This window comes from Rosa chinensis, chromosome 6 (genome assembly GCF_002994745.2).
Source record: "Rosa chinensis cultivar Old Blush chromosome 6, RchiOBHm-V2, whole genome shotgun sequence".
Classification (NCBI taxonomy): Eukaryota; Viridiplantae; Streptophyta; class Magnoliopsida; order Rosales; family Rosaceae; genus Rosa; species Rosa chinensis.
In genome coordinates, this window is record NC_037093.1 from 56,495,201 (window position 1) to 56,632,313 (window position 137,113).

A 137,113-nucleotide genomic window follows, 5' to 3' on the forward strand; every position below is an offset into this window, starting at 1 on the left:
AAATTAATTTTAACGAATTAAGCTTAGCTGACAAGTGGATCTCATAAATGGTACACATAACATGTGTCGCTAAATTTAAATGCATTATGAAAATAATACATGTCGAAATAAGAGAAGATTCGTCGAGTAGGTGGCATGGAGATATCAATATTTTGCTAATTAATATTTACTATTTATACTTAATTTGACGGATCAATCAAATTAAATTGATTAATCTTATCAATCGGATCTAAATTTGATTGATATCGAGAAAAACCATAATCGATGGACATATTCCCTAAACAAATATAATTATATCAGTCAATTAAAACAAATTGATTTAGTTACACAATTAGGCCTCGTTTGGTTCACGGAAGGGAAATCAATTCCTTTGTTTTTCCCTTGGAGAAGGGAAACTAAAGTTCCTGTTAGATTTCATTTCATGTGTTTGATAAAGCAGGGAAAGCATCCAGGAAAGACCATTTGATTTCCCTTCCGATGTTTGGTTGGTGCAGGAAAGGAAAGTAAAAATATATCAATGTTTCAATAATACCCTTCTATTTTAAAATAAAAACAACCTAGAATGAATTTTCAACACTACTAATGGTACTCAAGCAATTAATGTTGGGGTATTATTGTCCAAAATTATTGCAATTAATGCTAGGAAATGGGATGGGAAACTCAATCCCATGAAGTTTGAGTGGAATGAGTTTACCCCCAACTTTCCCCTATGTCAGGAAAGCATTTCCGAACTTTGTGGTTACTAAACAAAGGAAAGGAATAACTTTCCTTTCTCAAGTCCCCAAATCCGCGAAATAAACGAGGCCTTAAGGAATACTTTGATTGACATTGGGCACCAATTATGATTTTATTTGATTGGTATAATTGCTAAACAAATATAATTAAATCAATTAATTAAAAATAATTGATTTAATTACACAACTAAAGAATGCAATTAATACTGTGTCACCAATGTATTCTAAATTGAGGGAGACGCTAACACTATAGGTACCTCTTCTCAAATCAAAAGAAGGCACTTCAGACAGACAGTATACAAATAGAAGAAATCTCTCCAAACCTTAGAAGTCTCACAAGCTCGGGAAGAACCATCAAATCATAAAATAGTCAATTCTTTCACCTTACCGACTTCAGAAAAACAAGCTACAGCACCCAGAAGCTCAGAAGTCCGTCAAACTCGTGAAGAATCATCAAGCTGCAAAATAACTGGTCCCTTCACCTCACCGGCTTCATAAAAACAAGTTAAAGCACCGAGAAACTTAGAAGTTCTCAAATCCGTGAAGAATCATCAAGCTGCCAAATAGCCAATTCCTTCACTGACTTCAAACAAGCAGGGGAATTTACTTACAAGCCCAAAAGTCATCAAACTCATGGAGAATCAACAAGCACCAAGCTCACATGCCGATTCATCCACCATCAAAGCCATACTCACCATGTGACATCGTTCCTGGTTCAAATATGATCAAGATCAAGCCTCTGCAGCCATTGAATTACCATCTTCTGCAAGTCGTCAACAAAGCAAATCCTCTGCAAGGTTCTTCATCAAGCTGGTGGAAAATCAACAAGCACCTACACACGTGTTAATTCATCTGCTACCAAAGTTGAAGAAAGCTCACCGCGTGACACCACTTGTAGCCCAAATCTGATCAAGGTCAGGCCTCTACGACTCTTGATCAACTATCATCTTCAAATCTCCAAAACAACGAGAAATTCAAACCACAAGCACTCGATCTAAACCACAAGCACCCGATTCAAGATCGAGTGCTTGTCTCCCTTGGATCAAGCCAACTTCAGAGATCGAACAAGAAGATATTCTTGTATAATAAAAAATACTCGTAGAGATTGTAACCCTCAAATTCATTAATAAAAAATATATTATTTTGTACACGTGTCCTTCTTTCATTTATTGAATGATTTTCGTGTTTACACTCGTATCATGAGAGTCTGATGCATATTTCTACATAACTCTTTTTTACTATTGTTTGTTGTTTCTATGGCAACTACTAATTAACTTGGGGTTGCATGATCTAGCCAAACTTAGTTGGGTTGTATTGTGGTTAAGGGGTATAACGTGTTAAATAATCATATTAGTACGGTAAGACAGGTTGTATGGGCCATACATATCTAGTCTAGTGGCATTAGTCTCATTTTCATAAAAGGGAGATTGTGAGTTCGATTCACAAAAAACTAATTATTGTGTGTATTATGAATTAAAAGAAAATTGTTTGAAATGCTTTCAAAAAACAATAAATGAATAAGCAAAATCAACTTACTTGTTTCTCTCAAAATATGAAACTTTAAACCTAATAATATGATTGTATGGAATATAATTGTTCGGAAGAATTAAGTTTAGTAAACAATATAAAGTCTTCCTTTTGATGCCTCTCTCTCTCTCTCTCTCTCTCTCTCTCTCTCTCTATATATATATATATATATATATATATACACACACACACAGTTCTTCTTGGCTAAGGATGTCCTTACCTTAGCTTAGGAACGGATTTCAAGTTTTTGATCACTTTTCAATCACATATTCGCATCTTAACAGTTCGATTTTTAGGTCCTAATGTATAGATTATCTTTGCAAAATTTCAGCCAAATTGATGATTGTTAAGGCATTCAAAAGCTGCAATTTAATAATGAACACGAACGGTTCCGGTTCGACATATTCGGTTCGTTCGTTGGTTTAATCGAGTTTGATACCTTAACGATCATCAATTTGGCTGAAAATTTTCATAAGTAATCTATATATTAGGACCTAAAAACTGAACGGTTAAGATATGAATATGTGATCGAAAAGTTGCCAAAAACTGGAAATCCGTATCTTAGCTTAAGTAAGGATGTCATGTATGTATGTGTGTGTACACACACACACACACATATATAGAGAGAGAGAGAGAGAGCCTTTCCATTAAGGGATCCCTTTTTTGGTCTTTTCTAGAGATAAGGTATTAGACCAACTTTTCGATTACATTTCGCAATCTCAACCGTTCAGTTTTTAGGTCCTAATGTGTAGATCACCTCTGCAAATTTTCAGTCAAATCGGTGATTGTTAAGGTATCGAACTAGATTAAATCAATGGACGAACCGAATCTGTCCAACCTGAACCGTTCATACATATAATTGTAAATCTCAGTTTTGAATGCCTTAACAATAATCAATTTCGCTGAAAATTTGCAGAGGTGATCTACACATTAGGACCTAAAAACTGAATGGTTGAAATGCCAAAATATGATCGAAAAGTTAGTCTAATGCCTTTATCTCTAAAAAAGACCTTATATATATATATATATATATATATATATATTGCCTAGAAGGAGGGTAAGGCTAACAGAATTGCTCTGTTGCTCATACTATTTAGCTGAAGGGTGTAGCCCTTTTGAAAGATAACAACACTAATAAAGTTGATAAATTTGATGATATAGGTCATTCTAAGTTGGCGGGATCAAGTTGGTTCTAATCGATATCCCTTTGCCCTACCACAACTAAATTCTAAATCGATTTCGTCATTTTCTGTGGGGCTGGGCTAATTAAACAACGTTCGTGTATCAATGAAAAAGGTTGCACATCGCCCTCATATGAAGAGCAAATGTGGGTTCCAAACCCCTTTCAAAAAAAAAAAAAAAAGAAGACCAAATGTGACAAATTTCAGATAAACAATGAATCATTTGGTTCCGGTTAGGGTCTGTCCGCTACTAGTCGACACTAAACTCTGGTGGCCTAGAGTTTTTTTGAAGCTATGGGTTGGTGTTTTGGACTTTATTGGGGCATTTTCAGTAGACATAAAATGACAAAAGTCACAAAACAAAAGAAAAATAATCTTCTCTATAAAAATAATATACACACTCAAATGTATCATACATATAAATCAACGTTTTAGTAGAGATTAGAACCAAGTCAAGAATTTTCAATTCGACTGGATCTTTACCAATTAGATCATGACTTAAATACAATAACTCAACTACTCAAGTCAGGGGTGATGAAGGATGAAAAATATAGTAAGATTTAGGATAGGTTAAAAATTGTGGAGCAAAGTTCGGTAATATTTAAACCATTCTAACCTGACTTAGCACTCTGCTAGGGTTTACTCGACGGTTTTCTACCTTCGATAAAATTCCCAAAATTTTCAAACCTTGATGGCCATGGATACACTAGCCTTGTGGCTAATTGGTTCATCCTGCTTGTTGTTTTCGATTTATCTTCTCGAGAGCCCTCTTGGGTTGAGGCTTCTCTTTCTTCCTCTATCGCCAATTTGTTCTCGGTGCTTTTATTGGAGGATGGTAATATGATGGATGCTCTGGTCTTTGGACTCTTTGAAGATCGTCTCCCATGGCTGGGTTTGACAGTGGGGCAATCAACAGGGGATTCATTAGTGGACCGACTAGTTGGGGTTGTGCCTGAAGATATCGTTAGCTTTTAAAGGAGGCCAATAAAGGACAGCGGAGGCCGTTTGAATTTGCTGTGATGTGTGGCTGATCGTGAAGATTGGATCCGTTCTGAATCTGATGGTGGCTGGGCCAGCGACGCACGAGGGCTCAGTGGTGGAGGCTTCTCAGCAACTATGCAAAACTCTCGATGGTGGAGGACTTGGAGCAGCGGTGCATGTTCATGATGTTGGTGGCCTGAAACTGCTTGGAGGTGGTTGTGGGGTGCCCATAGCAATTTCCCAGCTTTGGGCATTTTGGGCCATTTTTTGTTTTATGGATTTTTGGACTGGAATTTGGGCCCACAAGGCATTTAATTGGTTTTCTTTTTGTCTAGTTAAGGGAGCTGAGGGTGGAAGCCCATCCTCCTATCCTAGTATCTTTTAATTTTTTTCAAATCGCAAAACCTAGTTGCTCGTTTGTTATATTTACTTAAACTACTTCTGAGCCTTCTAGGTTTTGTTATAATAAAGGTGTGTGAACTTTCTTAAAAGGTGGGTGTACCTGGGAGTGCGAGGTTTTATTTTATTTTTTCTATAATGGGTCCTATGTATGTCCTAAAGGACGGCTTTTTCTGTCGGCCCCTCAGGGGTGTGTTGTTTCTGGTACTGCTTGCTAAATTATAATATTGGATGACCTATTTCGATTATAAAAAAAAGGACAGGTTAAAGATTTGATCTCCTTCCAATGTAATCAACAAAAATAAAATATTATGCTACGTGTCTAGAGGAACTAAATCACAGCTCTCTCTCTCTCCCCCGTTGAGAGAAACCCTAACTTGGCGGTGGCCAAAGTGCAAATCTCTCGTCCGACGGCGGCCCTGGCATCTCGGCTGGCCTTGGCCTCGCTGACGTCAAGTGGTTTTGCTGCCGAATGGGGACTGAATGGGTATGTTCGAGTAGGCCTTTGTGATTAGGTTGCTTAAGTTTTCTGGCAGGTGAATTTGGTTTTAAGTTTCTAGCAGGAGATCTCTGGGAAGTGGCCGATCTCGTGTTGATGGACGCTTGGATAGACGGTGAGATTCGAATTCGGTGGCGGCATCGATTGAGGATGGTGAAATCGAAACGGGTTGGTGGTGATGCAGCTTGTGGCAGCGTGGTTCGTCATCTTGTCTTGTGGAGGCGTGGTTCGTCGGGTTTGGTCGTGGCAGACTGTGGTGGACTCGGGGCAGCGGGGACATGGCGGAGCAGGCACAGGGGTAGAGCTACGTTGGAAGTTGGGTGGTCTGGAAGTGGTGGCTGGACCTGGGCCAAGCCAAGCCTGCTAGGCCTTGAGTGGGCCTTCTTCTTGGGCTACATTGGACTGCAGAATTTTGGGCTAGGGTTTTTTGCCCTATGCCCATCTTTATGTTTTTAGTTAGTCTACTTACAATAATTTCCTTGTATTAAGAAGGTATGCATTTGTGCGCACTCTATATTTCTCTAGCGCCTCTGGAGTAGTGCTAAATAAGGATTCCTGCTATATCTACGTTCATGAATATCTAATGATTAAGTCTATTTCTATGTACCACTGTGGCTACTATTACTATCTTCTTGTCTGTCTATTGACGAAAGCAGAATAATATGTAACGGTTTTTTCTGACTTTAGATAAAATATATTACCACCCGTATTTGAGTTCAAAAAAAACAAAAATAAAATATTATAGTTATAAAGTGAAAAGTAACAGTACATGGTACAAAGAGCAAATTTACCCCATAGGATATTGGGATAAATATCTAGAATCTACATCTTGGTTTTTTATTCTTCTATATATATACTAGTCTGCAATCACATGCTCTAATAGAAAAGTGGGTAGTTATTGTAGATAAAATAGATTCAGTGGTAGTTATTACGGAAACAAAATAGTGGTTGTGAAGTCATTTCTTTTTAATTTTCTGAATAAAAATCTATTTTATAATTGTCCTATTTATCCTTGTAATTTAATTTATTCTCAAATTTTTTTAATCTTTCAGGATTAAATCTGTCAAAATTTTCAGTTTTAACTAACAAAACTTATTCTCTTAATAATAGTTTTGACTAACATTTTTAGAAGAATCTTCTTCTTCTTCATAGAAACAATATATCTGATTATTTTTCCAATCATGGGTGCTGGTGGCAAAATGGGGAGAACACGTGCGAAATCGTTAAGCGCCATGTGTATGGGGCAGCGTCAACGTCGCTTGAATATCAATCCGACGTGCGAACCAAGTCCTATCTTTGTGGGTCTTGAAATTCTTGAATTATTTAACTAAACTCCCATCTATTAGGTGCAATCCTCATAATAACGCCCAAATTCCTATCATAATACAATTCTGATTTCCATCCAGGGACAAGCAAAAGACAACAAGATCTATAACACGATCCGACGTCATATAGTGAACTCCAAAGAGAATCTTACCCTCAAATTCTTATACAGTCTCTAAAGTATTTGCAGATATATCGGTATGTTATGATGAAAAACAAGAAATAATTTTAGTATGATTTTTTTGTTATGTGTGTGTGTATAGTTATTCTATTGGACAATCCGATTAATATTCCGGTGATCTGACAATCTGATTTAAGGGAAAGTTCTTCCTATGGTTATATTTAAAAAAAATAAAAAATTAAATGTAAGACTGACGATTTGTGTGATTTGTTTTCATTAGATCTTCAATTTTTTTGAAAGGATAAAAAATAAATTTTACACTCTCAGGTTATTAATAAAAATATTAATTATAAATATCAAGGGTAAAAATCATCTTATAAGTGTTTGGTCATTTGCACCGTCGGTGTATACAATAATTTTCATTGTTACAGATGTTTGAAATTGGATTTAAGTCTCACAAAACGATAAATCTGCATATAATAACAGAAAATGTCACATAACTTATCATAGACATTTTGTCCAACACGTTCCTAGGTTATTTTCCTAACCGAGGATCCATGAATAAGGATGAAGATTAGGAATAATAATTTTGTACACACAATAAATGACCTAGATTTTACTGAACGACAAGCAATAATTAAGACACGTACCCATGCATCCAATCATCCATCCTTGTATAGTTGGGTATTAGTTTGCTTCGTCTTTAACAAAAATGTCTGGCAAAAATTATTGTACGGAAGATGCTATTGTATGGGACCGAATGTATAATGCCAATATGTACAGGATAGGAAAAATGGGAGATCGATCGAGGTCACCCCCAACCATCATTTTTTTGTTGGGTCCCCTAAACCCTAACCTAACTTGAATACCAAGCCGTGCATGGACTTTTCGTTTTCTTCGACTCGAGAAGACAGTGCATGCTCGATCTGAGATGGTCATTTTTGTTTGGAATGAAAGAAAGTGTGAAACGCAAATATGCATGCATTTGTGGCACCATTACCATATGTCTCGCCTCTCTCAACGCACACATGTCATGTAGCTTAGCATTTTCATTACGACATTTTTGTGTTCCATAAATATTATACTAGACTGGTGCTATATTAGGAGTGGTGTGGCGTATATATACGTTTATCGGTTTATGGATGATAAAGCATGAGATTAAAGAAAAGAGGTACGTAGTAGTAGTACGTATCTTTATTCATCAAAAGGCAAGAAAAATTGCTGCATTGCGTAAAGGGTGTTTAGCTTTCTTAAGGACCCTGACCTTAAAGATGAAAAAGAGGAGTAAGTACACGAGGATGCATGTTCTCAATCTTTTTATTTTTGTTTGCAAAAGTGTAGTTTTTGATCAAAACTGTTCACCTATTACACAAGAGAAATTATCATCAATAATCTTGTATTTCTTCTAAAATTTTCATCAAAACAACACTTTGAATGTACGAGATGTTTAAGTTAGCTGTCTATAACGAAAGAAACAAACTCTGAAAAGTTCATAATAGCTCGTAAGTGAAATTTTGAAGCATTCATAACCAATTTGCAATACTCATTACAAATGTCTTATGAAAAGCTCTTGGTCATTAAGACGATAAACGGAACCAAAAAAAAAAAGAGGTAAAATTACAAGTAAAGATTATATTTTTTTTTTTCAATAATAAAAATAAACCAGAATACACGGTGCATGTCAAGTCAAAATCAGATAGGAAATCAGGATTTATGGAGCTTCCAAATCAACATAAAAATTCAATAAATAGCGTTTAATAAATTGCGTTCAATTAGAGTCAAGCCATTTGTTGATTTGTTGTGGCAACATCGATCTTTAGAGTTATTTTTACGTATCAATTAGTTTAGTGAGATACAACACGATGCTTATAATATTTTCCGTTTCTTTTTTTGTTAGGCGTAAGAGATGATGTTCATTGTTTGATCAAATCACCAAAAAACCCATGTATAAAATGCAGACCAATTCTTTGTTGCATAATTGGCTTTATTGCTCATTGAATAATGCTAAACTTGAGAAGTAGACCAAAGCTTTGTCGATACCCTTTCAGCAGCTGAAATATATAGTTCGTTCATGTAAACCACAATAAACAGTTAAATCAATTCGCTAGATGTAATGAATTGTGACTATATGCGTCGACTTAAGTTAATCGGTAGGGCTCTTATGCGTATAAGAGCCCTATTGATTTTGACCTGACATGCACCATGCATTAATTAAATGTTCAATTGAGCTTAGACTTGGGACAACCTTTAGAAAATCGGTGGATGAGATGCTTTTTACATCTATATATCTATTCTTATGCCATACTTCACAAGAAATCTAGCTAAATTCCAAACAAATTGTATCATTGGCATGGTTTAGAATTCATCATATAATTGTATGTCTTCGACAAGCCACATCCATTTTATGATTATTTCGTGCAGTGACATAAATAGTATTCTAATTATAAATAAAAAGTCATGTGTTTAACTCTCATACAATTAATTGTTGAGTAGTTTTAGACTTTTAGTTTATGATTGTAAATTTCCTCGATGCAGTTTGAGTTATGTTCATGGTTAATTTATTATTATTATTTTGTCCGGATCATGTTAGTAATAAAAATGAGCAAAATTGAAGCTCGAACTCCATAAAAAAAACATAAAAGCCGAGCTTAGCTTGATTCCTCCGCATTAATTTAAACCCAAGTTACTTTTAACTGAAACATAAATATTAACCGACGCATAAATTTTATTGAACGGATTTAACGCGCTAGCCTTACGGTATTTTTGTTTAACGTACAAAGTGGTGGAAACGAAGCTGCATAACTTGTGATTTGATTTCAGTACCCACAGTCAGAAATAAAGTAACACGCCACATGCAGTAATGTGGATAAAAATGCATGATGGGTGTGACCTGTACCCTCTAAATAACGTTTCCAAATCAACACTATAAAATTCTCAATTTTTATTGGGATTTGGAGACTCCAGGTACCACTGGTACCGGTACTCTTTTGATTTCTCTACTCTATATACCACCACGTCATGTGCGGATACAAATTAGAAATGACTTCCAATTTTATTATTATTATTATTTTTTTTTTAACGAGAGAATCAAAAAATTTATCTAATTTTAATTTAATTTTTCACTTTTGCTAGTCACAATAACAACAATAAAAAGGGGAGAGTGAAATTTGCTCTCCCCAAATTGTAAACCACACTCCCCTTCATTTTTATAATAATTTTTGATTGATGATGTGTTCTCTGTTTCCAAAATTGCCCTCCTCTCTCTCTCTCTCTCTCTCTCTCTCTCTCTCTCTCTCTGTGATATGAGTGCCGTGGCGCTTGTCAAGGATGGCGTCGACAAGGACGAGCTCGTCGACGAGGTCCTAGGTGAGGATGGTCTGAGCGATGGCCGTGCCAATGTATTCGGCGCCGATAACGGAGATCTTGGTCTGTCGTTTGGAGGAAAAGGGCGGAGCGGCGCCTTGGATGAGCATGCACCACACACATGATTTCTCATTGCTTTTAATTATCTTCATTCCTTTAATTCCATCAAACCCAGTTGGCAACTATGAACTTTCAATTTGGAGTCTTGGAGGAGTTTGGTGTTATTCTGTCCCTTATGCAGATTGCAGATGCAGTCAATCTCTCTCTCTCTCTCTCTCATATAGAATAGCTTGATTTAAATCTGGTACTGATTGTTTAAAAAAAAAAAATATGGTATTGAAGAAGCTATATACTACCTTTACATTCCTTATTAATCATCTGTTTATTCATTAGCTCTAGCAACGCACCTGATTTGAAACAAATAACCCAAATCCACCAGTTTATTCATCTTAGAGGTGCCCATGAGACTGTTGTGGATGGTTGATTTGGTTGGTCAGATCAGCATCTTAGGTATGGTGAGTCGAGAAATTTTTCACTTCTAATTGAAAGAAGAAATTAGCTTTATTTAGAAGAGAAGAAATTGATTGGCAGTGGAGAAACTCAAACCAGAAGAAAGACGGGAAAAACTAGAGAGAGAGAGAAAGAGACCAACAAGAGTATTTCTGGATCATATCTCACTAATTATAAATATATTATAGAAATGAAGGGGAGTGTGGTTTACAATTTGGGGAGTGAAAATAAATATATTATAGAAATGAAGGGGAGTGTGGTTCACAATTTGGGGAGTGCAAATTTCACTCCCCTAAAAAAGATTTCAATTGTTTTCTGTAAGACTTTTCTAATTAGATAAAAACGATCTTAAATTAGTAAGCAGGGCCTATTGACAGGGAAGTGTTAGTTACATATTAGATTTTAGACCACGTATAATGGTTGATATGATTAATCATGTTCTCTCCAATGAATGTAATTGTATCATGGAGATATTTTTTCCTTTATTTGGTAGGATGTATTATTGGGATATTGATGTAATGTAATTGATGTGAAAAGTGCTCCTTGTACTGCCTTAAACATACATGTAGTCCGTAAATCTAGGATTTCATTTACCTTGATTTGTTTATTTTAGTCGTTATGTTTATGAACTCAAATTACTGCATCGATCGTATAACCATAATGACAGAAGCACACATGAACTGTGTTTTTTTGTATTTAGCGTGCATACGTTTTTTTGAAACTTGCAACAAAACGAACAATACTCAACTCCGAAACACTATCTTACAGTGGAAATTATTCTATGCACCGACGGTGCAAGTGACCCAATCCTTAAAAAATAATCTCAACCCTTGATATTTATTATTAACTTTATTTTTAATAAATAAAAAGTATATTTAATGCAATCTAACTATTTATTTGTGTTGGTGCAAGTACACGGCGGTGCTCTGAATACTCCCCCCTGTACAGAACTTCGAAACCGCGCTTCAAGTTTAGTAAGCTTGACCCAATTAGAGGTCAGTGCGATATAAACACAAGTTTGGAAATGTATGTCATAATTGGGACTCTTTTCCTCCGCGCAGTAAGCTAGATTGATTTTGCAAAAATCAAAATCAAGTCAAAATATCCCACTGAGGAAATTAATACCCCCCAGCCCCCAGGTCTCCACCGCCCCAGTTAAAGCAACTGATTAACTGAACCACAATCTTAATCAATAATGAAAAGGAAATTAGTTTAATGGAAAATTCATTAACCACGAACCCCGATTCACCAACTATTAACGATTTTGAATCACACCAAATGACACACGTTTACTTTTCAAAACGAGAAATGGCCTTTCCGTAATTCAAAGGGAAACTCTGCCTTGTTCCCAACCACCTCACTGCTTAAATACCACAGCGGACGGAGCAGAGGCATTCAGAACCAAACGAGTGAAGCGAGAGAGAGACCCTGCACCGCCACGACTGAGTTCTCGGCGAGTTGTACTCGTCTGACTCAGCGTCTTCTTCTTCTTCATTCTCTTTACATTTTCCTCCAAAACCCATCAGCCAAAAGTGTCTGTTTTTTTGAAATCAAACGGTTAAATGGGCTCGGAGCTGATATTCCGGGGCGGGCACGACGAGGCCCAGCCCGCTTCCGACACCTACTCGCCGAAACGCCCGAAGCCGTGGGCGTCGGTGACCCGCCCGATTGGGTACCTGCTCCGGGAACAGCGCCTGATTTTCATCCTCGTCGGCATTGCCATCGCCACCGTCTACTTCACCCTCCTGCCGTCGTCTCGATCCCACTCCTACCACGGCCACAACCCGATCCCCAACGACTTCGTCAAGTTCGACTTCGAGTCCACCCACCTCTCCCACAAACCCACCTACGAGCGCCGGTTCGGGCTGACCAATTACAATTCCGGCGGGAAGGTCCCGCTGGGCCTGAAGCGCAAGGGCCTCCGGATCGTCGTCACCGGCGGCGCTGGGTTCGTCGGGTCCCACCTCGTCGACCGCCTCATGGAGCGCGGCGACAGCGTGATCGTCGTCGACAATTTCTTCACCGGAAGGAAGGAGAACGTTCAGCACCATTTTGGGAACCCTAGATTCGAATTAATCCGACACGACGTCGTCGAGCCTCTCCTCCTCGAAGTCGACCAGATCTACCATCTCGCCTGCCCCGCCTCGCCGGTCCATTACAAGTTCAATCCCGTCAAGACTATCATATCCTTTCTAAATAAAAAACGGGTTCTAGTTTTTTTTTCCGATTTGATTTTCTGTATGTTTTGTGTTTCCTTAATTTTTTGAATTTTCGAGATTGCACAAGACCAATGTGGTCGGAACTCTCAACATGCTGGGGCTGGCGAAGCGGGTCGGAGCTCGGTTCTTGTTGACCAGCACCAGCGAGGTCTACGGCGATCCTCTGCAGCACCCTCAGGTCGAGACCTACTGGGGAAACGTCAATCCCATCGGTGAGTACCTCTTCTCCTGTCTATTTCTGAAACCCTCGGCGCATTTTAGCGAGGAGGCGTGGGTGGAGTCTAACGTGCGCGGGGGGGGGGGGGTGGAGGGGCGCGCGGGACAGTCCCCGGTGAGATAGGTACTAAATTGGGAAACCATACTTGGGGGAGGGCTTTGTCCTTTTCCTCGATGGCACGATGCCGCCACCACCACCACGTTGGAACCCAGGGTGTGGGACCCGCCATCCGAGATCCGGTTGGAGGCGTTTCGTTCCGTTTCGCACGGTCTACGAGATTACCCGTGATTTTCGGGTCCACTCATCCGACGGTGGAGATGGCTCTCGTCGCCATCAGCCGGGAGGTCGGAGGGTAATACCAGAAACTGAGGGAGGGCATGGTGGTAATTTCGGAAGACGTGTTAGTTTCAGCGTAGGTCCGGTTTAGATCTGACAGGCACACTGGGGTTTGCTCTGTAAACCTGACAAATTATCGTTGGCTGTCTGAATATGCGACAGGTGTCCGAAGTTGCTACGATGAGGGAAAGCGTACGGCCGAGACATTGACTATGGACTACCATAGAGGGGCAGGTGTCGAGGTAAATTAATACTCTTAGTTAATTTTTACTTAAGTGTTTTTTTTTTTTTACTGTTGTTAATCGATTCGGTTTTCATTTGATATGGGTAAATGCAGGTTAGGATTGCTAGGATTTTCAACACATACGGCCCGAGAATGTGCATTGACGACGGTCGTGTTGTTAGTAACTTTGTTGCTCAGGTAAATTACTCGGAGCCGGGCTGGTTAGTTTTTGTGGTTAAGTAAATTGTAGGGGTGAGTTGTTGATGGTGAATAATAATGCAGGCATTGAGGAAGGAGCCTATGACTGTTTACGGTGATGGAAAGCAGACAAGAAGTTTCCAATACGTTTCTGATCTGGTAATTTTTTGTTCTACTTTAATCCTATATTTTAAGAATTGGCCAGTTGGGGGGGTGGGTGTGGTGTCTTTACGTTTTCTTTTCGTGCTGTGCTTGTTAGCTACCTGCTTTATTAGTTTAGAATTTGTTGTTGCTTTTTTTAAGGGTATCGAGCCTAGTGAAATTTTTTTTATAGTGCAAGGCTGGGGAATGGGATTTTGATTGGTAGTGTTATTAGTGAATCTGGGCAGGTTTCTTAACTAGATTGATTATTTATGTTTCCCCCATGTGCATAGCACAGTAGATTCCTCAAACTGAAATGTGTGCACACTAGATTGGTGGTAATACCTTTTCTGCATGTGCATGATTGGTGGCAGTTTAAGCTTCTGATCTATGGAGTTTGGTCAATGCTCTGCATTGTGGTCAATTTGTTGTTATGGGGTGCGATCACCATCTTGCATTTCTATATCGCAACTTGTGTTGATAAATCTGAGTGGAGTTGTGTGCAGTCTACAAGTAAAGGAATATAGTTGGGGAGATTCGTTCTAGTTGATATATTAGTATTGCTTTTAACTGTTTATATAAGGAAGGGTTTTCTTCCAGACATGTGATTTGCTTGTTTACTATTGTTGCTGTTGCTGAAGAGCCATTTGTGTATTACAATAGGTGGATGGTTTGATGCGGCTTATGGAAGGCGAGCATGTTGGACCTTTCAATCTCGGGAACCCTGGTGAATTCACCATGCTTGAACTTGCAAAGGTAATTTCGAACATGAGCTCTCTAATCTAAAACTGTATAGCTTAATTTCATGTTTTGGCATTCACTTGATCCCTGTGTGATGTTGAATAATGTTGATGCAGGTGGTCCAAGAAACAATTGACAAAGATGCAAAGATTGAGTTCAGGCCGAACACTGAGGATGACCCGCACAAGAGGAAGCCTGATATCACAAAGGCCAAAGACCTTCTTGGTTGGCAACCAAAGGTGTCTCTCCACAAGGGACTCCCACTCATGGTCTCAGACTTCAGCAAACGTATCTTCGGTGACCACAAGGAAGCTGCTGGTGCCACCACCACCATGTAATTCTATCATATCTGTACTGGCATTATGGCATTGGCACATACATACTTCTCTCTGGCCAATGACAACGGGAAATATAATTCCCTTAGTTCTTTACCCTCCAATTTCCAAACAAGAATATAGCAACAAGGTCGCGGCGGCAGTAGCAATAGCAGCAACAGTAGTAGCATATAAGTTCCTAAGTTCTTCTCTATTTGGAGTAGGTTTGGAGGTGTCTTCTTTGGGCATTTGTTGTCATGTTCAGTCTTTGTTCTTTATGTATTGTTATCCTCTTAAAAAGCTTAATAGACAGCGAGCTTCGTTTTTCCATCTTCCTTTTATTCTTTTTTATGCAATCGATCCACATTTGAGAAAATAACCATTAGATTACATTTACACACTTTCATGATCTATCGGTAATTATATGTTGATCCGCAATTGATATTATGCAATCAGTCTACATTGAGAAAGTATTACTTTTGAATCATATTCTGAGATTAATCAACTCCAGTTTTAAGCTTCATATATGAGTTTCAGAAGTTGATAAACTCTTGTTTTGTAAGCTCATTCAAACCTAATAGATACACCAATCCAAAGATTTTAGGTTCAACAAAAACAGTGCTACTTTTATTCCACTTCCCCCATTTCTTATTATACCATTCACATTTATCATTTGGGAGGAATATTTGAGAGCAGTTTTAAAGCGATTATGCACAAGTAGGAAACAGTAGCTATGATTCCCAGCACGCCGGACTACATTGCTGAGTGATGTTGTAATCTTCGTCCCTTTAACCCACAAAAATAGCTCCCTTTCTGCCGCTTGTTCATGGTTTCAGGTGATGATGCTGTGGTGTTCAACTTCACAATGCCGTCATTAAATGCTTGAATTGGCTGCACAACCATGACATTGCTGTCTGTAGTGTGCTTCTCAAGCCAAACTGTGATGTCTGCAAACACGATTTCGACGTTCCCATCAGGCTCTCCTGATGTTAAGGCATGCCACATTCCAGGGTACAATTTTATGGTCTTGTCTGGGCTGCTGGCTTTTTCGTACAGACACTTGCTTACTTCAGGGTCCGTAACTGTATCTGCCTCCCCGTGTAAAACAAAGAAAGGCAGTTTCACCTGCCCAATATTAACAGAAAGCAATTCTGATAAAGTGAAAAGGTGAAACATTGTTACTTATACATTGTGATTGAATCACTGAAACAAAAACCAACCTCATGTAAACTGTCTTCAAGGCTCATGCTAGTTCTAAGCATTTCCAAAGCTGTTTTCAGCCTCGGCTTGTCTTGGTAGATAAGCTTGTTGCTTCTTATCTGGAAAATAAACACCAGTTAAGCACTGAAATAACTCAAATTCCCATCTATCTTGCTCATCAGCAAATGCTATAAAAATTAAGTACCACTTCGCGCTTTACAGGGTCCTTGAAGGCTGAATCAATGACGTCTTTGGTGGGTACAATCTTCCATTTCGGTATAATCTCCTCCACTCTAGTCAATACATTCACAACCAGTGGATGCGGCTTTACTTTCTCTGATATCTAACAATATTGTTGGATGGAATAAGACGATGTATTAGGTAAACCAAGCCGAACCAACTAAACCTGTTTCAGAAATATACACAATGTCTTTTACCTTACACATTGGTGCAACAAGAACAGCACCATTCCAAAATTTAGGATCCTTCTTATGAAGCAATAAGGCCACTGCCCCTCCCATGGATTCCCCATACAAGAACCTACACTTGTCCCTGTACTCTTCCTCCGCTGTAACGCCATTGTAAAATTCCTAGGTCAGGCTACGGTTGAATTTTGTCTTTCCAAACAAGATAACGCTCTAAGTTACTGTATAGTCAACCTAGATCATCGGTAAAACTTGTTTGGATAAACTAACATCCTTAGTGTCTAATAAAGAATGAATGCTAAGAGCTAAGAGTGGTAATAGATCAATGGAACTTACCACAAATCGACTTGAAGAAGTCATTGCAATCGTTAACGATGTTTTCGAACTTCTTAATGTAACACCTTGCCCCCCGAGAACGTCCGTGGCCCTCGTAATCGATCCCGAACACCGCATACCCGGCATTAGCTAGCCGGACCCCGCATTCTATAACATAATGATAGATTAGTGCATCCAATTAGGTCATCATTAATGATTCTCCTCTCTGAACACTGACTTTTGCATCAAGTTTTGGCCTTGATTGTTATGGGTCAGCTTAGAGGACCCAACAACCTAATATTTGGCAACCAAACCAAACCAAACCCAGTTGACCACAAATTTTCGTTTTGTCATCGGACGTGGTCTACTTGATATGATATTTAACTGATGTCAGGATCAAAGGGTTGCTGTCATGGCCATACAGCAATCACTTAATAAAGAAAAAGGGAAATAATAAAAAGACCATCTCTTTTTTTCTGGCTGAAAAAAGAAAGAGGTACATTATGATTGGTATGTCTCAAATTTATCAAAATGAATAAAGTAGCAAAACGAAGAAAACAAATATAAGGATAGTGATATGGTGTCACAGTAGGCATTGGGAATACGAATGGGATTAGTATTATAGTGGCGTAGCAGAAGAGAAGTATGGGCATCCTGGAAAATAACAAATGCTATTTTGTCTGATTATTTGCAATAATTTTGGATAGGACTGTGTCAATATTGTTCCATGCTACACTTTTCTTTGAAAGATGATGCTCTTATCTAGCCACTTTGTTTGCTTTCTAATTTCCACTATCTTCAATCTCTTTTGGACAAATTTCTGGGTTCTTCATGATTCATGATACAGTATAAATATTGGCTTGAAAATTGAAGAAACTTTTTCAAAAATATTGACATACAAATCAGATGTATCTCCTTCATTTTACTTTTCCTTTGATATTACTAGCAGTAACGTGAAGACTGAAGAGAAAAGAAACTTTTTCTTTTGTGAAATGACAAAAAGAGAAGAAAGATGGAGATTTTGCTTTTGTATCCTGTTGGATTTCCACTACAAATACTGAAATAAGTGAAACCTGTCAAAAAGAGAAACAGAGAACGGGAAAAGTTGCCCAAAAGCTTAAGTTTCTTGCGCCCTTAGATTTTCATGATCAAGTTCAATAAATGCAAAAAATTACTGTTCAAGGAAATAAAGAAGAACTGATTTTTCTGAGGGAGAAAATTAAGCAATTCATTAATGTTCTGCATTATTGATACTAGACTAGGGTAAGTACTGAGGCAAAACATATTTAAGAATAGATTTCTAAGGTCAAAGAGTTCATAATTCAAGACAACGAAATTATGAAGAGGTAGAAATGGGAAGCTAGACTCATTTAAGTTGATCTTAATTACCTTTCATGAAACCGCTGCACTCCATGCCGTAACCTGCAAAACCATTTGTGGATCCCCTTAATTTTTGAACCACACACACACACATACATACACACATACATGGATTACAGTCTAATTCAGAGGGGGAGAGAGAGAGAGAGACCGTGGCAAAGGAAAACAAGGGCCTTTGGGGAAGAGAAAGGCAACCATCTGCAAGTGAAAAGCTGCACTCCTCTGGAATTCCTTATGTAAGCCTTCACAAATTGATACTTATACCATAAGCAAAATTAAACTACATCAACATTGTCAATACTACTATGACAGATAAAGAAGAAAGAAAAAGGAAAGCCTATACATGCTTTGTTGAGAAGATTGACTTACTTCTTGATATTCACCATCCATGTTCAAGTTTAGAACAAACGACAGAAAAGAGAGAGAAAAAATAGACTAGGAATTAAATCAAACCCAACTCGACGACCGTATATGTTTCCATCCAGCAGATTCAAACTCGGATCTCTGCAATGCCACCTCAAGCAGCAAAGACAATGAGTGATTTGTATAACGAGATTTAGGGTGAGAGAATGTGAATTTTGTACGAGTCAAAAGTTAGTAGGAGATCCTGAAAAGAATTGAGAGAGAGAAAGTTGAAGCTTTCACACAGAGAGACAGAGAGAGAGAGAGACGGTGCGTTTATCTTGGTTTAGGAGTCATTTTTATATTTCCTAAACGGAAGAGGTCATAAAACGAAAGAGCTACGTGGCATTTGAAGGATTGAGAGCACGGAACTTTTTCCAGATTGTTAGTTGTCTGATCGCAGCGACCCCAACAGATCCCAATACCTTTATACTAATCTGTTCATCTTGTGACGACTGACGACCTTCTTGGTTCTTATATAGATGTGCATGTGCTACTTGTGCAGCCCGATCGTGGGCTCACATAAGCAATTACGCAATTATTTGGCCTTTTCTGTTTTTTTTTTTTAATCATATTAACAATTCATAATCACAACAATTAATTTTTGGTGCTAATGTCTAATTCTACTGCAACTTGATCGTGGGCTCACATAAGCAAGTACACAAGTATTGGGCTTTCTCTGTTATTTTTTTATCACATTAATAATTCATAATTACGACAATTAATTTTTCATGAGTCAAACTCACGACCACTAAATTAAGAAATAAAGACTTATATCACTAGATTAAATTTTTTTTCCTATTTTTTTTTTTGTAATTTTAATTCAAATAATAATATTAGAAAAAAAAAACTTGGGTTAAAATGTAGGAGCACTAGATTAGTCCGACTCGCCAATATAATAATATCTAAACTCATTATGGTCATTTTCTAATAGTTTAGGTTCAAAACAAAAGGTATTTGACGTATTTGACCTCTTTTTATCAATGTTTTAAAAGACGAATGCGTGAGGTGAGGTGTTTTTGTTTAAGCCTTAAGCTTCAAAGCGTTGAGGCATAAAGTTTTCGCACATTATACTTTTATAATAATTTTTTTATATTATAGCTAACAAATAGAAATAATCATTTTATTAAAAACTATTAAAATATGTAAGAATGTATGATAATATCATCCAAATTTAACGTGAAATGATATCCATGTGTCACTTATCCTCTAAAAAAATATGCTAGATAAATATAAAATTGTTATGATTGAGTCATTCAAAAAATAAAATAAAAAGCCTTTCAAGGGTAGCTTTAAGGTGTTTTGGTGAAGCCTTCGTATGCTTCATGCTCAAGGCACGTTATTTTAAACACTGCTTTTGATTTCTAGATTAAGCATAATTTTATTAAACTCAAATCAACAACCGTGATCTTAAGAGAGAGAAAAAAATAAAAGTTCATAACAATAATTGTTATAATATCATATTAAACATTAAAACATAGCTGCTGATATAGATATGGATGGGTCTGAGTATGATTATACCAGTTTATTAAGTGCAATATACTGTCATTCGGTTGATAAATTGAAACCCTAAATTTGATATTTTTAGATACTTTTTCAGACCTATTGCCGATTAGTAGGAGTAGGAGTAGCATGAAACTCAGAAGTTCGAAGTGTTCAACAACGAAAAATGAATATCTGAAGGTGTTTTATAAATCTGTAAATTTTAACAATGGAAATATAGTTTTCAGAGTCATTACTCCTAGGGCTCATCCATACCTACTTGATTAGTGCAATTTATTTTTTCACCAACCAGGGACCAACTCTTTAATCCACTTCACATACTGGCTTCGTCGCAAAGTTAACTTGCATCTACCACAGTACCACTTGAATATTTGGGAGGTCCAACAATTAATTTTTTGTCAGCTTGTTGAGTTTGGTAATGGTAAAAGAGACCGGACCTCAGTTTGGTAAACCAACTTCACACCCACACCAAAAATGGCATCGCCAAATTTGGTTTTCACTCTCATGTAAAACTTTGACCAACTTTCGTGGCTTCTTCTTCTTCATAAAAATACATGTCTGAGACGGTTTGAATTGGAGAAAATGGGCAGAGTAGAAAAACCAGTTTTTCATGGCTTCTTCCTGAGAAGAATACAGTACTGAGACGCTTTAAATTTCAGAAAATGTGTTTGGGTTAGCAGTTAGAAGAACGTTACTTAATTAACCCCTCAAGCAAGGAATCGCATTAATATCAAAGTCGTCAAAATAGCGTGCTGTTGATTTAGAGAGAGATCTCAACCTCTACAAATCAAGCATATACATGGGGGAGGCTAGATACTACTACATTTAACTACATGAACATCTGAAAAATAGTAAAGGTAAGTTGCTAATGATACAAAACTTTGTTGTGTAAACCTCACCGCTCACGTCTTTTGATACCCCATCTGGTGGTCACAACAAGTTCAGACTCCCTCTCACACTATCTAGGACTCATAGTAGCGGACCACAAGTAGTAAATGAAACCACAGCTATGCAATCTGAAAGTCCACAAAACACTAAAAGACATAAAGTCTCAAAGTGGTCTGGTAGATCGAATCGTCAAACAAATGTTAATAAACACTGCATACAGAGCTTTACTTATTCCTAGTTACAAGACAATCAAGTAGTAAATGAAACACAGCCATGCAATGTGAAAGTCCACAAAACACTACAAGACATAAAGTCTCAAAGTGGTCTGGTAGATCGAATCGTCAATCAAAGTGTTAATAAACACTGCATACAGGAGCTTTACTTGTTCCTAGTTACAAGAAAATCCGCAGAAAGGTCACCTAGCTTTATTGTTGGAGTCCCCTGAGAAATTCTTCTTCCAAGATAACTAAGAGTGTTACATTTTGAAACTTCTGCAATTGTCTATTGACAAGAAGTGACCAAGAAGATTGATAGAGTCATTTAACATAAGACTTTAGTCTTTATAAGTAACCTAAGATTATCTTCAGGGATCTGAGAGGAACATATAGAATCATTTAACACAAGACTCTAGAAGTAACCTGACAATGAGTTCATTTGGAACCAGCATGAAAGGAAAATATAGTATTATAGTATATCAAAATAAAACTATAAAAACTGTCAAGAAATATATAGGCCAATAGAGATGATCTTTGGTTCGCCAAAGCTCACAGTACACAAAATGTCCTACGCCATGCTCAGAAAGTGTAGTTTTATTATTGAGAGATGGCCAAACTTGGATTTGAGATGGTATGAAACTATGCAGCAGTCCAGCAGATGCTCTGACTTTCCTACAATAACTCCTTAACATAGCAGTAAAGCCAAAGTTGACTTTGAATAATCAGGAACAGATGTTTTGCATCTTCTTGATTTTTTCTGCATTTTCTTTTTTATTTTATTTTTTGCTTACTGTGAAGTAGCTGCTCACCTGGTTAGGTTCTCAACAAGAAATTGCAAAGAATATGTGGTGGGGGGGGGTGTTTCAGTTGAAAGGTTTTTACTTTTGGTGAACCTTCTAATCTTCTACAGAATTTGTCTGGCTACTCTCTATTTGAATTTTGAAGCAACTGATTTACAGAAAAGGTTCAAAAGGTTCCAGCTACTATTTTCATGAAGAGAATGAGAACTAGAACAAAGAATTTAATTGTCATACAATGATCACTTGCTGATCATGAGTGCTAATCTACGCACAAATTTAGGGACAGAGCAACCTTGTTCCACCAGTCTTCCATCAAGAAGTATTCACATTTTTTCTACCATAGTCGGCGGCAATTTTCAAAGCAGAAACCAGACAAGCTGTAGGAATCACCTGTTTCCAGCTTCTTGATAGAGCAGCAATAGCTCCCCCTGCCATAGCCCCAGCAACCAAACCATTCACCTACTCAGAGAAGAAACAAAACAAACATTATCCCTAATCTAATCCCATTAGTATAAAGTCACAGTTTTTTGCTAGGGATATGCAAGTTGGATCATGTTGAACTATATATCACAGAAGTCTCCCTATTGGTTTACTTAGACTATTAACAAGTACTCCATATTTGGTGAGGATCATCATATCACTTTCAAATCACACGCACAAAATGAGAAATAACAATGCACTGTGAAGATTTGCAAATTGGGTTTCCTCTCAGAAACAAAATTACACAGATTAAGAAAAAAACAATCTGTATGGGAGCGTCACTAACCCAATCATCCTTCCCCCGATATCTTTGCACTCCACAGTGAACAGAAGTAGAAATTCCAGCAATAAGTGCTGTAAACCCAATAACGTCAGTTCATCCATATATGCTCAGGACCAAAAAAAAAAACAATCAGAGATACGGAGCTAAATTACCACATTGAAAGGTACACCTGGCAACCGAGTTTGCCTGTTGGAAATGAAAATCCTTAACTGAAGAGTTCACTAACTACCGCAAAACACCAACTAAACTATACAAGATAGAGCTCATACCACAAACCCAGCTCGTTTTATTCCAGTCAGGCCTGAATTAACAAGATCAAAGAAATAAAATCAAAACCGGGTTTACTAATTCTAATCAGAAAAGCATAAAGCTATGAAATTTACCGAATTTATGAGCATCGTGGGGAGCGGAGCATAAACCCCAAATGGCACCAGCCTGAAATCAGATTGAGTATAATCAAAGGCAGAATCTAAAATAGAATCAAGTATTTGAGTTTGGACTTTGGAGAGAGAGAGAGGATTTTGTTACCGTTCCGACGTTGACGATTGAAGAAACGGCAAGGGAAGAGCACGGCGCGATGACGTACGGGTCTACCTCCATCACTCCGCCCCCCAACTCCCGCTTTTCCCTAGGGCAGGCTCATTCGCAACCAAACGATGTCGTGTTGTAGTTCGGAACCAAAAGGTGAACGAGTAAAATATACATTTTGGATACTTATTGAGTTTTTGTGATTAGCAACATTTGGACGTTTCATCTTTTTATATTTTCAATTAATCATTGTGTATAAATTAATTAAATCAATTGAATAATTCAATTTTATCGAATAACTAAGAGCATCTCCAACAGTGATAGCTATCTTGATAGCTAAAAGTAGCTAAAATTGGAATATAGCTAGTGGAATATTGAGTTATGCTCCAGCAAATACCTAAAACTCAAGTTAAATTTAACTTTTAGTTAAATTCTCTCTCCTCTCTAGCTAAATATAGCTATGTCTTTTAACTAAAGCTAAATTTAGCTTTTGTTTAGCTAGTCTGTTGGAGATCAAATTTAGCTTAAAACTAGTTAAATTTCAAATTTTTTTTGAAATAAATATTCTGTTGGAGATGCTCTAAGACAGTTCTAGCAATAGTTATTATTATTGTGATAAATCGTTTATTTATTTTATATGAATAAGTAACCAAAAGAGTTTAGTTTGATTATTTTTTGTTTTTAAAAATGACTCTTATGGCATGTTAGAATATATATATATATATATATATATATATATATATATAAATGATTGTTAAAAGGTCGTACCATGAAAATTTAAAGTGAAAGTGCGTGAATACTTTGGTTCAAATATCATATTTTTTTCATAATTATTTATTATTTTGATAGAAAAAGTTTCTAAAAAAAAAAAACTAGAGCAAAACTCTAACTACAAACATATAATTCTCAGGAACAAAATGCTTGCTCGAGGGGAAGAGCATCCAATATAGTGAGCGCCACATTAGAGACATAACAAAACTAACGTATGGAGTTTACAACAAACTAAATGTTTGGGCCTCTTTTTCATTTTCTTTCGGCCCAAATGTAAGCACTGAGGCCCATAAAAACTGCGAACCCCAAACCCTAGCATCTTATTAGAGTAGAAAACCCTAAATAGCAGAGGAGACGGACGCAGCCGAAGGTCTCTAGCCATATCACATCTTCAAGAACCAAAGGTGAGCAGCAGCATCAACTCTCTCTCTCTCTCTCTCTCTCTCTGCGTTTGTAGGGTTTGATTGATTTAGTGTGTTGAATCGCAGAAGCGAAAATGAGTCGCGGAGCAGTTGCCGGAGCCAAGGGCAAGAAGAAGGGAGCTTCGTTCGTGATTGACTGCGGGAAGCCGGTGGAGGATAAGATCATGGACATCGCCTCACTGGAGAAGTTCCTCCAGGAGCGTATCAAGGTCGGCGGCAAGGCCGGAGCTCTCGGTGACTCTGTTACCGTTTCTCGTGAGAAGAACAAGATCACCGTCACTTCTGACAACACATTCTCCAAGAGGTACGTGCCTTTGCTTAGCATAGCTTAGCTTGTCGTCTATTTTTACAGATCTGGTAACATGAGTTGGGTCAGTATTTGCATATGGTTTGGAAACTGATTTGCTTTTTGTTGCTGCTTTGCTTATTGTCTATGCCGTAACAGTAGCATCTTTGTGATTCTGCTCTTGCTAAGTTGTTAAAATTTGTATAGCTAATCAAACTGTTGAACATGGATGTGTGGGATTTTTATAGCTAATTGGAGTTATAAACTCGCATAATGAAGGTTATGTTGATACTGAATTAGAGTTAAAACATGCCGATATTTAGTTATAAACTATGGTATCCATTTCACATGTGAGAAACTCGTCGGCTGAAAATCTTTGCTTGTTACTAAGAAGGGTCACTTTGATTGGGAGTTTCAGCATCGGTGTAATGTGGATTATTCTTTTTTCATGAACATAATTTGCAGCATTTCGTGTAAAATGTCTTGGATTCTTGTATCTTAGCTGTTTTGATTTCAGTTGGAAATGTAGAATATCTGTAATGTCAATGTGGAAACAGTCCTTTGCTCTGTTTCTGTCTGTGAATAACATTGTTGTGCTACTTGGTATGTCAGGTATCTCAAGTACTTGACCAAGAAATACTTGAAGAAGCACAATGTGAGGGATTGGCTTCGTGTGATTGCATCCAACAAGGACCGCAATGTGTATGAATTGAGATACTTCAACATTGCAGAGAACGAGGGCGAGGAAGAAGACTGAGAAATCAGTCTCCTATTTTGAGGCACTATCCATTAAGCTTAGTTCTAGAACTTATCGTGTTTTCCCCTGGCTTGATAGACTTTTATTTGGGCTTGACTGTGAAATTAAGTTTATCCTCTGAGTATTTTGTACTGAGATTTAGTTTTTGATTATCACATTATCTTTCTGGTTAGTGCAATACATATTGCTCTGAAGGTTGTGGGTATGATTTTGATTGATTGATATTTTCATTACTTTGCAATGTTGATGTTATTATGTTTGGCGGACCTCATTGTTCAAAACTGACCCTATATCAGTGGAAGGGCTCATTTGTGAAAACAAATGCCTTGGATTTTGATTTAAGATCTTGGGAGTTTATTGCATTTGAGAAGTTCCAAGTTGATATGTAGATATCAGAATGAGGTCCATACTGTTGAATTGCTGGGGAACATCATTGGGGATTGCAATGTTTATTGCTTTGAGCCTTTCAATTTATCAACTGGCCTAGATTCTTGCTAGGACCAGACAGATAGGATGCATTGTTACCTGGTATGAGCGCCTGAGCGGTAAATCTCAAATAGAGTGAGACCCGAAGCGCAAGAATGGATATCTCCTTATCCAGTTTCTCAGTGGGCAGCTTGGAGGTGTCCAGTTCTCAATGGGCAGCTTGGAATCAAGAACATCTCCTTCTGGGCATTTAGTAAATTAGTAGTGATATTTGTTGGTTCGTAGACAACTCTGGAGTAGAAACCTTGAGCAAAAAATAAAAAATACTCCTCCAAATAAAGTATCAAACAAATTTGGAGGCAAGGCCAATTGTACTTGCATTGCATATATGATGTGCCCTATAAACAAGAAATACTCGAGATGAGTATCCTATTTACAGGTACGATGGAGAATTGACCAAAAAAAAAAAAACAGGTACGATGGAGAGATGGAGCAACTTTTCAATTTCGATTTTAGTGGAACCAAAATACCTACTGGTTTTGTGGATAACTCCCTTTACGTGGATGTAATTTGCTGATATTGATTGGAAAATGTCGGTAATCCTTGTATCTTTATCTGTTGTGATTGCAGTTGGAAAGAGATACTTTAGCTGATGCCTATTTTCAGTCTATGTTTAACATTTGTACACTAAACATCTGTTCTCAGTATCTAAAGTAATTGACCTTGAAGTACTTGAAGAAGCACAATGTCAGTGATTGGCTTCGGGTGATTGCATCCAACAAGGTCAACATTGCTGGAGGAAGACTGAGAAATCAGTTTCCTACTTTGAGCAACTATCCATTGTCTGCTTTTAAAAAAAAAAAAAATTTTATTAATTTATTATTATTATTATTTTAATCATTAGCTCACTCTACCTTTACATATATCAATGAGAATCGAACCCATGACATTTACAATGTTGGAAATTATAACTTACTAATAGGTCGCAGCTCATCGACAATTGTACACTTTCTGTTTTATCCATCAATTTTTATCTTGCTATGGAATTAAGCTTCTCCCGGAGTCTCTGTACTGAGACTTAGGTTTCAATTATCTCATTATCTTTCTGGTTAGTGCTGGGTATTGCAATATATATATATATATATATATATATATATATATATATCTCTTTCTAGGGTTTTCATAGACTACAAGACCAGAACCACTGTTGAAATAGTCTGATTGGAGAGACTACAAGACCAATTCATACTTTACAAGATAGAATGGCAGTGTGTACCTACCCTCTCTCTCACAGTCCATAAATCTAACCTCTGCACTTTGCAGTGAAAAATAGCTGTATATGCATTTATAATTTACTGTGACTTACCAGTGTAGCTAAAGCCATAGTTGTAGGGATTGAGCCATAGCAGTAGTATTGGTGTTTTCTCAGTGGGCAGCCAGGCTTCATTGATATCATGATATGGACTTGCTCAATTGTCTTCTTCATCTTTAGTTTCCATCCAAATATTTAACAAACATAAATATATTTCTCTGAAGACTGCTAATTTCTTGTTTAATATTCTACTTAACCCTGCTATGTATCTCAGTTCTCAGATAACTTTTATCCTTCATTGCACCTGTCAAACTACTAACAACACGAACTCCACTGCAACTTTGTAGAGATCATGAAGAGAGCTTCAACACTACACAATTTTCTTCAACCTTAACACAAATATAATGAATCAACAAAATTGAAACTTTTTTTTATATATTTTTTTTTATCAACAATCATATAAAATTTTTAATAAAATTGGACCAACCGTGTCATGAAAATCAACGCCAACTGCATGAAAGATCTTGATTCGGTCCTTGATACCTGCAATGTAGCCTCCATTTGTTTGATGAAAAATCTGCAAACACAAATTAAAAATCGAGAACATGAATATATGAATCAAATTGCAGTGCACAGTTTTAAGGGTTGACAATGAACAGATAGGGAGTTGGAGCTAGTCCTAAATGTTGACACTCCTCCTTCACCTTCTCCAAATCCTACTTGATCTCTATCAAGCACCATAACAACGAAGCTTGATAGAGATCAAGAGGAAAAGGAGAAGGAGATGAGGAATGACAACCTTTAGGACTGAATTTCTAAGCTCGAGTAACGAGTGTGTGTGTGTCTGTAAATAGAGGGACGCTTTGTAGTGTAGGGATAGTCCAACATTTGCATCTGCCCAAGTTCCCAACCTTTTTGTATGTATCATGCCATGATGGTTCAAACTCAATGCAACATCCTTGTCCTTCTGGTAAGCAACTTTATTTTGCTGACATTGACTTTGCCAAAGAATATATTGTAATATATTTAGGGGTGGCAGCTGAAACCATTACTGCATTTCCTCTGGTAAGTTGCACCAAAGAAGAAGAAAGAATTTAAATGTTCAAGGAGCTACTCTAGCAGGCTTTCTCCTTTGGGTTCTGTCTTTATATTACTAAATGAACTATTGAAGTTTCTACTAGCACTAGGCTAATAGCAGGTGCAGACCTACATTACTAAAGCCTGTGCAGACTGAGCTGTGCATTTAGTGTTTGGAATCAGTCCACTCTGGCTAGAGCCTTGGAGGGTTTTAAATTTGATCTTATTTTCGGTTTAAGCAGAAAGATTTAAGAGAAAATTGGCCAAAAAATTACTTAGCCGACTTGAGTAGAGTCTTTGTGTATGCAATTCTCAAGTGCAGTTAGCTGACATTGAAAATAAATCTATAATTAAAACCAAATTGATGGTACAAATACTAAATTTCGTTAAATAAAGACGGTCGTGCCATGTGAGATATGACACGATTAACTTACTAATTACAAGTCTTTATTCTAACATCACATCATAGAATTTGTCTGTAATTATACTATCATAGTCTAAAGTCGAAACACCGAAGATATCCTCCCCGCTCCACTTTCTGATTTTCGGTCGGTGAGTCCCAGCCCGATCAGATAATCCACCCTAAATCAGAGAGACCAAAAGTGGGTTTGAACCTAAAGGTCTAAAGTCGGACAGGAGCCTAGAGAGCCCAGAAAATATCCAGGCCTAAACTACAAAAAGCAAAGTCGAATGGAACTCCTTAAAACGTTTTGATTCCCGCTATGCGGCAGCACTGGTAGCATGCGAGCTTCTCCAAGGCTCATATGTTTCACTCACCCAAGTCTTAATCTTTCCCATCCCACTCCCGAAGCCTTCGTTTGAAACACCCTTATCCGAGCCCATGTCCAATCCAAAGTTCCAATCCACTCCCCGATCTCCATCTTCAATCGAATGCGCTTACATGGAGCTGAACCCGATAACCGCACCTTCCCTTTCCTCCTTCAATTCTTCAAATCCATTCCTTACTTCCAATCAGGAAAACGAATCCATGCCCAAATTCTTCTCTTCGGGTATATATGATCAGGACCCCTTTGTCCAAACCTCTCTCATTCACATGTACTCTGCTTGTGGCAATTTGATGCTTGCATGCCAAAGTGTTTGATGAAATTACCCAACCGGATTTGCCGTCTTGGAATTCGATCATAGATGCGTATGTGAAAGTGGGTTTGATTGATGCTGCACGAGATGTGTAGAATGAAATGCCCAAGAGAAATGTGATTTCATGGAGTTGTATGATCAAGGCTTATGTAATGTGTGGTGGTTATAAGGAAGCACTTGCCTTGTTTCGTGAGATGCAGATGTTGGATAGTGTGAGGCCTAATGAGTTCACCATGTCGAGCATACTTTTGGCTTGTGGAAGATTGGGTGCACTTGAGCATGGGAAATGGGTTCATGCTTATATTGATAAATCTGGGATGAAAGTTGATGTCGTGCTAGGCATTGCATTGATGAATATGTATGCCAAATGTGGAAGTATTGAGGGAGCAAGAGGGGTTTTTGATAATATGGGACCTCATGAGGACGTGATGACCTGGAGTTCAATGATATCGGCCGGGCTGATTCCAGACGCATGGAAAGTGGTGATATCCATGCCAATGGAGCCTTATGTGCTTGTGTGGGGAGCTCTACTAAGTGGAGCTAGGATGCACAGGGACATTTCTGCGCTGAACAAGCTAATTCAGTTGGATCCAACTAGTAGTGCTGCATATGTACTCTTATCGAATGTGTACGCAAAAATGGGGAAATGGAGTGAAGTAAGACGTGTGAGAGATGTTATGGAGGAAAGCGGGATCAAGAAAGTTCCCGGCTGTACTTTGGTGGAGGTGGGACGTGTCTATTGAATATTTGGTGATATGGTTAACTTGCAATTTACGTTTGTGCATCAATCCTCTATTATTGCAAAGCAAGCATGGTGGTGCTGCTGCAGCATGACAAAAATAGTCCTTTCTCATTTAATGGAGTTTAAAGCATGGTGAAGCAAGTCTAAGCATGGTGTCCTTTCTTATTGACTTTCTTATATTGTAATCAGTTTACGTAGGATTCAAGCAGTGTGTGTGAATCCTCTTGGTCTTTTTTCTTTTTTCTTTTTTCTTTTTTCTTTGTCTATATATTTACTCCTTCATGTAAAGGTTCCAAAACAATTCAATACAACGAAAAATTTGTGTTTTTCTACAGTGTCTTTCACGAATTTTTAGTGGGGGATGATTCTCAACCAGAAACTTCAGAGAGGAAAATTATTAGGTGGTCCCGGACCATGGTACACGTGGTGGTCCGGGTTGAAGTTATTGGCTCATACGATTTCATTGTCGATTTGTGTTTGTTTCTGATTGGTTTGTTAATTTGATTTGTCTTTTTTTTTTTCACCCCATGTATGGTCCCTACAAAAATCGAGTGATATTATTAATTTCGACCACTACATGACACTATGACAGTGCCATATGGTACTCTGGGACTACAGAATAATTACCCAATCTCTCGAGAGATATACTGATATACATGATGGTCGATGAGATCATGAAGAGACTAAAGATGAGAGGTTTTGTGGGCAATACAAGCGAGGCATTGCTCCAGCTTGATGAGGAAGGAAAGGAGCTGGCTCACAGTGAAAAATTAATTGCACTTGCCTTGTGCTTTTTGAAGACGAGTCCTGGTACCCCAATTCGAATAGTAAAAAACCTGAGGATATGCTACGATTGTCATGATGCCACGAAGATGATTTCCCAGGAGTTCGATCGAGAAATTGTCATCCGAGATTGCAACCCATTTTAGGGAAGGTCTATGCTCTTGTAAAGACTATTGGTATATTATAAGTAGGGTTTTTGTTCATTTACCCAATTTCCAGAGATTTTTTTTCCTACTTATCCCATTAAGTTTTTTTAATTCCCTCTTACTCAAAACACTCTAAGGAGGTCTTCCCTAATACCCCATTAAGATTTTTTTTTTGTTGAATACCATTTTACCCTCACCTTTGTTACTTAGAGAGAGAGAGAGAGAGAGAGAGAGAGAGAGAGAAAATGGAAGAAAGAGAAACCATAGAGGATTTTGCCGAAGCCTGTCACATGTCGCCGGATTACGATCACCAGTCGCTGGAATCCGGCCAACTTTCGCTGGATTCCGGTGGTCGGATTTCGGTCATCGGCCGCTGCCCACTGGATTTTTCCGAAAACCTCTATTGCCCCCACTAGACATCTATTTCCCCCCAATAGACGTCTATTGCCCCAATAGGAGTATATTGCCCCCCAATAGACGTATATTGCCTCCCAATAGAACTTTTAGTCTATTCCCCCCCCCCCCCCCCAATAGACGTTTCGATTACCGAAATGAGAACTAATTTTTTTAAAATTACACAAATAAAACTTTGATTAAAGAAAAAACGAAGAGATTACATCAATTTAAAAATGTCTATTGCCTCCTAATAGACGTCTATTACCCCCTAATAGACCTCTATTACCTCATAAAAAAAATCTTTTGCAGATTCTACTCTTATCCAAAGGAAACCATAAAATTGCTAATAATGCACCACAAAACTAAATGCAACAGATATAAAGCAGTCACATCAATCAATTTAACTACTCAAATCCTTTCATTTCTAACACAAATCTTCCCTGCAACATAAACATAATGGGCCAAACCATCAGCAGCCTTGACTTTAGTTAGGACTTGGTAGAGCAACCAAGTAGCTATGTCCTTCTTCGTCCTTCACACCAAATACACAATAGGAAGGGCCTGAGCTCTTCTCCAGAGCATCAAGGCCACGCACTCACCCATCTCCTTTTTCATTTTCCTTTCATTTTGGGCTTCTGCCCCATTTTACAGCAAAAAAAAGAGAGGAGAGAGAGTCAGATCGGAGGGGAGAGAGGAGAGAGAGCTCGATGGCATAAAAATATGGCGCTAGAGAACCTTGATCTAGCGCCGGAGAGCCTTCATCGACATCGAAGAACCTTGATCGAGCTCCGGAGAGCCTTCGTCGAGTACCGAAAGGCCTACGTCGTACCCCGGAGAGGTTGGGTCCAGAGCGCCTGGGTCAATCGGCGAACGCCGGGGGGTGGGGGGGGGGGGGGGTGGGGTTGGGTCAAGCGCCGGAGGGCCTGGAACATTGCCGGAACTGGAGGTCAGTTGGGGGGAGAGAAAGAGAGGAGAGAGAGAGAGAGAGATCGGGGATGAGAAAGAGATTACTAAGTGGCAGTATGTAATTTATTAATTAAGTGGATGGCAGAATAGTCATTTTCCTTTAAATTGGGTTAGTGGGAATAAAAATCTGTTGGTGGGGTAAGTGGGATAACTTTGGCTTATTTTGGGGCTTTTGGTCAAGAACCCTTATAAGTAAAACCTTCATTTTTACAGTTTTACTTTACTCCCAGCAGGATAAAACATCTACCATTCAAACTCACAATTTTTCACCCAAAAAGATAAAACATGTCTCATGCGTGCAGAACTGCCGACCTTTGCCTACTCTCTCCAGTATGCATATACTATAAGAGGGTAGACATGTCCAAATCATGCTGATCCCAACGACCTAATTTTATATATAACTAATCATTTAAAGAAATATCAAATCTTGTTAAAAATTGAATAGAATAATGAAATCTGATTTGTCAATCATGGACTGTCCGGACTAAATAATTGAAGCATGACATGATTGAGATGATTTTGGCGGGTTATACGTATAGTATAATCAGGTTATTCATGTTCACTTCGTGTTGGCGGGTTCACCCGTGGCCGACCTATTTATTAAATTGGTCATGACGGGTTGACCCACGGCCGACCCGCTTTTTAATCGTGAGGGTTCGACCCGCTTTATTTCATGCGGGTTTCGAGTGGTGTTATCGGGTCTTGTAGGAATTGACAGCCCTACCAAAAACTCCGGGGAGGAAAATTATTAGGTGGTTCAGGTTGATGTTATTGGCTTATACGATTTGTGTTTTATTTTTGATTGGTCTGTTAATTGGATTTGCCTTTTTTTTTTTTTACTCCTGTATGGTCTTTACAAAAATCGAGTGATGTTATTAGTTTAAACCACCACATGACAGTGCCATGTGGTACTCCGGGACCACAAAATAATTACCCAATCCCTCCAGATATCTGATATACATGATGGTCGATGAGATCATAAAGAGACTAAAGATGAGAGGTTTTGTGGGAAATACAAGCGAGGCATTGCTCCAGCTTGATGAGGAAGGAAAGGAGCTGGCTCACAGCGAAAAATTAATTGGCACTTGCCTTGTGCTTTTTGAAGACGAGTCCTGGTACAGTGGTACCCCAATTCAAATGGTAAAAAACCTGAGTATAAGCTGCGATTGTCACGATGCCATGAAATTGATTTCCCAGGAGTTGGATCGAGAAATTGTCATTCGAGATTGCAACCCATTTTAGGGAAGGTCGACTATGCTCTTGTAAAGACTATTGGTATATTATAAGTAAAACCTTCATTTTTACAGTTTTACTTTACTCCCAGCAGGATAAAACATCTACCATGTAAGTTTGATTTTCAGTTTTTCACCCAAAAAGATAAAACATGTCCTCACATGATTTAAGAGGGTGGACTTATTGGATATGTCAAAATCAAATGCCCTAAAATATCAAAATCTTGCCAGGCAAAGTTACACGAATCACTGGGACCTGGGCATAATTGTCTGATTCAGATGGTTGTTTGGCCTAATCACAGTCTCTATTTTTTGGTCTAATGACGTTGGTAAGTTAAGCCACGCAAATTACACGAATCACTGGGACCTGGGCAAAGAATTAGTGCAACAATTATAGAATCCAACCCAGAATTTAATCACAGGAGAAAGTTTAGAGCTTCCAATCCAATCCAATCCATGCACGTTTGCGCTCTCCCTACTCTTCTCGGAATTGAGACCCCGTGAGACCTGTGCCGCTTTTCAGATTGACTCGTTCGTCACTCGCCGGTGATTATTGTCAGGTTTCTCCTATATCTCTGATATCTTGTTCAGTTTCATGTTATCGAGTTGTGTGGTTCAACAATAGTTTGGACACTTTACTTTCCACCTTTCTGTAAAAAGGGGCAGTGTGTTATTGTGTCTGAGTGAATTTGCGTTTTGGATCTAGATTCTAGAACAGTGCGATTCCAAGGCATTGGGGATTATATAGATATAGGTAGCTGTTATTCATCTTCAATTATTAATGCAATGCAGAATTGTGTATTCGAAGCTAAATTTTCAATGTCTTTTGTGATGGACTCGTTGATATTAAGCTAAAATTTTCACCAAGTTTCTTGTGTTATCAGGTCCGGCTACTTCTGTTTAGATTTTGAGCTGTACGTAATTTGAGCAAATTAGCGCCAGGAAGAATGCCTGGACTTTCCAGCATAATTGGGCTGGAAACATGTGGAAGCTACTTGATTTTCGAGAGTGAAACTGCCCTCGGGAGTGCTGTCCGGGCATTCTTATATGTTCTTGGTCTTGCTTACTGTTTCATTGGATTATCAGCAATTACTGCTCGTTTTTTCCGGTCCATGGAGAGTGTTGTGAGCCACACGCGGAAGGTGGTGGCTATTGATCCTTACTCTGGTGATCAAGTTAGTAGGCATGAGAAAGTGTGGAATTTCACAATTGCAGATATTAGCCTGCTGGCCTTTGGGACCAGCTTTCCTCAAATATCATTAGCCACTATCGATGCTATACGAAACATTGGAAGCCTGTATGCTGGGGGTTTGTTTTTAGAAAACTCACTGAATAACATAGGGTCTTTTGATTTTGAGATTTTGGCTTCATTGCCGGTTATTCAGTCCATTTCCCTGATGCATCAACATGGATTTGTTTTCTAGCTGTCACATTAGCATGACAAAATACTGTCTAATTTGTTTGTTATCTGTACTTTCAGTATGTTATATCTTCATAGCATGCATCAAACAGAAACTTAATGTGTTCAATAACAGAGAGTATGGAGTTGTGGACTCGGAGAACTTTTTTGTTTGTTTTTCTCCAGAAGGTGATAGAATGAGGAATGCACTGAAATGTTGCTAATAATAATTACTAGAACTGTGTTTTCTCCCTTTGCCCCTTTTGATTACTACTGCATGGTATATCTGCAATGATTTCTCAATTTTGCTTTCTTTCCACATAAATTTAGCTTCAAACATTAGCTTATGATCACAGTTTATAATATCCTGCTATTTATTTTGTTTATAGGTTTGGGTCCTGGAACACTAGTTGGTTCTGCTGCATTCGACCTTTTCCCCATCCATGCTGTTTGTGTTGTAGTTCCTAAAGCTGGAGAGCTGAAAAAGATTGCTGATATAGGAGTCTGGCTGGTTGAGCTCTTTTGGTCTTTCTGGGCATATATTTGGTTATATATAATTCTAGAGGTAATTTCAAGGAATCTTATGGTAACTATTATATTTGGTTAACCATGAAAACTTTTTTTTTTTCCTCCCTGAACAAAGAAGATGAGGAGTTTCATTTAGACCCTAAATTTTCTGATGTAGAATATACTGGTGAATCATATGCTCTCATGTTTTTTTTGGAAATGTCAAATTAATTCTGTTGATGGCTTGTTGGTCATCATGAAACCAATTTAGGGTCGACATCCTTTGCAAGATCAGGATTCCATTCAATACACAAAATGTTTATAGCCATTGGTGGATAAATTGCTTTTATGGACTTTATGATTAAATAAATCCAAATGATCCAGATTTGGATTATAACTTATGATTTACTGTATTTACAACTCTGGTGAAATACTCTACTAAATAGTTAATGCTGCAGGTGTGGACACCAAACGTGATTACACTATGGGAGGCCTTATTGACAGTACTACAATACGGGTTACTGCTGGTTCATGCTTATGCTCAAGACAAGCAGTGGCCCTACTTTTCTCTTCCTTTGTATGTGTTTCTCTTTTTCTTTGATATTGAACATCTTAAATTTCTGGTCTTTGTTACTTTTCTGAGCTGAAATCAATAAAACATTGGTCTATTTTCTCAGTAGTCTGCCTTCATTTCTTGTTGTATGTCCCAAGGCCAAGAAGTAAGAGACCAGAGGACTGGGTGCCAGCTGAGCCTGTTGCATGCATGCTTGATAGTGGTCCCCGTGATGAGTATTCTGAAATACTTCATGTTGGTGAAGATGAAAACAGAGGCGTTGTTGATATTTTCTCCATACATTCAGAGACAGGAAATGGTGTAGGTACTTATCTGTAGTTCCTTAGTATAATGATGAATGCCTTGGGTCAAAAATTCTTCAGGAGATTTCTACTATTTCAGTATCTTTATGTCCACTTTTAAATTCAAAATTCCTCAATTTCGAGACCTCACTTTGCAGTTCCAGTGTATCAAAAAGTCTCTGGAAATGACGAAACTCCTGAGTCATCTAATAAGGATTGTCAAGAGAAAATGGTTTCAGAAGATCATCCAGTTTTTATACTTTGGAGGCAACAATTTGTAGACGCAGTCAAGGTATTGTATTGTATACTCTTTAAATAGTTTGGTATCAAGATAGGTGGTTCATGTTTGGGGTGATTTCTTTTTGCTGAGCAGCTCGAAAGCACAGAATCAAGAAAACTGAACAACTTCTATTTGCGACTGGCAAGAATGTTATGGCAATTACTTCTTGCTCCCTGGAGACTATCATTTGCATTTGTTCCTCCTTATAACATTGCTCATGGCTGGGTTGCCTTCATCTGTTCCTTAATTTTCATCAGTGCGATAGCTTACATGGTAACACAACTCACTGATCTCATAAGTTGTGTCACAGGTATTTTTTTTGTGCCATAACTTGTGGATGATTGATATGATATTGTTCATGATCTAGTCAGAGCACTAAAGTTTTGTACTTCTCCTACTTTTTCAGGAATAAATCCTTATGTCATAGCATTTACCGCATTAGCAAGTGGAACTTCGTGGCCAGATTTAGTTGCAAGTAAGATTGCCGCTGAACGTCAGTTGACAGCTGACTCTGCCATTGCAAACATCATTTGCAGGTTTACTCTTAAATCTCCATTTTAATTTTAGACTTTGTTACATAAAGTATTTTTGGTCTGGATGTAATACATTTAATAACACACTTGAAGATTAAAATTATTTGAATTTTCAGCTAGTTAATACCATCTTTTTGTATGAGCATTATGGAATGTCAGGACCTGAACTTACTTTCCTGTTTATTCATGTTATTTTGTAGCAATTCGGTGAATATATATGTTGGAATCGGTTTTCCATGGCTGGTCAACACAGCATACAATTATTTTGTATATAAAGAACCACTGCGGATTGAGAATGCAGCGGGTCTTAGCTTCTCATTGCTTGTATTTTTCGCAACCTCAGTAGGCTGCATTGCAGTTCTAGTAATCAGGCGTATAACACTGGGTGCAGAGCTTGGAGGGCCAAAACTTTGGGCGTGGATTACCTTTGTGTTTTTCATGTTGCTTTGGATAATTTTTGTTGTGCTGTCTTCTCTCAAAGTTTCTGGCATCATATAAGAGATTTTTTTTCCCTTGTATTTTTTGTACTCCAATATTGTTTCGGGTCCTTCCTTCCCTCTTCAATTAGTTATGATGTAAACAAAAACCCTTAACAGTGTAGCATTGTTGTATGATTACAAATGGAATATGCTGTCCGAGATATGTTATCAAATGTACCCACCCCCTTCATCTTCCTAGTCTTATGATACTGTTTGAATTGTAGGAGCACACTTATAATGCTGTTTCTTAGTTTGATAATACAGAATATACATAGCTTGATGGTGTTTCCTTGTACTAGTTGCTGCTACTACTAGTTTCATTATTGTTCAGTATGTTGCATACATTTTACCTTCAATTTTTTCTTCTTTGTAAAGAAAGTTGAGATTTACAGGTTTTATTTGAGAGAAGCTAAAGAAAAGTGAATGTTCTTTGGGATGGCTAATGACTATATATCCTCATCAAAAAAGAGATTTATCTGAAGATTTGGAAATAAACCTATTGAATCCTTTTAGAAGTGACGAAGTTATTGACCTGGGAGATTTACAGAACTTCGATCACAGTTATCATTAGATTGTCTTGTCGTCAAGTCCTTCTTCCTCATTAGATAACGTAGTCATGGTTCTGGCCAGTTGTGGCATGTTATGTGTATTTTGTGGAGATGAATGGACCCTGGTACAAGAAAGCAGATCGTACCGGCAGGGTCGATTTTACATCTTGACCGACTCCGGCACTGTTTTAGCTTTGGACATTCTAGACTCGAAGCAAATAAAGATGAGAGTTGTTACAAGGGAAGGACGAGATATCACGATCTCTTGTGATTTTAGTGACAAAATATATTCGGTGGAATCAGCTGGGGACTTATTGGTGTGATTTTTGGGACAAAGCCCCGGCAGAGCCCGATTTAGAGTTTTCAAAGTGTCACTCGATCAGAGGTAAGAGAATTTGGGGTGGAGAACTTTGTTCTTGGGTAAAATTCTTCCTTCTCTCTGTTGAGGGGTATTTTTTCCACGAAAGATAGAAAAACTGAGCCTTTCGTTTTCTACGATCAGATTTGTGGATTCAATCAAGTTTTCATGTGGAAATATTATCTTACCACAACTTTTTAATGTTCAAGAGTACAGAAGAAACTTCTTTTGGCAGTTGGGCTTCTTTTTTTTTTTTTCTTTGTAAAAAAAAAGAGGCTTTTATTTTTCCGTGATATAATCACAAATGTTTTGCAATCGAATCTCCATGTTACATACTTACATGCTATTGCGCAGCTCAAGTGCTGTTGTGATGCAGTCGGTACTTGGAGAAGGTTATTACTTGTGCTTGATATCAGTAATTCTAATTAAGCTCAAAGAGTTTTTTTTTTTTTGAAAAGCTCAAGAGGTTTTGCACACTGTCATTTGGGATTGTTTTGGTTTGTGATTAACTTTGCTAGACTAACGCCAAAAAAAAAAAAAAAAAAAATAATTGTTAAGAGGATCTACACCGCCAACTGGATCGTCCAAATGTTGAGATCGATATCACTGAATATTAATCTACGGCTATGGGTCGTTCCGTAACATATAGCAACCCTACGGCATACAATCACTTTCTCCTCTTTGAATGATTCATTCATTCTACCGCACTCAGAGACCTCTCAACTCTCTCTCTGCCTCGGTGCATTACAATTTGGTGGATCGGAGAATGGAATCCACAGTCAAACATGCTCTTGTCGTGAAAGTTGTGGGTCGGACTGGATCCCGATTCCCAAGGACAGTTGCTGCATGTGTACTTTTATCGAATGTGCGTGCAAAAATGGGGAAATGGAGTGAAGTAAGACGTGTGAGATGTTATGGAGGAAAGGGGGATCAAGAAAGTTCCCGGCTGTAGTTTGGTCGAGGTGGGTGGGAGGGTGACATTCACGAATTTTTCGTGGGGGATGAGATCATGAAGAGACTAAAGATGAGAGGTTTTGTGGGAAATACAAGCGAGGCATTGCTCCAGCTTGATGAGGAAGGAAAGGAGCTGGCTCACAGCGAAAAATTAATTGGCACTTGCCTTGTGCTTTTTTGAAGACGAGTCCTGGTACCCCAATTCGAATAGTAAAAAACCTGAGTATAAGCTGCGATTGTCACGATGCCATGAAGTTGATTTCCCAGGAGTTCGATCGAGAAATTGTCATCCGAGATTGCAACCCATTTTAGGGAAGGTCGACTACGCTCTTGCAAAGACTACTGGTATATTATAAGTAAAACCTTCATTTTTACAGTTTTACTTTACTGTTTTCATTCAAACTCACAATTTTTCACCAAAAAGACATGTCCCATGCGTGCCGACCTTTGTTTACTCTCCAGTATGCATATACTATAAGAGGGTAGACATGTCCAAATCATGCTGATTCCAACGACCTAATTTTATATATAACTAATCATTTTAAGAAACATCAAATCTTGTTAAAAATTGAATAGAATAATAAAATCTGATTTGTCAATCATGGACTGTCTGGACTAAATAATTGAAGCATGACATGATTGAGATGATTTTGGGATCATCAGAGTCTCTCTCTATTTTTGGGTCTGGGTCTAACGACGTTGTTAAGTTAAGTCCCCACGCAAAGAAAACGAAAGCCACGTGAATCACACACTTCACTGGGACCGAAGAAAGTTTAGACCTTCCAATCCAATCCATACACGTCTGCCTAATCCCAAGCTCTCTCCACACTTGTCGGAATTGAGACCCGGATGCCGCTTTTGTTACTCGCCGCAGCCATTCCGGCGACTCTCAGGTTTCTCGTATTTTCTGATGGACTCATTGATATTGAGCTAAAGTTTTCACCAAGTTTCTCATGATTATCAGGTCCTGCTACTTTCGTTTAAATTCTGAGCTCTAAGCAGTTTGAGCAAATTAGCGCCAGGAAGAATGCCTGGACTTTCCAGCATAATTGGGCTGGAAACATGTGGAAGCTACTTGATTTTTGAGAGCGAAACTGCCCTCTGGAGTGGCGTCCGGGCATTCTTATATGTTCTTGGTCTTGCTTACTGTTTCCTTGGATTATCATCTATTACTGTTCGTTTTTTCCGGTCCATGGAGAGTGTTGTGAGCCACACGCGGAAGGTGGTCTCTAGTGATCAAGTTAGTAGGCATGAGAAAGTGTGGAATTTCACAATCGCAGATATTAGCCTGCTGGCCTTTGGGACCAGCTTTCCTCAAATATCATTAGCCACTATCGATGCTATACGAAACATTGGAAGCCTGTATGCTGGAGGTTTGTTTTTAATTAGAAAACTCACTGAATAACATAAGGTCTTTTCATTTTGGGATTTTGGTTTCAATGAACATGGATTTGTTTTGTAGCTGTCACATATACTGTCTATTTTGTTTGTTATCTGTACTTTCAGTATGTTATATCTTCATAGCATGCATCAAACACATTTAGATACACTAGACAAATCATGAGGATTGTAGTAGTACCGGCCTGTCGCTAACTTCCATGTGTTCAATAACAGGGAGTATGGAGTTTTGTTGTGGCCTCTGAGAACTTTTTAGTTTGTTGTTCTCCAGAAGGTGATAGAATGAGGAATGCACTGAAATGTTGATAATAATAATTACTTGAACTCTGTTTTCTCCCTTAGTCCCTTTTGATTACTACTGCATGGTATATCTGCAATGATTCCTCAATTTTGCTTTCTTTCCACATAAATTTAGCTTCAAATTAACATCAGCTTATGATCACAGTTTATAATATTCTGCTGTTTATCTTGTTTATAGGTTTGGGTCCTGGAACACTAGTTGGTTCTGCTGCATTCGACCTTTTCCCCATCCATGCTGTTTGTGTTGTAGTTCCTAAAGCTGGAGAGCTGAAAAAGATAGCTGATATAGGAGTCTGGCTGGTTGAGCTCTTTTGGTCTTTCTGGGCATATATTTGGTTATATATAATTCTAGAGGTAATTTCAAGGAATCTTATGGTAACTATTATATTTGGTTAACCATGAAAACTTTTTTTTTTCCCTCCCTGAACAAAGAAGATGAGGATTTTCATTTAGACCCTAAATTTTCTGATGTAGAATATACTGGTGAATCATATCATTCATATGCTCTCATGTTTTTTTGGAAATGTCAAATTAATTATGTTGATGGCTTGTTGGTCATCATGAAACCAATTTATGGTAGACATCCATTGCAAGATCAGGATTCCATTCAATACACAAAATGTTTATAGCCATTGTTGGATAAATTGCTTTTATGGACTTTATGGTTAAAAAAAAACCCAAATGATCCAGATTTGGGTTTTAACTTATGATTTACTGTATTTACAACTCTGGTGAAATACTCTACTAAATAGTTAATGCTGCAGGTGTGGACACCAAACGTGATTACACTATGGGAGGCCTTATTGACAGTACTACAATACGGGTTACTGCTGATACATGCTTATGCTCAAGACAAGCAGTGGCCCTACTTTTCTCTTCCTTTGTATGTGTTTCTCTTTTTCTTTGATATTTAACATCTTAAATTTCTGGTCTTTGTTACTTTTCTTGGCTGAAATCAATAAAACATAGGTTTTGTTGAAGGAATATCGATTTAGTGTGCCTTATCAAACTAGGAGAAGTAATAGGAGAGAAGGTTCTAGATTTCCCAATCCTACACGGATTGGTATTCCTTGTAACATTAGAACTAGTACTTTGTAATCCCTATATATAGGGCTCCTATTCTCAATAATATGATACAATTCTCTTTACAATTTCTCTCGAATCTCTTTTTCCTTAAACACGTTATCAGCACGACTCTAACCACAAAACAGAAAACCAAAACTCATTCACAAAGCAGCCCCTAGCCCAAGCTAGCCGAACCTTCGCTGCAGCCCGAACGCCCGTGCGCTTGCAACCTTGCACAGCAGCCCCTGCTGCCCCCTCCCTGCAGCCCTGCGTTCCAGCCTGCTACCACCGAAGCATCCCTGCTACGCAAACAAGCCAACGCACACCCACTGCATCTTTTTCCCGTTCCTGTGCACATCCGTCTTCTTGCAAGCCTCGAAAAGTCTAGTTCGGAAGCTCAGATCGAAAAACTTTCTTCATCAAAGTTGTTCGTCTCTGTCTCTTCCATCTAACCTCCGAATTTCAGCCTTATCGGAGTCATATTTAGATCTGTACACCAATCGAGGTACAAGCTGTTCAGAACAGAATCTGCTCCGAATTTTCACCAAGTAAGTATTCAAAAGAGTAAGTTTTGAAGTTCCTATAATTCGAAATTTAAATATTTCTTCTTTTCTCGGGGACTTGAAAACCTCCCTTCTTCTACATCCCACCTTTCTTATAACGTGGGTTCGATTCTTGAAAAGCGGAATCGTGGGGATTCACGCAATTAACGAACTAAGAGCGTTCGTAAGACTTCGGACTAAGAGCGTCCGTAAGCATCGATTAACGACCATATAAACATCATTGTTTCGGTCTAATCCAATTATTCTTGGAAATCGATTTCTTGGTAGCATAGCTCGGAAATCTTATTTATATTAGTTTTCGTGGAAGCATTGACTTCGAAACTAACTTGTTTTTGTTTCATCTTTCAGGATGTCAAACACAAACAAACTCGATTTTGTTCCATTGGATTATGCAGGCAAAAGGTACTTAATTTGGGTCACTGATGTCGAGATCCACCTTATTGCCCGTGATTTATTGCATACAATCCAAGAGCTTTGTCCTATAGAAACAGCTCCAGACCCTCAAACTGAGAAAGATAATTCCAAGGCACTTGCCTTCATGAAACGTCACATGGATAGTGACCTACAGTTTGAGTTCATAAATGAGGATAGCGCCATAAAGCTTTGGCATGCGCTTCGCGAACGATATGGCAATGTTCGTGACTCCATACTTCCGAATACAGAAGCAGAATGGAAACATCTTCGCTTCTCTGAATTTGACACTGTCATGCAATTTTATTCGGAAGCTCTCAGCATCAGAGCAATGATGCGTCTCTGTGGAAAAACAATCACAGAAGACCAATTGATTGAGAAAACCCTCAATACCTTCCCCGTCTATGCTATGAGGTCCTCTGACTTATTCCGGACTCATGTAAATGCAAGACGGATCACAAGTTTTCAACAGCTTATTGAAGCTATGGTCACTACTGAAAGACATGGCAATGAACTTGTGAAAAGAAGATTTGATAGGCTTCAAGATAGCTATCAAGAGCATCGTCCTATGGCTAGAGAAAGTCGCCATCGACGTCATGATCCATATGATCGAAATGCTCAAGAAGGTAATCACTCAAGGCGACAATCACACGACCGTAGGAGGCGTGATTTTGAGGGACATAGGGTTGGAAACCATGGAGCCAACGTTGGCCATGGGCACCACTTTCCAACGCCACTAGTCTTAGGGACTATGCATATTGCGCCAATGCGCCTCAATCAAGGGAGAATCCTCTTTATGGTGTCTATTTCTGATATGGAACGTCTGATCAATGGACCTGAATTTGCAATGTACCTAAGAAGGTAGTCGCATTATGGTGATCCAGACATCGAGTTCACAAAGACTTTAAATCTGGCGATGAAGACAACATGCCGCAGATTTTTATTTAGAATAGTCTTTTATATTTCCAAGAATTATGTAATGGCAATTATGCCTTAAATCAATAAAATGACTTATTGTATTAACTCTTTCCCTCTAGGCGTACTCAAGAGTACTTGTGATGTCTAGGCAAGGTTTGATCTGAGAGAACGGTTTTAAAAGTGAGCAACGCTCCACCAAAATCTCGCCTTACCTTACCTGGTCACAACTAAATTGAAATTACCGAACGGATAGAGTAACTACGATTTGTCTACGATTTGATTTTTATATTGGATTAGATTATGGTCACGAAACTTTGGTGTCATCATTGGATATTATTAATAAAGTATCGATTTATTTTATCTCATGTCGTAGACATGTTTTTCGAACTTTATTATTTCAAAGATATAAGAGCCAATGGTTTTCATGTGGAAACACATTGTGAGAATGGACAAGAGTTCCTTTGCATCACCTCTAATGACTACGGACATAAACGAGTATTAGAGAAACTTATGTGTCGCTCTAGTGGGTTGTATGCAACCACTATTCGAGTCATTGAATCCAACCATGTCATGAGAGATGATTTATGGGATTCCGACACGTATAGGCTTTGGCACGACCGTTTGGGACACCCAGGTCGTGACATGATGATCCGTATATTAAAGACTTCACACGGACATCCCTTTTTCAGAACGAAAGGAAGTGAAACTCGAAATTTGGATCAAGGAGGAGCACCTGCGCCTCACGGCGCCTTTCCCCCTCAAGTCCGGCCATCCCCGGTCGGCGCCGCCATCCCCCTGTGGCCCAAGGGTGGCTTTGACGCCACCCCTGCTCCCTTGACTCCAATTTTTACTACTCAGGTCCATTGTGACTTCATGGCTCAACCAAAATCCTCATTGGTTGTTTCCAAAGCCCATCATTCGTTCTGCAAAGCCTGCTCTTTAGCAAAGTTAGGATCGAGACCATCCTATGCAAAGGACACCAAAGAAAATATACCATTCTTACAAAGAATCCAAGGTGATATTTGTGGACCTATTCAACCACCATGCGGACCATTTAGATATTTTATGGTGTTGGTTGATGCATCGACACGCTGGTCACATGTCATGCTATTGTCCACAAGGAACGCTGCATTTGCTAAACTCCTAGCACAAATAATTAAGTTACGGGCTCACCACCCTGATCATCCCATTAAGTCTATAAGATTAGACAATGTTGGGGAGTTTACATCAAAGACTTTTGATGATTATTGCATGTCCATTGGGATTGATGTTGAACATCCTGTTCCTCATGTTCATACCCAAAATGGTCTCGCAGAAGCCACCATTAAACGACTACAAATGGTTGCTCGAGCATTGGTGATGCGCACCAATCTCCCTATTTCTGCTTGGGGCTATGCAATATTGCATGCAGCTGTGCTTATTCGTCTGAGGCCCACTGCCACTCAACCCTTCTCTGCGTCCCAGATGGTTACTGGGTATGAGCCTGATGTCTCACACTTACGCATATTTGGGTGTGCAGTCTATGTGCCTATTGCGCCGCCACAGCGCACCAAAATGGGTCCTCAAAGACGATTAGGCCTTTATGTTGGATATGATTCTCCAACGATTATCCGCTACATAGAACCCTTGACAGGCGATCTCTTTACCGCTAGATTTGCGGATTGTCACTTCGATGAGACAGTCTTCCCGTCGTTAGGGGAGATAGGAACATAAATGTTCAACAGGAACGACAGGAATTGTCGTGGTCTGTCCCCACTATGTCTCATCTTGATCCCCGAACCGCACAGTCAGAAATTGAAGTGCGGAGAATTCTCGATCTTCAGAGCGTAGCAGATTCGATGCCTGATGCGTTTTCTGATATCGCTAAAGTGACAAGATCACACATACCTGCTGCAAACGTGCCTGCAAGGATTGATGTCCCTAAAAGTAGAGGACATGACGCCAACTCAAGAATGCATGAGCATGGCGCCAACGTCCCATCTCTCAATGATGGTGACGTTATGGCTAGGCCCACGGCTCCCGCCAAGAAGCGCGGGAGGCCCATAGGTTCGATGGATTCTCGCCCAAGAAAGAAAGCGAGTTCGGCACAAAATAATCCATTAATCATCGATGTAAATAATCCATCTCATGAGAATATTCCGGATTATGGTTATGTCCAAGAGACATCATTGGGGGACGCTCCAATGTCAGAACCAACTCCAGAGAATAGAGAGATCTCCATAAATTACACTAGTGTACATGAGATGATGGATAGAAATTCTATGGCGATTGATGATGCATTTGCATATCATATTGCAAAAGGAATTATAGAATATGATGATATCGAACCTCGCTCTGTTGAAGAATGTCAACGAAGAGCGGATTGGCCTAAATGGAAAGATGCGATCCAGGTTGAATTGGATTCACTAACAAAGAGACAGGTATTTGGGCCTGTAACGCAGACACCCCCAAATGTAAAGCCTGTTGGCCATAAATGGGTCTTTGTTAGAAAGCGTAATGAGAAAAATGAGGTTGTTAGATACAAAGCCCACCTTGTGGCGCAAGGTTTCTCACAACGCCCTGGAATTGACTACGAGAAGACATATTCTCCCGTAATGGACGTTATAACGTTCCGCTACCTTGTCAGTTTGGTAGTTTCCGAAAAACTTGACATGCAGCTTATGGATGTGGTTACAGCATATCTCTATGGGGATCTAGATTCAGAGATATATATGAAGGTTCCAGATGGACTTCAATTACCCAAATCAAGTGGCACTAAACCACGGAGCGCGTTTTCAATAAGATTAAAACGCTCACTATATGGATTAAAACAATCCGGACGGATGTGGTATAACCGTCTAAGTGACTACTTGATTGGGAAGGGATATATTAACAATGAAATATGCCCATGCGTGTTCATTAAAAGAACAAGTTCCGGATTTGCAATCGTAGCAGTTTATGTCGATGACATGAACCTAATTGGAACTCTAGATGAGTTGAAGGAAACTGCTAAATACTTGAAATCCGAATTTGAGATGAAAGATCTTGGGAAAACACGGTTTTGTCTCGGTTTAGAACTCGAGCACCGTAGTGATGGAATCTTGATCCATCAGTCTGCATATACTCAGAAAATCCTAAGGCGCTTTAATGTAGATAAAGCAAAGCCTACGAGTACTCCCATGATCGGCCGTAGTCTTGAGCCCGGAAAAGATCCGTTTCGTCCAAGGGATGAGGACGAAGAACCATTAGAGGCCGAGGTGCCCTATTTGAGTGCAATAGGCGCATTATTGTACTTAGCTCAATGCACAAGACCGGATATCTCATTCGCAGTGAACTTGTTAGCTGGACATAGCTCTGCGCCAACACGCCGCCATTGGATTGGTATAAAGACAATCTTTCGATACCTAAGAGGTACGATTGATATGGGCCTATTCTGTCCCTACAGAGAGAAAAGGAATGACGGAAAATTGGGATTGGACCCCAAAAGGCAGAACGCCCCCGTCCATGGAATGGCCGCCGGCCATGTTGCCGCCGCCGGCTCCGCCACCGCTCATGGTGGCCGGCGTTCTCCTATCTCCCTCCATCAAAACGACAATGATGTCTTGATGGGTTTTGCTGATGCAGGGTACCTCTCTGACCCTCACAAAGGTCGCTCCCAAACTGGTTATGTCTTTACCATGGGAAGCACTGCGATATCTTGGAGGTCTACAAAACAGACCCTTGTTGCTACTTCCTCAAATCATGCAGAGATTATTGCTCTACATGAAGCCGTTCGTGAATGTATATGGCTAAGGTCTGTAATTAGACATATTCAAGGAAGTTGTGGTTTGAAGTCTACCACAGATGAACCTACATGCATTTATGAGGATAATGCAGCTTGTATTGAACAAATGAAGTTAGGTTTCATCAAGGGCGACAACACCAAGCATATATCGCCTAAGTTCTTTTATAATCAGCAACAACAATCACTTCTAAAGATTGAAGTGAATCAAATCCGATCAGAGGATAATGTAGCGGACTTATTCACTAAGTCGTTACCTAAATCCACCTTCGAGAAACATGTGAAGAGCATCGGATTGAGAAAGTTATCCGAACTCCCACGATTATAGCAATCAGGGGGAGATATCGACATCAGGGGGAGTTATGATGTCTACATGTGCGATCTCGAAGAGTGAAGGACGTGTTGTGCTCTTTTTGTCCTTCGACCAGGGTTATTTTTATCCCACAGGGTTTTTGTTACCTGGCAAGGTTTTTAACGAGGCAACGAATGAAGCGTCACCACCAAGTTTGAGCGGCACAAGGGGGAGTGTTGAAGGAATATCGATTTAGTGTGCCTTATCAAACTAGGAGAAGTAATAGGAGAGAAGGTTCTAGATTTCCCAATCCTACACGGATTGGTATTCCTTGTAACATTAGAACTAGTACTTTGTAATCCCTATATATAGGGCTCCTATTCTCAATAATATGATACAATTCTCTCTACAATTTCTCTCGAATCTCTTTTTCCTTAAACAGGTTTAGTTTTCTCAGTAGTCTGCCTTTATTTCTTGTTGTATGTCCCAAGGCCAAGAAGTGAGAGACCAGAGGACTGGGTGCCAGCTAAGCCTGTTGCATGCAAGCTTGATAGTGGTCTCTGTGATGAGTATTCTGAAATACTTCATGTTGGCGAAGGTGAAAACAGAGGCGTTGTTGATATTTTCTCCATACATTCAGAGACAGGAAATGGTGTAGGTACTCATCTGTAGTTCCTTAATATAATGCCGAATGTCTTGGGTCAAAAAAATTTCAGGAGATTTCTACTAGTTCAGTATATTTATGTCAACTTTTAAATTCAAAATTTCTCAATATTGAGACCTCAATTTGCAGTTCCAGTGTATCAAAAAGTCTCAGGAATTGACGAAACTCCTGAATCCTCTAATTCCTCATTAGAGGATTTTCAAGAGAAAATGGTGTCAGAAGATCATCCAGTTTTTACACTTTGGAGGCAACAATTTGTAGACGCAGTCCAGGTATTGTATTGTATACACTTTATATTGTTTGGTATCAAGATAGGTGGTTCATGTTTGTGGTGATTTCTTTTTCGTGAACAGCTCGAAAGCACAGAATCAAGAAAAGTGAGAAACTTCTATTTGCGAATGGCAAGAATTTTCTGGCAATTACTTCTTGCTCCCTGGAGACTATTATTTGCATTTGTTCCTCCTTATAACATTGCTCATGGCTGGGTTGCCTTCATTTGTTCCCTAATTTTCATCAGTGCGATAGCTTACATTGTAACACAACTCACTGATCTCATAAGTTGTGTCACAGGTATCTTTTTGTGCCATAACTTGTGGATGATTGTGATTATATTGTTCATGATCTAAGTCAGAGTACTAAAGTTTTATACTTGTACTATTTCAGGAATAAATCCTTATGTCGTAGCATTTACTGCATTAGCAAGTGGAACTTCGTGGCCAGATTTAGTTGCAAGCAAGATTGCTGCTGAACGTCAGTTGACAGCTGACTCTGCCATTGCAAACATCACTTGCAGGTATACTCTTAAAGCTCCAATTTAACTGTAGACTTTGTTACATCATGTATTTTTGGTCTGGAAGTAATACATTTAGCAATACACTTGAAGATCAAAATTATTTGAATTTTCAGTTAATAGTTAATACCATCTTTTTGTATGAGCATTATGGAATGTCAGGACCTGAACTTACTTTCCTGTTTATTCATGTTATTTTGTAGCAATGCAGTGAATATATATGTTGGCATCGGTTTTCCATGGCTGATTGACACTGCATACAATTATTTTGTATATAAAGAACCACTGCGGATTGAGAATGCAGCGGGTCTTAGCTTCTCATTGCTTGTATTTTTCGCAACCTCAGTAGGCTGCATTTCAGTTCTGGTAATTAGGCGTCTAACATTGGGTGCAGAGCTTGGAGGGCCAAAGCTTTGGGCATGGATTACCTTTGTGTTTTTCATGTTGCTTTGGATAATTTTTGTTGTGCTGTCTTCTCTCAAAGTTTCTGGCATCATATAAGAGATTTTTTTTTTCATACCTTCAATTTTTTGTACAAAAATATTGTTTCTGGTGCTTCTTTACCCTCTTCGATTAGTTGTGATTGAGTGAAAGTAGAATGTAAACAAAAACCCTTACAGTGTAGCATTGTTGTATCACTTGTATGATTACAAATGTATTGTATATGCTGTTCAAGCCATGTTATCAAATGTACCCACCCCCTTCATCTTCCTAGTCTTATGATACTGTTTGGATTGTAGAAACAAACTTGAAATGTTTCTTAGTTTGATAATACAGAATATACATAGCTTGATGGTGTTTCCTTGAACTTGTTGGCTACTGCTTTCTAGTTTCATTATTGTTCAGTATGTTACATTTACCTCAAGTATTTCTTCTTTTATACGGAAAGATTAGACTTACAGGTTTTTTTATTTGCCAGAAACTAAAGAAAAGTGGTGTTGTTCTCTTTGGGATGGCTAATGACTATATATCCTCATCAAAAAAGAGATTTATCTGAAGATTTGGAAATAAACGTACCTATTGAATCCCTTGACGAAGTTATTGACCTGGGAGCTTGACAGAACTTCGATCACAGCTATCATTCAGTAATGAAGATCGTCTTGTCGTCATGTCCTTCCTCATTAGATAACGTAGTCATGGTTCTGGCCAGTTGTGGAATATTATGTGTATTTTGTGGAGATGAATGGACCATGATACAAGAAAGCATATCGTACCGGGATATAACTTATTATCAGGGTCGATTTTACATCTTGGCCGATTCTGGCAGTGTTTTAGCTTTGGACATTCGAGACTCTAAGCAAATAAAGATGAGGGTTGTTGCAAAGGAGGAGGTGATATGACGATGACTTGTAGCTGTTTCAGTGACATAGTATATTTGGTGGAATCAGCCGACGACTTATTGCTGGTTTTGGGGGTCTAAGCCACCAGCCACGGCAGGCCCCGTTTACGTTTAGTAATGGCAACTGGTGGGAATCAGAGGTGAGGGATTTGGGGAGCAGAACTTTTGTTCTTGGTAAAATTTCCTCCTCCTGTTGAGACTTCAGACTACAATGAAGCCGAATTGCGTATATTTCGACAGGGTTATAAGAAAAATTGAACGATTGCAAAGAAAAAAGAAATGTTGCAAGAGGTTTTTTTTTTTTTTGGCTAATAAAGTTATAGGGAGAGGTAGCTCCCCAACAAAGGCCCCGTTGAACCACCAAGACCCGCGATAAAAGTGTTCAACTTCCAATCCAACAGCTGACCGCATGTAGATTATACAACCCTAAACTCAGAAATGGAAATTGCATAGAAAATAAAGAACTAAACTTCATTCATTTCAAGCTTGAGAATTGCCTTACATAAATTCAAAACGGGTCATAAGGATGGGTTGGGTAGTGAGTAGCAAGCCCAATAAAAAGTTGGGGATCCTAACACAGATTATCAGAGTGGATAGATCCCACTAGTCCTAAGGCCATCTCCAGTAAGGGATGACTATATTGGAGTCAGGGCTATAATTTAGCGCTCATAAATATTATTCTTTATTCATGAACAAGTGAACCATCTCCAGTAAGGGAGGGCTAAATCAAATATTTTATGATTTTACATTATGTTTTTTAATTTTTATGATTTTATTTTATTTTAATAATATTTTAATTTAGACTAAAATTAAGTTATGAGGAAAAAATTAATTTTTAAGGTGTATATTTGGATGAGGTATTTATGTGGTATTGTTGATAACATTTTCTGATAAGTTTTTTAAGTGCCACGTGCCACTTCGGAAGCAAATATCTACATTAGATATATGTATAATTATACTTCTTAATTATGAGCCATTGGATTTGCATGATTATGAGTCATTGAATTAATGTATTGCATCACAAAGAGCAAGATTGGGCTAATTTTCCGTGGGTCCCACCAAGAGCTAAAGAGCTAGCCATAGGGCTAAATTTAGCTCCCTCCACCCCACCTCTACACCTCTAGCCCTTTAGACCTTCTCTTGTTGGAGTCCATTTTTTAACAAAAATAGTTTAAGGTCACATATAGCCCTTCTTATTGGAGATGGCCTAAGGTTTCTCACCTTGAAAAACTCGTAGGCATCCGCCGATTGGAATGATGCTCATTAGCGTACTGGTAGACCCATGAGCCCCACTGTATTCCCCGATGGTGGCTGCACAACTTTTGAGATCGTTGGGGTTTGAACTAGAGTGGGGGTTCCACTCAAGCCCAAGCCTCGCCAATCCTACCAACCCCCATTGGCTGTTGTAAGAGGGTTTACACTTTACACTGCCAACTCGCATCTGTTGAGATATCGCTGAATATGGTTGCACATGAATAACAGATCCTCTTCTTCCTGCTTTGTACCACTGGCAGCCATGGCCTGATGGCCAGCAAGTAAATCTCATTCACCAACAAGTTAGACAATATCGATCATGTCAGCATTGTCATATTTCTTTCCAGGCCGCAATATTATTATATCCTAATCTCCCCAGGAAGGACAAGGGTATTGTAGTATTGTATATATACAACTATATTCATTAGCAAAACAGAAGAAAAACAATGCTCTAACAAGCAAAGCTTTTAATAAATATCGATCTGTAACACTGCCATAAACCCTCTTACAGCAATTTTATTCAGAATCAATTTCCTTTAGAATTCCTCAAAGACCTCAATTCCGATTCGGGCGTACAAAGTTTTACTTAATTAATAGCCAGTAGGGACTCAATTAGGTCCCAAGGTATATATGGAACAATACTAGTGGTCCAGCAATATAACTTGATGTTCTTCGCAATGAGCCTGAGGCAGGCAAAGTCCATGGTTGATGTCAGTATTGAGTAAAGTCAACCAGAAAAATTATGCAGCAAAATTCAAGTCTTTTTGTGTCTGTGGGTTGGCGGGCGAGTTTGAGAAAAGAAAATTCATGAAATTCAGTTGTTCACCAAATTAATATGCATGATCGTTCTGAGCAAAGTTAATAAATTTATCTTTTGTGACTACGTACTCATGCTATTGTGGTTTATATTCATCGTCATTCATGCTAAACAATTTATGGATATATGAGGATCCAAACAATGACATATTTTTAAATTTGTATAGGATATAATGGTATAAAGAAGAAGATTATGGAGTGTTGTTACTTTTTTTCTCAAGTTTTTCTTTCAGTCTTTTCATATGTTTCAGCTTATGAAACACTGATCTATATTATATATTTAGATCAATAAGTATAAAATATTGGAGAAAACTTAAATAATTGGTATTTATGCTGTCAGATATTAAGAGATTTCGACTTTCGAGGGCAAGCTCGATTTTCTTGAAGAAATGTTTTATTTTTTAATTTTATTTTAATTTTTTTTTGTGAGAATTCTTGAAGAAATGTTCAAAAAGAAAAAAGTAGATAAATTTTTGAAACTAATTCCCCGATTTTTGGGGATGTAAAAGTTGCTTTGTTACTGTTTTGACTTAAAAGTAGATGAAAATTTTGAAACTGATTCCCCCGATTTCAGAGATGTGAAAGTTATTTTTTTACTGTTTTGAAGGAAAATATTGTTTTGTTTAACCACATAGGTTAATTTACGGCTATAGATTGTTAAGTAATTTCTCACTATATATATAGTAACCCTACTGCATACAATCACTTCCTCTTGTTTGTTTGATTCATTCATTCTGCCGCACATAGAGACCTCTCAGCCCTCTTTACCTTGGTGCACGCAGTACAGTTTGGTGGATCGGAGGATGGAATCCTCAGTGAAGTATGCTCTTGTCATGAAAGTTATGGGTCGGACTGGATCCCGAGGACAGGTGACTCAGGTCAAAGTCAAGTTTATGGACGATCACAATCGGCACATCATGAGGAATGTCAAAGGACCAGTGAGGGAGGGGGATATCCTTACCTTGCTCGAGTCTGAAAGGGAAGCAAGGAGGTTGCGTTGAAATGAAGGCTTTATTCCAGCGTTTGTTTTGCTTAAATTCTTAGTCATTTGTCATGATAAATAAGTGAGCCTATGCTTCTATGTTTCTTGGTACTATACATGCTGGAGTTCTGATGTAATTCTTGTATGTTTGCTTAATAGATGCTATTATTAAATTTGGATTCGTTATCTTTATATGGATGAATCTTTTGTTCGAAAAAAAGAAAAGAAAAGAGCTTTCGATAATCAACACCAACAAGAAGTTTGTCTACATAGTGATGATTTTTAGTGATAGTGGCAATTGGAATTTTGTAAAATAAGAATAGTATGGACAAGGGAGAAGAAGGTAAATACATCATATGTATTAATTTGAAATTATTAAGGGAGAAGGTAAATAACAAAATCAAAACTGAAAAAGATTAGGAAAAAAAATATCACCCCTCTGCATGTAACTTCCCACTATGTGCATTTCACCTATAAAAAACTTCTCACTATCAATAGAAACTCCCCATTTTATTTTATTTTTTGAAAAAAGTTTTCTCATATTTATTTAACAATATTATTTACACCCATCGGATGTGTTTTGTTCTAGTATACAATAAGAAAAGAGTCAAAAGATGAAACAGAATACAAAACAAACATAACAATAAGATAAAACAGAAACAGAAATAGAAGGAGAAAAACAGGGGACTTGGATGAGAATTATAATGGAATTAGGTTTATCCTCTTTCATTTTTTTTAAATTTTCTTTCTTTCTATTTTTTAGGATGAGGAAGTCTAATATACCCCCAAGTATCCCTTATAATTACAAAAAAGGGTATCTTATGTACATACGTGTACCGGATTGGCTACAAGTATATACGTTTTTCGGTGTTCGCCCTATATCAGTGAAAGGTATCTTTATCATGTTAGAAGGAAAGATCCAACGACCCGTTCACCAAAAAAACAGGGAGAGGTCTATTTTTGCCTAACCTTCCTAAGCTTTGGATCAGATGAAGACATGTGGCTGATATCACATCCAATGGTCTACCATTCCTCCTTAACTTCACAGCTACTTTGTTTCTTCTTCTCTCTCTTTTCCTTCGTTGTTCTTCTTTTCCTTCTCTCTCTTCTTCTTTTTCCTTCGGTTCTTCCCTCCTTAACAGATGGAGTTTTCTTATGACAAAGCCTCTCTCTCCTTATCAATCTCTTCTACACTTGATTAGATTGCCATTAATCATGTTGACTAATTTCATTACAATTCTCTTAAGTCTTTAACTAACGCACCAACTCCCTGTTCCCCTGAATCAATTCTATTTCTACAATTCTTCTAAATTCCATGTCCACAATCCTTCTAAACCCAGTCCTCCTGGCACCAAGTGCATCAAAATATGCCACGTAGTCAATTAGTTAACTCCGTCATGGATGGCATGTATAAGACCCAACATTCAAACTTAGAATACCAAAGTGATAATTTTGCATAGTCGGGTATTGAAGCTAAGAGTGAGCCTTAATTTACTTAGCTGCCAAACGGGTCAAGCACAAATGTGTCTAAATGTTAAGTCTTTTTAAAAAAAAAAAAATTTATCACTGAAATGGATTTATTTTCGGAGTGGCAACGGCACCTGTATGGCCTAGAAGGTCTTGTTGGTGCAATTAGACTTGTTTGAATACAAACCAGTGATAAAAAGCAGAAGAAGATCTGTTATTCACAAGAGCACATACTAAGCATGAGGCAAAACACCATATTCAACCATCTTATTTGGCAATGAAAACAAAGTTCAACATGTAACAACTCTTTTGGAGGAACCCTACAACATCTAACCACTACATCTTGAAAACTTAAATAAGGTGATGAAAGTAACCGATATCTCAATATTTTAACGACCGAGCTACATTCTTGCTTAGGCAAGTGCACCCGTGCATGCTGTTGCTGGAGAAGCATCAAGCTGTTTCTTTCCAGCACTGTATTTCTTGGTAACAAATCTGCATTTGGGAATTAAACAAAATATTAGCGCACTGATATCCACGTGAACATCTTCAAGTTTCAAGGTTCCAACTAAACTTTTAGCATCACAGGCGGCCTTTGATAATGTTTAATTCCAAACTAAATTAGGGTATAGGATGCATATGTAAGAGCCGATCAAGTAGTGCTAAATACTGGAAAGGAAAATACAAATAAATCCCTGCTCTGTCAATTTACCTGAAGAAATCCCTCCACAGTAACTCAAACATTAACCAGTTTGTTCCGCTGCCACCATCATCCGGGTTTGAGGATGCAGAAACAGATCTATCAATCACAATATTAATTTGACAGTGAGACGGACATTCTAATAGAGAGTTTAGAAGCTATAATATCAATCGCAAGAAAGGATATGCTCACCTGCTAGCAGTTTTCTTTAGCTCATCAAACATACTGCGGGGAGAGAGGCATCCCATGGCCAGCCATGGTGAGATTTTGCATGAAAAGTTTGCACCATAAATGCTATTCTGACTTCCTTCTTTGCTCCCCTTGGGAGGTTGTGCTTGGCACTCAGCTGCAAACTTCTTAAGCCTCTCTAGGGCTTCAGCTTCTCCTCCCACCATAGAAGCAGCACCTGGCTTCCCATCCTACATAACAGTAGATAACAATATTGTCACTTTACCCCGGGAACAAGTCAAAAAAGCCATTTCTTAAAAGTAACAAAATTAAAATCTAGGAAATCCATGCGTCAACCATGGCAACAAATGACAGGAATGATAGCAGATCCAAGTGCTAGCATTAGTAGTGTTGGAACTACCCCATTATCAACCATTCATTCAGCAATACAAATTTACAAGACAAGCAGAGGAGCCTAGGAATGTCCAAGTTTTGGAAAGGGAGGAGCAGTGTCAAAGAACAACGTAAGATTTGTTTGATGGTAGTCCTTTCTTACTTTAATCCATATTCGAAACTAACTAAATGAACAATTATATGAGTAACAAACCAATAATGATCAAGTGAAAAACAGCTAGAACTAGACACTGAAGCACCAGATCATGATAACCAACTACGACTACAACTGCAATGCTCATATATCTGTTTCAGCATTTGAGATTCCATAAGCTTGCTCAACTCCTATCTTTACTTTTCGTTTTACCCTGCTTTAACAGATCGTTCATTTCCATCTAAACTCTCAAATAAACAATCTACTTCCATAGAACAGTCCGTCCAAAAAAAAAAAAACAACACGTACTTTCGATGGAAACTGCACCAATAAAACCAACACATACAATATATAAGCATTGACAAGAATAAAAAACACAAACCTGAGCCATGGAAGCAGATGGGTTGAGACCCAAATCCATCAAGGAAGGAACATCCCCAGGCTCCACATCGCCGCGAGACGGCATCCCCTTGAGCTGCTCCAAAGCCTCAATGGTCTTCCTCACCTCCAACCCCTTCACCTTCTCTCTGAACCCACCATAGTTGGTGGGCATGTCCTCCAGCTTAAACGGCAAGTCCTCCATATGGTACAAAGTGCTTCCCCAGAAGTACTTAACCTCAACATTCTCATCCTTCATCGCAGACTCAATCCTCTCCTCAGACTTGACCTCATCATGAGAAACCTCCCTGTGGGCATAGATTGCATCAGCCCCAATAGTCTTGGCCAGCTCGGCGAGGACCGTCTCGGGCTTCCCGATTCTGACGACCAGATCAGAGCCTCTGGCCTGGAGATTCTTCCTCAGGTCGGAGACGGACTCGACGAGGAACTGGGCCCGGAATGGGCCGGTCTTGTCGAAGCCGGAAGACGACTTGCCGTAGTCTCGCGGGTCGAAGCAGTAGACGGGCAAGACGGACATGGACTCGTTGTTGGCGGAGTTGAGGCACTCGTTGTCGTGGACGCGGAGGTCGTTGCGGAACCAAACGATGGAAGCTCGACGAATTCCGGCCCCGTTGTTGGGGTCGAGGGGGCGGCGGGGGCCGAGAGTGAGGGGGTTTTGGAGGGGGTTGGCCGAGATGGTGGACTTGAAGGAGAGCTTGGAGGGGGTGGCGACATTGGCGGAGGCCGAGAGGGAGAGGTGGGCGAGGGAGGAGGCCTGGCTCGGGATTTTCGCCTTGGTGGGCTGGGACGAGAAGAGGGTGGCCACTTTGGGTTGTTGGAAAAAATGGGTGGGGAGGATTGAGGCCAGGGAGAGTGACAGTGAAGCGGTGGCGAATGGAGAAGAAGAAGAAGGGAGGAGAAGGGCCAGTGGGTTTTGTTGCTGTTGTTGTTGCTCCTCTGATGATTCTGGGTTCTCTGAGATTTGGGAATTGGGGTCCATTTTTGCTAGGGTTGGGTTTGAGTGAGAGATGAGAGATGAAATCTTGAAGATAAACTGATTGGTGTCTTCTACCTCTGGGTCTCCCCTCCCTTCTTCTCACCCTGTGTGTGTGTTTTTTGTATCTGGTGGGCTTTGAAATAATAGCTTAGGGGGGTTTTAAAAGGCTAAATATTTCTGGCACCTAACATTTGTACTAACATTTCAACAACCATAGCCTTCGGTCTGAATTAGATCATTAGATGGGTTTCTTTGATAATTTGCCGTGGGGGTTGGTAGAACTCCAATTCAAGATTTTTTCCTCTTTTTTTTTCCATGAATTATTTGTTTAGGTAGGTGACTGACAAAAATGTCCTACCACCATTGTTAGAATGTTGGGTAGCATTGTTAACAATGCTATTTTTGAGTCAAATTTTAGTCAAAGTAGCTAAGAATTCATTTTGGCTAGTCACTTGATAAATACTTCTGCATTAGTGCTCTCTATTATAGTGAGTTTTGAATTTATAATATTTTTTAAAAGAAAGTTAAATAGTTTAAATGTATTTAAAAATTACATAAAATAACTCAAAATGAATGTTATAAATTATAGAGACTCTATATTTAGGAGCGAGATAACTAAAAGTTATAATAGAGAGCCACTTAAGAATTTGGTGCAGCTGCTAAAATATATAAAAGTTAAACATGCTCTCCAAAATAGCTAAGGAGCCAAAATAGAGAGTCTGCTAAATATGCTCTTATCTCACACAAATGAGGCTTTGGTCCACTTGGATTGTCACATTTTCCAATTAAAATGGATATTTACACCAATTATGTTTTTGTGGGCGATCACCATTGTGCACAAAGTTGAGGGAATGAGGAGTGTGGATCGTGTCACGATTATTTTAATTCGAGATAAATATTTTAAATTTAAGTATAAGCGAGTATTTTAACACACTAAAACTATAAGTTATGTCACTCACTAAGTCACTGTGCAACGCTAACAATTTTCTTAACCTTATTAAGAGTGAAAATAGATGAGCACCTGTTGAAGCTTCTTCTGAGTCTTTCATATTAATCACATGATAGACACCATAGATCCACCAACAACTTTTTGACCCAACAACGTTGTAGATTTTATCATTTAAAAATTTAATTAGTGTAGTAGTGGTATTAAACGGGGTGTCGTTGACGTTGGTGTTTAATCCAACGCTGGTCGTTTAGCTTGATGATTAAGTTCCTCGCGCTCCACGGAGGGAAGCTGTGTCTGACTCTAACCTCCATATACGGAGGGAGCTGAATGGACGGGCGATGAATAGTCCTAGTCCCACTCGTACGGCTTATCATCATCGGAATTGTATATGGACTCTTTACTGGGCTTCCCACAATCCCCAGCTACTGTCATCTTGCGCCGCCCGCTAATCTCCACTTCAAGACCAAACAGTAACAGAAATGCCGGGTTGAGTTTCAGAGCAAAACCCAACGACGCAAGTGACCCATTACTCCACGACGCCGTTAATTCAGCTTCTCTTCGTTTCCGAGAGACCCATCGACCAGGCAACCCCTTAACCTCCGTATTTATTACTGTATTTTTCTGTCAGTCATTTCGTGATAAGCAATTCAGTACGATACACAAATGTGACATTTTTGTTTGGCATTGTGGGGTTTGTGAGTATTTGGTTAATACTTTATGTGCAGAGCCTCTCTTTGTTGATCCATATGCCGGTTGCTTTGTTGATCCTAATGCGCAGATGGACATGAAGCAATGCTCACACCATTATTGCATTGCAACCAAGTACATTGATGATAAGTTGCTTCGTACAGTGAACCATATTGAGGGACTTAAGCAGGTAGTTTTAGTTTATTTGTGCAGAATAGGTTAAACTTGGTAGACATGTTTTCAACGGTTGAGGTTTTAATGTCATTTTTCTTGAGAGTGCAGGTTGTTTTGCTAACAGATGGCATGGACACCCGGCCGTATAGGCTTAGTTGGCCAACTTCAACCATAATTTTTGATATTTCGCCGGACCGGGTATTCAGTGGAGCAGCTGAAAAGCTTAAAGGTGGTTGCAAAGATGCACTATAGATTATATGTGTTGATTTGGAGGAATTAAAACAAGTTTGAGTATTTAGTATTGCCATCATTTAGTATATCCATATGCGAGTTCATATGCCGTGCACTTGGTTGAAGAGCTCTAGTAGTCCAAAATGTCATAATAAGTCTGGAGGTGGCATTCTTGTGGACTATTTGTTTTTCCATGCCTTCAAAACTTAGTTTATGGAAGGTGTTGTATTATATTAATGCAGATCTTGTTTCATTCTTCTTCCTCAATTAATTCCTGCTTCCGTGAATTTTTGTGCATTACCAGCTTGTTCTCATAGTGTCATCTTATATTTTTCAGGTGTTGGGGCTAAAATACCAAGAAGCTGCTTATTCCTTCATGTTCCATTGGAGTCCTCTGATTTGCAGCAAACTCTACGTGCTAAAGGCTTCAATGGTAACCGGCCTAGTATATGGGCCATGCAGGTATGTGGGATGGTTTGAAGTTCTGCAATAATGATCATCCAAACAAATAGTAGATTTGTCTTTAAATCAATAATTATTTCTCTTGTTTTTGCACATTATGGTGAGTTGTGTTCGTGAAAAAGGAAGTCATGTTTTTTATATGTTATTGTAGGGACTGCCCGTAATGACATTGGCAAATTTTGAGGACATTTTGCTCACTGTAAGTGGTTTGTCCATGAATGGATGTGGCTTTTTGGGAGAATTGCCTGCTTGGTTGGCAGAGACTGAAATAGTGACCAAGGTTGGTTGGCTTATTTAAAGTGTCTTTGAACTCAAGTAATTGTTTCTCTTTCTAAAGAATGACATACACCACCTCTTTCCTGTATTATGTAGACTAGTACAAGGGAATGGATGGAGAAATTATTCATGAACAACGGCTTTCGGGTGGACATGATTTGCTATGAAGAAGTTGCAAAGAGTTTAGGCAAGAAATTAGCAGCAGGACCTTACAAGAATATACTATTTTCCTCAGAACAACTGCGGTTTTCTGATGATCAGGTATGGTGTTCTTCAGTATAAAGATTAATTAGCAAATGCTTTTAGTTGTAGCTATGTGAGTGAGGATCAATTTCTCAATTTGTCCACTCGACATGTTGAGACGATTATTTCTCCCCATGTCATCCCTGAAAGTTGCTGCACTGAATCACTGTGGTTATTTTGCTGCTTCCAAGGATTGATTATATTCACTGTGATACTTTTCTTCAGTCCTCTTGCTATCCATATATACAGCTTCAACTTTTTAGTTTTTACACCTAATTATTATTGTTGACAGATGGAAACTTGGAGAATGGAATTTCAAAGAGTTGAGGAACAAGGGGATGAAGAAGGTTTTGAAGAGCTATGATAGAAATTGGGTAGTGGAGGCTATAATAACATATTTGCTTCTTTTGGTGGTCTTGTTTTTTTTCTGTTAGCCGCCACATCGTAAATTTTTGTAATAAAAGGTTTTGGAATTTGGTTGATCTCACTCTTTTTTCTTTGGTGGTATAGAAATACAAAATATAATGTATACCTCTGGTGTCAGATATCAATGGTCCATATTAATGTCTGCTCCTTGCTAATCTCATATCTTTGTAGATTAAGAGCAGAAGTAAGATGTTGAAGCCTTTTTGTTCTTCAATTTTGAACAGTTGCTGTCATGTAGAAAGTTTGTTGACGACGGATTCTACTGGCATATATATATATATATATATATATATATATATATATATGACTTTTTGCTCTTTGATCTCGAAACGAAGAAAAACAAAGCCGAATCTATGTTTGATCTTTGGTTCCAATTGTCATGCTTGCAAGCAACATCAAGGCACAAAATAAAGTACACTCGTATGGAAAGTTGGGAGTTCATTCTTCACTTCTGAAAGACGGACAAATTAGATGAATAAAGTAACACTTTTTTATTCACCAGTAGAAAAAAGTATCTCCAGAATCTAATAGAGCAGCTTCAGATTCATTTTCTTACAAGCCATATATACAAGTATCACACTGAAAAACGAATACAAACCTAACTCATAAACCCAAAACCCCCAACTCATACACCAACCGACTGTCAATGTTACCAGCAAGCCGCAAAGTGACGAGTCCACCCAAAAGTCCAAGCTACCAAATAAATCGCCAACTGATCTTCATGGATTTCTCAGCTAGGAGGGGATTGACCAGAAGACCCTTCACATCAACAATCAAAAATCTCACAGCCCCCACTAAATCTGGATGATTGACTGTGGAAAATCATACATCAATCAGTAAGGTGCACCACCAAACTGTCAAGAAAGGCCACAAGAAAATCTGTTTCAGACCAAAATGAAGTTCTCTGTATCCTTGCATTAAATATTAAGGATCAAAAATGAAGTTTGCCAGTTCTCACATGGCATAGTCCTGGCGATAACGTGGATCACTTTGAACCCCTTTAGTAAGACAGATGCTACTGTTGATTCAAAACAGAAACTGCAGGGCGTGGTCTAACAACATTCAGCACACCTCTAGCTGTCGCCTGTTGAGAGAGGAAGAATGAACTGTTAGGAAAATGCAGTGCAGAAAGTGAAGCATCTAGACCATCGTCTTGTATGAGATTACCTCAAAGAAGGAATTGAAGTTCAGACGCATCAGAAAACGCCTAAGAAATGGGGCTCGCTGACTCCCTACAAGCCTACTACTGCGCAGTATCGTGTACAGGGAGTTCGATTTCTTGTTGAATTCCTGAACAAATAAAAAGAAAGCCAACTTGAAAAAATTCCAGAAAAGAACTCAAAAGAGTTCATTAGGTGAATTTCTGAAGGCAAACAAAAACTAGATATGCTCGGGGGTATCGCTATGTCCGTACTACACAACCAAGGAGTCTTGTGAAAGCCAAAATTAAACATACAGACTCAAATTAATAATGGCTAGTCTCTTGCTAGAAACAAATAGATAGGCAAGGGAGTAAATTCACAGGACAGTTTCAGTAATATGTGGAAAACATTCTTGCCAATTAGACAAGATTTTTTTTTTTTTTTTTGGGAATACCAACTTTTACCAAAATTTTGACTGCGCAGATAATCATATAGAAACTTTGTAGGCCAGCACCTCTATAATATGTTCCAATTCAGATGTATTTGCACTGCTTTCTTGGTTCTCAATGTTCCAGCAGAACCGAATGCAAAGTTTCATTATGCTGTCAAGTATCCTTGATAAAGAGCCAATGTCCAAGAAAGATTGTGAAATTAGAGCGTTTAAGTACCTGTAGACAATTTTAGAACTACATCAGTATTACTCTGAATCATGGCCATTTCACAACTTAGGAATCATACAAGAAACTACAGACACTGTGGAAACAAGCAGTGGTGATTCCATGACAAATAAGACAAAGTTTCGAACAAGTAAATTAATCAATTGATAGCTGACTAAACCTGAATTGCCCTACTGTTAAAAGAGATAGCCAGTATAAATATTAAGTGCGGAAAGGTGTCTCAAAGACCATTTCTATCCCTAACAAATTCTTCTGCATGTGGAGCTCTTCTGCTCTAAGGCTTCAGCACAATCAGTAATAGAAAACATCTAACCAGAAAAATAAATGGAACTGAGGAACTTCAAGCATAGAAAGCAAAACTAGACTGTCTAAGTGGGTTCTAGAATGGCTTTCCTGTGGTTACCGTTGATTTAATATTGATAATAACATGCCTCAACTGTTTTCTTAAGGGGTTCTCATTGATAGTGATTCTATGCATATACATAAATTTTAACAAATGACAGCTATTCATAAGTAATATTACAAAAAAAAAGAAAGAAGAAGAAGACAAAATAGACATTAGAAGTATGCAATCACATCCACCTAATCAGAAAATTAAACTTACTCCAGATGGACGCCTACAAGTCCATTAAAGTCATGAGAATCTTGGATATGAGCTTGCAAAACATTCCATTGGGATTCTATCACATCCACCTAATCAGAAAATGTAGATTTAGGATAGAAGCAATCAGAGTCATGAAAGTAAAAAACTTCTACCCATGGTTTTCTCTTAAAAATTATGAAAATGCAGAAGTGAAAGTGTATGAACAATCATGACCTGTATATAAAATTGAAGATTTCTGATCAAGAAAGCCATATGCTCTCTAATACGCCACATTGGTCTGCTTCGCTGCCTTCGTTGTTGTGATACTGAGCAGTTTACACGATCATTCCGATGTGTGGCAAAATCTGTGTGATCCTGATGCATCACAGAGGCCCATGATTTCTCCAACTCCATTTGTGTTCGCTTGAGCCTTAGCAAATATTGGAAAACCCGGCAGTACCTGGGTACATTTACAGCATTTGTGAGTAAAACAAGGTCAACAGTTCAGGAGTAATCAAGTATTTGAACTGCTACAAGTTTCCCTGAAAAGGATTGTTTACCTCCTCCCAAGTACAAAGCATATAAAATAATAAGGACCAGTTCCAACCTCAACAGACAAAACCAAAAGATAGAACCAATGACATGCACAAGTAGAACGAGCAGTGGACTCTTACTTAGAGAGCACTTCTGGGGTAAAGAACAACTGTAAGGGCCAATCAACGAAGTATTCAAGAGCGATCCCATCCCAACCATCAAGGGTTATATCTGAAGAAGCAATTGATTGTAAAGCGCCTGAACTCCCATCTGTCCTTGGTACATCTACTTGGGAAGATTTAATAGTCATCCCAAATGAAGGCATCCTAGTAGGTACAGAGAGATAGTTGAGTGATCATTGTTTATGAAATCTCAAGTGAAATGACTGATAAGAAAATGGCTAGTAAAATATCAAACCTTAAGGATACTCTAGAGAAATGTTTGTCTTCCTCACCTATAGTCTTAAGAGCAGCCTGCATTGGAAGTTTCCAAACCACAAGAATTCAATCAGAAAATAAAGGATAGTGATGCAACTAGGTGAACTAATACATCCATGAGGAATCATACTAATCTTACCAGCTGGAAAGGGACCATAAGATCAGCCTCCGCGGTTGACTGGCGAGGAGGTAGCCGCATCAATTGGCGACTCTCTTCAAGAAAACACTGGCATATTCAATCATTTACAGTTAAGACATATCTCAATGGGAAACTCTACCAGATATGATACTGCAGTTGGTACCTCCTGCACGTCTATCTTAAGAATACTTTTAATAATTCAGGGTAAGGATTACATTCTCGCTGGCATGAGAATAATAGTTTAAAAAGGTACTGGAAACACAGAAGGAAGCAATATTTAGATATTTTTACACCCTTACCTGAAAGAAATCTCCTTTTGCTAACAGAAAATAGTCTTTCAGTGCCTTTAGATGACCATTCAAGTCAGCACGTACAACCACAAGCTGCACAAATTGAGGGAATACAGTAAATTTTTGCTCTTAACATGGAAGGACCAAGTTTGTCATATTCAGCACCTGCCAAAGATGGCTGGCAGCAATAGCCCGTATTGAGTCTACTGCACATTCAAAGGATCTTTTGTGGAACTCGGATGATTCCTGCACATAAGAACACTAGTATAAGAGCCTGTGAAGAACTATATATCAGAAAGTAATAATTTTGCAGCGAATCAAATGCAAACTATCACCTAAAACAACTCATTGCACACAAGGGGAGATAACCAGCAAGAAAAACAAGCAATAATAGTACCCAAAAAAAGAAAGCAACCTTTAGTTCCAAAAGCATAGTTTCAATCTTATCGGCCTCAGACTGTGGAAGCATTTCTTCTCCAATCAACTCTTTCTCAACAAAAGGGTCTTTGTGAAATGGGAAACGTCCTGAAAATCCTTGGATTTTATGAGATCCCCTTGGCACCTGCTGATGTAAAACATCATCCTGAAATCGAAAGGCATGACTTGGATTGCGAAGAACCCTGATGGCCTTGCCAGCAAACAATACTGATTCTGCGACACGCATCTGGATATATTCGGGAAGCATATCCTACAAAAAGAAACAGAACAGGACATAAATTATAAGTAACAGCAAGAAATTTCCAAATTTTGGTTTCTATTTAAGGCTGCTAGTAATAAAATGTTGAAGTCCTTGTGACCTTGAAAAGGTGACAGTGAGAGTATGATTAGGGCATCATTACTGCCCAAAAAACTAGCTCACATCTAGTCTTTCAAGAAAAGAAAGATCCATCAAGATTCCCTACACATCTATCACGTAAATACAATAATGTAGAGTCGAAATTACCAAATAGATATGAAATCCCAAGTGCCAATCTGATGTATCGTCCGTTGACATGCGTGCCAACTTTTCAGATATGTCTTGATGAGATGAGCCATGCTCTACATCCTTATCTTCCATCCTGAAAAGAGTTACAACCAACCAAATAAACCACTTCAATTGAGTATAACTCAAAGTGGAAGGCTACATATCGGAAGGAAAAAAAATACAAGGCCTTACTACCTCCTAATGAAAAACTCTCCATGCTGGTCTTGGAGGATCCCATACACCATCCATGCTGCTAGCTGGTTATACATGACCTGATGTGCATGCCAGAGAAGCCTATGCTACCAACACAGAGAAAAACATATATTGGATACTAATCAGCTCAGAATTCATTTTGCTCAAGTAAATATTAATGCATTTCAGACATCATTAAATCATAATGTATAGTTCCTTGCATACACATTGTCCCACTGACTAGAAGAAAGTGGTGTATGTACCTCTGAATGCAGGTTTGCAACTCCGGCACTCCACAATGGCATCTTTTATGCAAAAGATTAAGCAGCTGACCCCCACGAATGTCATCCCTCTCAATCTCCAGTATGAGCTCATACAACGGCGGCAAAAGCACGAAAAACTAGCAAAAATCCAATTAATCATAAGAACCACAAGCAGAAACCATCAACACACAGCAACATTGCAGCATAAAAATCCGAAAAACCCAACCTTCGTGAGGCCTTGAGTCACAGTTGCCAGTATGGGAATGGACTCTGCCAACAATTTCTGCTCAATGTGAAGAACCGCCGACCTATAAACCGAGAGTATCTCCACAATTCCGTTGGCAATGGCTCTCCGGTACACACTCGGCTTCTCAATTTTGCAGGCGGCGACTGCAGGACTCGGCTTTGCGGACCTTATCCAGCTCAAATTCCGAGACCTGGTGGCGAAGCGGTCAAGCTCTCTGTAATAAAACCCTAAGGTGATGATTCTCTGTATGAGATCCCTGAAATTTAAAGTAGAGACGATTTGGTGAAGAATTGGAAGAGTTAGTTGAATTGAGGAATTGAGGTTGAAATTAGGGGTACCTTTCGCTGGGTTGGATGAAGGAGATGTCGGGAGCGAGGTTGAAAGTAGGGTGGTCGGAAATGGGGGAGTCGATTCCGAGAGAGGTGGAGTGCTCCCTCTCGTCGATTATGAGATCGCCGGTGTAGCCCAGTAGTGCAAGTAACAACTCGTGTAGCATTGCTTCGTTTTGGGTTCAACTCTGAACTTAGGGGTTTGGGTTCAGTGAGTACCACACTGGGGAAGAAGAAGCCTCAAACCGGAGGGGAAAAATGAGGAGAGCGCTTTGTGCTTTTCTTTCAAAAGAAATTGAAAACTTCAAATATTTTTTTTTTTCTCAGGAAACTTTAAATATTTTTGGTATTTTCTTCGTACTAAAAAAAAAAACCAAATTTTAGTTTTTCTTTTGATTATATGAGGGCAAAAAAGGAACAAATTGTAATTTGTCGAATGGGAAAAAGAAAGAAGAATTGAAGCAAAATCTATTGTGTCAGTTTCAATGACGGTATTCCCCGATTAGTAACCTCATTAACTTATCAATGATTTATATAATCGAGTAACAATACTTCAGAATAACAGAGAATTTATTTATGTGGTTATTTGACTTTGACAATTCTACAGCAATATCATTGACTCTCAATACGATTAATATCCACTGATATCATGGACACTGATGATTTCGGCAATGATCAAGCTGGAAAACAAATGGCTCAGGCTAAGAAGGACTCTGATTGAAAAGGCATTAAGAGATAGGGAGGTGCCGCCATGGACCAAGCAAATAACTATGAGGTCTATGGTCGCAAGCTTTTTTCTTAGCATCATTTTCCACTTTCTCATGTGCAAGCTTAATCATACAACTAATGTCATATGCAAGATTCGAAAAATCGTTAAGCGCTAGTCGAGCAGTGGCTATGGGACTAGTGCCTAAGCGGTTTTATATATTTTTTAATTTAAATTTATTTTTATTCATATAAAAATATAAATAACAGTATATATTTATATATTGACTTTTATTTTTTGAGAAGAAACTATATATTGACTTAAAAGATACATTTTTCAGAGTAAAAGTGGACCCTAGAGTTTTAGACTAGCGACGGCGGAAGTCTCTCTCCACCTCGAGTAGAGTTGGCCTCGCTGTTAGATTCTGGTCGCTCATGTTTCAGTGGGCAAAGAAGTCGGCGTTTGTGGCTGGGTTTTGGAGATTGTCTTGTGCTGTGGGTGGACCAGATCTCGGAGGACGTCGCGGGTCTTTCGGCGGTGGAGGAAGACCAGTGGATCAGAGAGGTCGCTGCGATCGCGGTGTGCCTATCAGGTCCGTGCGAGGTCGGATTCCCGTATTGAGTGCAGGGGTTCGCCTGTTCTCCAGATTTCGACTTGGAGGGGCAACAAGTTGGCTAACGTTGTTCCTCGTTGGTGGATCCGGACGTGCAGGTGCTCAGTGACTTTGCTTGGTTTGCGGCTTGAGGTCATCATGGCTAGGCTCCGTCGTGGTCGGCCACCGGAGGGTTGGATGGCGGCAGCGAGGGCTTGCCTACTGGGAGCTAGGGCTGCTATCTTGGCTGCTCAGGTTTGGGCTTGGGATTTTGGGCCTGGGCTCAAACTTGGGTTGCTGGGTTATAAACCTAGGCCCACATTATGGGCTTAAAATTTTTTTAAAGAACCAGTACTAATTGAGATCATGGTTCTTCGGAATTGGTAATTATCTTGAGTTGGACTGGAGAAAGCGGCTTATGGATAAGGAACTGACTCCTATTTGTTTGCTGGGAAGTGGCTCTCTGTTGGTACAACAATTGCGAGCCTGGCTAGTGGGGATGCTAATCAATGATTTTACCCTAGAAGACACGGAGTTGTTCTTTGTTTATCGGTTCGCTTCCGAAGCGGGCTCAAATTCGACTTGTAATGAGTTTACATTACTTAGATAGGAGCGTGGTAGTTAACCCGCCATTTTTTTGTTTTTAAGTGTATGTTAGACTCTGACTTTTTGGATGGTCATCTAATGCAATGAACCTTTGTTTCAAAAAAAGAAAATAGACTTAAATAGATACTTATAAACGTATTATGGATAAGAATAATAAGAATTTTTTTTATTCCCATATTCCAATGGTAGTCAAACACATGCATAACCTGCAAAAGTAGGTGATTCGACCCTAGCTAGCTACACCCTTGGCTGTGGGTTTGCTAGCTTTCCGGTTTTACTTCGACTTCTAATGACATATATTGGTTGTAGAATGACCACCTCTTACATGGTGAACATTATATATCCATGCTCGTTGGAGCTGTGATAGCATGGGCAATCACGTGGTCTTTGATTGAACAAAAATAGGTATCTGGTACAGTGCTCATCTTTCTGCAAGTAGTCTTCATGGAATCCAAGGTTACAGGGTCTTTATTTCCATAGGCTCATACTTGGTGACGGTCTATGTCATGTTATCTACCATGCTGGTTATATGGTTTTCATTACTCATTAAAAGTCTGTTTATTACCAATAAAACAGAATAAAAGAAAGTAGAGTTGTCATCGCCACCACCACTATCAATATCCGATAAGGAAGCTGGATTGCCCTCATCAGACTCTGAGATGAGTGAAAACTACGACGAGGAACGAAGAATTGATCAAGTACTTTTTGAAAGACCAAATTCCGAGCTGGATTGCTGCTGCTGGCTACATTGCTCTTGCAATCATATCAATTATTGTCCTGCCATTCATGTTCCACCAACTAAAATGGTATCACGTTGCGATAGCTTACATCATCGCTCTGGTTCTAGCCTTCTGTAATGCCTATGGTTGCGGCCTCACAGATTGGTCTCTTGCTTCCAACCACGGCAAAATCGCAATTCTCATCTTCAGTGCTTGGCTTGGCCGTGAAAAAGGTGGAGTCATTGCTGGCCTTGCTTCCTTTGGTGTAATGATGAGCATTGTCTCAACAGCCTCGGATCTCATGCAAGACTTCAAGACCGGATACCTAACTCTCTCTTCTCCTCGATCCATGTTCGTTAGCCAAGTTTTCGGGACAGCCATGGGGTGTCAGGTGTGTCATGTCGCCTTTGATATTCTAGCTGGTTCTTCTACAAAGCTTACTGAGTTGGTGATCCAACAGGCTCATATCCTGCACCCTATGGCCTAATGTACCGCGGTATTGCACTCCTCGGAGTTGAGGGCATCGGCTCACTCCCCAAACACTGCGCCACGCTTGCAGTCTCATTTTTTGCATTTGCCATTGCCATTAACATAGTAACTGAGATTTTGAAGCGTTACGAGACCAAGTACAAGATCTACAGATTTGTTCCGAACGCAATGGCCATGGCAGTCCCGTTCTATATCGGCTCCTACTTCATGATTGACGTGTTTGGGAAGCTTGCTCCTTTTCGGCTGGAAGTTATGGAACAAAAAACAAGCTGAGGATTTAGCACCGGCGGTTGCGTCTGGTCTCATCTGTGGTGAGTCTATGTGGGGTGTTCCAGCGGCGATCCTATCTCTTGCCAATGTCAAAGCACCGATATGCATGAAGTTCCTCTCCTACTCGGACAACGATGGAGTTGATTCATTTTTATCTTCATCAGGATCTAGGTAGTGTTCAAGTGGTTTTTAGTTTGTAATACTCGTCATTGAAGTTCTAGTTTTTAGTTTTTAGTTTTTAGTTAATTAGTTTTATTTTTCTTACCAAACAAAAAAGTTAGTTTTACACTTCAATTCCCTACCAATTAATCCTACCATTCAAGTGGTAACTCTTTTGTATTGACCTATTGATAATCAAACAGTTACTTTGTTATTTTTTTATTCGGTTTTCTTTGTTATTTTTTTTATTAAATAGGAGACCTCTGTGTCATTGTCTACAAACTATTCCCGTTCTTCTGATCGATAAAGAAAACCAAGAAACAAGATTATCATGGCGCCTTAACACCTGTTGTTGATCTTCGAAGGACCGACAGAAAGAGAGTTGGTGGCTGTGAATGATCATGACGATGATACTCTGCAATCGCAAAACAAGGTGCAAAGAGTAGATGCTAATGAACCAACCCCAATTGCTCTCGACGATCAACCAAACAATCTTGAGCGGACGAATGACATGCCGCCTGTGCTTGAAGAAACCCAGTTTGCTGATATTGAAGAGATGAATTTCGGATTGCAGCACTTGCTGCCATTAGTAAATCATGCTGATATTGAACAGAGGCCAGAGGGTATGGCTTAATCATGCAATACAGATACAAATCATAAAAAAGTAAATATTATTCTCTTAACTTGGCAAAATGTAACATCCTCTACACTTGTGAAAAACCAAAAAAATAAAAATACAATGATCAATCCTACCTCTAGTTCTTTCTTCCACTCATCAGTACAATAAAATATACATAACGCATGATCTCTCTCCCTCACTCTTCATCGCATTTTCCAAAATGGAAACCAAAAGAAAACGGCTCCCGAAAACAGTGCAAAAATTGAACTCCTGTTAAGTAGCTCTCGTTATTTAGTCTTCAACTTTGTCATATTTTTGCCGCTATTGCTATTGCTTTTGCTCTTGCGGTTCTTCTTGTGTTTCTGTCCACTCTTTTTGTGCCCCTCTAATTTTTCATAAGCATTCACCTCCTCAAACTCGATGGGTTTTATAATTACACCAGATTTCTTTACCACCTGCAAATGCATTTAACGTGGAAGATGAGATGCACACAAATTCAATAGCATCCAACAGTCCAGGTTTCTTATGACATAGTAACAGAAGCTAAAAGAGTCATTAATTAATTTTCTACTATAGTTAATATGCAGTGGAATTGTAAGGAGGCACTTACTTCAGGTCGATTAAGAGCTCCAACCATACTTGCAGGGTTGAATTCAGGACCAAGGGGCATGCGGATGCTCTGTTCAAAAACTTCTTTGGACGTGAAAGGGTAGGGCAATGATTGTGTGAAAAGGTTCTGAGACTGCCAAATTCAAATACAAAGGCAAGAACCACTTAGACAGACTTTTGGACACTAATAGAGTAATGAGATGACCTATTAAATAGTTTCCATGCAAATTCAAAGTTCAAATTGTACGAGCCATCATATCTATTTGATGAGAAGTAGGTGGAATTATGACTATTATCCAAAATAGCTAACCTTTTTATTTGGCGGCTTCTCAGAGATAATAACATGTTTGAGATTTGCGTCTTTTCTTTGTTTAAGGGCTTCTTCCCTCTTCTTCTTGGCACTATCATGTTCTATCTGCATATAAGAAGGTATTCCTTTCTTTTTCTGTATGTTAGTCCACTGACCCCACCCAGGGAGTAATACAGGCTTTTCAGGTTCGGGATTTTCCTCATTCAAAATATCCTCTTTTGTTTTCTTGAACTCATCCTCCACGTTATCTGCTGCAAAGGCTTGACGAATTAGCTCTTCTTGGGAAGGAAGTTCATATGATGGTTCTGGTACAGCTGAAAGAACCCCATCTACCATTTGTCCCTCGCTATCTGCATCACTGTCCACATCCAAATCCTTTACAGGTTCCTGTAGCAGAAACATATTCAAAAGTTAAGGGCAGCTAATCAAACAAAGAAATAAAGCTGTAAATTTACAAATGGAGAAAGTCCTACTTGCACACTCTGATCAAGCTCAACTGATTGCAGGGGTGCAGGAGACTTCTTGGCATTGGCATTGGCATTTGCGTCATTTCCATTCTTCATCTGTACCCGTTATAATACACTTGTAAATTTAAAACAGTAAAAAATGGAACGCAAATAATCAATATAGAAAATTATTCATAAAGGAATTGAATCATTAATATCGAAGAATAAACAGAAAATGCAATCTAGAAATAACCTTTCTCCATGTGCCTGAAGCAAAAATAGAAACTTCATGTGTTGCCTGGGGACCTGGGTCTTGCACGCTACCATCAGTGTTTTGCTGAAGCAAAAGAAATGGTATATTTCAGGCTCATGGAACAAAATAGAGGCCTCCAAGGAAAGAACAGAACAAGGTTAAGCTATATCACCTTGAAAAAAGAATCCTTATGATTTTCAGAATCTTCATGAAGTAAAACAGGAGAAATGTTGGCATCCTTCATTAATTCATTACTTCTGTATTTCCCATGTTGGGAAATACTGATGGGTTCCAAGTCATCTTCACTATCACTATCACTATCACCGTAATAATTATCTGATCTATTCTTGTTATCTGATTTAGTCTTCTTACTTGATTCTGGAGCGTCCTTTCCATTGAAGACCATTCTCCCACTCGGACGGCCTACTTTTGGATTGCCCCCACCTGAATCCCCCAATTGATTTGCCCATGATTCATACTCTTGAAGAGCAAGTTTAGCTTCTTCAGCAGCTGCCTCATTCTTTTTTTAGATGCACGTTCCTATGTCAAAACAAACCAAAGAGGCCATTAACTCAAATTTATACATGAAACAATTGCTGATAACATTTTAACAGTATAATAACCAAGAAAGTCCTGGAGTTGATAACTTCAATGGACTGATAAAGGCAGTCCGTCATGAATCTCTTCATTGTCCCCTGGCTTTCAAATGCATTCGCAATATAATAATGCACAACTTTTTAAAGATAAGAAACAGCGAGTAAACACCAAAAACTTACCATGAAAGGTAAACTAAGCACTCCTGAGTTTGGAACTTCATTATCTTCATTTAACAGTTTAAGTGTCTTCTCCTTTGCTTTTTCTAACAACTTTGATGCCCTATCCTCGTCGTCTGAGTTAACATCCACATCATCATCATCACTAGTGTCATTACTGCTGGTGTCACTATCTTTCATAGAATTCATTTTTCTTGTCAGCTGAGCATGCAGGTGCTGCTGTTCGGCTATAGCAGCTCGAGTACCATCATCTTGGACATCTAGACCACGCTCTTTTATGCGCTTTGCCCACTTAGAGCTGCCTTTGTGCCTCAGAGTCATCCGTTCCTGCATCAAATCAAAAGGGCAAAAGAATTAACACATTTCTTTTTGCTTGTGGAATAAAGACAATATCTTAAAGAAGTAATGAATTAACAACCCAATACAATTTATCCACCAGCAATGAGGGGAGAAATCAATTACCTTTGCTCGTTCATACTCTTGCTTCATTGCAAGTTCTTTAGAAGCTTCTGGATCCATTTGACTTTGTAAAGAGTTCGCCTTCAATTTATCTTTCTTCAACAAACGATGATAGGTTTTGGATTTGATGTTTTTTATGTGTTTTGACTTCAACTCATGCCGGAACAGAAGGCTGCGCATTTTGGCGATTCGATTCTGGCGGTCCTTTTCATCTTCAGCAGATACCTACCAGGTATCAACAGGAACGAAATCATTCAAGGAATTTATAATGCATTTGGTGCAGGTACACACAAATGTAGTCAAAGAATATCAGACTGCATATTACTTCACAACCAAGATCTATCAATTATCAAATTCTCATTTTAATCATGTCATAAAATTCTAATTCCCAATTGCAGCCTGGCTTCTGCCATTCTCTTATATATGAGTTTAGCATCAGTTCAATTAAATATTTTGAAGGTAGTAGGTGACACTAATGAAGAAGCCACTCTCAATTTTATTCAATCAAGAAGACAAACACACCTTATTTAATTCAAGGAGCCTTGAACCATCTTTTCTGTGAGCATCCATAACCTCGTCATCATAAAGTAATGAAGCCATTTTCTTCTCGAACTCAGTTCGAGGTTCAAATTCAGATGCTATTGTTCCCACAGATGAAGGCCCTAGATCCCTATCATCATCAAAGTATATGGTAGGCGCCTCCCTATTCCTCTTTACGATTGGCTCCCACTTTCTTAACTCTTCCTTTGATTTGTCATATGCTGCATTCCTCTCCAATCTCTGCTGCACAGGCTTGGGAAGTGGAGCTTGAATGGGTGTAGATTTCTTATCCAGAATACGTACTCTCTTCTTAAGTTTGCTATAACCATGTTTCCCTTGGAGAGGGTCCAGAAGGTCTCCAATGCTAAGTGCTCCTTCACCCTCCAACATATCACGAGTAGGGTTATACTCAGACTCGGGATATGCCTCCGACACCACAACATTGTTCATCTTCTTCCTCCTCCCTGACAAAGATATATTCACCGGCAGTCCACTCATTATTACAAATCCTCAGGAAATGGAAAGATTGCTTCAATGCACATTTCTTAATACTCGAGATAACAGTATAAACACAACGAAGATTCAGACTTTGCAAAAGAAACAATCTATCCCGAAAACTGGTAGTTTAAACTCTTAAGATTCTCGAATAATATACCTTGCTCTAAACACAAATGAGTGGAGCTAAGTAACAACAAATTAAAGCATTTTCTTACCTTCAACAGTCTGGGTCGGCATTTCTCCGATTCTCCTTCCATCATTTTCCTCTTTAACCTCGTCATCCGCCTCACTCTCTCCACCGTTCCTGGCCTCATTGTCATCATCAGATGACACATTTTCATCCTGCATAACATACACAAAGCTCGTTTCAGCAACAACAAAAAGAAAAAAGAAAAAAACTGAAGATGAAAAATCTGAGCTACTATGTATGCATAAAGCCACTTGAATTAGATAGTGTCGAACCTCGAAGTCCTCAGGTAGCTCATAATCGAGGTTATCGACGGGGTCGAACCGGCGGTTCTTCTTGGACTCCTCCTCCGGCAGTCCCTCTTCATACTCATACAGGTCCTGGCCCAAAGCCTCTTCATCGGAGCCAATCTCTTCGTCGGAGTCGGCGGTTCTAGGGTTTAAGCGGTCGAGCTCCTTCCGCAGAGCGTTGGGCAAGCGAGGGCCTCTTCTTTCTGCCTTATCGGCGCTCTTGCCTTTCTTGCTGGTTTTCGGCTTCTTGCTGCTGCTCCGTTGTCTACTTCCGTCGTCTCTGGTTTTTCGCTTGGTCTCTGCCATGTTTTCGTTGCTGTGATAGTCGACGACGGCGATTCGCGCTTTGCTTCTGCAGTGACGGTGAGCTGGGAAAACCTATTACATAAAACCTCTCTAATCAATTATATTAAAATTAAAAACGAAAATAAATAATAGTGATAAACCTCAACTTTGACCCAGCCGGCCCAATAGATGATTCGGATCCGCCTAAACCCAATGGAGATTATAGATTCAACTGCTCACCTGTTTAGGCAGCTAGGCCCATTATTTCATTTATTTTGAATAAAGGTACTTTGCTTCTCTCTCCGGAAAACAAGAATATTAATCCTTTTTTTTTTTTTTTTTAAAAGTCCTATTTTCTTTTTATGAGACTATAATTACCACGTGAAATCATTCTAAGGCTATTTGTTAACGTGATTAGTTTTTTTTTTTTTTTGAGAAGAGTGATTAGTTTTCCTTAGCTGAATTCTAAACTGTTTCTGCATTACTGTCTCACATTTCTTCTTGTCAAAAAATCCAGAGACATGCATGGAGGCATGGAGCTTCAGCAAAACAGAGATATGATCACCGGCCACCGTGTGCTATTTCACCTATTTAATTCAATTGAAATTCTGATCATTGTTGCCGGGTTATGTACGTGTATGATAGGCTTGTCTTTTTGTTAGAATTTATATTTTTATTTTAGTATTGAATCTGGGATTTGGGATCCCAATGAATAAGATATGCTTGTAGAATATGTCTTGTTTTTTAAGTATTTAGTTATCATCAGAAATTATCTACTTGATATTACTCGAACCGTACGACAACGTGAACCAAACTTGACAAAGACGAACTTGCTCATAATTTCTATGAGGTTCAGCGTTAGCATTTGTTTTGTGATTCTAAAATAACATTACAAATACTCAAATAGAGAGAAGGCCTTTGGGCACTATTTCAGAAGAAGAAGACAACAAAAACAAACAAACAAATAGAGAAATGATCGATCATTATATCTCTAGATGAAATGTTTAATAGATTAAAATTAAAATATGTTGTTGAATCTTAATGTTAAGTGTTACGAAAATAAATTATTCTTTTAACATTAAATTACTCAAATTGTATCGAACAAATCTAATACAAATTATTGAGGTTTTCTCCAACATCTTATTACATATACTAAAGCTCTAGACTCTAGTTGTCAATAAATAGTATCAATATGGACATTTTACTATTTTGCCCTTAATGTTGTGTTTATTATTATTCTGCTCCCCATGCCTGTTTTGTCTCTCTCTCTCTCTCCCACCGCTTTGATTTTGGGTTGTTCCCGACGAGAGAGAGAGAGAGAGAGAGAGAGAGAGATTTTTTTAAAAACTCAGAGGCACTTCTAGTAGATTCTATTTCCCTATGGTTATTCACATATCCAAACTGAAAAACCCCTTAATTGCCCCCTATTCACATCTTGTTATGTATTCTCAATGTCACACAAATCTAATGCTAAATCATGTTTGTATGCATGCGTGCATAACATGAACAATATACAATGAGTATAAATCAAAATAAGATGACTAGTCACAAAAGTTTATCAAATTCATAAAAATTAGAGCCGAGTAGGGTCAGGCCGGGGCTTAAATATGCTAACCATTACCCGCCTGAAAAGCCTGATTCGTTAGGGCTGAAAGGGCCGGCCTTCCGAATATGGCCGAAATGGGCCTTATTTTGTATAACCAAAAAAAAAAAAACATTATATTTTTTTTCTCAAAATGTGGCTCAATGATTATATAGGTAATACAAGACTCATTGTTTTTTGTTGATCATATTTAATACACACACACACACATAGAAATTAACTTATAACATTTATTAATTTAGTTAAGGTGGTTATATTCAATTAACTATCTCTCTAAATCTATCAATATTAATTGTTGTGTAACAAGGAAAATAATAGTTAAAGAAAACAAAGCCTATGTAATAGAAAATAATAAATAAATTTTAGGGTTGGGCGGGGCGGGACTTGGCCCTTAAGGGCTCAATTGAGCCGGGCCGTAGGGTAGGGCCAGGCTTCATTTGCATGACCCTTACCCTACACTATTTGAGAAAGGGTAAGGCCGGGTCGGTCGGGTTTAGGGCGGGCTTAGGGTCGAAGGGCTAAATGATGAGGGCTTATTAATATGTTATAGAAAAAAAGAGAAACATATATAAAAAATAGAAAATAGTTAGGGCTTAATTGGGCGAGCTTAAAGGGTTGGGCCGGGCTTGGCCCTAACGGGCTCAAACATTTCATTTGCATGGCCCATACCCTACCCTATTTGAGAAAGGGTTGGGCCGACCCGCCCTAAAGCAAGGGTCTGGTCGAGCTTCGGCCCTACGGGCTGAGCGGGCTTGGGACGAGTTTAGGGCTAAATGATGACCTCTACAGTCATGGCCACACAAGCTTCACGTCACCCAAAGTTGTTCACGTGTATAACTTGAAAATTCGCTACACGTGCAGAAGCGTGTTGAGATTATACATCCCATATGGGAAAAATAAGACCTTGTCTATGGGTTTATAAGGGTTTGGGCCACTTCATCTATTGTCAATTGGTTTTAGATCTGAACCACAAATTACTTTATCAGGATATGGTTGTACAAAACAAAACATTCATGATATTTCTTTTCTAGCGAATGTAGACTTAAACTGTGCTTATCCATTGGACAGATGAGCACTTATGAGAGTTCCGAATCCAATTCTCTACCCAAAGAATTCTCAAAAATTATGTTTTCTGATCGATAGAGTTAGGGCACAAAACACAATGTAGACTTGAACTGTGCTTATCCATTGGACAGATGAGCACTTATGAGAGTTCCAAATCCAATTCTCTACCGAAGAATTCTCAAAAATTATGTTTTCTGATCGATAGAGTTAGGGCGCAAAACACTTTCTTGCATGCCAAAGAAAATACATCAACGTCATTAGACAATATTAGTTAGTGAGCTCGATCCATTTGTGTATGCCTTATTGGCACTCGTATATTTCCGTTATCAACTTGACAAACGATAAGAGACTTTCGTTGCTAGCTTTCGTATATATGTTAATTCATAGTATTAAGTCCATCTTTCTTGTAGTCTGATAAAGACTTGATTGTCGTTGCATTCTTCATCCATCAACATATTCTGTATATATTTAATTGGTAATTGTAATACCAAAAGAAGGAACTACTGGGTAATTATCAAGAGTGTAAACATACATCAATAAAGATACTACATAATGAGAGTTTCTATTGGGACCTCCAAATCTGCTCACTTGACCTTACTTTATTATGAATTATTAAATGACATATATAACCTACTATAAAATGACAATTAAGGACAATAATTATACCCAAAAAGATTATATTTATTTTATGTAGACTTTCTAATTCAATAATACTAGCAACGTGCCCGCGTTTCTCGCGGGTGATAATGTGGTGTTAATGGAAAATAGATCGACTATTTATTTTTTAGACATAAAATAGTGATGGTTTGAGTATTTTTTCAATTTACTCTTTTATTTATGTATATTTTATTAACTTATTTTGATAATTATGTTATTGAAGGGTATTATAGGGACTTTCAAAATTTGGTGAAGCCTTTGACACCAAAAGAGGGCCTCCAATTATAGTAGTAGAGATTAGATTGTATTTCTTATTATTTTCCTTATCTATTTTCATTTTCCAATTTCACTACATACTCATTAAAACATTCATATATATTTAATAAGAATTAAAAATATGATCAAGATCATGTGACATAAAAATGTATGATATATATGTTGAACGCATATTGGTGAGGAAAAACAAAATAAATTCTCTTATGATTTATGATCTAAATCTAAGTCAATAAAAAAATAAAAAAATAAAAAACTAGCAGTTAAAAAAAAAATATTTAAATAATTAATCATGTGGTACAAAAAATACAGAAAAAAAAAAGAAACATTAAAAAAAAAATTAGAATAAAAACAAATGATTTTTTTTTTTGCACAGCTAAAATAGAAAAAAAAATTAGAAAAAAAAACAGAATAGTTCATGGCATTTTCTTATTGATTAGACATTAATTTTTGAAACTCAAGTTTGATTAAGAAATGTACATTTAGTTAAGATTTATAGAGTGATTAAATCATTGAAATGACTAAATTTTTTATTTTAAAGATAATAATTTGTTTGCAAATTATATGAGTGAGGTTATTTGAGGAAGTTTAGTAAGGTTTAGTGAGTAAATTTAGTATTTGAAAATTTGATAAGAGGTGTAAAAAACATAGAGATCAAGTGAGTAAATTTGGAGGTTCCAGTAGAAAAACTCCTACATAATACTGTCACACTACAAATTAGCAAGGGAGATGATCACCTTTGAACGAAATTGCATTACCATCTGATCGAGAAGAGAGGCAGAGGCATGCATGTGAATAGATGAGGAACCCATGTTGGAGAAGGAAAGCATGTGCAAGAATTTATCGGCTAACATAGCCGAAGGAATTTGCACGTGCCCTGCTTCTCCAACAAAGAATCTCCACCCGCTACAATCTGCTTCAGAATACTTCAAGAAAGAAAAAAGAAAGAGTGTTTGAATTGGAAGAAGGAAGAAGCACTCGTATGTATACTGCAAACCGAGAGAGAGCGGAGAGAGAGTAGTAAATTTCAACGACTGTCTAAGCCATGCCATGCCGTAATCATTGTGCATGATCATGTTGTACGTAAGGAAATCCAAACATATATATCTGAGGAGACTCAAAAAGGAGTCATGTCTGCCTTATTTTCACAAAGGCCATCTAAATTTGTTTTTCAAAGGATTCAATCAATGCACAAAGACAAGAGACAAACACAACCCTCTAAACTATATCATGGTTGAGTGCAATAATATGCATCTTTAGATCAAGAGTCTATACGTGCCCATGATCGATTTTAAATTTTTCATCGCATGGGGCCCCAATTGGACCTAGCTAGGCAGCTCATGAACTTGAATACTTAACCAATTGATACCAACTGATACCATTATATTTCATGTTCTATTGGAAATGTTGTATACAGTGATCGAGTTCAATGAAAGCATATGGGAAGTTAATAAGCTGTAAGAGATGGAACAATGTAATAGTGCACTAGGGGCTTTGCGACTTTGCGTGTTGGGTTCAACTGTTCAAGCGTTGAGTGTGGTATACATACATCTTTACTTCCTTATGGAAGATCATACATCTTTCTCTGACAAAAAAAAATACATACATCTTTCACATTTTTCATATGATCACGAAGTAAAATCCATCAAAATGTAACCTCGCAAGTTCAGGATGCAAGTTGCACTGGACACTAGTAAATAATTTAGCTAATTAAGATGCAATATAAGTTTTTCAGTGATATTTTCTTACCTTCAAATGCATGTTGTCATAAAATTCACAAAAAAAGGCATAACACCGGTACATTCCATACTATTTGAATCAAAATGATCACCGGTGCTTGTTTAGTGTTTAAAATTTAGTAATTTACATGTTGAGTTTAGCATGATCCTCGATGAAGTCATGCTTTAATGTTAAGTTGCCCCAAATTGATTTCCACAGCAGTATGCACCCAAAAAAAAAATCTATTTGTATCTTTTTGTGCTCTCAATTAAAAGGTCAGCAAGTCCCAAAAGAAGAACATAAGGATTAATCTCATTCTCTTTCCACCAGTCCAAAAAAAAAAAAAATTATCTTTTATTTTTCAAAATGTATACAGACGGAAAGTTTAATCCAGATTAATTAAAATCCGAACTTTGTCTTTGATCATCAATACTTATTCTATTATTATTCAATGGCATAACAAGTGAAGATCGACCAAGTCTGAAAAGAAAAACGTTGTTGAGGATTGCATGTTATTGGATTAAGTTTGCACAACCTAAAAACCCTTGGATAAGTTGAGGCTTTCACTAACATCTCATTCGTACTAATGTCATGTACATGCATGTGTCTTCCGTTGTATGCTTGTATATATATCCTTGTTCACATATTTGCATATCCAAAAACAAACCAACCTACAAACCCCTCCCAATAAGAAAGTCTCTGATAAAGTAATCTGAGGTTTACATCCAAAACTAATTGATAATAGATTGAGTGATCAAAACCTTTAGAAACCTATAAGCAAAGTTATATTTTTCCAATGTGAGAGTTATATTTATACACATTCTCAACACGCCCCCGCACGTGTGTCGATTTCTCAAGCCATATACGTGGTCAAGTTATATTGGGTGCTGAAACCAAACACGTGGATAACCCGCTCTGATACCATGATAAAGTAATCTGGGGTTCACATCCAAAATCAATGTGCATGCACACGTGAGTAACCCACTCTAATACCACATTGGAAAAATATAACTTTGCTTATTAGTTTATAAGGGTTTCAGCAACTCCATCCATGATCAATTAGTTTTGGATGTGAACCCTAGATTATTTTATCATAGTATCAGAGCAGGTTACCCATGTGTTTGGTTTTAACGATGGCCACACGTGCTCACCGTCACCCAATATAACATGTATCGCTTGAGACATCGTCACACGTGCGGGAGCGTGTTACGAATGTGTATAAATATAACTCCCACATTGGAAAAATATAACTTTACTTATGGGTTTATAAAGATTTGAGTCACTTCATCCATTGCTAGATTAGTTTATCACAATCCACATCTTGTTATTTATTTTCTAAATTTCACACAAATCACAACGCTCAGTTGTTTTTTTATCATTCATGATAACGAGTACCATAAACCGGAATTGGATGACCAGTCACATTAGTTGAATTCATGAAATTCAATAGGAATACAGAGTACAAAAGAAGAATTTGAATATTTCTTTTCAGGCCAAAAATCACATGCAAAATTCACAACCAATACAATATCTATAAGATGCTTCAACCTTATCGGTCGTTGAGCTCCAGTTATTCAGTTCTTCACTTCTTTGACACTCATTTCCTTCCAACATTCATGCAAATATGGAAATTTATTATTTACAATAATAAGTCCATCTATTCCAGTCGGATAAAGACTCGACTGTTTTTGGATCTTCATTCATGAAATCATTTTGAAAGTCATATTGCTACTAACTGCTGCCATTTATTGCAGGATGTATATATACATATGTGCACGGTTTTCTCCAATGTTGGAAGTTGGCTATTGGTAAAAGAAATTCATTATTGAAATCTGTTACTAGCTACCAATTGTCAACCCAGTTGTTCATCAAGTTGGTTCCCCAGAACATATTGTCCTATTTTGGTACCCTGCAAATATAATATGGTTAGAACAACTAGTGAAGAAGTTACTTTAAGTTAATTTAACCAAGAATACACGCGCACACACAACATCGAATCAATGTAGACATTATACTCACCTAAATAGCAGGGGAAGTAGGTGTAGGTGATTAAGATTCAGTGATTGCAATACCTAGCTTCTGGCAAAGTTGCACGAACGTTGGAGAGGAGAGGCAGAGGCGATATGCATTATTAGATGAGGAACCCATGTTGGAGAAGGGGAGCACGTGCAAGGGCTTATCGGCTAAGTATTAGCTGAAAGGGTTTGCACGTGCCCTGCTTCTCCAACGAGGAACCCTCACCCTCTATAACCTTGCATGGCTTCAGATACTTCAAGAAACAGAGAAAGAATGGTTGAGTTGTGAGTTGGAAGAAGGAAGAAGCACTCGTATTTATAGTGCAAACAGAGAGAGGTAGAAGAAGAGAGAGAGTCTCTCTCAGTGTGTGTTAATTAGATGTCATGGTGAGATGAAGCAGAGGAGTAAATTCAAGGTCTTGTCCAAAGGCCTGCTATGCCATCATGATTATGAATTTATGATCATGTTGTACGTGAAGAAATCCAAAGTAGTGATACATATATTTCTGAGGAGACCCAGAAAGGAGTCATGTCTGCCTTATTTTTAAAAAGGCCATCTCAATTTGTTTCTTCAAAGGATTCAATGCACAAAGAGAAGAGACAAACACTACCCTCTAAACTAAATGTCTAAATTAATGTTGAGTGCAATGCTATGCATCCTTGGATCAAGAATCTACGGCCATGATGTTCTATTGGGTGGGGCCTCAATTGGGTGAACCTTTAAATACTTCAGAGAAGAAAACAAAATATGAAATTATTCGGTGTGGGATTGGATATGATATGCTGTATATAGTGAGTGCAATGCAAGCATGGGAAGGTAAAGATGGAATAATGTAAGAGTGCACGTAGGGCTTTGCGTGTTGCGCATATGTTTTTGAGTGTGGTATTTAAGTTTCGAGTTCTTCATGATTCACCCTACATATCTATATGAAGATCGTAGGCATCAGCTTTTCCCCCCCAGAATTTATGGCGCTTTTATAAATATTAAGGACTCTCGATCAAGAAACTCATGCCCTCCTCCGATCCTGGTCTTCAATTGATCATCATCAAGATTATGTCATAGGTACTTATGATAATGTATGTGGCAGCAGAGTAACCCTCTGTAAGCATTAGCTCAGTACGCTATGGAAAACGAAACCCTCGTGCATTATGTAATTTTGCAGGCTTGCTTGTGCAGCAGGCCTGCATTTGGCTTTGAAAACTAGCCTCAGCGCAACGAGTTGGTCAAGACAAGTATGAGTGACATCTCGTGAGGTTTTAAGTTATTTTCACTTGGTTTTTTCAAGCTCCAAAAATTTCACCGATACTCCTTATTTGTAATGTCCGACGTCTAACCAAAAGTGTGTGATCTAATGTGATGTTGAGCATACAACGGTCTCATTAGTGGTGTGAGGAGGTTTTTGATTTTCTTACTAATTTCGGCACACTTAAACCTAACAAACTTCATTCAGGTGTTGATGTTCAACCCCATTTTACCTCTCTCCAACATCACCAAGCTACAACAGATTTGACATGCAACTTGCAAGAACTAGATCTCTATAACCTATTAGCAGAAATTGCGGTTTACCATCTCCTATATGTGGTACTTAATAAAAGGAGTGTGTTGAACCTTGTAGGCTAGTACCATTGCCATGTTCTCCTTCATTTCAATGTTGTAGGGTAAACCAAACTGACATAAAGTTGAAAGTAAGGTTCATAGATCTCATCTGGTGACAGCACTACTAGTACTGCATAAAACTCACTTTCCCCATAGTCATCATGCTTTCTCATTTTTCACTCTTCCTCCTGGGTTTACCAGACCCCAAAATTAAAGCCATAGTAATTTTCTCAAGGAACCTAACCTGGGTAAACCATGCTTTGCTTCAGCAGCTTACTTTGACCATCAACTCATCAAGCATGAGCCTCACTTAATAATGTCAGATTTGGTCGCCCTTAGTTGAAACCCAAAATGTTAACTATTTCTGGAAAATTGGTGCACTATGTCTATGAGTGAAGCAAATGGAAAATTGGAGTCACCCTTAGGTCACAAAACTGAGTTGAGGGAGAAGAAGAACATAGATTCTGGGTGAGGTCATTATGAAATCTTAGCCAAGTCTGGGAGGAACATAAATACTGGCGTGTGCGCACGGCACTTGAAAAGGGTGTGTACCTTGCAGTAGTAAATGCTTTATTTGGTCAAACACTCATAATTCATTCATGTAAGTTTTTGCAGGGTTTAGGGGTTTTCAATCATGCTATAGCTTCCTACAAGTTAAATTTCTTACATACTTGATGGATATGTTTGACTTCAGTTTGCTTCAAACACTAAAAAGGAACAGCAACTAAAAAGGTGCTTGTGGTATAGCTTTCTTGGTGGGTGCATTTCAATTGTGATTTTGCTAACTTTTTCATTTCTCTGTTCCCATCTTCATTTGTAAATTTGTAATAATCCATATTTCTACAATTCTGAAAAAAATATATATATATATCTCTAAAAAAACCATTAATTTTTACTCAAAATTGTGGAATATAACACACGTGGAGTATAACAACCAATTTTTAGTCAAAATCATGCTGCTCTTTTTTCTCATCATAATTTTCCTATCCTTAAATAATAATTTTCAACCACTTCTTGAACTGACTAAATTTAAAAATATGCTAATTTTTCAAATTTAGAAATATAAATTTTATTATAAAATAAAATTCATCGATCCAATATTCCATCAAGAATTTTTCCACAAAAAATATTGTTAACACAGTTTTCCATGTTTCAGTGTCCCCATGACACCTCCCAACATGCCAAACCATTGAAAGTCCCATATTTGTTCAAATTGTCATGTGTCTTAATCTCATCATTAGTAAAGCCTGATTTTTAAATGTGTTCGAATTCACAACATACAGATTTTTTATATAATTACTGTGCAATTTGTTTAAATGAAACTGAAGAACAAACAAAAGGAGAACAACCGATCTAGTCATCCAAAAAGAAGGAAAAAAGGGAAAAACAGATTTAGAACAGCAGGCCTCATCGTCATCGCTCATGAGATTATATTGCAAATTAGAACTTCACTAGATGGATATTTCACACTTATTATTCTAGCTGTCTGGATCTGAAAAATGACCAAGTGTGTTTCATACCGATATGCTATCCTCGTTATCAATGTCCTTTTATTCAAGCAACATCAAAGTCAAAAGCACATTAGATATTGGCGAAATTATAACTTGATTACCACAGAAAAGTACACTGTTTGCTTATTAGATCATCTTCTACACCTTACCCCTCCCTTTCCCTACCAAAGAAAGAAAAGTAATATACATGATGAAAGCATTAACCGTTGATGCTCTCCGTGGAAGGGCGATAAAAGCTGAGGCAGTAACAGAAATAACCACACATCTAGAGGCTATCTCTTGAAATTGAAATTCACTTGAACAACATAGCGCATCCGAATCTGGTCGACATTGTAAACTATGTACTCATTGTACAGTAAAGCACCCTGCGAGAAGAACATAAAGGAATAAGATATAGAAAAACATTAGAGCCGAAACCGTCGCTATAGGAGTCCAAATCAAATTGACAGCCAACACAATTCTTAAAAATGATGTATTCTACCTTGCGCGGATTTTCTTTTGGCTTTCCTAAGGGAACCATAACACCATCCTCTAGTAACTGAGCTTCGGAAAGATCTGGTTCAGTTCCACCAACTCCCTTTGTGCTGCAAAATTAGGTTTCAGAAGCATCCATAATGACAATTAGTCTTAGCCAATTGCTTAATGCAATACATGACTTAGCTTTGTAAAAAGGGAGATAACCAAAATAATTTGACCAGAAGAGAGTTTCATCAATGGTATTTTAGTGTCTGGTAATTAGAATAGAAAAACAACCTTAGCTTCCCTTCTGGTAAGTTGTCAGCATCATATTTGGCAGTTAAAAGCTCAGCCATGTCACCCAGTGCAACCTAAAGCAAACACAGTTGAAGAATTTGATTAGAACACATCAACATCCAGTGCAAAAAAGTGAATGATATACGTGCTACGCCAGTCCCGGCCCCTTTTGTGGGACAGCAAGAAGGAGGAAATTTCAACTAGTCTCTCACAATATTTGTTATCGTAATCACACTAAATAGACAGCTGGATAATTCGATAACTGATGCTGTTCCCCTCTTAATACCAGATATTTTTAGTATGAAAGTTTGTTTGTTAAAGGCTGAAACTTGAAATACAACCTCACACAGCAGCAGCACACCAGCTGTAGAAGAATTGTTAGCATAGCAATAATTTGCACTTTTGGAGAACATGTCGGCAAAGTAAATTCCTTTCCCAAACATGTAACCAGTTACGGGAGCTTCAGGTGGAGCTATGCGCAAACCTGGGAAGCCATGACAAACACAATGAACTCAAACCTTATGCAGTTATCTATGAATTATTCACAGCATGTGGCCACAAAAGCACACACAAAATATTAAGTAGATGCTAATAAATAGATAAAACAGGATCACCTTGAGATAAAATGCCAGCCCAATTTGTGAGACGAGAACCATGCCATAGAAGCATTCTATTTTTCATACTAAAAAACTGCTCATAGGAGTAAAAATGTAGTTAGACTGTTTCAATGCTAAAATTTTGGGATATTCAAGATCAATAGGAAAATTTTTGATAGTTGCTAAATTTTCCAAACCGGAATCTATAGATCATCCCAGCCTAACCTTTCTATAACGTTCAGCTTCAGCCTCTCTTGATGCACGGAATATCTGAACGATGTCAACGGTATAATTTGAATGCGTTTTTGCATGGGTGTTATGCAAATACTTTGAAACCTGAGATCAGCCACAGAGGAAAAAACAATGAAACAAAGTCAAAAGTTAAAACTAAAGAGCAAATTGAGTAGTTAATAAATCATTAACTAAATTTTTCATTATAGTGAAACTTTTGGAAACCCTTCTTTATATTTAAACTTCTGCTGCATACAACTTATACATACCATATCAAATTCATCTGAATCGGCACCAAGTGGTGTCAGCTCACAGCGGAGGCTCTGGTAATTAGAATACAAGGAATCTTCCTAGAATAAAGATACATACAATAGTTGGTTAGATTACTAGATCTCAGCAAAAATAAAAAAGTTAGATTACTTGGAATTGTCAATGATCAAGAGGTTGTCTCATATTGGCATCGATTGATGAAGATATATTTAACATGGGAAGAAGAGGAGTAAAAAAGGGCTTGGATTTAATTTATTTAACATGAAAGAACTTTGAATGGAGGAGGAGGCATGCATGTCGCATGCTATGGCTATCAAGTGTAAAACCAAAATAATGTAACAGGTTAGGACCACGTCCGTAGAACTGCATTTTATCCCAGAATATAATACCCAGAAACTTTCTGAACAATACCCAAAAACTCCAGTAATAGCAAGTTTTCAAGTGAATTAATAGGAATAACAATAAAACAAGAAATACCTGTGTCGCATTATCATCATTCAACAATTTTGTTGCAACTTCAATTTCACCTAGTGCTTCAACCTTCAAATAGTTAGAAGGAGTTAAACATTTTTTTTTAATCATCAAAGGCAACCTGTCACACAGAAATAGCATCCTGCTGATAAGCTGCAAGAGTTGTTTCCACTTTCCAAGGACAATAACCTTAAATATCAAGTTCTGGAAGCTGCAAGAAGAACTATAGCAACATATAAGAGAAAATATCAAAAAGGATTACCATTTCCAACTTTTGCTTCAACTTCTGAGGAGTATCAATCACAAAGTTGCCTACGTTATTCAGATGTCCAAATCAATTAGATGACTTCTTAAAGTGAAATCAAATAAAATGAAGAGTTACTTTTATCCTGGGTATGTCATATGCTCAATCAAAGAGAGAGAGTGAGAGAGAGAACACTTACTCATCTTTTTAAATCCAAAATCATGAGGAATGACAGTGTAGAACTCTCTGCAAGAGGTTATCTATCAAAATTGGAATTCCACATTTTTTAAACTAGTTTTCCATCTTTACAAACAAATAAACAATACAAAGAAAGTGGTAAATGCAACATCCCATAATTTTAGGAATTTTAATCAAGCATTTTGGTGAAAAAAAAATATTTGCAGGATTTAATGGTCAATATCACTTTCTGTGGGTGTGTGTGTGTGTGTGTGTGTGTGTGTGTGAGAGAGAGAGAGAGAGAGAGAGAGAGAGAGTACTTAGCTACTTACCCACTTAATTGTTCAAGCGTTCTCTTATTAGACTGGCCAATCACATCAGCAATACTCTTCAGTATATTATAACCCTGGATTGTATTAAAAAATAAAAATAAACTATCATTGCACTTTCCATGGAGAAGCTGACTAAACAAGGTAAGGCACAATTCATGAAGCTTGAACAATTAGCAGCAAAACAAACACAGTAACAATAAAATTCTAAATTGTTTTGTGTTTATTTAAAGAAGGTCCAGATGGGCGTTTTAGGATATATCCTTTTACAGTAATCAGGTAACTTAATGATTGAAACCCAATTATTCTTGAACAACCACATAATTAACATACTCCAAAGTGGAAGATTAACCTGGGAGACTTCAGTGCATAAGCCAAAAGCTTACCTTTAGAATTGTTGATTTGCTCAGCTTCCCCAGTGGCAATTTATCAGCGTTGTATCCTACTCAAAGAAGAAGAAATTATCCAAACAAGGTAACCAAGACACAGAACATTTAACAGTAGACTTTACAGATCAAATGAAGGTGTCAAAATAATATTATAAGGGTGTAATTCTTATAGGATATAAACTCTTAGATTTGTCTACCAATACCTTATGACAATACTGACCTATTTCCATCATATACTGCTTCATCATGGCAATGTTGCAGATAAGAGATACGAACTTTGCGATACGGGGATCAAGTTTTGTTTCCAAAGGTTGAGGTACTAAAGCTGAGCCATTCTTTTCTGCAACCTGTTAATCAAAGTGAGTGCTATTAAGGAGCAAGCAGATTAATTTCTTTTCCACCCCTCCCCTTTCCCCCAACACACTCTTATTCACTTAGGCAATGAGCTATGCACAAACAAGATTGAAATATATATATCAGTCTTTAATCTGAGAAAAACATAACATGAACGGGCATACAGTTCAACATCCTCAGTAGATTGCCAAAAGTGTAGCTCTAGGGCATAAACAGTATCTCCAGCATTCAGAAATTATGTAAAAGGAAAAAATGATCGTAGGTACTCACAGCTGATTGGCCTTCCTTTCCGCTGTAATCCATTTCTAACCACACATAGCACTTTGGGAATGACTGGAATGTTTTTCGTTCGGACCAATCATTCCTGGTTTTTTCAGAGAATTTCTTTTCAAATTCCTCGATTGCCCTGTCTCGGGATGTGTAGCGGCCTAGTAACTTGTTTTGACCCTTGACACCTACTCTCCCCCATCTATAGTAAACCATGAAACTACCACCATCATCAGATTCTGCACGTTAATTCAGAGAGAAAGATAAGTACGTATTTACTTCTGTTATATGCCAATGCCATAGGGGCATCGACTCATTGGAGCAGATGATAGTTTAGTTATGTCATTTTAATGTTGTACAGCTTACACTTAAAAATTGTATAATCATCTTCAGTTTATGTATAACTTGGTGAACGTGATTGCTTTGAACTACTAAAGTGCTTGATCAACCACCCCAACCCCATTTGTATTTCCATGACTCCAAATCACAACAACATAATAACCTAGAATGATTAAACATTTCAAGTTTTACATAAGTCCAAAATGCTGAACGGAAGAAAAGAAACTCACCAAGAACTTGAAGTAGATAGAACTTGTTATTGTTATGGTCAACATTGGTCTGGTTCAACATGGCATCATACACATCATCACCCTGCACCAAAAACATGACTTATCATTCACCGAGCACGAAACGCAATCGATTCGTTAAGTCCAATACCAACACTATACAACTCACCAGTTGCAAAACATGATAATGTGTCTTTATATTATCCGGTAGCCACTGATCCAACACAGCCGCACCTTTTTTGGTAGCAGTAACCATCTTCTCCTTGCTGTCATTCCCTTCTTCCTTCACTACTACAACCACCGCAGCATAACAAAATAAGTTAACCTAACATTTAAATCACTCGCAGAAATTGAAATTTCTGTCTCAAAACTCATACCTCTACTCGCATCAATGTCAATGCAATCCTTATCGGAATCTTGACAGAGCCTCTCCAGCAACTCCTTCTTGGATCCAGTAGCCGGAATTCCGCGAAGAGTTGCTTCCTCGCGGAGTTGCTTGATATTCATATTCTGGAGTTTCTCAGTTGCCTTGATTTTCTTGGACGCCGTTGAATCCTCATCCTCATTGGAGTTCCTTCCTCTCTTTTTAGTGGCTGAGCCGTCGGTTGAGGCTGCGGTTTGGTTGTGAAGAGCGGACTCGAGCCTCGAAACCTGCAGGAAAGTGAAAATCAGTGGCCGAGAAATCGTGAGATTTTAGAGAATAGAGAGAGAGAGAGGTGGTTGGACCAGGACGGGCTTGGTTCCGGCGGTGCTGAGACCACGCTGGGCCAATTGGTCTCGGAGTTGTTCTACTTTGAGCTTGTTCGCCATTGGAGCTGGTCTGAATGGGAAGAGTACTAGAGTAGGGGGATTTTGAAGCGGGAGTTGGGAGACTTCTGGATTTTAATTTCTTTTCCCCCAAAGAGTCCACAGCAAGCTTTTTATTTTTTTTAAAATTTTTTTACTTCTTTTTTATTTTATTTTTGCGAATGACTTTGGCGGGGCAGTAAATTTACAATTTCTCATTTGTTGGATTCTCCTTTTCTTTTCTTTTTTTAGAATGAAAAAACTTATAACTCTAAACTTATCCAACACACTTATCTAAAACTTTTAATGGCACATTTAATTACTTGAAATGAGAATGAAAATAATTGAATGATTCTATGTATAAGTTTTCATGTGTTTACTAACAAATGGGTGTGAGTTTTACCTCATTGTAAGGAATCGATTCCTCAATAACCCTGGGTTTGATAACCAAGGGGGTATGGGTTTAGAAATGAAAGACTTAAGAATGCATTTTTTTTTCTACTCAAAATATCTTTACATATTTTCAATAACCTCTCTCATGAACAAATATGTTTGTAGGGTTATTTTAATAATCCAACTAGTTTTAATTTCGATTCATGAACATTAATAAACAACATCAGTGGTAATTAGTTGCATTTCTATTCTAATTTTCTATGGTAAGTAAACTGTTTGATGGAAATGAAATATTCTCATACCGATTCTTTCTTTCTCTCATTCAAGTTTCTCGGATTCATAACCACCATAGGTGGTCGAGTTGGTAAGAGCCCCCAGCTGGGAGGTTTGAATCCTGCCGACGCTTATTGGAGTTAAATCCCAATATATTATTGGTGGCCAGGGGGGAGGAAGCGTTCTAACAAGATCCCCTGAGCACGGATTAATCTCTGGGCCTAGGAAGCCTTTGAGGACACCGTGTGATTGACAAATAAAAAAGTAAAAAAAGTTTCTAGGATTCATGATTTTTTTTCATTTCGAGTAAGTAAAAGTGTCATAAATGTGAACGAATTTGAGACTCACACATGTCAATTTTTTTTTTTAACAATTTTACTATATTATGTACATTCATATTATTATATAATCTCGGACCACTATGTGTACGATGTACCATGATATGGGCTAATATGATTGATTCACGTGACAAGTACTTGCTATAATTGATTCAAGGAATTTTATTCAAAATAATTCATTTTCATATCAATTTATTTTCTCTCCTATTTAAGTTGTATCTTATTCATAAATTTATGTATTATAAGTAAGTATATGTATCATTAAGGCCATGTTTGGTTGGTGGAAAGGAAAGGAATCACTTTCCTTTCCTTTGGGAAATGTTTCCGGGGGGGAACCAATTTCCTCCACTTTTTCCTTTCCTTTGGGAAAGTGTTTCCCTTCCTTGGCTGTCCCAAACGCAGGAAAGGAAAATATTTCTTTTCCCAATGCCCACTTTCCGAGAAACAAACATGGCCTAAAGGTGAGTGTGTTTGGTGGGGTGGTGAAACAATGGCTTCTCATTTTTGGAGTCACATGTTTGAGCCTCATTAAGGGTGAGGAGGGGTGAAGTTTATAAATAAAATAAAATAAGTGCCTTCAAAGGTTGGGTTTCGACTATAGTTAAGTAAAAAGCAAGAAAGTGAAACTTAGAGCTAAAGATTCATTTCACTAAAAGCAATTCCTTTTGAGGGAAATCAAAGACCTAAATGAAAAGATATTGAACATTAGTACCAAGGTTCTAAAAAACGCTAGGCGCTAGTCGGGCGGTGACCCAGGGACTAGCGCCTAGGGGCCTAGGCGGGGACTAGGCGGTTTTTTTTTTTTAATTTTTAAATTATTTTAATGACATATAATAATATAAATGATAATATTTAAAGTCTAAAAATTAATTATAAATATAAAAATAGTCAAAATATAGAATAAATTAGGGTTTATGACCGCCTAGGCTCCGCCTAGAACCGCCTAGTCCCCGCCTAGCACCGCCTAGCACCACCGCCTAGCCCGCCTAGTCCCCGCCTAGGCGCCCAGCGCCTAAGGGAAACGCCTAGGCCAAAATCGGAGCGGTTCCTTGCCGCCTAGCGCCTAGGCGGCCGCCTAGGCCGATTTTTAGAACATTGATTAGTACAAGGATAGTAAGCTTTTGAGTGTAAAGAAACCAAAAACTTCACCATCATGATAAAGGTAAACAATGTGCCTTCATTTGATTTGATGGTAAAGTATTTTCGTTTATGCTAAAGCTTTTGGTTTCGTTTCAAAAAAAAAAAAAAAAAAACTTTTGTTTCCTTATACTCAAAAGCATACTATCACCACTTTTAATTATTTTTTCATTTAGAGCTTGATTTTCGTTTATGCTAAAGCTTTTGGTTTCTTATACTCCAAAGCATACCATCACCACTTTTAATTATTTTTTCATTTAGAGCTTGATTTCAATTTTCACATAAAGAATTCATTTTTAATGAAATGAAGCATTGAAGCTATAACTTTGTGTTTCTCTTTTCTGCTTGTTCGCTAAACATGTGATCAACCCAAGCTTTAGCCTTTTGGCTTTTGTTTCCTAGCAGAGTATCACGGGCCGACTTTATACGCAGCGGAATTATCCCGTGAGGCGCCAAGGTTCCTCTTAACCAAGGCCAGCCTATCATTCTTACTTTCCTGATACTCCATTTTTCGTTTTCTTTCTGTGTGCTTCTCTTGTCAACTTGACCCCCTTCGACATCATCCTCTTACTTGTTGAGGTTTACCAATGAAAGCTACTCACGCATGAGTCTCACATCTTGTGACTAACCGATCGCTTCCTTGTGTCATGGTTGTCTTCCAAGACACTCGCCTAACCGATAGGCTTTCATGTCATCCCAACTTGAGCCAGCCCATTACTGACCCGCGTACATCATGCACGTCGATAGCAAGTAGCATGACTGTGTACCGAGACCAAGTTGGCATTCACACTTCTTCCTTGAGTCATTCCTTAGTAGCTTGCACACCTTCCTCACTTCGTGGGCATCTCTCGCACCACCCACTTAGCTCCAAGACAACACATGTCTTGCATGTTTCACCTCATAGGCATCACTTATGCAACCCACTCAGTCTTCAGCTCAAGGACAACCCATGCCTGCGTACTTTAACCTTGTGCGCATCACGTACGCACCTTACTTGACAGCACGTGCCGCTTACTTCGTCTCGTGCATCACTGGCACAACCCTATGAACTCATAGGCAACACTTGTTTTCATCCTGCACCTCATGAGCATCACTTGCACAACCCACTCAGCTCGTGGGCAACACTTGTCGTCGTATCTCGCCGCGTGAGCGTCTCTTGTACAACCCACTTGGCTATTGGGCAACACATGCCTTCATACTTCGCCTCATGGGCATCACCTAGACAGCCCACTCGGCTCATGGGTAACACTTGCCCATCTACTCAAGCCTTGAGTACCAACCAGACAAGCCATCGAGGCCTTGTGGCCTTTCCCATCTAACAAGGCTACCATGTTCTCTTCTTGATGACTGTCATGGCTCCACGGCATATTCTAACCCGCAGGCCAATCCTCAAGATGGCATACCGTCTTGCTTGTTGGCACGACGCTCGAGTGAGCAACTCATCATTGATGCCCCTCTTAAGCTTCCTTCAGTCTAGCACGGGGTCGCCCTTCCCGTGCTTGCTGGCATCACTTTGCTTTGGGCAAGGTCGAACCCTAACACATGCCCACGTCACTTGCTCCATGGCCAATGAGCACCACGAGGTCCCGACATATCTTCCGTAAGCCCACATGTTTGTCTAACGCCGATGGCATAAGGATCGCCCTCATCCGAACCTCGTCCCAGACGTTGACCTGCAATATTGGCCTTTTGGCCAATACCGTCCACGAGACATCCTGACTCATGGAAACATGTGTCGCCCCTTTCTGACGACACATGCCCGATCCCCTAGGCCCCCATGGGTGCCCGGGAGAAGCTCACTTAGTGCCCCATGAAGGCTAGCATCGGGGGTGGTGGAGAGAGCTTGACACCATGGCTCCCCCTATAGAGCATATCTTGCTTACATGAACCTGGCAGGAGGAAACATCAAAATAGCCGAGGAGACTAATTGTCCATAACTAATTCACAGAAAATCCAAATGACATGCCGTCAAGTGCGTTGAACTCGTTTCGACGTCCCAGACATTTCTCGTGTTTTGAGTTTTTCCAAATTCCAAGCCGAAGTACCTCAAACCCGAACTTCCACTTAATTACGACAATGCCACTCATCCTCACTTTAGCTTCAAGCTCGCCCTTGGGCTTCCAAGGCTCACCTTTCTTGGCTTCTTCTTGTCCCAAGGCCCACCCCTCTCGGCATTTCCTTCACAAAGTGTCACGATAGCACTACTCTTAAGTGCGGCTCGTGACACAGAGGAAGGGGTTCGTGCTGTGGCTTTTGTTGTTGTAATCTTCCCTATATAAAGTTTTTCTTTTTAAAAAAGAAAAAGAAAAAGGAAAACAATTAAAGCCTGCTTTCATGGATTATCAGGAAGGAACGATCAAGCCTGCTTTCAGATACAATCTACCAGTTACAATTACACAGAACAATATCCAACTTAAAGGTAATTCAGTGAAACTTGAAATGTTCAAAGGGCCACCCTAAAAATCATATCCCTTTCGTAATATATCCCAACAATATTAATACATTGAAGCATCATATCTAAACCGATTTAACAAGAGGATCCATGACTGCAGCTTTCCTCCAAGTGAGTAGCAAAGACCTAAATCCTACTGTCTACTTCTTTGCGTAGGTAATCAACATTGAATTCTGCGGTGTCACCTTAAAAGCTTGGAGGTTCTGCATTGCCATTGATGATTGCATCTCATTTTCGTATTCCACAAAAGCAATACCTGGCTTAGCTTCCACCATTCTAACCTCCTTAAAACCAGGGTATTGACAGAAGAGCATTTGCAGCATCACGGAAGTTGCCTCGTGAGGAAGATTCTGAACAAAAAGAATATTATTTGGTGGAGCAGGGGCCTCAGGCACCATAGATTTCACACCACCAGGATATGGTATTTGGGAGAGCTGCAGGTTCGAGAGAAAGTAAAAGAGTGAAAAATTGCATATGCAAAGATGCTTAAAATGCAACTCCTATAAGGCTATAAGTATCGTGATAACAATTCAACAACAGCTACAAAGCTTAACGTGTTTAAAGATGGGAAAAGTTTCAATACTTTCAAGCAAGGAAGGAGAAACTTATGCATAGAGCATGCCTGAGCCTAGACACCTGCTTAATGGGGTGATACAATTTTCAAGCCCAATCAGATGACAAAGGCTGCAACTCATAATAGTTGAACAGTTTATTTCACAATTCCATCACTGTGTTTTTTGTCTTATCAGAAGAACCTGGTGTGTAATCATTGTAATGAATTGTTTATTGTTCTACAAATATGTAAACTACCCAACTCTTATTATCCACTGCACTTTTTCCATTTTCACAACCAACTGAAATAGTTTTCAGCTCAAAGAAGACCAATAGAAGAATACACAAACATTAAACAGATAGATATCCAAATCAAAACATTAAGATCAATTGAAAGAAGTGATTTCTCCTTAAACAGAAGACATGATACTTTAAAAAAAAAAAAAAAAAAAAGACATGATACTCACCGGAGGTGCTCCACCATAGGCACCAGGATAAGCAGGATTGAGACCCATTCCAGCTTGGTTAGCATCCTGCTGCTCTTTCCGTTTTTTCCCTGCAGAAAAAGGAACTTTAATCTAATCGAAGCCATATATCCACCATATATAAGTACAGCATTTGCTTCTTTAAACAATACATCATATTGTAAGATAGTTATACAATGCATACACGCACGGCATACACAGAAACAAGAGAGAGACAGAACACAATACACAGGGTATGGGAATTGCAAAATATGATACTCCATACAGACATAAAAGTGAGACATGGTTACTTGGTTGGCCTTTTTGAATTGATTATCATGATATTCCAAACCCCCAGCATCATTTATGGTGACAAGACACAGTTTGTGGACATGTAACATAGCTACTTGGTAAGTCTATTTGAATTGATTATCATGATATTCCCGACCCCCATCATCATTAAAATGTGGCAAGAGAAGAGAATGATAGACGCACAGTTTGTGGAGACACAACATAACAAAAAAACCCATCATATAAGTCAGACCTCAACTGCAAGCTTTTCAGACACTGTTAGCCGAAACGAAAGCACACATTTACTAGAGGGAGAGAAGATCAGAATGCCTTACCCTTCTCCTCATGCCTTTTTCGTCTTTCACGTGGAACAAACGTACCATCGGCCTTTGCTATTATATCTGATTTCGTCTTGGCATATTGTATTTTCTGCATCAATCAATATCAACAAAAAGTATCAAATAATTGAAAATAATACTTCTGCTGATCATAATTCATTGCATCATAAATAACTAGCATGCGTGTAAATGAGAAAACAATACAGAACACATGACTAGCTTCATCTGACGACACGACACTAATGCAGCAGCCACAACTTTAATTAGAAAAGAAATATCCTCTTTCGAAGCCTACGACTAAACCCAGCCTTTTCTCGTCCAAAAGGAAAGTCTCCATGTTAGTTTAAGTGTCTTGCTAGAGTCAATTTTCAGTTTTATGAGGAGTATATATGAGTCTAGTGCTTTTCAGAGTCTATTTAGATCTTAGGGTGAGTACTCGAGTGTGTGTTTTATGTCTATTTGACTCGATTTATGAGCAATATAACCAGTAAGTTAGAACAATCATACCAATTGCGCTGAACCAACCCACCCCAATCCCTATATCATAGCAATCTGATTTAACAACAAACTAAATTCTTCTCTGCCAACTAGACCTAAAATTAACCAAATTCCGCAAGCTAAGAAAATGTAAATTCGTTGCGAAAATTACAGCAGCCGAGTGTGAATGTGAGCAAGGACAGAAATTCAATTCAAAACAAGAGGATTGAGAATTTACCATGGGCTTGTCATAGAAAGGGAAGCTCTGCATTTGGCGAATGGCATTGGTGGCAGAAGAGACGTCCTCGAAGACGACCCAAGCTTGGCCTTTGTGCTTGAGCGTCTTGAAGGCCAGCACATCCAGAACCTTGCCGAACTGCGAGAACATGGCGTGCAGCGTCTTCTTCAATTCGTCCAGCTTGATTTTCTCGTTCAGGTTGTTGATGTAGATCGTCTGGTTCGCCGGAACCTCCGTGCCGCTGTTGTTCTCCCCCATGCCTTCTTTCTTTCTTTTTCTCTTTCAATTTTGATTTCCGAGCAAGGGTTTTTAGCTTTAGCTGAGTCTTTGAATCGAGCTCCAGGACAAAAGCACCCACTGCGCCAGGCCTCTAAATTAAAGAGATAGATATGGACTGGGCTGATGATGAATTCATTCGGTTTGGGGCTTCACTTTTAAGGTGGGTGTTTGCCGTGTTTTGGGGTAGAAATTTTGTCTTCCTTTGGAACTTAATTTAAGTTTGGGCTGGCTTAACCCAAACTTCAAAAACACCCACAGACCCACGACACAAGGCCTGACCCAAATTTGGAGAGAGCCTTTCAGTTTGTAATCACAATCTAGGCTATGTTTGGAGAGAGAGTTGTCCTTCAAATCTTCTCATTTGACCTCACTCTATTATGAATTATTAAATTACATATATAATCTATTATAAAATGACTATTAAGGACAATAATTATACCAAAAAAATATTATATTTATTTTATGTATGTTTTAGAGAAACTGATTTTGGGAGGAATTTGCTGTGTATTCTCATTGATAATAGGGGCCTCTTTATATAGAGGATTACAATGCGTAGAATCTCAATCATACAAGGAAAGTAATTCTACATTGATTAGGATTCTAGATCCTTCTAATTAAATCCTATTACCACTAGGTCAAGTAACCTAGAGTTTGGGCTAAACACAAATTAGGTTTTCCTTGAACACTCCCCCTTGTGTTGCCCAAACGCGGTGCTTCTCTCGTTGCCTCGTTAAAAACCTTGCCGAGTAACAAAAACCCAGTGGGACAAAAATAACCTCGGTCGAAGGGGAAAAAGAGCACAACACACCCTTCACGATTCGAGACAAACATGTAGACATCTCCCCCTGATGTCTGCACCTCCCCCTGATGACTACGATCATGGGAGTTCAGATAATTTCTGCAAGCCAATTCTTGCCACATGTTTCTCGAACGTGGTATTGGGCAATGACTTAGTAAACAAGTCTGCCTCACTGTCTTCAGATCGAACCTAGTTCACTTTGATCTCGAGGAGTGTCTGTTGTTGCTGATTATGCTTGGTGTTATCGCTATTGATGTAGCCTTGCCTCATTTGTTCAAAACAAGTAGCATTATCCTAAATGCTCGTAGGCTCATCTGTGGTAGACTTCAAACCACAATTGTTCGAACATGCGTAATTATGGATCCAATCCATATACATTCACGAACCACTTCGTGAAGAGCAATGATCTCTGCATTATTCGAAGATATAGCGACTAGGGTCTATTCTGTAGACCTCCAAGATATCACGGTCTTTTCCCATGGTGAACACTTAACCAGATTAGGAATGACCATTGTGTGGGTCAGACAGATACCCAACATCAGCAAAACCTTCCAAAACACATGTCGTTTTGGGATGGGGATAATGGACGCAGGCCAGTGTTGGCGGCGTTCCTGGTGTGTGATGGGTCCGAATCCATCATCTCTTCGTAGGGATAGAACAAGCCCATATCATTCATACATCTCAAGTATCGAAAGATATCTTTTACACCAATCCAATGGCGTCGCGTTGGCGCAGAGCTATATCTAGCTAACAAATTTACAACATATGAGATGTCCGGTCTTGTGCATTGAGATAAGTACAATAATGCGCCTATTGTACTAAGTAAGACACTTTTGCCTCTAGCACATCTTCGTCATCATCCTCTGACGAAGAGGATCCTTTTCAGGATCAAGACTACGGACAATCATGGGGGTGCTTGAAGGCTTGACCTTGTCAAAATGCCTAAGCATCTATCGACACGATGCTCAAGTTCCAAACAGAGACATAATCGTGTTTTCCCAAAATCCTTCATCTCAAACTACAGATTTCAAGTGTTCAGCGGTTTCCCTTAACTCTTTAAAGGCTTCTAATGAAGATCATGTCCAACATGAACCGCGATGGAATCCGAAACTTGTTATAGAAACGCGTGGGCATATCCCTTCCCAATCAAGTAGTCATTTTAGTGAGCGTTTCAACCTTATTGTAAACGCGCTCCATGGTCTAGAGCTACTTGACTTGGGTAAATGAAGTTCGCCATGAACCTTCATGTATATTCCGTATCTAGATCCCTATAGAGATACATAGTGACCACATTTGTAAGCTGCATGTTCAGTTATTCTGAAACTACCAAACTGACAAGGTAGTGGAGTGCAATGACATCCAGTACGAGAGAATATGTCTCATCGTAGTCGATTCCAGGGCGTTTTGTGAGAAGCCTTGCGCCATAAGGCGAGATTACAATCTCTTTTTCTCATCACGCTTTCTAACGAAGACCCATTAGTCAACAGGTTTTATGTTAGGAGGTGTTGGCATCTCTAGCTCGAAAACCTTCCTCTTCGTTAGAGAATCATCTTAACCTGGATCGCATCTTTCCATTTAGGCCAAAAACTGTCTACGTTGGCATTCATTCATCAACGGAGCGTGGTTCGATATCATCTAACTCAAAAACTCATGCGCAACAAAATACACAACTACATCATCAATTCTGATGGAGTTTCTATCCCACGTCTCATGTACACTAGTGTAAGTTTCATAGAGCTCTATATTCTCAGGAATAGGGTTTGACGTTGAGGCGTCCCCCAACGATAACCATAACCCGGAAGATACTCATGAGACGGATTTTGAGTCTTGATGATCAAAGGATTGGAATGTGCCAAAGTATCCTTCGAACCCATGGGCCTTCCACGCATCCTAGCTGGGGCCATGGCCTGTAACGCCAGAGTGCCCCTCTCTTTGGCATTGGCGCCATGCCTACCTCCGTGTAGGGTGGCGCTACGTCCTCTAGTAGGGACGTCCTTCCTTGCAGGCATGTTTGCAGCATATTTGTGTGATCTCGTCACTATAATAGGGATCGAGATGAGACATAGTGGGGACAGGCCACGACAATTCCTGTCGTTCCTGTTGAACATCAGTGTTCTTATCTCCCCCTAACGACGGGAAGACTGTCTCATCAAAGTGACAACCCGCAAATCTAGCGGTAAAGAGATCGCCTTGCAAGGGCATTAAGTGGCGGACGATTGTTGGAGTCTCAAATCCAACGTAGTTACCCATTCGTCTGTAAGGACCCACCATAGGGCGCTGTGGCGGCGCAATTGGCACAAAAACGGCTCACTCAAATGTGCGTAAGTACAAAATACGTGTACCCAGTCACTAGCTGTAACGCAGAGGTACATTGAGTGGCGGTAGGTCGTAGACGAATTAGCATGGCTGCATGCGATATCGCATCACCCCAAGCGGATGTAAGAAGATTGGTGCGCATTACCAATGTTCAGACTACCATCGTAGTCATTTCCGCAAGACCATTTGGGTGTGTACATGGGAATGTGATGTCCAACATCAAGCCCATTGCAATATCCATCGAAAGTCTTTCGATGTAAACTCTCTAGCATAGTCAAATCCAATTGACTAAATAGGATGAGCCCGCTGTTGTATGATATGTGCTAGGAGTGTAGCGTAAGCAGCATTTATAGGTGGACAATGGCACAACACGTGACCGGCGTGTTTGCGTGTCAACCAACATCATAAAATATTTAAGCGTCCGCAAGTTGGTTGAATCAATCCACAAAATCCCTACAGATTCTTTGTAAGAACAGAATGAGTAATGTCATATCCTTTGCATAGGACGGTCTCAGTCCTAATTTCCCTAAGGAACGGGCTTAGTAAAACGAGCGAGAGGCTTTAGAAGCAACCAATGAGAATTTTGGTTAAGCCTGAGCGTCTGAAACGCTATTTTGAAGCAAGTTGGTGATTTCAACATCACCTAAGGCGCCATCACCATGATGGACGCCATCCATGGAGTCATGGATAGAGACTACGCCAGCCCTAGGCTGGTGGTAGGGGTCGTCAACGGGCCGGGCCTTGCCATATTTTTAAATAATTGCGGGCCGGGCCGGGCTTTATTAAAAATCAAAGGATCCAAGCCCGTCCATATAAAGCGGGCCTTGCGGGCTTTTTCGGGCCGGGCCGGGCTTGGCCTTGCGGGCTTTTTTGGGCCGGGCCTTGCGGGCTTTATTTATAAATAAATATTTAAAGACACAAGTTTTTTTTTTAATCAAGCTTTGGAAATTCAATGGATAATGATCAAATACAACCAAAGATAATAGATCTATATAACTATATTGTACCCAAAAAATCTATATTTATATATAGATACTAATTTATTGATAAATGAATTTTTAAAGACACTAATTTTTTATAAACCTATATTTATATATCATACACTCCAAAGAGCAACCCCTATCAATTCAAAGAAAATGGAAAAACCGACCGTTGGATGAGTTTATTACAATAAATTATGAGTATGGTAAAAAATTTAGCCAATTTCACCATATTTTAGAATCCGATCGGATTGGTCAACTGTAGTCACTTATACGTTTTATTGTTTGACCGATGACGTGGCAACCGCGAAACGTGCTTATTTTTTCACATCACGTTTGTATATATTCCATCGATGGATGTGCGTGGACATAAGATAAAAAAAATTAATTTTAATTACAAACACATTGGTGTATACCAATTTTATTCCTTTAGTTGTATGACTTATACATTGCATTTAAATTGTTTAGGTTCATTCTAAAGCAACCATGAAGTAGAAAATGAATTCGGAGAAACCAACCGCTCGATGGAGAGATTGTAATGTTTTATGGTGATTGTAGAAAATCTAGCCAATTTCGTTATTGTTTCGAATTCGATCAACTAGGTCAAACGTAGTTACTCTTATAAACCTATATTTATATATCATACACTCCAAAGAGCAACCCCTATCAATTCAAAGAAAATGAAAAAACCGACCGTTGGATGAGTTTATTACAATAAATTATGAGTGTGGTAAAAAATTTAGCCAATTTCACCATATTTTCGAATCCGATCGGATTGGTCAACCGTAGTCACTTATATGTTTTATTGGTTGACCGATGGCGTGGCAACCGCGAAACGTGCTTATTTTTTCACATCACGTTTGTATATATTCCATCGATGGTTGTGCGTGGACATAAGATAAAAAAAATTAATTTTAATTACAAACACATTGGTGTATACCAATTTTATTCCTTTAGTTGTATGACTTATACATTGCATTTAAATTGTTTAGGTTCATTCTAAAGCAACCATGAAGTAGAAAATGAATTCGGAGAAACCAACCGCTCGATGGAGAGATTGTAATGTTTTATGGTGATTGTAGAAAATCTAGCCAATTTCGTTATTGTTTCGAATTCGATCAACTAGGTCAAATGTAGTTACTCTTATAAACCTATATTTATATATCATACACTCCAAAGAGCAACCCCTATCAATTCAAAGAAAATGAAAAAACCGACCGTTGGATGAGTTTATTACAATAAATTATGAGTGTGGTAAAAAATTTAGCCAATTTCACCATATTTTCGAATCCGATCGGATTGGTCAACCGTAGTCACTTATATGTTTTATTGGTTGACCGATGGCGTGGCAACCGCGAAACGTGCTTATTTTTTCACATCACGTTTGTATATATTCCATCGATGGATGTGCGTGGACATAAGATAAAAAAAAAAAAAATTTAGTTACAAACACATTGGTGTATACCAATTTTATTCCTTTAGTTGTATGACTTATACATTGCATTTAAATTGTTTAGGTTCATTCTAAAGCAACCATGAAGTAGAAAATGAATTCGGAGAAACCAACCGCTCGATGGAGAGATTGTAATGTTTTATGGTGATTGTAGAAAATCTAGCCAATTTCGTTATTGTTTCGAATTTGATCAACTAGGTCAAATTTAGTTACTCTTATAAACCTATATTTATATATCATACACTCCAAAGAGCAACCCCTATCAATTCAAAGAAAATGAAAAAACCGACCGTTGGATGAGTTTATTACAATAAATTATGCGTGTGGTTAAAAATTTAGTCAATTTCACCATAGTTTTGAACCCGATCTAATTGGTCAACCGATTACCGATATGTAGAATATATATATATATATGCACATATTCTATATAGAATAATAGAAGTATAAGAACTTCCACACACACACACACATATATATATATATATCTATATATATATTATTATACTATATATATATTATTATATTATATATATAAACACACACATATATAAATATATATACATATATATAAACACACACACACACATATATATATCTCTATATATATATTATATATATAAACAAACACACACACATATATATATATATATATATATATATCTCTATATATATATCCTCTATATAAACACACACACACACACACACACACATATATATATCTCTATATATATATATATTATATATATAAACACTCACACATATATAAATATATATATATACATATATATAAACACACACACATATATAAATATATATATACATATATATAAACACACACACACACACACACACACACACACACACACATATATATATATATATATCTCTATATATATATATTATATATAAACACACACACATATATAAATATATATATACATATATATAAACACACACACATATATAAATATATATACATATATATATATAAACACACACACACACACACACATATATATATATAAACACACACAAATATATATATCTATGTGTGTGTGTGTGTATATATTTATAAACACACACACACATAACTACAAATATATATATATATATAATATTTTACGGGCTTTTACGGGCCGGGCCTAGCGGGCCTTTGGCGGGCCGGGCCTACGGGCCGGGCCGGGTTTTTGCGGGCTTTAGGCGGGCCGGCCCTCGGCCCACCAAGGCGGGCTTTTGCGGGTTTTTTGACGGGCCGGGCCGGGCTAAAAGCCCTTCGGGCCGGCGGGCCTCCATCGGCCCACTTGATCCGCGGGCTTTTTGATGAGGCTTAGCTGGTGGTGGACGGAGGCGGTGCCCTAGGCAGCAGCATCGGTCACAGTTAGTCTGAGAATCAACTTTTGATTCATGCTTCATTTCGCTCGAGAGAAAAGATGTCCGTGTGAAGTCTTTTTGTAGACGGATCATCATATCATGACTAGGATGATCTATCCTGTCGTGACAAAGCCAATATGTGTCTAAATCCAAGAGATCTTCTCTCATAACTTTATTGGATTTAATAGCTCGAATAGTGACATAAAGTCCACTAGAGCGACACATAAACTTCTCTAAGATGCGTCTTTGTTCGCAATCATTAGAGGTAATGCAAAGGAACTCATTTCCGTTCTCTACATGCATTTTCTCATGGAATGCGTTGGCTATTCATAGGTGTGATTTTCCCTATGAGCGTAGAGAGCTTTTGCGACAATAATCAAGGTGCCATTTGGCAAGTGGAACTTGGGCTATTCCATGTCCTTGAATTAATACTGATGACCCAGCCATCGTAGTCACAAAGTCATATGCTCAGAATCAAAATTGAGTCATAATGAAAAGAACTCGAAATTTTATTCATAAGCCAACGGAGTACATCATTGTTTCTTTGATCAAAGAAAATCTAATCCAATAAAGGTAATGTGGCAATCGCCTTACATCTCTTGGAAAATAAAGACTTTAACAGAATTGGCGATCTATTGATCCCAGCCAGATTTGTAGTCTGCAACCATTCACTCTAGATCATTTTCTTGATCTTCTTGTTCCACATAGTGAGCTTCTCTTGCTTCACAATATGCTTTGTAGGCGGTGACCAGTTCTTCACGAGCTCTACAAATGTGTGCCCAATGCTCAGACACTCCACATCGAGAACATACATCTCTCTGCTCGAACTCCATTAATTGAGGCGCTTTGAAAGCGTCATTTAGATGGCTCTTAGTGTTGGTGGCGCCACCAACATGGCCAGAGGCGTTGCTTCCCTCTCTCTTTCCACGTTTACCTCTTCGGTTCCGTGTTCGCCTATTTTGGCGGTTACCTTCCCAAGTAGAGCGATTATATGGATCAGAATGTCCATAAGTATACCTAAGATTAGGGTTTCGCTCTTGGCGCCCTCTCTTAGAGGTGTGATTATAATTGGATTCCGGAATATGCTCTGTTTCCACGGATCTCGAATTATAGTTCTTCACAAGGATATTGTCATGCTTTTCAGCGACATTCATAGCTCCAATGAGCTCATGAAACCTTGTGATCCGTCTTGCATATACATCGATTCGATAGTTCTTAGTAACCATCAATGCAGAGACGGGGAAGGTAGAGAGAGTCTTCTCAATCAACATCGCATCTGTGATCTCTTTACCACAGAATTCCATTAAGGATTTAATGCGAAGTGCTTCCGAGTTATAGTCAAGAACTGACTTGAAATCACAGAAGCGGAGGCTATGCCATCTCACTTCTAGGTCAGGAAGCAAGGAGTCACGGACGTTGCCAAATCTTTCTTCGAGTGAGACCCACAGCCTTCTGGGGTCTTCTTCATTCATATACTCGTACTGGAGCGAATCATCCATATGATGAGTCATTAGGATGATGGCTTTCGCCTTATTTGCCTCTAAGGCTGCTCTATTTGCTTCCAAAGCTTGAGCTTGCTCAACAGTTATCACGTCCTGGCCAGGCTCGAGAATCATATCCAAGATTCCTACAGCCTTGAGATGCTGGCGGATATCACGAACCCACCTGTGATATCCAGAGCCAGTTGTTCCCAATGGAGCAAAGTCCAATTTGTTCAGGTTTCTCATCCTGAAAGAGAACAAGAAATTAGGGTTAGTTTCGGAGCGAAAAGGGCTACCACGAAAAACTTATTAAATTTCTGAGCGTAGTCGCTTCCAAGAAATTAGGGATTTTTCTGAGCGTAGTCGCTTCCAAGAAAATCCTATTCCAAGAGGGGTTTTGGATTAGATCGAAACAATGATGTATGTGGTCGATCGTTTTCTTCTCAACAAACTCTAAGTTTGGAGGACTCTACAAGCTCCAAGTTTGGAGTGAGCACGAACCCCCACAGTTCGGCTATTGGTCTCCCCCATGAAGAAGAAAGGGGGGTAGAAGAAGGGATGTCGGAAGTCCCCGAGAAAAGAAGAAGAAATTTAAAAAAACTTCAAAAACGGGAACTTTTAGAAAATTTTACCTTAAAAGATGGCCGGAAAAGTCGTCGCCGGAAAGTTACTGTAGCTGACCGGAAAAAATCACCGGAATGTGGTGGTCGGACAGTGGTCGCCGGTGGCCGGAGCTGAGCTGGTGGTGGCTGCAGGCGGAGGTGGCAGAGCCTTGCAGGGCTTGTGCGGGGCTGTTGCAGGGCTGCTGCGCGGCTCCTGCAGGTGCTAGGCAGGGGCTGTCGGCAGCTGTCGATTGCGTGCAGGGGATCTGTCGGCAGATGTCGACAGATGCTCGGCAGGTGTGCGCGGGAGCTCGGCAGGTGTGTGCGGGGCTGTCGGCAGGTCTCGGCAGGGATCGTGCAAAGCTCTCGGCAGATGCTTGCAGGGCTGTCGACAGAGACTCGGCAGCACTCGACAGATCTCGGCAGGAAGCGTGCAAAGCTCTCGGCAGATGCTTGCAGGACTGTCAACAGGGGCTCGGCAGCACTCGGCAGGGATGTGCAGGGACCTCGGCAGGACTCGGCAGGTGTCTGCAGGGGGCAGAGGCCGGTCCGATTTTTCCGACGGCCGGTTCAGGGGCTTTCCGGCCGGTTCCGGTGGTTCCGCCGCCGGTTCTGGGTTCCTTGAGGCTAGGGCTTCAATATGTGGGGCGGTGGATGTTGGAATTTGAGGGCTACGAAATTAGGGTTTCAGGGTTAGGGCTTCGTGCTGATAACGTGTTTTAGAGAAACTGATTTTGGGAGGAATTTGCTGTGTATTCTCATTGATAATAGGGGCCTCTTTATATAGAGGATTACAATGCGTAGAATCTCAATCATACAAGGAAAGTAATTCTACATTGATTAGGATTCTAGATCCTTCTAATTAAATCCTATTACCACTAGGTCAAGTAACCTAGAGTTTGGGCTAAACACAAATTAGGTTTTCCTTGAACAATGTAGACTTTCCAATTCAATAATATTAGATTGTATTTCTTATTATTTTCCTTATCTATTTTCATTTTCCAATTTCACTACATACTCATTAAAGCATTCATATATATTTAATAAGAATTCAAAATATGATTAAGATCATGTGACATAAAAATATATGATATATATGTTGAACACATATTGGTGAGGGAAAACAAAATAAATCCTCTTATGATTTATGACCTAAATCTAATGAGTGTAGAAGCATCGGTTTACTGTTTTGGTTATGATAATGCTGAGACGCATATAGGAAGGACATTTAAAAAAAAAAAAAAAGCTAAGAATTGTTGTTTATCTGTTTAATTTGGGGGCAAATCCGGAAAATCACTTTTGACTGTTCAGATAATCGGCCCTAGAGGACACCACAGGGACGACCGGATGGAGGAGACGATCCTATCTAGAAAGTTTCGTCGCTGGAGACCGCCGCAGTTCGTCAGAAAAGCCGGGTCCGATTGTCCGGGTTCGGGTCAGGTCAGCTGGATATTTTCGATTCTGAAGGTGCAGCCGAGAGAGAAGAGAGAGAAAAGAGATATTCCGGAAATGGAAATAATGAAAATAGTAAGTTTCCAACTTGGGAAACTTCTATTTATACCAAAATGGAAATTCCAAGATCATGTGACATAAAAATATATGATATATATGTTGAACACATATTGGTGAGGGAAAACAAAATAAATCATCTTATGATTTATGACCTAAATCTAAAACAATCCATTATATTTGCCAAAAAAAAAATTTGTTATAGGGAATCAGAAACTGAGAGAAAATTGATGTGTCTTCCTATTGATAATAGGGGCCTCTTTATATAGAGGATTACAAGGCACAGAGTCTGAATCATACAAGGAAAAATAATCTCTAAATTCTTCTAATTAAACCCTATTACCACTAGATCAAGTAACCTAGAGTTTGGGCCAAACACAAATTAGAGTTTTACTTAAACACTCCCCCTTGTGTTGCCCAAACGCGGTGCTTCTCTCGTTGCCTCTCTAAAAATCTTGTCGAGTAACAAAAACCCAGTGGGGAAAAAATAACCTCGGTCGAAGGGGAAAATAGCACAACACACCCTTCACATTTCGAGAACATACATGTAGACACCTCCCCTTGATGACTACGGTCATTGGAGTTCGGATAACTTCCACAAACGATGCTACCAACATGTTTCTCGAAAGTAAAATTTAGGCAATGACTTAGTGAGCAAGTCTTGCCATACTGTCCTCAAATAGAACCTAGTTCACTTTGGTATTTGAGGAGAGTCTGTTGTTGCTGATTATGCTTGGTGTTGTCGCTTTTGATGTAGCCTTACTTCATTTGTTCAAAACGAACAGCATTATCCTAAATGCTCGTAGACTCATCTTGTGGTAGACTTCAAACCACAATTGTTTGAACATGCGTAATTATGGATCCAATCCATAAACATTCACGAACCACTTCATGAAGATCAATAATCTTTACATGGTTTCGAAGATATAGCGACTAAGGTTTGTTTTGTAGACCTCCAAGATATCACAGTCTTTTCCCATGGTGAACACTTAACCAGTTTGGGAATGACCTTTGTATGGGTCAGAGAGATACCTAATATCAGCAAAACTTTCCAAAACACTTATGTCGTTTTGAGGTGGGGATAAAGAATGCAGGCCAGCGTTGGTTGCGTTTATGGTGTGTGATGGGTCCGAATCCATCATCTCTCTGTAGGGATAGAACAAGCCTATATCAATCGTACATCTCAAGTACTGAAAGATGTCTTTTACACCAATCAAATGGCGCCGCGTTGGCGCAGAGCTATACCTTAGCTAACAAGTTCACTGCAAATGAGATGTCTGGTCCTGTGAATTAAACTAAGTACAATAATGCACCTATTGTACTCAAGTAAGGCACTCCTGCCTCTAGCACATCTTCGTCATCATCCTTTAAACGAAGAGAATCATTTTCAAGATCAAGACTATGGACGATCATGGGGGTGCTTGAAGGTTTGACCTTGTCAAAATGCCTAAACATCTATCAACATGATGCTCAAGTTCCAAACCGAGACATAATCGTGTTCTCCCAAAATCCTTCATCTCAAACTCGGATTTCAAGTGTTCAGCGGTTTCCCTTAATTCTTTAAGGGCTTCCAATGAAGATTATGTCCAACATGAACCGCGATAGAATCTGAAACTTGTTATGAAAACGCGTAGACATATCCCTTCCCAATCAAATAGTCATCTTAATGAGCGTTTCAACCTCTTTGTAAACGCGCTCCGTGGTCTAAAGCCACTTGACTTGGGTAAATAAAGTTTACCATGAACCTTAATGTATATTTCATATCTAGTTCCCCATAGAGATACGTAGTGACCACATTTGTAAGCTGCATAATCAGTTATTCGGAAACTACCAAACTGACAGGGTAGTGGAGTACAAAGACATCCAGTACGAGATAATATGTCTTATCGTAGTCTATTGCATGGCGTTTTGTGAGAATTCTTGCTCCATAAGGCGAGATTGCCATCTTTTTTTCTCATCACGCATTCTAGCGAAGACCTATTAGTCAATAGGTTGTATGTTAGGAGGTGTTGCCATCACTGGCTCAAAAACCTTCCTCTTCGTTAGAGAATCCAACATAACATGGATCACATCTTTCCATTTAGGCCAGATTTCTCTACGTTGACATTCATTCATCAACGGAGCATGGTTCGATATCATCGGACTCAACAAACTCATGAGTAATGGAAAACGCGACGTCATCAATTATGATGGAGTTTCTATCCCACGTCTCATGTACACTAGTGTAATTTTCATAGAGCTCTATATTCTCAGGAATATGTTTTGACGTTGAGGCGTCCCCCAACGATAACCATAACTCGGAAGATTCTCATGAGACGGATTTTGAGTCATGGTGATCAAATGATTGGAATGTGTCAAAGTATCCTTCGAACTCACGGGCCTCCCACGCATCCTAGCTGGGGCCATGGCCTATAACGCCAGAGTGCTACTCTCTTTGGTGTTGGCGCCATGCCTACCTCCGTGTATGGTGGCGCTACGTGCTCTCGTAGGACGTAATTCCTTGCAGGCATGTTTGCAGCATATTTGTGTGATCTTGTCACTTTAACAGGGATCGAGATGAGACATAGTGGGGACAAGCCACGACAATTCTTGTCGTTCCTGCTAAACATCTGTGTTCTTATCTCCCCCTAACAACGGGAAGACTGTCTCATCAAAGTGACAACCGCAAATCTAGCGGTAATGAGATCGCCTTGCAAGGGCATTAAGTGGCGGACGATTGTTGGAGTCTTAAATCCAACGTAGTTGCTGATTTGTCTGTAAGGACCTATCATAGAGCGCTGTGGCGACTTTTAAGGTGGGTGTTTGCAGTGTTTTGGGGTAGAAATTTTGTCTTCCTTTGGAACTTAATTTAAGTTTGGGCTGGCTTAACCCAAACTTCAAAAACACCCCCAGACCCACGATACAAGGCCTGACCCAAATTTGGAGAGAGCCTTTCAGTCTATAATCACAATTTAGGCTATGTTTGGAGAAGCTTATAAGTAACTTAAATTTAAAGTAATTGACCATAAAAGCATTTGGTAAAACTAAAAACAACTGTTTTTTTTTTTTAGAAAGGCCTCAATGAAACTGCAAAATACAAGCAAAAAACAACTGTTTTTTTAAGCTAAGGTTATATAGTCAAAAGCAGAAACTCTCCCTGCCTAGCTTTGTCATTATTTTTAGTACCATAAGCACTTTTAATAATCTAGTTTACGAAACACTCCTTTACTTGTCAGCCATTTATTCTCTTATCACAACATGAGCCAGCTTATCTTATAAGCACAGCCGTAACAAAGCATCTTTTAGAGTTATAAAATCTTATTCCAAAATACAGCTTGTTTTACACATCAAAAGATGAAAATACCCTTTACTTTAAAAAAACTTTCACATGTGAAAAAAATGATTCGACGGTCAAACAAACTTAATGGTTCGACATTCTTATTAAACACCCTCTTCTAATTTTGATGTGTTTAATAGTGTTGAATACCTCAATGCAATCTCATGATCCAAATTGTGCATTTAATTATCGTTCTTAGTTCTTACAAAATAAAATGCCCTCCACTTTCTCATAAAAACTTGTTCATATTCTTCTTTTCAAATTTTCCTTTTTACAAACTAAACAAGACATGATACTTCATCCAATAATTACACGTCTTTTTTTTTTTTTTTTGTGTTCATTGAAGTTATTTCACAAAGACTTGTCATGGCCAGCCACAACTTGTTATCACCATCACCGCCATTATCATGGCATATATTATCTCGACCCTATGATAAACATTTCTGGATCCATGATTGACCACAAAATCATGGTCTATTTTGGTTCTTTTGAAAAAAAGCAAGCATGTCTCTTGAATATTCAGTACTGAATATTTATGTGCCGATCGACGACCCACCTAACTAGATAATCCACACCTCTCTTAAACCAGTGAATTCACAATCAAAGCACAGCCATTGCAAACAGTAATTTTTCTTCGTCAGTCTCTTTCTTTTGATAATTCGAAACTAAAAATGTATTTATAAGTCCGTGGTATATCACAAGGAACCCTACTTATGTGGTTAAATATCAGAGTTACATCACGTGAGGCCATGAGCAGTCCCCTTCGACACTTTGTGATGGTCCATTGTATATGTGATTCATTTTTTTTTAATTCAAAAAAGAAAATCCAAGGAAAATTTGCAAGTAATGGAGCACAAATTGCATGAGATGTGGGATTGTGGGATGCTCAGGTTCCTTTGCTCCCTCCACTAGCTAGCCACAATTATTATTCAGTTATTATTAGGTGCCTTTTAATAAGAGGTGTCCAAAATTTTCAATCCCGACCTCTCTGCAGCAAATGGCTCCATTCATTCCTTGACCCCAGCCCTTGTATTCAGCGGAGAGTCACAAGAGTCACGTAATACACCTAAATAGCTGGATTAGAGTCAAAACCTTATCATATATCACTTTATATGGCACATATATTCAAGGTCCTTTCATGGCATATATATTCTAGGCCTATTTTTGGCGTGTGACGAAAACACTGCACGAAATATATATGTGAGAATTCCTCACTGATAGAGTATAAATATGAATGAAATTAATTGAATTAAAGTAAATATTACAAAAAAAATTGGTGCTTTAATACTATCACAAAGTTAGCCAACATAGTTTATGAAGTGTTCATAAATTATGGAGAAACACGTTTTATATGTATTAGAAAAATTTTGTGACTTACAGAAACACTTTTTTATGCTCTTAAAACTTATGTTTGGATCATAGCGATAAAAATTCTCTTTAACCATTAAAAAAAAGAAAGTTGTACTGATCCAAAATGCAAGTATTTAAAATGCATTGACCAATATCATTAACTACAATACACCTTCTTCTTCTTCTTCTTCTTCTTCTTTTTACACCTTTTATGTAAGAAGCTTTACTAAAAAACTTATGGATAAGCATGTATGACCCATTGACTTGGTCCATGGTTGTTTGAGCTTTGAAATGCACATTTTTGAAGGACCTAGAAGAGTGATTAATGGCTCTATTACACAATATTTAGAAAATGCAAGTAGCCAACCATTCACCAACTCCAACTAGACACACACACTTTCCTCCCTCTTTATGACTACTTGTGGTTTTCTTTCTAGAAAGACATCAGGCAAGGGGCACATGCATGAGAAAAATAGAGACCAAGGAAAAGACCAGGGCGTGTGTCATCTAGAACCAATGGACTACTCTAGTCTTGGTCTTTGGATGACGATGAAGCAGAAGAGGTAGAGGGACGAGGACCAATGCCGTGAGAGGCTGCTATACACGGTATTAGGTATACACGGTTAAAACGACAGTCGTATTTGTTGTTTTGTGCTTTACAGTAGAGAGGGAGTGTATCAGTATCACAGTATGGTTGAGTATCCTAGGAGTTAGGACCATGCATATATTACGTATAAGAAAATATCTTCACTGACAATAATGAAAAAATCTTCAGTGACAAGAAATAAAATATCTACACTATAAGAATAGTTAAAACTCAAAACTGCTTGCCTGAATCGGCGCCGTGGTTTCATGGAGCAGAGATGCAGCAGAGTCGCAGAGACTAGAGAGCAGCTGGCTTTCTATCACGGTACGTGCAACTTGCTACTGCACTGCACGTTGAGTAAACAAGAAGATCTAGGCTAGACTTCTGTTGCAACCACCTTTAGGTGTTCTTGGGATGATATCACATCCACACCATTCATTCATGTTCATTTGGGCGGTGTATCATGAAGTAATGTTACAACTTTATTAGTCAATAATAAAATATTTTATAGCGTTTTTAGAATATTGAAACTTGAAAGATGAAAAATATTTGATTTATTCAATATTTATGAATATTAAGTGATCTAATAGTTTTCAAATTCTGTAAAAATTGAGTGCCCTCAGCGTTTTGTAATCGAGATTACTTAGTGGAAGAAGATATTTTGCGGGTGAACGAAAACGTCTAGGACACTCTTTTATGATCATGGGGTTAATTCCATTAACATAATGGTCCTTATCTTTATGCTGTGAACAGCTAGCCTTCGTGCATGCACCTAAGGTCTCGCGGCCTTTCGATCGATTTACGTCGGTTGCACTATCCACTCAATTTCAATAAAAATCAAAGCTTCACCCAAACAGAGTAGGAAAAGAATACGTGTCTAATTTGTTATACACATGTGTAGACAGCTGTTAAAAGGCGAAGAAAGATAGTGATGCATAGTAATTTTTATAAATCTTTGGTGTAATTTCTAAAAAATTTATAAAAATATCCAAAACTTACCTATATATTACAATCTACGTCGCACAGCTGTCGTATCCAAGACGCGCTCCTAATTAGGAGCTCCAATTGTCATCAATGACCCTTGACTTGGCTGGACCTTCCATAGAGCAGCTTCTTTTCAATTTTCACGAGCTCTAATTGCCTCTCCACCACCTTCCAGAACCTAACCAAGAAACCCCGCCACCCTTTCCTCTTCTTTTTCACACACACGTGGACGGCTCCGATGTCATATCACCTCGCCATCAACGGCTAATATCCAAAGAACTCTCCCACCGCACTGCCGCCGACTTTTCCTCCTCCACACCCCTTGACGTTGACTCGGTTTTCTTTCTCAATCAAAACTTTCCCTCCAATTTCCAGCCGTTGATCCCTTCTCGAAAACACTAATTTGGACGTACCTTTCATAAAAAGAAACGGAGCCGTCTCCTCTCATCTCCCCCCACGTGGCGCCAATTTACTGGCCCTACCGACACCCACTTGCCCGTTTCTCTGCTTCTCCCTCCCCTTTATATACCCCCTCCCCTCCTCTCTCTGAAACCATCTTCGCATTTCCATTTACAGAGAAACCGAGCCACACACAAAGAGATCCTCCTCTGCCTTCTCTAGCTGCTGTGGAAGTTGAAAGCTTAAACGTCTTTCTCCTTCCGCTTTTAACCTCTCCGCAGTAGCGTTTTTCCGGCTCCGGGGCTCTCTTTGAGTTTTTTAATTTCCGATTCCAACCCGAGAAACAAAGAAACAATGGCTCGCTCTTTCTCCAACGCTAAGCTCGTCTCCGCTCTCGTCTCCAACACAATCGCCAGGTACAGAGATTTTCCGAGATCTTAAAAAAACAAAAACGCTAATCGCGAATAGCCTTCCTTTAATTTCGATATGTTTTATTGATTAATTTATTATTAGTTAATTAATAACGTCGTTTAATTGAATTTCAGACGTGGATACGCGGCGGGGTCACCAGGACTTGCGGCGGTTAGAGGAGAGGCTGCTTCTGTGTCTAGAAGCGTAAACTTGGGCAAGAAATCAGGTGAAGACAAGGTGGGGTCTGCCTTCAAGGTCTCGTGGGTCCCCAACCCCAAGACCGGAGTTTACGGACCTGAGAACCGCGCCGATGAGATCGACGCGGCCGAGCTCCGTAACGTGCTCTTGAAGAAGCATTGAATTGTTGAGAATTGAAAACGAAAATGGGGTGAAAATTTTCTCGTGGTTTTCTCGGAAGCACGAGGAAATACGAGGAATGGGCTGTCGGCGGACTTGGCCAGATTTATTATAAATATGTTGTAATAGCTTGTTTCCCTCGTCCTCTCCTCCTCTATTTAGGGTTTACATGTAACCTTTAAATTTAATTTTTGCAATAAAATTAAACTTATATTCTTAGAAATGAATCTGTGTTTGAACGGTCAATTACGTGGAACTGGATGGGGAATTTTGATAGGAAACATAGATGCACATCTTTTCTTTGAGCATATCCAGTTTATGGGGCCTTGCTATATATAGTTCCTTGTTGATTGAGATGTCTGAAATTCGAAGGAACAATTGCCTCGAATGGGAAGGTCAAACTAATTATGGTGACTTGGAATTACGATAATTAAGGTGCGTGCACGTAATTGAAATTCAAGGCATAATTAAGCAAGTCATTTGCATAATCATAGTTTGGGACCTGTAAAGCAATTTCAGTGGTCATGACTCGTGACCGTCACTATCTGGCGTTCTAGGCTTCTAGCTAGATCTAATGCTTGGAGGATTCGCACGTTTGGCCAATAAACGTAAATGATATAATCGGTTATTGGTTTGAATTGAGGCATCAATGTTCTAAAACGCTATAGACTAATATGGATCATCCCTTAACTAGAGGAAGGGTCGAGTCAATATAATTTTGCCCAGATTGATTAAAGATTTTCAATGTGTTGTAGGGTTTTAGAGATAAAATGTTCGTAGAATTGTTTCAAATTAAAAGTTTGTGTAATAGACAGATTGTATAAAATGAGTCGAGAATGTTATCTTTTATCTTAGATGACCTTATTATATTAAAAAATATTCTTGTATCCGATCATTAGGGTTTAAATGGACAACTGGACAAGGAACATGGTTGTAGCTCCCAAGTTGGCAAGGTCCAACTATAAAACAAACTACAAATTGGGTGCAATGCATGGAGCATCATTGATAATTTGATGCAAAAGGATTGATTGCTTTGCTGCTATTGAATAATTGGGGACAGAAGAATATGGCAATTTGGTGGCCATAAACTAGTCCAAGATAATAGAATTATTAGTGTTAGGCCTATAGACTATTGATAGATACGCGTCTGTAACCTAATTTAATTAGGAGCAAATATAGGGTATCAATCACTGTGTCTGATCACTTTGTTTGCCAACTCCATTCTCATCCGAAGATATAACAATTAAAATTTCTGGGTAGGTCCTAAACCTGTGATGCAAGCTTAAGCCAGACGCGGTGAATTGTCGACTCTTTCCTTTGTTTTGTTTCCTTTGTCTCATGACTTGGGATGATTGTAATCTTTCCATTATTGTTGTTTGGGCCTAATTTTTTGGCTTGCTGGGCTTTGCCTCGTTTTAATGAAGTAATTCAGTTAAAAAAAAAAAAAAGACCTAATCATGCAGCGATGACCAAAACAACCCGTCGAGCTCTCAAGGGCCAGGCCAAGCAAAAGCATCGTCAACATGGATACTGACGTTACGTTCCATTAAGTTCTGGTCTGACCACAATTTGTTTGTTTTGTATATGCTTTGCTTCCAGATGAAGAAGAAGAAGCAGCAGCAGCAGCAAGACAAGATGAATAGCAAAGCAATGATATATATTATAAAATTGGAGAGAACTACTTTCGGCTCCGATTTTGAACTTTTGTATTCGCTGTCTTTAGGAATCTATTGGAGAAACATTGCGGTCCGCCATGAGAAAATGTTGCGGGAAAGTGCTGCATCCAAACGATTCTCATCATCTTATATGTCGTATGGCGTGATAAGAGAGATATAGAAAACCATTGTTTTCATAACGGGGATATACAAGCTCTTCCCAGGTTATACACACCACAACAGTACTCAAAATAGAAAGATCTGACCAAATAGCTTTCCCCCAATCAGGACCGACTTTCAGCTCCTGGTTCATCACATGAAATGCATTGTGCCAAAAATAAGGCGTAATGATTATGCAGAAAAAGCAAGAAGATTAAGCATTTTCAGATAACGGTTGACTGCATCAATTGTTTGTAAATACTATATCACCACAATTTCTAATAAAACCCAAATCTGGAACCATCAGTGCAGACTCAGATCTTCTGGTATCCAGATTTGTGGGTTAATCATTCTTCCACATCAATTGCGTAAAAGACTAAAAACCTTTCCAGGTTGTTTCCATTCCCCGTCCATTATTCTGCTAGGCAATTCAACAAGGAATCATATTCTTTGATAAAAGACTACAATTTCTGTGCAACTATAAAAATCATGTTCAAACTCAAATTTAATACCTGTACGCAAAAAAAATTAAAACAAAACTCCAGCCTGCATAGGTTGTCATTCTCTCCCACTTGGAAGTTCTAAACGCTCCAGTGAGCAAAATATCTCGCAGCAAACCGTTATTCTTCCATACCAAAGTCACTTAAAACTTAAAAGACAAGGGACTGCACAGCAAATTACCTTCTCTTCATTCCCCAAAAGTAAAAGAATATTTTATTTTGGTTCGTATTCACCAATTACTCAACATCTACAGAGATACTTGTCACACTTCCCCTTCATCTCAAAGAGTATCATCTTCAAATCTAACTATAAGTCTATAACATAGTGCAGATATCCTCTCAGTGAAATTACTTAACCCATATGTCATAGGACATTTCCTTCCTAAAGGTTTCTTACATCTTGCGTAAGCATCTAAGCCAACATTGATAAGAGAGCATTAGGATTAGTACTTCTCCAAAATAGGCAGTGAAATACAGAAACTACTTTACACTCCGAACTTCACGGTTTCTGTCAATTATGTATTGAATTTATTCTGAAACCAATATATGCAGTTTTCTTTGCCTTCTAATGTATTACACATCCAGCATATTGTCAAGTATATGAAACCAGTTCACATCTGCAAATAGCAATTACTAAGGTATGTCCAACAGCCCTATAGACCTTCCAATTTCTATCGGCCGTGAACAGCTAACCAACTTAATCCCAAAGAAGCCATTTTCACCGGAGTATCAGACTTCCAAAATCCCTTAGCATGCTGGTGAGATTCAATAAAACATCACCGTCCAGCAAAACATTGTTTTATACTCAAAGCCTAAATCGTCATTACAAACTCTTAAGTACCTAATCTAAACCCTAAACCTTTCCAAAGCCTCAAACTTCCAATAAACAAAGCAACATGTGACAAGTCTTTCCATCAGCACCTAACTCAAAACACTTTCATCTATCTGTAGATAGAGCAAGACAACAATGAACAGGCATTCCCTACAATACATCAATAAGAGCACGCATCCTGATTCAGTTAAAAGAAAACTTACCTCCTGAAACTGAATATAGTGGTCTTTTAGCTCTCATTGCTACCAATCACTATAATAAACACATCTCAACCTCTCTGCAACTCCCTTAAGCTTAATTGATACACAGGACAATTACTCCCTCAATTCATCCTATATAACAGCAACTGTTCTATTCACTCATTGAAGCATAGATTACTCCTAATTCCTCCCCAAGAATCACAATCCAATTTTCTCAATTTATTTCCACAACCATAAATGCAAACAAACACAATTATAGCAAAGCATAAGAACTAAACGCTTTCAAAATCTTTAAACCATAATCAAACACCATTCGAATTGTATAACAACATCTCCCTACAAATCCAGTTTCTCATTCAAATAGAAGAAACCAGAGATTTTTTCATCTTAATCTTCCTTACTTGAGGCGGCGCAGGGCTGCAGTTCAATCCACACCCGCACTGCGGACACTCGTAGAAATTGTCAATCGGAAACGACGCCGAAGCGATCCCCACCGAGAAATCCAGGTCGTCGCCGCTCCGAGACACCTCAACGATATTAAGCCACAGGAACAAGACCTTGACGCTGACTCCGGTCAGGTCCTTGAGCCTGTTCTCGGAGATAGTGCCGGTGATGGTGGACTTGTACTTGAGCTGGTACGAGCCTTCGAGCGCGAAGCTACACGCGCCGTCGAAATAGGCGGCCCACTTGCCGGTGCTCCGGTCGAGGTCGTAGCCGGTGACGCCCTTGGGGAGAATCCCCATCGGGAAGTTGAAGTCCTGGATGACGTCGTAGGCCGACCGGGTATCGTCGTCGGCGACGGCGAAGGAGAACGGTGAAAGGAGGACGAGAACGGCGAGAATGGCTGGGAGAGACATGGTTTTCGTCGGCAGGGGAATCTACGAGTTGGGAATTCTATTCTTTTTGGGATTTTCCGGGAAATATTATTGGTAGGGAGAGGCGGTTGGAGTTGACTGACAGCGAGGGAAAGAGAAGAGAATGGTGTTAGTTATTGATACGGTGACGTATTGCTGTTTTAGGTAGCTGAGGACGTGGTTTTGTTTTACCTTGGCAAACCACGTTGTGGTCAAGAAAGGCGGGTCTCAGATTTCGATGTTCACCAAAACTAGGAGTTAGGGGAATTACATTACGGAATTCGTAATTTTCATAAGAAAACAAAATTAAGATTCCTTACAACCCAAGATATCATAGCAGTTTTTTTATTGCACCGAAGTTACCCCATTCCAGCTATAACTATAGAATTACCAATATTACATTGAGAATTACAAAATTAGCAAATTCATACGGTATGAGGTTATCAAAAATGTTCACCTAGTCAGTTATTGACCAAGAAAATAATTCTCAATCACTCTTAGATGTAAATCCAATGGCAGAGATAATTATTATTAAGTTGAGGTGTTTTGTTTTCCACCATTTTGGATGTAAATCTAAGGGTTGTTGAGCATAAATTCTTTGGTCAGCAACTGACCAGATGAACACCACTGATGAAGTTATTTATCTTTTTAAATAATATAACAGTATGATTATAATAAATTTTGTTGTTGATGTCTTTACTCATTTCACTCATAATCTTTAATTTGACAAAATTTGTCACTTTGGATCTCAACTTTGACCATTTAACTCCGGGTTATGATGATTGATATGCTAATATAATTTCTTTCCTAGGCAATAGTACAAAAGCTCATTTGCCAAAAAATAAAAAGGAAAAAGAACAAAAGCGATTACACCTTACAGGTAGATCGAGTAGCTGTTAGGATGTGTTTGCACTTTCTACAACAACAGTTCAAACCTTTATAGACTTCATTGTGAAGCCTCACCTACCAATTAGCTTATAGTCAGTCTTAGCTTCATAAAGAGAAACAAGCAACGCTAGTGAATTAAACAAACCCATTTCACTCGTGAAAATCTGTTACAATGCTACACTGAATCTCAAATCACACTCGGTTCGAACATAATTTTGAAAACTGACTTAAGCAGAGGACACTAGTGACTGATCATCAAATTTGATCTTCCTTCCGTCCACATTGACACAATCAAATCCACAACCACACGTCGGACTCTCCACGAAATTACTGACGGCAAAGTCCGCGGAGGCGATCCCAACAGAGAACTGGATCTCATCGTCGTCTCGAATCACTGTGACAATGCTCAACCACAGGAACAGCACCTTGACCGTGATACCACTCAAGCTCGAGATCTTGTCTTTGGTTATCACACCCGTTATGGTGGACTTGTACTTGAGCTGATATGAATCTATTGAAAAGGTACAAGAGCCATTCAAATAGACTGAGAATTTACCTGTGGAATTGTCTAGCTCGTAGCTTAGTACGCCTTTGGGAAGAATGCCTACTGGGAAGTCATACTCTTCGAGAGCTTCGTAAGCGGTCAGCTTGTCCTTGACAGAAGCAGATGGGGTTGAGATTGAGAAGGAGACCAGAAAGAAGAGTATTAGGCCTAGTGTTGCCATTAGAGAGACGGGATTTGGTTGGAAATGCAAATCTGTTTCTCTGTGCTAGGTAGAGGCAGAACTTCTTGGTTGGCTGAAGCCTTGACTGTTAGGTTACTGTTTGTACCTAATGGCAACAGTAGCCGTTGGAATGAACAATTCTTGCTGAATCCATTTTATGCCAGGAATTTGACAGATAGAAAAAGCATATTCCATTTTATACGACCGAATGCATGCATATTGCATGATAGGATCAAACAGAAACTCTCAAACATAAAAATTGCACAATAGGGCAGTGAGATTTGATTAAACAGTAAATTAGACTCACCAGTCAAGATACACCTAACCACTAGCTCAAGACTACTCCCTTCACAAAGATACACCTAACCACTAGCTCAAGACTACTCCCTTCACAAAGATACACCTAACTACCTAAGTCCAAAAATGATATAAAAGCTTAGCTAGAACTATTGTCATCCAATTCTCGGGGAAAAAAATCAAAGATTAGATATAACTATACTAAACATGCTGAATTAGATCCTTGCATGTAAAACACAAGTGTCATACTGCATTACATAGCAATATACAGAAACGTAGCGCTATCAGCAAAACACTCTTTGCACTCAGTATGTTCTGTTTGGATATGAAGGCAGGACAGTGCTCAACTGGTTACAATCCAATCCACACCCACACTGAGGACGCTCCTCGAAGTTGTTGACTGGAAAATTTGCCGAAGCAATCCCCACAGAGAACTGCAGCTCGTCGCCGTCATGAACCACTTCGACAATGCTAAGCCAGAAGAAGAGCACCTTGACACTGACGCCCTTCAAATCTTTGAGCCTGTCTTTGGACAAAACACCAGTTATGGTGGACTTGTACTCGAGCTGATATGAATCTTCAACAGAGAAGCTGCAAGTTCCGTTCAAATAGGCCGAGAACTGGCCAGTTTCTGTGTTCAACTCGTAGCCTGTTACTCCTATGGGAAGAATACCAATTGGGAAACCATATTGTTGAAGTACTTCATAGGCTGATGGATTGCCAACTTCGCAGTAGGCAAAGGATGAGAGAATGATGAGTAAGGGAAACACTGTCAACGGGGATGAGGCATTTCTACGAGATAAGGAACCCATTATTTCCTGCTCTGAATTTCTGGATGGTGTTTGGGACAGGTAGAAAATGGAGGCAAAGCAATAGGGGAATGACGAATTGATCTAAGGGACTGATCAATGGCGATGGTTGAGTACTTGTGCATCTCAGGCAACTAGATTAATGGTTTTCATTGCATTACTGAAACTTATCTCTTCTCATGAGTCCAGAAGGTGCCAGATTCCGTTTGATTGGACATATCTCCATCAGATGACATTTTAGACTACTGGGCTAAAATTCTTAATTGGTTTAGCAAATTGTGCTTTAAACAGTCACCACTAAAATGGTTTGGGGCCGTTTGGGCCCCCGTCGGGAACGCAAGGGTAACATCTTAGAAGACGCATGTATGGTTGTCAGCAGATAGTGATTGGTGGGGGATTTACCCAAGTGGATAGTGATAGTTAACGGAATTGTGGAAAGGCAAATTAGAACTTGAGACCTTTGAATGTGAGGATGAATATGTAAGTGGTAGCCATTAGAGGTTAGGACTACAAAATTCCAACCGCACTGTCTCGGCCGAACCGAATTTTCTTACTAATTGGGAACAGTTAAGGCTTTCAATCAAGCGATGTTTCAGTGTTATTGTACGGCCAAGTTTTAACAGTAAATTTGTGCACAAGGAAAAGAGTGTTGAACATAAAAAAGAAAAAGAAAAAGAAAAAAAAAAACTGTGATTATAGGTTGTACAATATTAATAGTCAGCTTTGCCAGAGATCAACCATATTAATAGTAGGCTTTGCCAAGATCAAGCAGACATTATTGAGAGGCATTGTGAAACTCTATCCCGAACCAGCACACCTATTCTGACAATTAATCATATAGGTAATTATTCCTGAAGATTCAATATTATTCAATCAGTGTTCTGATGTGAATTTGCCAAATACAGCCAATTGGGGGTCATTAGGAGAGAACCTGTAGGGAAAATGCTAAATTGTAAAACACTTCCAAATCTTAAAAATCCCCAAAAGAATATCACACCAAAGCAAGTTGGTGATGGTCTTTACAAAAGTGAACTGCAAACACCCCTCCAAAACTAATATTTGACTCTTAGATAAAGAAAATAGCATCAATAAACTTGTTTCAGTTGCCAAAATAGTAAAAGAAATTACTAGCAGAGGAATTCAAGGCAATAAAAGCATAGATGAAGACCGATTGGTAAAAACCTTAATAACATTCGAGGGAATATATATCCATTGGGGTCCTGAATATGTCAGCTAGTGTAAATAATCACCTATTTCTGAAAACAAAGATGAAAAACAGCTCTTGAAACTTACGAAGACGGCCGGACGCCAATTAGTTTTCCTGAGGTAACTTAAAAGGTTATCACCCTTTGCAGGATCTTCTAAATGGTCAAAACACACGTCCATAGGTTTTATGCCATCTGCAAATAATAAGTACCAGGAACAAAATCTTGACATAAGACAGATGATTCAATAGCGTTAACCATGAATTTTCATCTCAAATGCATACATCGAAACAGAATCATATAACAGTTGAAATAGAATAGCTTTAGTGGAAGGGCAAGTAAAATGGTTCAAAAAGGAATTTATATAACAGAAGCAATATCATATCCTAAACCGATAGAGTATGTGATTCGAGAACCCAGATTTATGAGGATATCGAGGACAACAGACTAGTAAACTGAGAGTTACAGTACACCAGCCTAAAGGCATTCATATGAGAAAGCCAGCTAGCTCCTCTGTTGACTTCTCACTATGTTGACATGTCAAATTAAATTTCCATTCTCTTTCAAGACAAGCTTAGTGGGCAGTTGCAAGCATTTTATTTATGTACATGAAATTTAAAGAATAAATGCAAAATGCTTATAAGGCTCAAAGAAATCATCGATACAATAACGAATCAGCAACTATGAAACTGATACATACAGAATTTTCTTTGCACATCAACATATTCAGCAGGCAACAATTGGCAAAGGGGAAAAAACAAAGTCAACAGTAAACAAGCCATGAAGTAACTCCAATCACAATCAACAATGGGTAATGATCATACATACAGCTATGTAACAGATTAACTCACATCCTTGAGTCTTTTTATCAACAAATCTAGAGATTTCTTCTTTGGGTTCTGCCTGCTTCCCCTGCTTCCAAAAGTTCCAAATAGCCGCTCTGAAGGATCTCTCAATTTTTCTGAAATAATCACTACTTTTCTATAATCCAAGTTATTATAACTCCTCTCCCTGATTACAGGATTAAGAAAAGTCTCTGGATTGTTGCTTAAGAGTAAATTAACCAACTGCCTTGACTCAGCAAGTGCCGATTTCAACTGATTTGCATCCTCCTCTGACAGTAAAGGTGCTTGATTATCTGCAAAAGATTCGAATACCCGAATGTCCACATCGATGCTCATAATTGCATTTACAGTAAACCTCTTAACTGAGTCCCCAAGTAAAGCCCCAACTATCTTCTCCGATATATGAGAAAGAACATCTTGTATAACTCGTTTAAGAACATTTGGTGGCAATATCTGCTGTGCAGCGGAAACCAGAGTTTCCAAATATATGATCAGCTCATTCACATACTCATTCCCATTCTGCAGAGTCTCATCAGCCATCCAGTTCACACTCTCCATCAGTGTCATGAACCCATCAACTTTTTGTTTAAGCAACCCTGAGAGAGTGTCTTCTGCAGCATCGCGGGCTTTACATAGCGGAAACTGCCTCCTGCCCCTCTCCACCATTCTCAAAGGAATGCCAGAAAGCTGAGCAGCATGTCGGAAGAAGAAATCACAAGCTCTCTCCATGACAGCCATATTAGCAGCCACCTGCATTGCCGGGGAGACCGCACTGACAGATGTATTGATAAGCTTCACAAGGGCGCCATCTAAATCCTCACTTAATAGCCGATCCAAATACTTCTTCACAACCTCAAAGAAATCAAGCTGCCCACCATAGGACATGAAACTCACAGAATCCTCAATAAAAGACCGCACAATGCGGCAACAATCAGGCACCGTAGAGCTAAAGGGTGCAACATAAGGAAAAGCTGGTGTGATATCAGAAGTCTGTAACTGAAACGAAAGCACATTCATGGAATACTCATACTCTTTCTTCATCAACATCTGATCAAACTTATCCGCAGAAAGCGCTTCCGTAATCTGCTTTCTACAATCCGATAATAGCAACTCATGGTACTTATCCCTGTGCTTGCTCAACACATCAAGCAAAGGATCAACCAAATATCCATACCTCCGCAAAGTCACACCTAACAAGCTCACATAGTCCTTAATCAGCAACAAATGGTTGGCAGTCTGCATCCTAGAAAATTGATCCTCTAAAACTGAACACATTTTACTCACAGCAGTCTCCCACAGATTCTCAACCTCCAATTTCGATATCAATCCACCTCCGGTCCTCACAACTCTATCCTCCACAATAAAAAACCCGGCGATTTGCGCAAAGAAAGTCTGATGAGACTCAAGAAACGGAGTCATGGAAGATACCTGAAAATCGGAAGTGAGCTGAAGCTTGCGATTTTCGAAGTAATACTGCTTAAACCGGTCCTCAACTCCCAGAGTCTGGTGTATATGATAGGCTCTGTACAATGGAGTCAAGTCAACCCCTTCGCCATTGCTACTATCATCTCCAACCGGATCTTCGTCCTCCTCCTCCAAAGCGTAGACACAATCTCTAAGGCTGAGCCTGCTCTGCTCCTCAGCTTGGCGCTGCTTGATTCTCAGATCCTCCTCTCTTTGCCTGGCCGACGAAGCTTGACCGATCGCCAATTGACCTAAATTCCGGCACACCACTCGGATCTCCACCAGCCAATCGTTGAAGTCCTTCATCACCTTGCGCTCGATTTGCCACCGAATCTCCGGAATCTTCTTCTCCAGCATCCGCTTAATCGTAGACGACGGCGTTTTGTCCAGGAACACGCACTCGATTGTGTCCACACACTTGAGCGCCATGTAGAAGTTGCCTCGGGAGAGGTGGTAGTTGGATCGGGAGCAGAGCTCCATGAGCCGAATACAGTTTCGGACCGATTGGAGCGCCAGGTTGACGTTTCGGCAGACGTTTCGAGCTTCAACGAAGGCGTCGAGTGACGTCAGCAGCGGCAATCCGACGGCCTGGAGCTTGGCGTTGGATTCGGAGAGAGAAGACTTGAGGGAGTCCACGTCGGAGAGGAGAGATCGGAGGTCGTCGACGGCTTGGATGAAGTCTTGGTAGTGGGCCCGGCAGACCTCTTCGATTTCGGACTCTTTGGAGCGCGAGAAGTGGCGGAGGTGGAGGAGGAGGGTCTCGGGTTTCCCGGAGGCGAAGGCTTTGCGGACGAAGGGGCCGACGTCCTCGCCGTTGGAGATGGCGGAGGAGAGGAGGAGTTGGTCGAGTTTCTCGCCAGAGTCGCCATTATCGGCGGCCGCCGGAGCCACTTTACGGCGGGATTTAGTGGAGCTCATCGTGGGAGTGTAGGCCATCTCGGGCGGAGGGGATTTAGGAAGAATAGGGGGAGAGGGATGGAGGGAGGGTAGTTATTTGGACAGCTGGGGAAGATATGGAGGAGTTGTTGTTTGACGGAAATGCCACTGGAAACGTGGGGGTTGTGGGAAGGTTTTCAGGACTTTAGGGGCTAGTTTAGTAAATTGGTGACATGAAAGATCGACGGCGCGATCAGAACGGAGTTTTGTCTGAGGTACACGGGGTACGCTAGTTCAGCTGGCAAATTTATTTATTTTCCATATTTTGAGAAATACGGTGGTATTTATGTAGAGTTATTTCATAACCTAAACAGAAAGCTATTGCAATTGGGAACAACCAAATTAGGAAAGTAAGCAGGTCATTTCTTGGAGAAAAAACTATAAAAGTCAATTAGACTCTTAAGGTATGGAAATTGTTCTATGCACCGACGGTGTAAGTGACCCAACCCTTATAAAATAATCTCAACCCTTGATATTTATTATCAACTTTATTTTTAATAAACAAAAAGTGTATCTAATGCAATCTAACCATTCATTTATGTTGGTGCAAGTGTACGGCGGTGCTCTGAATAATCTCTCCTTAAGGTATTGTATTAAAGATGATGTTGCACTGTCAACGAAACGTATAAGGGTGGCAAGCATTAGGGCTGTAAACAGGCTCGATACAGCTCGTGTTCGACTCGTATTCGGCTTGATTTTAGCTCATTCGGCTCGTGTTCGTAAGATAAATAAGCTGAGCTCTAGCTCAATAATAAGCTCTACAAAATAACGAGTCAAGCTTGAACAATAATATATTCGGCTCATCTAACTCGTGAGTAGCTCGAGTTTGTTAAAACTCAACGTTGTTTTAGGGAGTCAGAAATTGAGAGGAAATTGTTGTGTGTTCTCATTGATAATAGGGGCCTCTTTATATAGAGGATTACAATGCATAGAGTTAGAATCATACAAGGAAAGATAATCTCTAGATTCTTCTAATTAAACCCTATTACCACTAGGTCAAGTAACCTAGAGTTTGGGCCAAACACAAATAGAGATATCCTTAAACACTCCCCCATGTGTTGTCCAAACGCAGTGCTTCTCTTGTTGCATCGTTAAAAACCTTGCCGAGTAACAAAAACCCAGTGGGACAAAAATAACATCGGTCAAAGAGGAAAAAGAGCACAACACACCCTTCACGATTCGAGACGAACATGTAGACATCTCCCCCTGATGTCTGTGCCTCCCCCTGATGACTACGATCATGGGAGTTCAGATAATTTCCGCAAGCCAATTCTTGCTACATGTTTCTCGAACGTGGATTTGGGCAATGACTTAGTAAACAAGTCTGCCTCATTGTCCTCAGATCGAACTTGGTTCACTTTGATCTTGAGGAGCTTCTGTTGTTGCTGATTATAGAAGAATTTGGGCGATATGTGCTTGGTGTTATCGCCTTTGATGTAGCCTTGCTTCATTTGTTCAATGCAAGCAGCAATATCCTCATAAATGCTCATTGGCTCATCTGTGGTAAACTTCAAACCACAATTGCTTCGAACATGCGTAACTATGGATCGAAGCCATATACATTCACGAACTGCTTCGTGAAGAGCAATAATCTCTGCATGATTCGAAGAGGTAGCGACTAAGGTATGCTTTGTAGACCTCCAAGATATCGCGGTCTTTCCCATGGTGAAAACATAACCAGTTTGGGAGCGACCTTTGTGTGGGTCAGAGAGGTACCCAGCATCAGCAAAACCTTCCAAAACACTTATATCATTTTGGGGTGGGGAGATGGAAAGCGATCCACCATATGTGGCATCCCTGACACTAGATGAGTCCAAATCCATCTTCTCTCTGTAGGGATAGAACGAGCCCATATCAATCGTACCACTTAGGTATCGAAAGATATCTTTAACACTAGTCCAATGGCGTCGTGTTGGCGCTAAGCTATATCTAGCTAGCAAGTTCACAGCGAATGAGATATCCGGTCTTGTGCATTGTGTTAAGTACAATAATGCGCCTATTGCACTTAGATAGGACACTTCTGCCTCTAGCACTTCTTCATCGTCATCTTTTGGACGGAATGGATCCTTCTTTGGATCAAGACTATGGACGACCATTGGGGTGCTTGAAGGCTTAATCTTGTCAGTGTTGAAACGCCTAAGCATCTTTTGGGTATAAGCTGATTGATGAATCAAGATACCATCTCTACGGTGCTCAAGTTCTAAACCGAGATAAAACCGTATTTTCCCTAAATCTTTCATCTCAAACTCGTATTTCAAGTGTTCAGCGGTTTCCCTTAACTCTTTAAGGGTGCCAATTATGTTCATGTCATCAACATAAACCGCTACTATTGCAAATCCGGAACTTGTCCTTTTTATGAACACACATGGGCATAGTTCATTGTTGACATATCCATTTCCAATCAAGTAGTCACTTAGACGGTTATACTACATCCGTCCGGATTGTTTCAATCCATATAGTGAGCGTTTCAATCTAATCGCAAATGCGCTCCGTGGTTTAGAGCCACTTGATTTGGGTAACTAAATTCCATCTGGAATCTTCATGTAAATTTCCGTATCTAGATCCCCATATAGATACGCAGTAACCACATCCATAAGCTGCATGTTCAGTTTTTCAGAAACTACCAAACTGACAAGGTAGCGGAACGTAATGAAGTCCATTACAGGAGAATAGGTCTCCCCGTAGTCGATTCCAGGGCGTTGTGAGAAGCCTTGCGCCACAAGGCGAGCTTTGTATCTTACAATCTCATTTTTCTCATTACGCTTTCTAACGAATACCCATTTGTGACCAACTGGTTTAGTGTTGGGCGGTATTGGTACAACTTTGCCAAATACCTTTCTTTTCGCTAGAGAATCAAGTTCTGCCTGGATCGCATCTTTCCATTTTAGCCAATCAGCTCTACGTTGACATTCATCAACGGAGTGTGGTTCGATGTCATCGGTCTCAATAATCTCACGCGCCATTGAATACGTGAATATATCATCAATGATGATGGAGTTTCTTTCCCACGTCCCATGTACACTAGTGTAATTTACAAAGATCTCTATGTTCTCATGGATAGGTTCTGACATTGAGGCGTCCCCCAATGATGTCTCTTGGACATAACCGTAATCCAGAACATTCTCATGGGACGGATTTTGAGTATCGATGATCAAAGGATTTGTTTGTGCCTCATTCGCTCTCTTTCTAGGGCGAGTATCCTTCGAACCAATTGGTCTACCGGGCTTCCTTGCGGGACCTGCGGCCATAGATGCCACATCATTGCCATGCTGGGCAATGGCGCCATCTCCTGGTGTCACAGGAGTGGCGTGATGTCCAGTATTGGGGACATTAATCCTTGCAAGCACGTTTGTAGCAGGTATGTGTGATCTTGTCACTTTGGCAACATCAGAAAACGCATCAGGCAAGGTGTCTGCTAAGTTCTGGAGCTCGATTATTCTTCGCACTTCAAGTTCGGACTGTGCGGTACGGGGATCGAGATGAGACATAGTGGGGACAGACCACGACAATTCCTGTCATTCCTGTTGAACATCTGTGTTCTTATCTCCCCCTAACGATGGGAAGACTGTCTCATCAAAGTGACAATCTGCAAATCTAGCGGTAAAGAGATAGCTTGTCAAGGGTTCAAGATAGCGAACGATGGTTAGAGATTCATATCCAACATAAATGCCCATTCATCTTTGTGGACCCATCTTAGTACGCTGTGGCGGAGTAATAGGCACATAAATGGCACACCCAAAAATGCGTATGTGTGAGATATTAGGCTCGTACCCAGTCACTAGTTGTAACGCAGAATAAGATTGGGTTGCAGTGGGTCGTAGATGAATGAGCGTCGCTGCATGCAATATTGCATATCCCCAGGCAGAAACAGGGAGATTGGTGCGCATCACCAATGTCCGTGCTATCATCTGTAGTCGTTTGATAGCGGCTTCTGCGAGACCATTTTGGGTATGAACATGGGGAACTGGATGCTCTATATATCAATCCCCAGTGACATGCAATAGTTATCGAACGTTTTCAATGTAAACTCCCCAGCATTATCAAGTCGAATTGACTTAATAGGATGGTCAGGGTAGTGAGCCCGTAGACGGATAATCTGGGCGAGGAGTTTAGCATAAGCAGCATTTTGAGTGGACAATAGCGCGACATGTGACTAGCGTGTCGACACATCAACCAATACCAGAAAGTATTTCAAAGGTCCGCATGATGGTTGAATTGGTCCACAGATATCCCCTTGGATTCTCTGTAAGAACAGAATGAGTATTTTTGGATCCTTTGCGTAGGACGGTCTCGGTCCTAATTTCCTGAAGGAACAAGCTTTGCAAAATAAGTGAGGGGCCTTAAAAGCAACCAATGAGGATTTTGATTGGGCCTGAGCGTCTGTAGTGCTATTAGAAGTAAAGTGTGTGACTACATCTCCCATTATGGCGTTAGAGCCATGAAAATTGGTTTGTGTGGCGTCATGGCCACTAGGAGGAGCAACCATGGCGTCATGCTCATGGCAGGCGCCATTTATGGCGTCATCACTAGGGACAGGCCGCCCAAGACAGCAGCAGCGCCAGAAGCTGCAATTTTGGCGGTCTTGTTAAGTCCTGGAATCAATTTTTGATTCTTATTTCTTCTCCTTCTGAAGAAAGGATGCTCGTGTGAAGTCTTAAGTATACGGAGCATCATATCACGACCAGGATGTCCTAGTCGGTCATGCCAAAGCCAATATGTGTCTGAATCCAAGAGATCTTCTCTTATGACATTATTGGATTCAATTGGTCGAATTGTAGTGACATAAAGTCCACTAGATTGACACATAAGCTTCTCTAAAATGCGCTTTCGTCCGCAATCATTAGAGGTAATGCAAAGGAATTCTATTCCGTTTTCACTATGCGTTTCCGCATGGAATCCGTTGGCTCTTATATCTTTAAAGCTTAATAAGGTTCGATTTGCCTTAGGAGCGTAAAGAGCTTCAGTGACTTTAATCAAGGTGCCATTGGGCAAAAGGAATTGGGTCATTCCATGTCCTTGAACTAAACTTGACGGCCCAGCCATCGTAGTCACAGAGGAATATGTAGGCAACATCTCTAAGAATAATTGCCTATGTCATAGAATGGTGTGCGTAGTCGCACTATCCGCAAGACATTGAAGTTCATCCATTCCTAAAAGAAAAGCTCGTAATTAAAAAGGAGTCATAAAAAAAAGAACTCAACTTTTATTAATAAGCCAAACGGAATTACATCATCGTTTCTTTAACCAAAGAAAATCTAATCCAATAAACTAGTGAATGCAAAACAATGGTAGTCGTCTAACTTCTTTCGGTAATTCCAATGTAAATGTGACCAGGCGAGTAGAGAGATGTCGGTGGAGCAAAGCTCGCTTAAGTACCACTTATCTTAAAACTTTTCTAGACATCACATTTACATTGAGTACACCTACTTTGAAGAAAGACTAATATCATTGGCATCTACTACAAAAGTAATATGGCAATTGCCTACATCTCTTGGTAAATAAAAAGACTTAATCAAAATCGCCAGTTTCTAGGTCTTGATCCTTGTAGTCTTCCACCCTTAGATCGAGATTGCCATCTTGATCTTCTTGTTCCATGTAATTTCCCTCCCTTACTTCACGATACATCTTGTATACGTTTGCAACATTCTGGGATGCAGTACACTTCTTTGCCCAATGTCCACTTGATCCACATCGAAGACAAACATCTTTATGGTCAGGCTCCCTTGATTTAGATGCTTTTGGTGTATGATTTGGACGACTATTACTCTTGGTGGCGTCACCACCATAGTCGAAGGCTCCGCCTCTCTCTCTCGTCACACGTTGACCTCCACGGTTCCGTGCACACCTCTCTTGGCGATTTCCTTCCTCTTTAGGGCAAGAATATGGACTAGAACGTCCAGAATTGCCCCTACTCTTAGGGTTTCGCTCCTTGCGTCCTCCCTTGGGGGTACGACTATGGTTAGACTCCATAATAGACTTAGTTCCCACGGTCTAGCATTATAGTTCTTCACAAGTATGTTGTCGTGCTTTTCAGCTACATTCATGGCGCCAATAAGCTCATGAAACCTTGTGATACGTCCTGCTTTCACATCAATCCGATAATTCTTTGAAATCATCAGGGCAAAGACGGGGAAGGTAGAGAGAGTCTTCTCGATCAACATCGTATCAATTATGGTTTGGCCACAAAACTCCATCAGAGACTTGATATGAAGAGCTTCAGAGTTATAATCAAGCACAGACTTGAAATCACAGAAGCGGAGGTTATGCCATCGCACTTCTAAATCAGGAAGTAGGGAGTCACGAACGTTGCCAAATCGCTGCTCAAGTTCAACCCATAGCTTTCTTGGGTCTTCCTCATTGAGGTATTCACTTTGGAGCGCGTCATTCATGTGCCTTGTTATGAGAATGATGGCTTTAGCTTGATTTGCTTCAAAAGCAGTAGCTTGCTCAATGGAGAGCACGTTCTGACTAGGCTCTTGGATGGCTTCCAGAAGTCCATCAACCTTAAGATGTTAGCACACATCTCGGACCCACCTATGGTATCCTGCACCAGTTGTCTCTAGTGGAACAAAGTTCAACTTGTTCAGGTAACTCATCCTGAAAAACAACACAAGATTAGGGTTAGTTTCGGAGTGAAAAAGGCTACCACGAAAAACTATTAAATTTCTAAGCGTAGTCGCTTCCAAGAAATTAGAGATTTTCTAAGTGTAGTCACTTCCAAGAAAATCCGATTCCAAGAGGGGTTTTGGATTAGATCGAAACAACGATGTATGTGGTTGATCGTTTTCTTCTCAACAAACTCTAAGTTTGGAGGACTTTACAAGCTCTAAGCTTGGAGTGAGCACGAACCCCCACAGGTCAGCTATTGGTCTCCCCTATGAAGAAGAAAGGGGGGTAGGAGAAGAGATGTTGGAAGTCCCCGAGAAAAGAAGAAGAAATTGAAAAACTTCAAAAACGGGAACTTTTAAAAAAGTTTACCTTGATAAAATGCCGAAATTCTTGACCGGAAAAGATGACAGAGGTGGCCGGAAAAGGTTGCTGGAGGTCGCCGGAAACTGGTGGCTGGAGGTGGTGGCAGGAGCTAGGCAGGGTTGCTGTAGGGGCTGTGCAGGTGGTGTGCGGAGGCTGTGCAAGGCTGGCAGGCAGATGCTCGGCAGGTGCTAGGCAGCTGTCGGCAGATGCAGGCATAGGGGTCCGCAGGTCTCGGCAGGTGTCGGCAGGGGCTATGCGAAGCTTTCGGCATATGTCGACAGGGGCAAGCACAGGGGTGCACAGGGTTCGGCAGGTCTCGGCAGGAGGCTTGCAGGGGCAATCAGCAGATCTCGGCAGATGCAGGCACAGGGCTCGGCAGATCTCGGCAGGTCTCTGCAGGGGGCTTGCAGGGGCTGTCGGCAAGTCTCGGCAGATGCAGGCACAGGGCTCGGCAGATGTCGGCAGCTGCTCGGCAGGGCTTGCAGGGGCAGGCACAAGGCAGGGCCGGTCCGATTTTTCCGATGGCTGGTCCAGGGGTTTTCCGGCCTGTTCCGGTGGTTCCGCCGCCGGTTCTGGGCTCCTTGGGAATAGGGCTTCGATATGTGGGGCGGTGGTTGCAGGATTTTGTAGGTTACGAAATTAGAGTTTTCAGGTTCAGGGCTTCGTGCTGATAACGTGTTTTAGGGAATCAGAAATTGAGAGGAAATTGCTGTGTGTTCTCATTGATAATAGGGGTCTCTTTATATAAAAGATTACAATGCATAGAGAATCATACAAGGAAAGATAATCTCTAGATTCATCTAATTAAACCCTATTACCACTAGGTCAAGTAACCTAGAGTTTGGGCCAAACACAAATAGATATATCCTTAAACAAACGTGTATTAAAACTCGACTCATGAAAATTTATAATATAAATAAAAATATAATTTTCTATTCTCCAATCTTTAATTTCTTTTTATTATCTTCATTTTCAATTGGAAAAAAAATCTGAGCATTTAAGTAAAACATATTACAATAAAGTCAAAAGGGATTTGTGTGGTGGTTAGTCATCAAATTTGGATTATTATTTTAAATTTACTTTCTTCCTTTTTAAAATTTAGAGTCAAATGAGCCA

At 39.2% G+C, this 137,113-nt stretch overlaps 19 protein-coding genes and 1 pseudogene across 26 annotated transcripts; 9 read left to right on the top strand and 11 right to left on the bottom strand.

The window, feature by feature from the left end:
* Positions 1 to 12,200: 12,200 nt before the first annotated feature.
* Positions 12,201 to 15,406, top strand: LOC112173580 (UDP-glucuronic acid decarboxylase 2). The gene is made up of 7 exons (XM_024311238.2): positions 12,201 to 12,821; positions 12,922 to 13,069; positions 13,573 to 13,652; positions 13,748 to 13,831; positions 13,916 to 13,990; positions 14,636 to 14,728; positions 14,830 to 15,406. The coding sequence occupies exons 1-7, from the start codon at positions 12,201 to 12,203 to the stop codon at positions 15,049 to 15,051; spliced, it is 1,323 nt and encodes a 440-aa protein (XP_024167006.1). The 3' UTR covers positions 15,052 to 15,406.
* A 165-nt stretch (positions 15,407 to 15,571) lies between these two features.
* On the bottom strand, positions 15,572 to 19,196 carry LOC112173581 (caffeoylshikimate esterase). The gene is made up of 8 exons (XM_024311239.2): positions 18,717 to 19,196; positions 18,499 to 18,589; positions 18,357 to 18,389; positions 16,989 to 17,135; positions 16,665 to 16,795; positions 16,433 to 16,570; positions 16,248 to 16,346; positions 15,572 to 16,152 (listed from the first exon to the last, which is right to left on the bottom strand). Exons 1-8 carry the CDS (start codon positions 18,735 to 18,737, stop codon positions 15,781 to 15,783), a joined length of 1,032 nt encoding a protein of 343 aa, XP_024167007.1. The 5' UTR covers positions 18,738 to 19,196; the 3' UTR covers positions 15,572 to 15,780.
* Positions 19,197 to 22,257: 3,061 nt separating this feature from the next.
* On the bottom strand, positions 22,258 to 23,607 carry LOC112173582 (outer envelope pore protein 16-4, chloroplastic). Its single transcript, XM_024311242.2, has 6 exons — positions 23,447 to 23,607; positions 23,302 to 23,353; positions 23,188 to 23,219; positions 23,071 to 23,104; positions 22,922 to 22,989; positions 22,258 to 22,614 (listed from the first exon to the last, which is right to left on the bottom strand). The coding sequence occupies exons 1-6, from the start codon at positions 23,516 to 23,518 to the stop codon at positions 22,468 to 22,470; spliced, it is 405 nt and encodes a 134-aa protein (XP_024167010.2). The 5' UTR covers positions 23,519 to 23,607; the 3' UTR covers positions 22,258 to 22,467.
* Positions 23,608 to 24,476: 869 nt separating this feature from the next.
* Positions 24,477 to 25,890, top strand: LOC112173584 (60S ribosomal protein L22-2). Its single transcript, XM_024311243.2, has 3 exons — positions 24,477 to 24,621; positions 24,706 to 24,943; positions 25,538 to 25,890. The coding sequence occupies exons 2-3, from the start codon at positions 24,714 to 24,716 to the stop codon at positions 25,680 to 25,682; spliced, it is 375 nt and encodes a 124-aa protein (XP_024167011.1). The 5' UTR covers positions 24,477 to 24,621; positions 24,706 to 24,713; the 3' UTR covers positions 25,683 to 25,890.
* A 3,429-nt stretch (positions 25,891 to 29,319) lies between these two features.
* On the top strand, positions 29,320 to 34,787 carry LOC112171625 (pentatricopeptide repeat-containing protein At3g62890; the record flags this gene model as incomplete). Its single annotated transcript, XM_024308785.1, is given in 7 exon segments — positions 29,320 to 29,508; positions 29,510 to 29,584; positions 29,586 to 30,324; positions 30,669 to 30,738; positions 30,978 to 31,256; positions 31,258 to 31,296; positions 34,745 to 34,787. Coding segments are annotated over 7 exon segments (1,434 nt in total), but the record flags the coding sequence as incomplete, so codon positions are not given.
* On the top strand, positions 34,066 to 38,117 carry LOC112172162 (magnesium/proton exchanger). Of its 2 annotated transcripts, none has more exons than XM_024309386.2 (9): positions 34,066 to 34,420; positions 34,745 to 35,168; positions 35,649 to 35,824; positions 36,225 to 36,343; positions 36,478 to 36,644; positions 36,780 to 36,913; positions 36,995 to 37,211; positions 37,308 to 37,437; positions 37,635 to 38,117. In XM_024309386.2, exons 2-9 carry the CDS (start codon positions 34,808 to 34,810, stop codon positions 37,930 to 37,932), a joined length of 1,602 nt encoding a protein of 533 aa, XP_024165154.1. In that variant the 5' UTR covers positions 34,066 to 34,420; positions 34,745 to 34,807; the 3' UTR covers positions 37,933 to 38,117. The 2 variants fall into 2 exon arrangements, with proteins under 2 accessions (XP_024165154.1, XP_024165155.1); XM_024309387.2 differs by lacking the exon at positions 34,066 to 34,420 and adding an exon at positions 34,444 to 34,614.
* A 2,392-nt stretch (positions 38,118 to 40,509) lies between these two features.
* On the top strand, positions 40,510 to 50,435 carry LOC112172163 (magnesium/proton exchanger). Its single transcript, XM_040509442.1, has 8 exons — positions 40,510 to 41,146; positions 41,650 to 41,825; positions 42,236 to 42,354; positions 48,972 to 49,132; positions 49,280 to 49,416; positions 49,498 to 49,714; positions 49,808 to 49,937; positions 50,138 to 50,435. Exons 1-8 carry the CDS (start codon positions 40,801 to 40,803, stop codon positions 50,433 to 50,435), a joined length of 1,584 nt encoding a protein of 527 aa, XP_040365376.1. The 5' UTR covers positions 40,510 to 40,800.
* Positions 50,436 to 54,044: 3,609 nt separating this feature from the next.
* LOC112168938 (40S ribosomal protein S28) lies at positions 54,045 to 54,523 on the top strand. The gene has a single exon (XM_024305873.2). It carries the CDS (start codon positions 54,147 to 54,149, stop codon positions 54,342 to 54,344), a length of 198 nt encoding a protein of 65 aa, XP_024161641.1. The 5' UTR covers positions 54,045 to 54,146; the 3' UTR covers positions 54,345 to 54,523.
* Positions 54,524 to 55,982: 1,459 nt separating this feature from the next.
* LOC112172030 (blue-light photoreceptor PHR2) lies at positions 55,983 to 58,726 on the bottom strand. Its single transcript, XM_024309185.2, has 4 exons — positions 57,590 to 58,726; positions 56,685 to 56,911; positions 56,505 to 56,591; positions 55,983 to 56,287 (listed from the first exon to the last, which is right to left on the bottom strand). Exons 1-4 carry the CDS (start codon positions 58,583 to 58,585, stop codon positions 56,206 to 56,208), a joined length of 1,392 nt encoding a protein of 463 aa, XP_024164953.1. The 5' UTR covers positions 58,586 to 58,726; the 3' UTR covers positions 55,983 to 56,205.
* Positions 58,727 to 59,778: 1,052 nt separating this feature from the next.
* On the top strand, positions 59,779 to 62,135 carry LOC112173275 (O-methyltransferase 1, chloroplastic). 2 transcript variants are annotated; one of them, XM_024310877.2, is made up of 7 exons: positions 59,779 to 60,115; positions 60,257 to 60,408; positions 60,501 to 60,621; positions 60,961 to 61,085; positions 61,237 to 61,365; positions 61,458 to 61,622; positions 61,897 to 62,135. In XM_024310877.2, exons 1-7 carry the CDS (start codon positions 59,920 to 59,922, stop codon positions 61,966 to 61,968), a joined length of 960 nt encoding a protein of 319 aa, XP_024166645.1. In that variant the 5' UTR covers positions 59,779 to 59,919; the 3' UTR covers positions 61,969 to 62,135. The 2 variants fall into 2 exon arrangements, with proteins under 2 accessions (XP_024166645.1, XP_024166646.1); XM_024310878.2 differs by having other exon boundaries at positions 59,982 to 60,115; positions 60,310 to 60,408.
* A 362-nt stretch (positions 62,136 to 62,497) lies between these two features.
* LOC112173273 (gamma-tubulin complex component 4 homolog) lies at positions 62,498 to 68,131 on the bottom strand. Of its 4 annotated transcripts, none has more exons than XM_024310876.2 (17): positions 67,837 to 68,131; positions 67,478 to 67,754; positions 67,252 to 67,388; positions 66,992 to 67,090; positions 66,776 to 66,890; positions 66,248 to 66,520; positions 65,998 to 66,078; positions 65,842 to 65,925; positions 65,543 to 65,629; positions 65,384 to 65,439; positions 65,107 to 65,292; positions 64,667 to 64,892; positions 64,454 to 64,542; positions 63,687 to 63,840; positions 63,198 to 63,320; positions 62,989 to 63,114; positions 62,498 to 62,842 (listed from the first exon to the last, which is right to left on the bottom strand). In XM_024310876.2, exons 1-16 carry the CDS (start codon positions 67,992 to 67,994, stop codon positions 63,046 to 63,048), a joined length of 2,214 nt encoding a protein of 737 aa, XP_024166644.1. In that variant the 5' UTR covers positions 67,995 to 68,131; the 3' UTR covers positions 62,498 to 62,842; positions 62,989 to 63,045. The 4 variants fall into 4 exon arrangements, with proteins under 4 accessions (XP_024166644.1, XP_024166643.1, XP_024166642.1 ...); XM_024310875.2 differs by having other exon boundaries at positions 62,498 to 62,884; XM_024310874.2 differs by having other exon boundaries at positions 62,979 to 63,114.
* Positions 68,132 to 68,967: 836 nt separating this feature from the next.
* On the top strand, positions 68,968 to 71,406 carry LOC112171626 (annotated as a pseudogene).
* A 610-nt stretch (positions 71,407 to 72,016) lies between these two features.
* On the bottom strand, positions 72,017 to 76,744 carry LOC112172521 (uncharacterized protein C57A7.06). The gene is made up of 12 exons (XM_040508597.1): positions 76,338 to 76,744; positions 76,091 to 76,217; positions 75,360 to 75,841; positions 74,841 to 75,062; positions 74,382 to 74,705; positions 74,085 to 74,145; positions 73,778 to 74,049; positions 73,606 to 73,689; positions 73,380 to 73,469; positions 72,907 to 73,293; positions 72,598 to 72,729; positions 72,017 to 72,442 (listed from the first exon to the last, which is right to left on the bottom strand). Exons 1-12 carry the CDS (start codon positions 76,656 to 76,658, stop codon positions 72,275 to 72,277), a joined length of 2,670 nt encoding a protein of 889 aa, XP_040364531.1. The 5' UTR covers positions 76,659 to 76,744; the 3' UTR covers positions 72,017 to 72,274.
* Positions 76,745 to 87,102: 10,358 nt separating this feature from the next.
* LOC112173558 (poly [ADP-ribose] polymerase 2) lies at positions 87,103 to 92,597 on the bottom strand. 2 transcript variants are annotated; one of them, XM_024311200.2, is made up of 18 exons: positions 92,451 to 92,597; positions 92,102 to 92,375; positions 91,894 to 92,012; positions 91,728 to 91,809; positions 91,162 to 91,397; positions 90,758 to 90,884; positions 90,535 to 90,590; positions 90,152 to 90,225; positions 89,842 to 89,888; positions 89,661 to 89,710; positions 89,405 to 89,467; positions 88,927 to 89,007; positions 88,652 to 88,762; positions 88,445 to 88,520; positions 88,172 to 88,314; positions 87,831 to 87,904; positions 87,559 to 87,661; positions 87,103 to 87,442 (listed from the first exon to the last, which is right to left on the bottom strand). In XM_024311200.2, exons 1-18 carry the CDS (start codon positions 92,532 to 92,534, stop codon positions 87,350 to 87,352), a joined length of 1,893 nt encoding a protein of 630 aa, XP_024166968.1. In that variant the 5' UTR covers positions 92,535 to 92,597; the 3' UTR covers positions 87,103 to 87,349. The 2 variants fall into 2 exon arrangements, with proteins under 2 accessions (XP_024166968.1, XP_024166967.1); XM_024311199.2 differs by having other exon boundaries at positions 91,894 to 92,015.
* Positions 92,598 to 96,990: 4,393 nt separating this feature from the next.
* LOC112168834 (U1 small nuclear ribonucleoprotein A) lies at positions 96,991 to 99,821 on the bottom strand. The gene is made up of 4 exons (XM_024305761.2): positions 99,464 to 99,821; positions 98,746 to 98,839; positions 98,123 to 98,211; positions 96,991 to 97,537 (listed from the first exon to the last, which is right to left on the bottom strand). The coding sequence occupies exons 1-4, from the start codon at positions 99,719 to 99,721 to the stop codon at positions 97,244 to 97,246; spliced, it is 735 nt and encodes a 244-aa protein (XP_024161529.1). The 5' UTR covers positions 99,722 to 99,821; the 3' UTR covers positions 96,991 to 97,243.
* Positions 99,822 to 117,030: 17,209 nt separating this feature from the next.
* Positions 117,031 to 117,883, top strand: LOC112171950 (protein SENESCENCE-ASSOCIATED GENE 21, mitochondrial). The gene is made up of 2 exons (XM_024309075.2): positions 117,031 to 117,304; positions 117,434 to 117,883. The coding sequence occupies exons 1-2, from the start codon at positions 117,243 to 117,245 to the stop codon at positions 117,657 to 117,659; spliced, it is 288 nt and encodes a 95-aa protein (XP_024164843.1). The 5' UTR covers positions 117,031 to 117,242; the 3' UTR covers positions 117,660 to 117,883.
* A 3,317-nt stretch (positions 117,884 to 121,200) lies between these two features.
* On the bottom strand, positions 121,201 to 121,976 carry LOC112171949. Its single transcript, XM_024309073.2, has one exon. The coding sequence runs from the start codon at positions 121,857 to 121,859 to the stop codon at positions 121,359 to 121,361; it is 501 nt and encodes a 166-aa protein (XP_024164841.1). The 5' UTR covers positions 121,860 to 121,976; the 3' UTR covers positions 121,201 to 121,358.
* Positions 121,977 to 122,875: 899 nt separating this feature from the next.
* LOC112168936 (uncharacterized protein At5g01610) lies at positions 122,876 to 123,506 on the bottom strand. The gene has a single exon (XM_024305871.2). It carries the CDS (start codon positions 123,467 to 123,469, stop codon positions 122,972 to 122,974), a length of 498 nt encoding a protein of 165 aa, XP_024161639.1. The 5' UTR covers positions 123,470 to 123,506; the 3' UTR covers positions 122,876 to 122,971.
* On the bottom strand, positions 122,880 to 124,827 carry LOC112168935 (uncharacterized protein At5g01610). The gene has a single exon (XM_024305870.2). It carries the CDS (start codon positions 124,576 to 124,578, stop codon positions 124,072 to 124,074), a length of 507 nt encoding a protein of 168 aa, XP_024161638.1. The 5' UTR covers positions 124,579 to 124,827; the 3' UTR covers positions 122,880 to 124,071.
* Positions 124,828 to 125,349: 522 nt separating this feature from the next.
* On the bottom strand, positions 125,350 to 129,154 carry LOC112168934 (exocyst complex component SEC15B). 2 transcript variants are annotated; one of them, XR_002924463.2, is made up of 3 exons: positions 126,632 to 129,154; positions 125,869 to 125,975; positions 125,350 to 125,506 (listed from the first exon to the last, which is right to left on the bottom strand). XR_002924463.2 is itself a non-coding variant. In XM_024305869.2 (1 exon), exon 1 carries the CDS (start codon positions 129,023 to 129,025, stop codon positions 126,623 to 126,625), a length of 2,403 nt encoding a protein of 800 aa, XP_024161637.1. In that variant the 5' UTR covers positions 129,026 to 129,152; the 3' UTR covers positions 126,421 to 126,622. The 2 variants fall into 2 exon arrangements, 1 of the variants encoding a protein (XP_024161637.1); XM_024305869.2 differs by lacking the exons at positions 125,350 to 125,506; positions 125,869 to 125,975 and having other exon boundaries at positions 126,421 to 129,152.
* Between the last annotated feature and the right edge of the window lie 7,959 nt (positions 129,155 to 137,113).

Excerpts from the sequence above, each read along its gene's own strand:
- LOC112173580 (XM_024311238.2), top strand. The coding sequence starts at position 12,201 with ATGGGCTCGGAGCTGATATTCCGGGGCGGGCACGACGAGGCCCAGCCC. Across the intron at positions 12,822-12,921 it reads TCAATCCCGTCAAGACTATC|AAGACCAATGTGGTCGGAAC; the intron begins ATATCCTTTCTA and ends TCGAGATTGCAC. Across the intron at positions 14,729-14,829 it reads CCATGCTTGAACTTGCAAAG|GTGGTCCAAGAAACAATTGA; the intron begins GTAATTTCGAAC and ends ATGTTGATGCAG.
- LOC112173581 (XM_024311239.2), bottom strand. The coding sequence starts at position 18,737 with ATGGATGGTGAATATCAAGAA. Across the intron at positions 16,796-16,988 it reads CTTCTTCAAGTCGATTTGTG|CGGAGGAAGAGTACAGGGAC; the intron begins GTAAGTTCCATT and ends ATGGCGTTACAG. Across the intron at positions 16,153-16,247 it reads TTGAAGACAGTTTACATGAG|GTGAAACTGCCTTTCTTTGT; the intron begins GTTGGTTTTTGT and ends AATATTGGGCAG.
- LOC112173582 (XM_024311242.2), bottom strand. The coding sequence starts at position 23,518 with ATGGAGGTAGACCCGTACGTCATCGCGCCGTGCTCTTCCCTTGCCGTT. Across the intron at positions 23,354-23,446 it reads CAATCGTCAACGTCGGAACG|GCTGGTGCCATTTGGGGTTT; the intron begins GTAACAAAATCC and ends ATCTGATTTCAG. Across the intron at positions 23,220-23,301 it reads CCACGATGCTCATAAATTCG|GCCTGACTGGAATAAAACGA; the intron begins GTAAATTTCATA and ends TTGTTAATTCAG.
- LOC112173584 (XM_024311243.2), top strand. The coding sequence starts at position 24,714 with ATGAGTCGCGGAGCAGTTGCCGGAGCCAAGGGCAAGAAGAAGGGAGCT. Across the intron at positions 24,944-25,537 it reads GACAACACATTCTCCAAGAG|GTATCTCAAGTACTTGACCA; the intron begins GTACGTGCCTTT and ends TTGGTATGTCAG.
- LOC112172162 (XM_024309386.2), top strand. The coding sequence starts at position 34,808 with ATGCCTGGACTTTCCAGCATAATTGGGCTGGAAACATGTGGAAGCTAC. Across the intron at positions 35,169-35,648 it reads TGGAAGCCTGTATGCTGGGG|GTTTGGGTCCTGGAACACTA; the intron begins GTTTGTTTTTAG and ends TTTTGTTTATAG. Across the intron at positions 36,344-36,477 it reads CCCTACTTTTCTCTTCCTTT|GCCAAGAAGTAAGAGACCAG; the intron begins GTATGTGTTTCT and ends GTATGTCCCAAG.
- LOC112172163 (XM_040509442.1), top strand. The coding sequence starts at position 40,801 with ATGCCTGGACTTTCCAGCATAATTGGGCTGGAAACATGTGGAAGCTAC. Across the intron at positions 49,417-49,497 it reads AATTTGTAGACGCAGTCCAG|CTCGAAAGCACAGAATCAAG; the intron begins GTATTGTATTGT and ends TTTCGTGAACAG. Across the intron at positions 49,938-50,137 it reads ATTGCAAACATCACTTGCAG|CAATGCAGTGAATATATATG; the intron begins GTATACTCTTAA and ends GTTATTTTGTAG.
- LOC112168938 (XM_024305873.2), top strand. The coding sequence starts at position 54,147 with ATGGAATCCTCAGTGAAGTATGCTCTTGTCATGAAAGTTATGGGTCGG.
- LOC112172030 (XM_024309185.2), bottom strand. The coding sequence starts at position 58,585 with ATGGACCCCAATTCCCAAATCTCAGAGAACCCAGAATCATCAGAGGAG. Across the intron at positions 56,912-57,589 it reads CATCTGCTTCCATGGCTCAG|GATGGGAAGCCAGGTGCTGC; the intron begins GTTTGTGTTTTT and ends ACTGTTATGTAG. Across the intron at positions 56,288-56,504 it reads CTGTGGAGGGATTTCTTCAG|ATTTGTTACCAAGAAATACA; the intron begins GTAAATTGACAG and ends TCCCAAATGCAG.
- LOC112173275 (XM_024310877.2), top strand. The coding sequence starts at position 59,920 with ATGGACTCTTTACTGGGCTTCCCACAATCCCCAGCTACTGTCATCTTG. Across the intron at positions 60,116-60,256 it reads CCGAGAGACCCATCGACCAG|AGCCTCTCTTTGTTGATCCA; the intron begins GCAACCCCTTAA and ends CTTTATGTGCAG. Across the intron at positions 61,623-61,896 it reads TGCGGTTTTCTGATGATCAG|ATGGAAACTTGGAGAATGGA; the intron begins GTATGGTGTTCT and ends TATTGTTGACAG.
- LOC112173273 (XM_024310876.2), bottom strand. The coding sequence starts at position 67,994 with ATGCTACACGAGTTGTTACTTGCACTACTGGGCTACACCGGCGATCTC. Across the intron at positions 65,630-65,841 it reads CAAAAGGAGATTTCTTTCAG|TGTTTTCTTGAAGAGAGTCG; the intron begins GTAAGGGTGTAA and ends TGAATATGCCAG. Across the intron at positions 63,841-64,453 it reads CTTGTAGGCGTCCATCTGGA|GTACTTAAACGCTCTAATTT; the intron begins GTAAGTTTAATT and ends AATTGTCTACAG.
- LOC112172521 (XM_040508597.1), bottom strand. The coding sequence starts at position 76,658 with ATGGCAGAGACCAAGCGAAAAACCAGAGACGACGGAAGTAGACAACGG. Across the intron at positions 73,294-73,379 it reads AGCTTGATCAGAGTGTGCAA|GAACCTGTAAAGGATTTGGA; the intron begins GTAGGACTTTCT and ends TTTCTGCTACAG. Across the intron at positions 72,730-72,906 it reads AGAAGCCGCCAAATAAAAAG|TCTCAGAACCTTTTCACACA; the intron begins GTTAGCTATTTT and ends TGAATTTGGCAG.
- LOC112173558 (XM_024311199.2), bottom strand. The coding sequence starts at position 92,534 with ATGGCGAACAAGCTCAAAGTAGAACAACTCCGAGACCAATTGGCCCAG. Across the intron at positions 90,591-90,757 it reads GCAGTATATGATGGAAATAG|GATACAACGCTGATAAATTG; the intron begins GTCAGTATTGTC and ends TTCTTTGAGTAG. Across the intron at positions 89,711-89,841 it reads TTTTGGATTTAAAAAGATGA|GCAACTTTGTGATTGATACT; the intron begins GTAAGTGTTCTC and ends TGAATAACGTAG.
- LOC112168834 (XM_024305761.2), bottom strand. The coding sequence starts at position 99,721 with ATGGGGGAGAACAACAGCGGCACGGAGGTTCCGGCGAACCAGACGATC. Across the intron at positions 98,840-99,463 it reads CTTTCTATGACAAGCCCATG|AAAATACAATATGCCAAGAC; the intron begins GTAAATTCTCAA and ends TGATTGATGCAG. Across the intron at positions 98,212-98,745 it reads AAAAAGGCATGAGGAGAAGG|GGAAAAAACGGAAAGAGCAG; the intron begins GTAAGGCATTCT and ends CTTTTTCTGCAG.
- LOC112171950 (XM_024309075.2), top strand. The coding sequence starts at position 117,243 with ATGGCTCGCTCTTTCTCCAACGCTAAGCTCGTCTCCGCTCTCGTCTCC. Across the intron at positions 117,305-117,433 it reads GTCTCCAACACAATCGCCAG|ACGTGGATACGCGGCGGGGT; the intron begins GTACAGAGATTT and ends ATTGAATTTCAG.
- LOC112171949 (XM_024309073.2), bottom strand. The coding sequence starts at position 121,859 with ATGTCTCTCCCAGCCATTCTCGCCGTTCTCGTCCTCCTTTCACCGTTC.
- LOC112168936 (XM_024305871.2), bottom strand. The coding sequence starts at position 123,469 with ATGGCAACACTAGGCCTAATACTCTTCTTTCTGGTCTCCTTCTCAATC.
- LOC112168935 (XM_024305870.2), bottom strand. The coding sequence starts at position 124,578 with ATGGGTTCCTTATCTCGTAGAAATGCCTCATCCCCGTTGACAGTGTTT.
- LOC112168934 (XM_024305869.2), bottom strand. The coding sequence starts at position 129,025 with ATGGCCTACACTCCCACGATGAGCTCCACTAAATCCCGCCGTAAAGTG.